The sequence below is a fragment of the Leptonotus elevatus genome, chromosome 6, assembly GCF_054856555.1.
Source record: "Leptonotus elevatus isolate MCC_2025b chromosome 6, RoL_Lele_1.0, whole genome shotgun sequence".
Taxonomy (NCBI): Eukaryota; Metazoa; Chordata; class Actinopteri; order Syngnathiformes; family Syngnathidae; genus Leptonotus; species Leptonotus elevatus.
In genome coordinates this window covers 12,767,474-12,893,695 of record NC_141244.1, presented here as the reverse complement: position 1 = coordinate 12,893,695, position 126,222 = coordinate 12,767,474, and the positions used below count along the sequence as shown (strand labels likewise).

At 38.4% G+C, this 126,222-nt stretch overlaps 4 protein-coding genes across 5 annotated transcripts; all 4 read right to left on the bottom strand.

The window, feature by feature from the left end:
* Positions 1-8,647: 8,647 nt before the first annotated feature.
* scgn (secretagogin, EF-hand calcium binding protein) lies at positions 8,648-20,059 on the bottom strand. Its single transcript, XM_086079583.1, has 11 exons — positions 19,903-20,059; positions 19,603-19,673; positions 15,241-15,333; positions 12,992-13,081; positions 12,433-12,489; positions 12,125-12,202; positions 11,951-12,006; positions 10,806-10,851; positions 10,651-10,710; positions 9,366-9,434; positions 8,648-9,193 (listed from the first exon to the last, which is right to left on the bottom strand). The coding sequence occupies exons 1-11, from the start codon at positions 19,970-19,972 to the stop codon at positions 9,071-9,073; spliced, it is 813 nt and encodes a 270-aa protein (XP_085935709.1). The 5' UTR covers positions 19,973-20,059; the 3' UTR covers positions 8,648-9,070.
* Positions 20,060-23,134: 3,075 nt separating this feature from the next.
* On the bottom strand, positions 23,135-75,202 carry LOC147172062 (F-actin-uncapping protein LRRC16A-like). Of its 2 annotated transcripts, XM_086078039.1 has the most exons (39): positions 74,485-75,202; positions 69,472-69,569; positions 58,801-58,851; positions 54,870-54,929; positions 53,402-53,523; positions 52,514-52,611; positions 52,270-52,340; positions 52,020-52,093; positions 51,798-51,873; positions 47,755-47,843; positions 47,176-47,270; positions 46,557-46,643; positions 43,735-43,838; positions 43,260-43,337; positions 42,488-42,564; positions 41,509-41,613; positions 41,354-41,423; positions 39,025-39,106; positions 38,840-38,939; positions 38,611-38,665; positions 36,224-36,396; positions 36,084-36,152; positions 34,366-34,459; positions 34,067-34,165; positions 33,782-33,910; positions 33,541-33,672; positions 33,082-33,257; positions 32,905-32,992; positions 32,648-32,788; positions 32,346-32,363; positions 30,287-30,353; positions 29,391-29,614; positions 29,208-29,317; positions 28,887-29,135; positions 28,351-28,561; positions 27,903-27,939; positions 27,364-27,558; positions 27,131-27,277; positions 23,135-25,120 (listed from the first exon to the last, which is right to left on the bottom strand). In XM_086078039.1, the coding sequence occupies exons 1-39, from the start codon at positions 74,522-74,524 to the stop codon at positions 24,945-24,947; spliced, it is 4,167 nt and encodes a 1,388-aa protein (XP_085934165.1). In that variant the 5' UTR covers positions 74,525-75,202; the 3' UTR covers positions 23,135-24,944. The 2 variants fall into 2 exon arrangements, with proteins under 2 accessions (XP_085934165.1, XP_085934164.1); XM_086078038.1 differs by lacking the exon at positions 32,346-32,363.
* An 804-nt stretch (positions 75,203-76,006) lies between these two features.
* LOC147172061 (uncharacterized) lies at positions 76,007-79,028 on the bottom strand. Its single transcript, XM_086077888.1, has 5 exons — positions 79,004-79,028; positions 78,535-78,934; positions 76,563-76,742; positions 76,338-76,419; positions 76,007-76,250 (listed from the first exon to the last, which is right to left on the bottom strand). Exons 1-5 carry the CDS (start codon positions 79,019-79,021, stop codon positions 76,007-76,009), a joined length of 924 nt encoding a protein of 307 aa, XP_085934014.1. The 5' UTR covers positions 79,022-79,028.
* A 799-nt stretch (positions 79,029-79,827) lies between these two features.
* On the bottom strand, positions 79,828-102,900 carry LOC147172060 (tumor necrosis factor receptor superfamily member 11B-like). The gene is made up of 6 exons (XM_086078037.1): positions 102,772-102,900; positions 89,819-90,046; positions 87,679-87,823; positions 84,928-85,143; positions 83,225-83,449; positions 79,828-82,067 (listed from the first exon to the last, which is right to left on the bottom strand). The coding sequence occupies exons 1-6, from the start codon at positions 102,853-102,855 to the stop codon at positions 81,673-81,675; spliced, it is 1,293 nt and encodes a 430-aa protein (XP_085934163.1). The 5' UTR covers positions 102,856-102,900; the 3' UTR covers positions 79,828-81,672.
* Positions 102,901-126,222: the final 23,322 nt, after the last annotated feature.

The following is a 126,222-nucleotide window of genomic DNA, read 5'->3' as shown; positions in this document are numbered from 1 at the left end:
ATTCTGGCAGTACATGGAAGAGAGTGTACTACTCAAACAGTTTGCTTATGTGAGTGAAAGAATGTTGAACGTCACTGCGTGGCTGTGTTTGCCGAGTGTGTCGCCTCATTTCTCCCCCATTGGTCTTCTTCAAGCTCAACATGACGCAGATGAGGCTGCCGGCACTGCAAGACCTCTGCTGACGTAATTTTACACAATTTGAGTACAGTATGTGATGCGGAGGACCAAAAGATGAACTTTCCTTCATCTGGTTATACTACGACAGCGTATTAGGGCCATGTAAAAAAAAAAATTGATATTCGGAGAAAGAAATCGCAAATTTGTGACTTTATAAAGTGGCAAATTTGCAAGAAAAAGACTCACAAACTTATAACAAATAACAAATACTTTTCGTCGGGTTTTCAAATAAGGAGATAGTAATTTTTTTTAGCAGAGATTAACCTAAGCATTTGCACTTTGAAGTGTTAGCTACTTAGCTACTGTCAGCGACGAAGACACCTAGCTTTGCGAAGGTCCACACCCTTAAGATCAAGCATTTCAGTTAATTTGTTAAAATGTATATTTACTTGTACATTCATGTTTCCAGAATTATTATTTACACATTCATACATTTTGGTATTTATTTTGTACAAGTAGCTAGGTTGAATCGAATCTGCTGTTGTCGAAACTGCTGTTCTTCACAAGTATGCTAGCTTCTGATTGGTTAGTGTTAGTCAGCTGATAGGGGACCAGGAAGTGCTGGCACTCTAGCTGTCGGGTATGACGAGTAAAGTTTAAATTCAGAAGAAATCCGTCTCTTTCCTGCCTTTTCATTTTATAAAGAATGTTCCATTAACCACAAACGAATCCTTACGTTAGCTCCTGGTGGATAAAAGCGTGCTGGCTTTTGTCCACCAGGAGCTAACATAAGTCTAGAGTCATATAGTCATAAGACACAAAGTCATAAGAGTTAAGTATCGTCCAGATTATAGCTCTGCTACGTGGATTTCTTGCAAGTTTCTGAGGGTTTTTTTTCTCACAAATTGGCCCCTTTATAAAGTGGAAAATTTGCGAGTTTTTTTCTCAGAATATCCCCCTCCCCTCTAATTTTTTTTTTATAAAATACTTGGCCCTAATACGCCGTCGCAATAAATTACTTTATGATGTCAGTGTTTTTTTGTTTTTTTACTGATACAGCTGTACGCTACACACTATGGCATTTTTTACTCTTAAAACAGAATAAAAGTGAAAACGCTGCAGAAAAATACAAGCACTGAGCAAGTGGCAACGTAAGATGGCCGCCAGATGGCAGTTTCCTGTGGCTTCACTTCTCTATACGACTAGAATGCTGCATTGTTAGTCTATTATATATATACTGTAAGTCTGTGCACCATAACAGGGAACTGCAAATATAAAGTGTTAACAATTTCGAGAGAATCAATCAATCGTTCCGATGGCAATGTGTTAAAATTCTACTTTCACTTCTTTTCTGTGTTAATGACACGGAATTAAAAAGCCAGCTAACAAAAATGTGTCCTGGTTGGTCCGCCACTAATACAAACCACTGGAGTGATGATTAAATGACCATGAAAATGGCAAACACATTTAATTTATCATGTATAATTTTCCCTGTGAATTGCTGTATGACAATTTTCCTCAAAAGCCAAACTATAGTCTGTGTGCAAAAACGGAACCTATTTACAGTGGAATGGCCTGGCACTGCATGTGTGATATCAGAATGAGGTGGGAAGTCTGCATACGCACATTCATGCTGTCTGTGAAATAGCTGAAAGGGAAGACATGAAGGAGGTGGGCGGAGCATAGAAGATAGCAAAGATGTCGTAATGGGACGAAAATGAGAGGAAACACTGGCCGATTACGACTTGACGCCATCTGGACCTCTGAGGACGTAGCTCGCACCAGATGTTATGATCACGCTTGGACAAAATACACTTTGTTCAGTGGAAGGAAATATTTAACTGCCACTTTGAAATTTGTCTTTTCAAAACAAAAACGCATCCACCGCGACCATAAGCTTGACTGCCCGCAACCCGCCGAAGGGCTTCACGCACTTTCTCATGCGGTCGGCCCACACAAGAGAATTACCGCCCGGGAGAAGTCGCCTAGAAGTTGCATATTAGTTTTTCATATTCACAGGCCACAAAATAACATTAGCAAGTCTTTCTAATATTTTGACCCTCTCATGCAGCAAAATGTGGTAGGCTATAGCTGAAATACGGAAAACATCTCTTAGGATATCCACTGTGGTCGCATGCTATACATTAAACTAACACTATTCTGGTGTTTAAAAGTATTTTCAGATTTCAACATGGGTAAAAATTAGGGTTGTCAGGCGATTAAAAATTTGAATCGTAATTAATCGCATGATTTCAATAATTAACTCACAATTAATCGCAAATTTTGTATCTGTTCTAAATGTACAATAAACTATTTTTTTCCCTAAGCTTTCATACTTTTATTAACATAAAAGTGGAAAAATTAAACTATTAGGCTGCATCTTTTAGTCATTAATACAGTGATTTCATAATAATTCATAAAACTGAGTTAAAATAAAAAAAGATGTACTGTACTGTAAGGAAAACGATTGTGATATTGATTTGTGTTGAGGCCATTTTTCTGCCACTAGATGGCATAATTGCATTTGTAAGACATTGGTGACAGCTCAGTGCATTTTTCTTTTCATATTTGGGGCAACTTGTGAAATTCTGCACATTTTTAAAATTGTAAAATACAACTTGACCTTAGTCTCCACAAATATATGCATTATTATTACATTTATTATTGCTAAATTTTTACGTGGACATGTCTGCTGCATTGCAATTTGAATTCCCCCAGTACAGACTTTCCAAGAAAGGGGCGGTCATTAGTCGTGCGTAAATAAAATAAATGAGTGGCGTTAAAATAACTTTAAATTAACTCAAAATGAGTGCACAAATGTTGACTCCCTTTGTAAAAAAAAAAATATATATATATTAAAAAATATATATATCACTATTATTTATGTATTTTTTTTTACTGATCTGATCATGAAAAAACACTTTGCTGTGTGTACAACCCTCCTGCAGACCGAACACCTGACAACCATCTGTCATACGGAATAATGCGCAAATCCAAACAGTTGTAATCCAAAGTGCACGTTCAGCTTCATGGATGCGACTGCAGTGAAATGATGTCGTCCGTGCACTGACGTCTTCTTTGTGAAGGCGGACCAATGAATCCATGTGCGCCGGCTGACGTGCTTTGTAGCATTTTATAGTTTTGAGCACCACAAAAACACTGTATTGCAGACAATAACCATAGAACTTCAAACAAAGAAGTAGGAAGACATGGAAAGAGTGAGGCTGATCTAACAGTCAAAGTTCCGCAGTTAAAACGTTAGGATCATAAAATGTCACATTCAAAGTAAAAGAAAAAAAAATCATCTCAGAGACTTAAAGTGATGAAAGACGCATTAAATTGTCGATGTCACTAAAACTAGGATCAGACTTGAATCGCAAATTATTGGTGTAAGAGTCCATCAAACAGAGAAATTGAAACGCAAGTGCAATTCAAACAAAGCACAATAATAGACAAAACTAAATGTTTGAAAAGCCAATTGACCAAAGAGAAACTAAAATACAAACAAAAGGGGTATAGAAAAAAACTAAAAACTAAATAAATAAAAAGATAAAAGAAAATGGTCAGAGCAAGTGGAGGCTTAATCAAAGAGAAAATGGAATACAAACAAAAGAAGCAACAATACAGCTCAAACGACGTAAGAGAAAATAAAATGCAAGCAAAACAGTCACAAATTCCAGCAGAAATTGAACTCTATGAAATATAAAGCAGAGCTTGATGAGAAACAGAAAGTAGCACTTGCAGAAAATAAATGACACACAAGGTCAGACAGACATCAACATGATGATGTTTTTACAAATTGGTCAACCAAAACTTAACCTTTCAAGCTAGCATATATGAAAAAAAAATTCCATATAAAAATGACTTGATTTGGGATTTAATCCAAAATGTTTTTTTGTGTGTGCTAACAACCAGTAATAATTAAAGCAAGTAAAAACAACAATGTAATGCAAAACAGTTTTAATAATAAAACAACCTTTAACATTTTATCATCAAAGACAGCAAGCCATTTTCAACTATTTAGATTGATCAATTATTTGTTAAAATTGTTTTGTTTTTTTAATACCGGCAATTAAAAAAACACCCACATGTGGGGACTGACTAAGCATAGATTTTGTGAAAAAATTAGCTCAAAGAGGAACACATACTGCATATGGTAAAACCTGAGTTTGTGTGTCACAGTGGCTTTGACTGCATGGGAGGCCAGCACAAATCTCTCATTTGGGATTTATTTTCCGTGTCCATGAGCTGAGACACACTGAGTTCTCCATGGCAACGGTTATGCTGTATTGTGGGTGGCACAGTACAGAAATTCCAAAGAAATAGAATAGTTTGAAGTTTGCTATGCTTACTGTATATTATATTATTATTTGTTTGTATGCTGTGAGATACAGATTTGGCACGAATGTTATGTACAACAAAAATATTTTATTTACCAGATTCACACAGTTTTTATCTTTTTCATCTTCATCACAAGTAGGATGATAGACAGAAAAGCAAAGATCAGATGAAGTAAAAAAAAAAAAATAGGAGTCACATTAAATACAATTTAAAATTAGTGAGGTATGTTATTTTTCATACATTTGTGAATTAAACTTTTCAAAAAAAAATTCATCCTGTATTTTGGGAAAACGTGTCTACAATTTTCTGTAACATGGAAAAAAATGAATAAGTTATTATTTTATTGTTTGAAATATGTTTGATATTAATTGCATTAAGAAGTCTCTCTAAGTGAAACAACAAACACTGTCGACTGTAAACAAAACAAAACAAAAATCGAACTAATTTGTAATGTCTTGTATTTGTAGTGGAGTGCAGGATGGGATGGCGATTGATTGACAATAAACACGGACAAAATTCAGAACAGCAGGCTTCAACATTTACTTGGTCTCTTGCTCTAACATACTGGCTGGTACTAAGCAAGTAATTACTTAAATGATAGCGCTCCTATTGGCGACTCTCAGTACTACGCCTGACATAATCGTCTGATTAACAAAAATTCCGCTCAAGCAAATTTCCACGGTTGTTTTGTGCCAAAGTGACATTTGACCTTCTCAATTACTATTTGGTATTGTTTCATATATATTGTAGTATCTGTCATGAACCACCAGTCAGTGAAATTTTTCCTTTCTAGCTGTGACGTGACACGTTGTTGAGGGGCTGACACAGCGTCCGGCAGCAGCCATGCTTGGACGGCTTCTCCGCCATGAAGTTGTTTGTGTTCACTTCCTCGGATGGAGTACCGAACACATGTTTGCCATGTGGGGATATAAAAATAAATCTGAATTATTTCTATTTTTTGGCCACATTTTAAGAAAGTTTAGTATTTTTAGAGCAGCACACAAAAATAGAAATAAAAGCAGCTGCTTTGGAAGCATGTAAGGAAAAATGTAATCTCAGACTGGATAACCTTACAGACATGAAAAATATATATACTGTATATGGTCTGTTCTGGTATGTAAACAAATATTTTGTTAAAACAAAAAAACGGGCTTCTTTACCAGTTACAACAGTAAAAACAATGCTCATATTGTCATGAATATTCCAGCCTTGACTCCCAACTATTTCCCCCTCCACCTGACCTGTTGCCTGCTCGTTATAGCTCCGGTGCTCGGGTGTAACCACGGCAACCGGCGACCTGGCAGATCCATACATTGTCAGTTATCTTTACGACGTCGCTCACAGGTTCCTCTGGCATTTCCAGGGCGTCTGTGTTGGGTTTCACCTAGGAGAGGCGCAGAAACGCAAGCCTGAGCTGCGTCACAGCGATACTTTAGGGGTTACAATTTACTGCATCTGTCTTATTTGTTGTTTACTTAGCCAGCAACCTTTGGAGGAAAAGACTAAAAAAAAAAAGGGAAATGAAAGAGAGAAAACATACAAGAAAGGAATTCAGTCAGGGGAAACATGTCGGTAAGAGCCACCATGGGCTTTATCAATTTATACAGTCACATGTGGTGAGCAGATACAACACATGCATAGCAAAACGTTAGAATAATGTAGAAACGGTCATTTATTTCAAAATTGTAATTCAATTTAAAAAGTAAACATACATTCCATAAGCCAATTCCTAACCTAATTTATGTATTAAAACTCTCTTTAATTGTTTGAGATAGGGATTTCCCTCCCTTTTTGTTAATTGTAATCTGCATTCATTTAAATTAGATACAAAAAAAAGAAAGAATCAAAAGTATGTACAAAATACAAATATATGAGCTTGATTTATTTAATTGAGCTACTGCAATTAAGTATTTTGGGATATTATAATTTATTTTTAACGTAGTTTTCTAAAAGCATACATTATTCAATTTCTCATTTTACAGTTGGATTACTCATATTAGTTTACTTATAGTTTACATTCTATTACAGTACATTTAACATTTTTGGGGAAAAAACAATAATAAAAATGTAAAAAAAATAATATATATATATTTTTAAAGTATGTTATTCTAAGTGATCTAAAATCACAAACTCCTCATGGAGTCAATAGTAGGTATTCTGATTCTAAATGTTGGTGTTCTTGGTATGGCTTAAGACAACAATTCGTTAATTCAAAAGCAAAGGGCCAATTGACCCCGGACCGGTATGTGAAATGGGAGGAAAAAATATAGATATAAATATATTTCGTTGCCTTGACAACACAACAGAATTCTCTGGATTTCAGAAAGTCAATTGACTTTTTGAAGAAATTACTGCATTATTTTAGTTTTACCACTAGAGAGCAGCACTGTGCCAGATAGTATAAAGCGAGTCCAAGGTGTCGTTTCAAAGCAATGGCCCTAAAATCTTGGAATTATTATTTCAAAAGCAAACAACATAAGCGGTTGTGTCGTTTAGCTGTGGACTATAATAAACATATAAAATAAATATGATCAACTGGGTGTTTTATTTAGCATGCGGACATTAAGACTACAGACATTACTTAACTTCTTAATGAGTTTGGCTCTACAGACAAAGTTGATGCTACAAAAAATGACCTTTACAAGAAGTGCCAGAGGAGAAGTAGAGAAGAAGAATAAACAACTTAAAATGGCTACCTTTGAAATTGGACGTTATCTTCACCTTATTATGGTGGAACCAGGTCAAACTATTTTGTATTATTAATATTATTATTATTATTATTATTATTATTATACTGTCATTACAGTACAGGCAATGTTTTAATCAATATAACTAACACAACAAGTGTAAAATAACTGCTGTGCTGTTAAAAAAATAAAAATCTACTTCCTGTTCAAATGTTAACATCACATTTTCCTAATTTCAATCACAGAATCACCACAAAGAAGCTATAGAATGAATAAATCTTGTGGCGTTAACCCTCAAGAGGCTGACAGCATTGAATGGGATGCAGGAATTTCCAACAAGTGCGTAAATAAATTTTTTGGGGGCAAGTACTGCATCTTACGTACTCGTCACACTTTTCACAAGACTCTACCGCCAGAAGTCCACAGGCAAACAAATCAATTTACTCATCAATCACAGGATCTATTGAAACGGACCAAGGGTTACATCATTCAGCATTTTCGCAAAAATAACAACAAGCGCCGTCTGTCCGAGTTATGACAGACAGAAGCTTAGCATTCAACCTGCACCCTTTTGGTCTTTTCTTTGGGATCCATTAGACGTGTTGAGCAGCAAGTGGACACGAGGATCATGACCCAACAGTAAGTCAAGCTCTCCAAATGGGAATTGTGTTTGTTCTGCAGCAGCTGTTAGGCAGCTGTTTCACTCTCACACATTTACTGTACACACACACACACGAACCCCCCCCCCCCCCCCCCCCCCCACACACACACACGGACAATTTGACACTATCTGTACATAAACAATATACAATGTCTGTTTTTGATAGTTACACTCACTTTTCTCTTGCCTGCTATAGTGTCTACAAATGAGCTCTAAATGGCAGATTACAATAATCGATCCCATGAAAAGTATTCTCACCCACACGCACACGCACACACATCACAGGTGCAATTCTCTGGTGATAAGGAGAGCACTCAAGCGATTAGGTCCACCCCATTAGCTCCTTTTAGTGACGGAAGCACGTCTGGACAAACAAGTCCGCTACTTGCCCTCACCATGTTACTGTGCGATCTCCGGGGGGGGGGGGGGGGGGGGGGGGTCTCAACTGCTCTCACACTGAGAGATGACTCAGCCAGTCTCATCTTTTAATATATCAACACTTTCCTCTGTAGGGCCACCGCACACTGCACAATATCAGGAAAGGTTGTTACAGAAGGGATGGCAATTAAAGAGGAAAATGGGGATATATTGAAAGACGGAAATCGCTTGAAAAAATTACAGCGAGCTTCACTATTTTATCCACAGGGACATATAATTGTTTTTTTGTTTTGTTTTTTAATATGGAGACGTATTATTTTAAAACGGAATATTGTATGTTATGCATTATCATATATTACACTGGCCTTGCATAGACTCTTACTCCTTTTCCCCCTGCACTTAGGCCCTCCATTATAATTTTTATAAGCCACTTGTTTGTGAAATGAATGAACGGCTGTCAATATTGTATGGTAGTTTAATGCTTTTTATTTGTACTACTATGGACATGACAATAACGAAGAACACAAAACAAATGAAAAACGGGTTACCATGCGCACGTGGCCATAGCAACCAATAGATACAGCAATTCATTCTTTACTTTTATTTGAAGCACCTTCGTTTTTTTCCAATAAAGGAAAAGAAAAATACTACGTGAATGAATTCCACAGCATAAATAATAAAAGCATTCAATTCACATGATTTAATTTGGCCTTTAAAATGCACAATACATCTTTTTTTAATTATACGGTATCACAATGTGTTTTTTTCATCATCGTCAATTCAAAGTGACCATTCAATGATCACACACGATTGGTCTCTGCTTCACATAGATTACATTCATGCTTTGAAAATCTAAGACGAAAACATGGATGATCCAGCGGCGAATCTAAGGCTTCACTCCCAGACACAGCGAGAGCTCGTTTTTCTGAATCTTGCCGTCCCTGTTGACGTCACAGTGACGCAACACAACTTTTCGCAGCTTGTCGAGATCGGGACCCGTGAGGTTGGGCTGAGGACCACACAAGAGGAAGGAAAATGTGTCATTTAGGTCAGTGTTCATGATGACACAATGTGACTAATTTTCATTCATGCGAGAGAAAAAAAAAGTGATTGTTTTTCAAACCTCATTTTAAGTAGATTGAAAGAGAAAATGAAGTGTGGCGGCTCTGATGTGTTCTTACCCTGGCCAGTTCCATCATATCTTTGACAAAGCCATCCACCTCTACGCCCTCCAATGCTCCAGTCTTGTTCTAAATGGGGGTTGGGGGGGTTTGGGGGGTCATGAAAAACAAAAATTGCCTCTGTAGTATACAGCACATCTCAGACATTTTGACTCTTTCATTTGAACAGAATTTATTGACTCATTTGAATATTCCATCTTGTTATGCTTGTTTATAATTACAAGTCCAAACTGTATCCAACTCAAACAAGGAAGTTCCTGTATTTAACCAAACCAAATAACTTTTCCTTACATTAGTCTGCTAGCTTAATGCTGAAACACAATGCAAAATGGCATACATGGGCTGATGAACCTAGCGTCAATTTTGCGGTAGTTACGCACAAATAGAAACACAAACGGTGGAACGTAATACACTCATTTTACTGTATATATATATATATATATATATATATATATATATATATATATATATATTATACTGCCCCCTAGTGGCCAAAGACTACACACCACAAGGAAGGACCAAATTGTTCAATTATATACTTTCAATTTAATTTAATAATGGTATTAGTATACTTTTCATGAAGTACTATACCGAAGAGTACACATTTTCTTATTTAAAAAAAAAAAACAGCATCACATTTTTTTTGTTGATGTGCTGGAACAGATTACATAACTGCATTTTTTACATTGCTCACTGCTTTTTGAATGTGAGTTTGGTTGCATCACGTAACTCACGGTTTGCTTATTAGGTCTTGAAAAAGGCACAAAAAACCCCAAGAAAAAGCACTTCAGTGAGATAAGATGAGATCGAGTGTGACGTCATCCAATGAATATTTAAGAAGACGTTCCAAATATGAATCCAATGATGTCATGCATGACAGCATTTTGCAAAGTTTTAGAGTATAAGAGCACTGAAATGAAATCATTAAGATTTGTAGTTATCGCTTTAGTTGAATAAAAGAAGCCTGTTAGTGCTGATAAGACAGAAAAGGATCTTGTTATGCCAAAGAGTGAGCTGGCAAGCAAATGGGTATTTTATTTAATTAACGTGTTGGCTGCGAGACTCGATTCTCTAGCGAGAACCACGGCTGACCACGCATAGAGTTTTACATTTAAAATGGAACACATGAATAAGTAAAGGCGAGGGTGCAGTACCAATAAAAAGCAACATTACGAGATATACGGAAACTCATCTTGTGCAGTAATGCAGCAAAGCTTTTTTTTTTATGATGGCTTCTAAATATTAATGACACTCATGAACTTATTTGAAACCAAATCATACTTACAACGTCATAATGATCAAAAATCTTCTCAAAATCTCGCTTCCTCTCCGCTTTACTGCCGGCCTGGACAACAAACAAACAGACGCGTTGTTGGAACGATTCAAATGGGAATAAGTGAATTTAATGACGTTGATGACAATACAAAATGTGACACGTACGTCCAACTGGAACTGGAGCAGAAAATTCTCTTCTAAAGCCAAGATCCTATTTGAGGACATTTTTGTCATATCACATCAGTATAAGAAGATAAGTACAAGTTACAACATTGGGTACATTTCCACAATCTCATAGATCCAATAAAAGAGCAAAATTGTGCCTCAAAAATACTAGAATGATTAATAATATAAATGCAACCATTTGATATAAGATCAATTAAATGATGTTTATTGTTGCGGTGGTGATTTTAGCGACGTGATGAACTATTACAGGTCCGTCATTCCCAGAATGCAATGCAGAGACATGCAGAGATTGTCTGTGTGTAGTTTACAAGCTCATGTATTTTTTCAAATGATGTATCTTTTTCAGAACAGTTCCTAGATGTGTGATTGCTGACATTCTGATCAATCCAAAATACACAAAGGAAGAAGTACAGCCAGCATACGGCACACCACAATGTCGTTCTAATGACTTTTTTTTGTTCTCATGACAACCAGGATGGAGCCAGGTGATGAAGTGGTGTTTCCAACTTTTGCTATTTTAACCCTCTAGCATTTTTTAAGCCACTTTTTGTGGCGTTATTGGCGACTTTGAGACACTCCGAGACTTCCCCGGAGAAGTTGATGTCCACTTTAGGTTTGTGAAGACAAAATACAGCAAAATTCCTAAATGCGCTCCCAAAGACACATTTTTTTTGTTTTTCGTAATTTCACACTTGATGGATAGGCAGGCAATACGGGGACGCAACTATACAAGCAATTCAAAAGTCACATTTATCATTTTGATTGGGGCTGAGCACCTCGAAAGTCAATATGTTAGAAAAACACAACACAAAAATGTATTTATTGTGTTATTTAGTACTTCTTTTTTCCTCGGGGCACTCATTCGTGAACCGCTAGGATTCCCACTCTGTCTCCCTCTGTTGGTCATTATTTTACATGTTTCTTGGACAGGTTGCAACTGTGAAGACAAATTCTCTACATACTTGACCAATACATTTGCCTTTGATGATATTTATAAAGGCAGATTTGTTTGATATGGTGCTCATATTGGATCTAATTAGACTGTGTGTTCAAAAATTGTGAGTAGGTTGCTATGACACTTCACATGAGTTATGCTTCTTCTTCTTTTTTTTTTGATTACATACCTGGCCAAGTCGTTGAGGTCCAAACGGCCATCTTTGTTCTTGTCAAAGATTTTCATCTGTCGCACAGAAAGGATTTGAAAGCGTTTTTTTTGTTTCGCGGTAATAAGCGGCTGCTCTGTCTGTTAAGGCTGAGCTGAAATAATTGAGTTGGACGGGAGGAGGCGTGAATCATACCATTGTGTCCGTGTATTCCTCCAGCTTGTCAGGTGACACTTTACGACCATGCTGTTGGAACAGGTCTTTCAAGAAAGCCTAAAAAAAAAAAAAAAGGCTTCAACATCCACCGTATCTATCAGGTATGTTTTTACACACAAGGATAATATTCCAAATGAGCTTTTCAAGTCAGCCCAATCTTTGATTCCTTTTCCGTTTCTCAACCAGTAAAAGTAGTTAAAAATGACAAAATGCGGAAGGACAGGAAGTAGCGTCCGAAGCTTTTACATTCCCCTACACGAAGAAATATTTCTGCTTTTGCGCGTTACCTTCAGCTCCTGAGCTGAAATGTAGCCGCTGCAGTCCACGTCGTATTTCCTCCAGATCTGCAGAGGCCGCCGCGTGATCGATGGCATCATTAGGGAGGATGAGAAGGGTGAAAAGGGTAAAACTGAAATGGATCCTTTTACTCATTCACTGCCATTGACGGCTATAGACGTCAAAAATTCATTTGAACAATTTCTATTAGTTTTAAAAAAAAATCCACTTTTGCTAACAAGAGTATGAAAACCTAGAAGAACAGATATGAAATTTGTGATTAATCGTTAGCTAACTAGTGAAGTCATGAGAAAAAATTTAATCACCTGATGGGCCTAATTTAAAAAATATATATAAAAAATAAGGGTCGTTTAATTGTAATTAATCGCATGACAAATTTATATCTGTTATTAATGTACAATAAAAAAAACGTTTTCATAAAAAATGAAATGAAAAATTGTTAAACTAATAAAAATAGTTCACATGAATTTTTTACGTCTATAGTCGTCAATGGCAGTGAATGAGCTAAGTGACGGTATCCTGGATAAGCGTAATAGCGAGTGGCTTCACCTGCATGAAGTCGACACTGTTGTCAAGCGGAGCTTCCCTGTGGAAGATCAACAGGAAGTTCTCCGTCTCAGGTAGGATCATGTGAGCCAGCTGCAAAACAAAATCAACAATTACCTGATTTTTACAATGCAAATGTTTGAATCAGAATGTGCAGTAAACATGAGATGACGGAAAAATTAAGTCTCCTCCACATATAATTATTGAATTTGTAGGAGTGCAGACCCCAGCAAGGGAATGGAAATGCTGTTTCGGATTCTCCATCCTCTCATTCCTCCCGTCTGTCCTTTAATAACATTACCGAAAGTCCATTAGTAGATTAAACCTTGGGCGCTGGCATCAATCTTATTGAAATGGTGTCCCACGCTGCAGCTAGCGCTTGACTGGGAAAACAAACGCAATGCACCATCATGGGTGCCAAATGCACACTCTTAACACATGGCCTATCAGAGAGGATGCAGCAGCTGCCTGAGTGCTCTGCTCACTTCCTTCCCAACTCTGCATCAGCAGCACAGTTGTGCACAATGGAAAATAAGACACTTGAACCAGAGAATGAGACGTATTTCGACATCACTGGGGACTTACTTACTTACTTTGACTACCTACATGAAGGGAACCGGATGTATATGTCAAAGGTCACACATCATCAAATGGGATTATTAAACCTGGGGTTCCACAGGGGTCCATATTTGGACCACTTTTGATTTTGTATATCAATGACTTTAACGAGAGGAAAATGAGGGCCACCAGACCCAAAAACAAAGAGCTGATAGCAAGCATCACGAAATCCTGGGACCCCCAGGCAATGCCACGGCGCATCGAGGCAGTGATTAAGGCAAAGGGATTCCCATTCAACTCCTGAAGATTGACATATCCTATTGAAAATACCATCTGTAAAGGACAACGGGTTTATTTGCCACATTTGTGTCAATGTTGGAACTCTTATTTTCTAACTTCCTTTTTGGGTGCAAGTTTATTTTGAAGGAGTGCGGAAAAGGGGAATGGCATAGGAGACGGAAAATTGATCAAGAGAGTGAGACGTTTAAAGAGTCAAAATATACTTAGCCCGGTTGAAAGTGGCAACAAGGTAAAGAATTGAGCTTGATCATAAAATAGATTTATGTTTGTGTTTACCTTTTGAGTTTAATTAGCCTGACTTGACCTGTAAAGAGGAAAAGTGAACATGTCTGATTGACAGCGTCGTGTTTGTTTTATTTTCTAGCTCTTAGAGTGTAAGAGGTTTGTGTATGAGACAAGGAAAAGGAGAATTAAAAGGAAACTTCAGACCACCTGTAAAGTCTGATTATTGCAACTGATGCTACACCATCTATCCATCCATTTTTGTTTTCATGGGTTTTATGAGCTGGAAGCCCAAATAATGCAAAGATAAACAAATAAATACATGAAATCACTTAAATTCTGGGCCCTGAATCTATAATCTATGAAATTATTATGGAAATTCAACTTTTCCAGGATATTCAAATTTTTTGACGAGCACCTATACAGTATGTAATAAAAGCAAGCCCAGCCCATGCATATGCTACAAAATAAAGACAATAGACTGTTGGGAATAAAGTAATTTCACATACATTTCAACAGGAGAAATATTAGAATTTTGTCAGGAAATGTGGGGCAATGCTTCTAATAGTCTTTCGACCAGGAGAGAAGGCCTTGCTGACCCAGTCTCTCCACAACTAAAGCAAGTAAAACTGGAACGTTTCAGGGCGTGTATGCTTCAATTGCAGCGAACAAAGAACGTATGCTTGACTGGTTCTGCATCTAGCAACTGAATGGCACGTTCATGTGGAGCCTGGGAGACATGTCATCTTCAAACCGTGACTTTAAATCTCAGTTGTCAGTCAAGTGGACATTAGATTACATGAAAAAGCCTCCCTTGGAAAATTGACGAGATATTTGAACAGCACTTGACAGGACGTCCGTGAGCTTCCCTTTGTAATGCTTCCAGAGCCGACTTAACAGAATTACGACTGTGTCTTTGTCATGGAAACATGAATTAAATAAAATACAGAAGTCCAAATGCAGCAGTGGAAAAGGAGAGTGGCAGTGGATTATTGTCGGACAAAAGCGTGCCACGAATGCTTTTAATGGTGAGGCTTTTAACTCGTCACACAATAATGGGCAGTTGTGCGTTTTGAGCCATGCATGCTCTTGTGCTATGTTGAGTGCTACTCGAGTTAGTTAACCCGTTGTAATCAAAACTAAAGTCACACACGTCGACGATGAGGGAGTACCTCCTGGATCTGTAGTTTGCCATCAGCGGAGACGTCGTAGGCGGACATGAACCTCTGCTTTAGCCTCTGGACGCGCTCTTCAGTCACTTTCTCCTGCAAAGACGCACATCGGCATTCATTTGAGCAACCTTTGCATTGAGCATTGAGGCTGAAGGCTTTACATTACTCGTACATTACTCTCTGGGTCACACAAAAGTCTTTTCACTACACTACATGGATAGGATTCGCAGAATAGCTCGTGATAGAGACCAAACATAGTGAATATGTGCCTTGCTAACTTACTGAGTTACATGTGTTAGCATAGCATGGTTAGCATAACATGGTGAGCTAAGCATTGTGAGCATCCAGGCTAATGTACGGAGATAGCTTCCTACAGGTGAATGTAATTAAAAGTATCAAATTTTTTTATGGCTAAAACACCAGATTGATATGTAAATTGTCTGCTAATGAATCAAAATGCATTCAAGAGGCGTCGCATATCAATGGGTTGCCAGTTACCGGTATTTAAAGAAATCGAAAACAATATGTTGAATCAAAACACAGTTATGTAAATTGTGGGGTGCCAGGGATCAATTCTGGGATTGGTACTTTTTCTTCTTTATGTGAATGATATCACAACCGTTTCAAAATTGTTAAAATGTATTTTGTTTGTAGACGACACCATTTTATTTTATGCCAGGAAAATATATATATATAATGTATTACAAGTAATAGAGAATGAGTTCAAGAATATTATGAAGTGGTTCAATGCTAACTGTCTATAAATATTAATAAAACCAGATTTGTAGAAATCGTGTCAAAGCAACACTGACATTGAAATAGAAAGGACTAATGAAGTTTCTCGGTCTCATTATTGATGAACATTTAACATGGAAAGAAATCGCATATTGAATATGTCAAATGTAAGGTGTCACAAACCGCAGCCGTGTTACACAAGATCAAAGAATCATTGAACAAGATTGCTTTGTTATTGTTATATAATTCATTGATTGTTCCATACCTGACCTATTGCAATGAAGTGTGGGGGTTTGCAGCCAAAACCTACACCTGAATCCATCTTTTTTTTTACAGAAACGTGCTAATCGTGTTGTTTGTGGTTGTGGATACAGAGACTACACTAACACATTATTTATACAACTAAAAACTTTAACATTTAATGAATTGATGGAATTTAACCACCTTAAAATATTGTACAAAGCCCATCATGAAATTTTACCAGTTAATATACAAACTACATTTATAAAAAGGGAAAGTGAGTACAAATTAAGAGGAATAGACATTTTTTCCAAACCTAAATATAGAACAAAACAAAGACAAAAATGTATATCAACTCAAGATGTCAGTCTGTGGAACAAACTAAATTGTAAAACAAAATCTTCTCAGTTTATTCGTATTTTTAAAAAAATTATAAAAGTACACTTACCGCAAAAATATATATAAGGACACGCAGTTGAATTATTTTAAATTAATTTGTAGTATTCTTGACCGCTCGCTGTCATCCATTTTGTATTGTTGTTGTTGTTTTTTAGTTTTTAGGAAGACAAAACAAGTTTGACTTCTTTCTGTCCCCTTTCATTTATTTTACTTTACTTTGAATTTGAATATTGCTTTATATGTTTTTTTCCTTTTACAAATGAATGAAATAAAAATAATTGATTGATTGATTGATTGATTGATTTCATAGCAAATTTGTATATTTGCAATTGCATGGAATGGACATTGCAGGAATAAAAGGCAACTTATTCAGTTATTAGACAGAATATTTTAGTGATTAGTGAAGTAAGGGGAAATCTACAGACACACATTTCTTTTGGGGGAATTTTATTTTAGAGTGAAGGAGAGCATAGAGCCATAAATGTGATCTCTAAATGACTAGAGCATGAAAACCTTTTTACCTGAATAGTCATGTCTATGTCACATTTTGACCATAGGCTCCTCTTTTTCAATAATTGTATTATTTCTTTGTTGATACAATGTCTCAATACCTGATAGATAGACAGCCCTCCTTCAAATATGAAAGGTGCACTGATAATAAATTCATGTCACAAACAATAACTGTGTACAGGTGTGGAGAGAGAATGTTAGCAATAATATCTATAATGCCACATTCATATATTTTCAGGAAATTATGTTTTCTGTTTTTCATTTTTCTGTAAAGATTAGGATAGATTTTTCATCCCACACAGACACACATTCAAAGGGAAGGCACGCTCCAAGTGCCTTCTTCACAGCTGGCAACTTTACATTATCTGCAAATGGAGATCTTCTTGCAGTCCGTTCTAAATGTATTTTCCGTATTTTCAATTTATACTTCCCGCTATGCTGACTGAGTGCCAGTCCTGCGCTGAATTTAAAAGGCATGAGATGAGCTGCATCCATCGGCCAGGAAGCAAGTTGGCTGTGTTCACTCCCACAACGGCGCAATACCCATTTCTAACTAAGCGCATCTAAGAAAATACCAAAAGGAAGACAATTCCACGTATGAACAGTTAGACTGGCTACGTCAAACATGTAACCGTTCTTTTTATGAATACATAACAAGAAAATAATAAGAATAAGAATAATAAGAATAAAAAAGTAAAACCAAAGTAAGAGGTCTAGTCAGAAAACAAAATATTTATAGCATTATATACAATCAAGGCTTGTTTGGTTTGAACTTGTTTCAGTGCTTTTCTAGCGATCTCAACTTTGATCATATAAACTCAAAACTGTGGGTGACATTTTGTAAATCTAATTTTTTTTTCAGTGTGTTACACATGATTTCCCGTTCCATATTTATTATCTTTATTTTCTAGTTTGATGATTTGTTGTCTTTTTCGGATATCCAATGTTGAAATGTTTTTTAACATCTGAATCAAGTGCCGGTAACTATGGAAACATGTTATATGACTGGAAAGATGACTTTCCAGGTGGAGCACATACAGACAGCAGGGGAGCAAACTGGCGCCAGATCCATTAGAGAAAGGCTAATGTTTGTCTTGAGCATCATTCTTATGTCAGGAAACATTTGTTGTTGCTAGGCAAACCTTTCCCATCACACAGAATGAATTGGACCTTTATGTTGGACGGGGACACAGTTCTATTTTGTTGCTAAAAATGAGTGTCACTTTTGAAAAATACAAGTATTTTGATGTACACTTACGGGCCTAACAATATGCTCACTTTGACAATAATTTTCACAATTTTCCCTTTTGATTGTCATTGTAAGAAGTTTTGGTTTAGCAAGTACATTTATTATTTTTTAATTAGAAGTAGGCCAACTTTAAATATTTGGTTACTGTAATGGGGAGGTGTCCCGGAATACCTTTTTTGTTATTAATGAGGAACAATATTTTTTCCCAGTAGTTTAATTGACCTGAGACCCAAATAAAGATTCCTGAGAGGGAATGAAATATTTCATTTTTTTTAACTCATTCACTGCCATTGACGTTTATAGACGTCAAATATTAATTTTACATATTTCTATGAGTTTAACTTTTTTTTCCACTTTTGTTAACAAGAGTATGAAAACCTACAATTTTTTTATTTCCACATTTAGAACCGATATCAAATTTGTGATTAATCGCAAGTTAACTCGTGAAGTCATACAATTAATTACAATTAAATAATTTATTCACCTGACGCTGCTAATTTTTTCAATAATAAATATAACTCTCTTTTTTTTTTTTAAATCAGGTGATTACATTTTTAAATTGTAATCGCATAACTTCAATAGTTAACTCACGATTAATCATCAATTCTATATCTGTTCTAAATGTAATTATTTTTTCGTAGGTTTTCATACTCTTGTTAACAAAAGTGGAAAAAATGTTAAACTAACAGAAATAGTTCTAATGAATTTTTGACGTCAATAGCCGTTGTGTGCCGTTTGTATGATTATTGATAAATTATCAAATTTGAAAAAATTACCACGCCACACTGGTTGGGCCTTAGATGATGCACAGTGTACCTATTGTTGTGTCCTGCGCGTTTACTGTACGGACTCGTCTAACAAGAGGTTTGTGTGTTTATCAGAGGTCACAAAAAAAAACAGTGCACTTATACTTGTGGCTTTCACAAACAAGGAAGACTAAGCGACATGCGGTCTGTTAGTTTAATACGATCCCATTTGTGACCAAGACACTCACACTCGCACTGCGCAGACATTCATTATGACCGCAGGCGGATTTAAATTTAAGTGCAAATGTAAAGTCACATCACAAACGTACATGCAAGATTCCACTTGCAGAACTTGTAGTGCATTTCTAATTCAACGCTGAGTCATGCATCAAGTGCATTCATCAGTAAATCTGATGAGTGACGAAATGGTACTTAAAGCGGACAGGCTGAACAAGATGAGTTGAGAATGTCAAGTGGATTTACCTTTGGCCCCAGTTTCTTCATCATGTGACGGAAAAACTCATCCAGCTCCTTGCCTTCAATGTAGCCGTTGTCTGAACAAAACAAATAAGCACTTTACTTTACTGTTTTCTTTTTAAATACAAATACCAAAAACAAGTCAATGTATTACTACTTTCCAGTTTTATCTTTGCAACTATGTGACAGTACTCTTACATGGAAAAATATACTAACCTAGCTGTCTGTTCAAATTGAAAGATGTAAAAAAAAAAAATATCAGCTTGAACAGCTGTTGAAAGATGAAAATATGTGACTCAGTCTTACCATCTGCATCAAAGTGCTGCCAGATATCCAAGAAACCGGCAGCGTCCAGCTTGTCAAAGGCACTGTCCATATTGTGACACTTTTGACGCAGAAAGACTCCAGCGGCGAGAGGCGCTCGTCTTTTTAAACTCTTGCTTGAATGATGTATGTTGTAAGGCAGAAACCACACCCCTTCTGCATGTGGGAAGTGCACAAGACGCACGCACGCACGCACGCACGCACGCACGCACGCACGCACGCATGCTTCTAATGAGTTGTTAATGCCATCTGGTGGTTATGCATATGAAAAGCACATCAGCTCTGGAAAACGAAACTGGTGGTGCGCCTCTTGGTAATGAAAGAAAGGCACAGTGGTCACAGAATTCACTTCAATCTGACAAAAAGTAAGAATACATTTAATAATGATAATGATGATAAACAGCTAAGTTAAAATGAACTGGGACATCATTAGATTGTATTAGTGGTTTTAGCATTAAAAGAAAACTCATTAAACAGACGTGGACAAAAAAATATCTTCCTTCTTCCTCACATTTTGGTTAGCACAGTGACTACTTGTCACGTTCTAAATACGCAGATTGACTGATTGCAAGTTTGAAGAAACACGTGATGCTGATAAGTGGACACACTTTGGTTGAACATGTCCCTATGGTCAAATTATTTTCAATCTTCCTTTAAAGCAAATAAAGGTACATTTAATGAGAACAAAACATTTTAATAAGCAAGATTGCAAACTTGACTTATTGGTCAACATATGTGATGATTTTAGTCAACCCGAAATTGAACTGGGACTTGACGTAACGGAATTTTACTACAGTAACTGTATGGAGGTAAATATGGTACAAAACTAACTTGTGCAAAAAATTTGTACCTGTAGAAAAAAGTCTAAATTTGTATCTGTAAAAGTCGTGATTTGTATCTGTAAAAAAAATGTGTGCCTGTAAAAAAAAAAATTGTGTCTGTAAAAGAAATTTGTACCTGTAAAAAAAAAATGTGTATGTGTAAAACAAATTTGTATCTGTAAAAACAAATGTGTACCTGTAAAAGTCATGATTTGTATCTGTACAAAAAAATGTTTGCACCTGTACAAAAACTATAAATTTGTATCTGTAAAAGTTGTGATTTGTACCTGTAGAAATGACAGCTTGTAGTCTAAAAAGTCGCCACTAGGAGTCACAAGTGGGTTTTCTGCTGCTGTTCAGTGACGTGAGTTTTGCCCCATTTGTCGTGCTACAAATGGAGCACATCGTCGACACATCGTCGCCAACCAACATACATATTAAGAATACTTCAGTCGACTGAAGTATTCTTAATATGTACAATGTGTCCTGCTTGTATCCTTCCGCGAGTCCCGCCACCGTCGTTCGCTAAACCAATGAGGTTGCGCTCCAATCCGCTCAAATCCTTCTCACTTGATTGGTCAAAACAACCTTTCATTACACCAGAGCCCGCCCCCTTCTTTACGAGTACAAATCACGGCGCTCTTCAAGTACAAATTAGTTTTGCTCCATTTGTAGCGCGACAAATGGGGCAAAACTCACGTCACTGAACAGCAGCAGAAAACCCACTTGTGACTCCTAGTGGCGACTTTTTAGACTACAAGTTGTCATTTCTACAGGTACAAATCACAACTTTTACAGATACAAATTTATAGTTTTTGTACAGGTACAAACATTTTTTTGTACAGATACAAATCATGACTTTTACAGGTACAAATTTGTTTTTACAGATACAAATTTGTTTTACACATCCACATTTTTTTTTACAGGTACAAATTTATTTTACAGACACAAATTTTTTTTTTACAGGCACACATTTTTTTTACAGATACAAATCACGACTTTTACAGATACAAATTTAGACTTTTTTCTACAGGTACAAATTTTTTGCACAAGTTAGTTTTGCACCATATTTACCTCCATACTTAAGACTTATGAATTGTACGCAGGCCAGGGCTAGACTGGCCATCTGGCGTACATGGCAGATGCCCGGTGGGCTGGCGTCTTTTGGGGCCGATGCGAAGCTATTTAATTATTATTTGCCCTCCGTTTTACCCCAAGAGCAGCCCATTAATCCATTTACAATATAGACAAGAAAAGTGAACCAATCAACATTAAGTGGCAGAGATACGTGATCGCCAGGGGTGGTCAGGAATCAGGTCGGGCTGGCAAGCCTATTTAGGACCAATTTATTGAGCCAGTCCAGCCATGACGAAGGCTGACATATCCCTAGAAGAATATAACTAAATAGCATATAGCTATTAACACAATGGCTAATCGTCAGCATGAAAATGGACAGTCAACACTTATTTACTGTATGTGTGCTGTTTATACTGTAAATAGCCTATAGCGTATATATATATTTTTATCCAGCAATCAGTCAATGTCTTCACCCATACATACAGACTAAACAAACACAAAGAAAATGTTCTATAATGCAATTCATTCATTACAACAGTTTTCATTGATAAGACAATTAACTCATTCACTGCCATTGACGGCTATAGACGTAAAAAATTCATTCGGACTATTTCTATTTACCATTTTTTCCCACTTTTGTTAACAAGAGTATGAAAACCTAGATTTTTTTTTATTGTGTTAGAACAGATATAAAATTTGTGATGAATCGTGAGTTAACTAGTGAAGTCATGCGATTAATTACGATTAAAGATTGTAATATAATATTTTCTTAAAATATATTTTGAAAAAAAAATAAAAAATATATATAATTTTTAAGAAAAGATTATTAAAAATTAGGGGCGTCCCCCCATTTTTTTTTTAATCGTTATTAATCGCATGACTTCACTAGTTAACTCACGATTAATCACAAAATGTATATCTGTTCTAAATGTACAAAAAACTAATTTCTAGGTTTTCATACTCTTGTTAACAGAAGTGGAAACAAATGTCAAACTAATAGAAATAGTTCAAATTAATTTTTGACGTCTATAGCCGTCAATGGCAGTGAATGAGTTAAACTAGAGGACATACGTATACAGACCTGTTGTCAAAGATTATCCGTATCCATTGACTACAGTATGTACTAGTATTTTATTATTTTTATTTTTTTGTACTTACATTGCCTATGCAGTTGAGATTATGAAGTCTCTGAGCTTGGAAAGAATTCACAATGACATTATTTCCCATGGGAAAAACCAGTCAATCAAAAATTGTGATTATGATTTTTTTTTAAGGTTCCATTGAAAGTTCCTCTAACGTGTGAAAAAAGCAACACATTTCAAAGCCTGCAAAATGATTTTAATCAACGTTAATATTCACATGGACACCAGCAGAACAGTAGGAAAGCAACACAATAATCCCCAAACTAAATCAAGACGTAAATACAGTATGTCTTCTGTATCTATGTGAGACTTTTTGCATCCTTTTTCTCTTTAATTATGACAGAAATGTTCAGATTTAATACAGGCCATTCCAAACGCATACATAAAGACAACTTGCTTTATAAACAAAATGTACACGTGAGAGAGAATTTTGCAGACGTTAATATTTTGAATGTTACAAACTGTTTTCATGTGCGAGAAGAAAAAAAAAAGTCACAGTGTCCATATTACGTGTATGTATTAACACATACACCTGTAGGCTTGGAGGGACATATATACAGTACGTACAGTACAGTGCACGTCATGCAGTCTCACACTCACACAAAACTCACACAGGAGTCTACTGCTGTTTTGTCAAAATCACAGACAGCTGCAGCAAACTTGTGCACCTGTGACCTAACATCTTTTTGAGAAAAAAATAAAATAAATTAAATTGGCATCAGGCCGGTTAAATTATTTACAACAGGAACTGTTATTTGCATGATTGGAGTTAAGAATGCAATAGTTCTTTTAGCCCCTCACCCGAAACTTGTGCTTCAACCCCAGTCGGCTCATTCTTACTTTTCTGAAAGCGGCAACAATCCAAACTGGATCTCAGCGCATTTTGCAGCGCATGCAATGGCAAGGAGTGGTTATCAGGCTGTGCACAAAAAACATTTGTCGCCCGTTTAGATGTTTTGTGCTGTCAAGGTAAGCATTCAGAAGCAATGCAAAAGCCCCAAGGTAAAAAAACAAAACAAAAAACACTCCCACTTCATTCCAAGATACTTTTTGGACAAAATGTTACATTTTGCATTCAAGTCAATTAAGGTTAAAAGCCCTGACGTTTCTGAGGGATACAAATGGATGTCTCGAACTCAAAAGTCAGAAGGACAACGGGACAAAAAGTGGCATGCAACACAACAGCTACGAAAACTAGCTTGAAATGGGATGAAACTAAGTCACATGACTTGGTCTCCTATACACATAAAGACAGACCCCCAACAAGTAACAAGATTATCATTTGTTCCATCCACAGCGTGTGGATGCTTGTCCGTTAACAGTGCTGAAGCCTTTGCAGATTAAAAGCTAAGGTAAGCTACGTTAGTGTGATTTGTGTGCGCTGAGATGCTCAGCTTGAACCTGTATTGTCCTGTAAAAAAGACGAGTTGCATAATGTATTCAGAAAAAGAAAAGGATTATAGCACAAGATTTTTTTTTTCTTTTTTAAATGTTGGCAAGTAAGAAAAATGCCATTGGGTCTAGCACTATATTAGACTTCAAGTACAGTACAGTGATAAGTGGTATTGTTATTTTATTTTAGTGTGCTCCCTGGGAGACAAGCTACTGCGAGAAATAGCACGAGATTATTATGAAATCATTTCACAGCCTCTTCTCCGTGTTTAGTCCACGCGTGCTTTTGCACTGAAAGCATGTTTATGCCTCTTCAGTGGTTTTAATTGGTCAGCTCACACTATCGTGTATAAATAAACATTTCTGTAGGAAGAAGGAAGCTCTTAGTGAAGGTTTGGTTTAGTAGGTGACATCATTATCCTGGGAAAAAACACCACTTTTGTGTGATGATTCATATGAACAGGTTAAACAGTTATGCCATCATTTGTACTCTTGGCGTACAACTTCATCACATGAATGCGCACGATTCCTCATTCAGTCATTTTCAAATGGAAACACATGGGTTCATTTTTGGGAGTTAAATGCGATGAATTCATATTAAAATCATTTCTTTGTCGGCTTCCTCCCCGGGATTGGAAACTTTTCTGCCCGTTTTGTCCTTGTCCGGATTTGGAGACGGCCCCTTGCCCTTGAAGGCGCCGTGGTCATCAGAGTTGCTGCGCTGATGGCTGGAGCGTTGACTGGGCTCGGACACGAACACTTTCCTCCCTGAATCACGTCAGAGAGAGATCGTGAGGAGGACCATGAAAAGTGTAACCATTCATGGAAGATGATGAACAGACTGGTGAGGGTGCAACAAAATCCTGCTAAATAAAGCATTTTTTTAAATGTAAGCCTGTTTTTTTTTTTTTTTATTAAACTGTATTTTAATACTTTAAATTGTCATTAAAACTTATAATTCACACAGAATTCTAAAAATTACACATACTCTTCGTAGACAATATACATAAATATTGTAATGATCTACAGAGGTAAGGACTTTGTGGAATAGGCAATCGTTTTAAACGGGAAATAATTACTAGAGTTGTATTGAATGGTATCATAATGGTGAGCGTCCATTCATCCATTTTCTATACCACTTAACCTCAACATAGTCACAGTAAGGGGAACAGGTAGATATTTTTGACATGTATTATGATGAGGAACGGGTAAACATTTATGAGGTACACTATTTACTACCATTTATGAGTGTTTTGTTATTTTTAACTCATTCACTGCCATTGACGGCTATAGACGTCAAAAATTCATTTGAACTATTTCTGTTTCACATTTTTTTCCACTTTTGCTAACAAGAGTATGAAAACCTAGAACAAAATTTTATCGTACGTTTAGAACAGATATAAAATTTGTAATTAATTGTGAGTTAACTAGTGAAGTCATGTGATTAATTACAATTAAAAATTTTAATCGCCTGATGCCCCTAATTAAAAAGAAAAGTTTCTTAAAAATTAGGGGCGTCAGACGATTAATTTTTTTAATTGTAATTAATCGCATGACTTCAATAGTTAACTCACGATTAATCGCAAATTTCATATCTGTTCTAAATATACAATAAAAAAAATATAGGTTTTCATACTCTTGTTAAAAAAAAGTAGAAAAAAATGTGAAACGAATAGAAATAGCATTAATATTGAATTTTTGACGTCAATGGCAGTGAATGAGTCAATAGGTCTTCATTATCATCGTCATATTAGCATTTGCATTTTTCATTCATTAGAGATATATTTATACCTCATGAAGGTAAAATTCTAGTTTATTTGGTCATACAAGAATCTCACAGACAAAAGTGTAGTTAATCTCAGCCTAAAGGCCTTTTCACACTGCTCTTAGCAGGGTTCAGTGCGCTGTCAATGTACACGTTCATTCTGTATGTGCCGTCACGGCGCCGTGCCTCGTGTTGAAAATAGTTTTAACTTGCGACGCATGGATTGGATGGGCCGTCATCCAATAGGACAGCGATTGGCGGAGTGATTTCAGAGTGCTAACAGTAATGGACTAACCAGCAGGAAAAGCTACCTCACTGCTACCTAGTAGGCCGCAGAGCAACCATTTCCAAACAAAAGCACAGTCGTCCATGAGCCCTGGCTCACACTAAGAAAAATAAGTGCAGTGTGAAAATGCCATAATCTCAAACATGATCACCTGGCAATGACTGGTCCTAGTTTCTAGTGTCCATATCATCCTTTATACTGCTGAACCTCACTAGGGCTGGGGGTGGTGTTGGAGCCTATTCCAGCTGACTTTGCTCGAGAGGCCGGGTGCACCCTGGACTGGTCGGCAGCCAATCACATGGCACATAAAAACAACCATTCACAATTAAGGTCAATCTGGCGTCTTCAATTAAGCTAACATATGTTTCTTTTGGATTGTAGTTGAAAACTGGAGTATGTGGAGGAAATCCATAGTCTTGATTGACACCACCAACCTCGGAACTGACAGGTGGATGTGCCAAGATTAGACACATTAAAACGAGATTTAACTCAATTTGGACATTTTAGTTGAATGAAACCAATTTTTAGATGTTCACTGTACATCAATGATTTCAATCAAACCTCGAGGGTCCTATTATCATTCAGCCCAACTACTGTGCACGCTATTTGGTTATTCATGTCATATTCCATCGTTTACGGCATCATTAAAAACAGATTCCTGACTAGAGAAGACACAAAAGACAAATGGCATGTAAAGTGAGCGCCGCCGCGCACAGACGCTACTCACCTTCCTGAGTGGGTTTCGTAGCAGAGCCTCCCGGCTGCAGACTGTTGTGTCCCTCTTTGTCTTTCTCTGGTGTCGCCTTCTTCAGCGATGGGAGAGCTGTCAATTTTGGAGACAGCCCCCCGCCATTGGGTGCGTCTGAAGTCTCGTCTATTTAACGTGGAAGATAAGGTCAAAGTACTTCACGAGAACACTCCCATTACATTTGATATGACGCAGAGAAGCTTCGACAGTACCTATGCTCCGACTGCTGCTGGTCCGTGGTTTCTGAGGAAGGGAGGGCCGAGAGGAGAGGGCAGGCTTTGTTCCCAGGGGCATTGCCGGTTTAGGGCTTACCGGCCCCCCAGGAGAGCTTGAGGAAGATGGAGCCCGGGGGCGAGGAGTGGGATCAGGCTTTGTTTCAACGCGGGCTGCAGTCTTCTCTGGAGAACCTGAAGAGGAAATATAACATGGTTACGGTAATGAAAACCTACATTAAAAACAAAAACACTTTTTGCCCGTAATGCAGTCACAACCACTTTATTAGGTACAAACGCATGCACTGTACTTTTTACCAGCCTTTATTGACACAATGCTCTAACTTCATCAGAATTGTCAAATATGTTAATAAAAGCAAGTGCAGAGTGAACTTTCAAACAACCAATACAGGAGGTACATACATACGGAATCTACACCTTTTTTTTTTATAAAAGTGCAAAGTGACTTTCCAAACATCCTGCAATTGTTTGAGTACACCAATCTACTAGTAGAATAAGGATTAAGCACGTTTAATCACCTGTGGCATTGCTGTCGGGTCTGTCAGGGCTGGAGGACTGGAAAACACAACATTTTGAATATTAAACAATTTTTCTAACAATGGGGTTTTTTTCTTCTTCCCTTGAATTAGAATTTGTGCAATACATATGAAGAAATCAAAGGAAAAACAGTTAGTAACACTGAGCGTGCCATCGTGTCATGTGACGGCCGTGGTGGTCCTAGCTTTAACGGCCACCTTTGACCCCCACGTACCCAACCATCTCTTATCGACTCAAGAGGGTGCAAATTCCCCATACAAACAGCAAGGACTTACATGTCATGATGCCCATGACAGAAATGCCGCCCTGTGTAGCCGCACACTTCACTTCTTGATGTGATGTGATCATTCGTAACCTCGAAACAACAACAGACAACCCCCCTCCCCCCCCCCCCCCCCAGCCCCTTTTTGTGTTCTGTTTGAATCTTACTTTATGTGCTCTCCTCTCCTGCTTGGCCTTCATTTCCGCCAGGAGCCCCCCGCCCATCATCTGCATGCCAGGGTACCTCCGTCCTCCTTGGGGACTCCCTCGGCCGTCCGAGCCCTCCCAAGGCTCGTCTATGGAGTCGGGCGTCCTGAGCTCCTCCGAGCGTTCCGAACCGCTGCTGTAGTCTGCAGGCTGTGAACGAGTGGACGAATCTCTGCAGGATGAACAAGATTGAACAGATTGCAAAAATGAAAAACGCATGGTTGGAGATGACCACAATGCATCGTATCAGGTATTCTTCAATTTCGTCAGAAGAGTTGTTCAACACATTAAGTGGGTTCCAGTCCATATGGTCAACTCAAATGATAATGGTTAACTTATGATGTGAAATGAGTCCTTATCAACACTTTGCAAACACATTTAAAAAAAAAATACAAATACATCTGAGACATGTGCACAAAATGTAGTTCTGTGTTTTTTCTTCCTTTCACATCACAGGCACGAGCGTTCACTACATATAACAATGAGTTCAATGGTACCTGGACTTTGGCTCGGGTGTTGGACTCTTGACTGTGGATTTTGGAGAGGAGGGTTCCTCAGCGATGCTGGAAACTGACACTAAAGAGTTCGAAGATGTAGCCGATGATGAAGGCGTCACCTGATTTTTCTCGATTTTTTCCAACTTGTCTGATTTATCCGATTTGGAAGAGCGTTTGATGAGGTTGAGGAAGCCTCCTTTGCTCTTCTTCTTCTCTCCATCGTGAGATTCCGAACTTTTCATGAAACGTCTGAGGAGAGAACATACCAACATTTATGCAGAAAGCCAAAATGTATGCAAGAAGAATGTCAATATATCTTACTTTGAATCCATCTTGGTGACTTTTTTGGAGAAGAATTCATCCACACCCTCATCCACTCTTCCCATGAGGCCGTTCTGTTCACCATCATGAGGTGGGGCACTGCTCATTTGCTTTGAAAACAACAACAACTAAACATCATGTCATCACAACAACACCTATTAACTGTCTTTAAATGACACTCACTGGTATTTTGCTGGATTGTGTTTTCTTGTTTCTACGGGGTCTAAGTTTCGTGAAGTGCTGAAGCTTCTTCTCCTCCTCAGACGGAAGCTCCAACATCCCTCCCGGCAGGCGCTGCTCCGCTTTCAACAAGGGTTGAGAGGAAACTGGAGGAGTTTGTGATGGAGGCGTGTCCTCCACATGCACTGGTACGTCCTCCAGTGCTTTGTCCAGGTCAAACTCCATCTCTATTGATGGTGTTGGGGAAAGCATGTGTCGGTAAAATGCAACATATACATACAACATTTATATTATTGTGATTGTAGTGCAGTGGTGTAATTTTCTTCTTCTTCTTTTTTTTTTTAAACTCATTTGCTTCCAAAAACATATAAATATATTTTATTCCAAATATTACCATGCTCCCAAAGACGTATGTATACGTTTTTATGCTAGCGCACATACAAGGCTTTGATGCAGCCTCTGAACTGAATAGAATGCTTGAAGCAATGGTAGTTATTACAAAAACGGCCAGCAGGAGGCAGCAGAGTACAAGAGATCAACCAGGGCCATGTTGCAGCAAGCTCTTTCCTACATTGTTTTAAACAGATTTGCGAATAATGATTAAATTTAGCTAATTGCTGCAAATCGGAAACAGATAGAAACATACTTTTTTTTCCTGATGAAAGAAGAGACTCTAATCTTTCTTTTGGTATGTTCCATGTTTTTATAGCAATAGAACACAATATTCTGTGGGCCTTGCAAAATCAGTCCAAATCCAGTAAAACAGCCGGGAGTGAAGAGGTTTGCTTCAGTGAAAATGACTGGGAGTGAATGACTTAAATATAAGGTATATTTTTCAACACAATTTATTATTCCCACAAAAGAGGTTGAATTTAAACACACTATTGAGTGCATCTTACCAAAGGCACGAGACACAGGTCTCAGCATTCTACTATGGATGCTTTTCCTCTTTGTCTTTGGAGTCATCTGAGAAGCACATACACATCATGTTTTGTCATTCATGTTATTAATTTTTAAACACCAAACAATGGTTTTCCCCTATATTCTTATGGTAACTGTGATTCAACTGTGGAACTTGTGATTACTATTACAAACCAAATATAGCATTAAGGAATCCATTCCAAACACCAAGTACTAAAACAAAAAAATAAACCAGGCATTTTACGAATATATTGCATACACATGTCCATAAGCACACATATATTGGTGTATCGCATGCATTTTCCCAGTGTAAAAAAAAAAATAATAATAAAAAAAATAAAATAAAAAATCATAAAAAAAACAATAATAAAATAAATAAATAAATAAAAATAAAAATCCTTCTAAGGCGATTAGATGATTATTCTAGCACTTTTAACTCGCATTCTGCTGTACTCCCAAACTTGGGGTCCAAAATAGGTCGTGGGCGAATTTATGTGTCATCAACTGTTAAGAGTTCATTTTTTCTTAAAAGTAGATTAAGTGATTTGAAGTACACATGATTATGGACTGTTACTTGTAGTGTAGTGGTACACCCTGCTGCCCGTTAAACAGCCGGTACAAACCTAATACACCCAAACACCTAACCACTGAGCTTGTCCAGCGCCGGTCCGACGTCTGGACAAATGGAATGGCTGTGAGGAAGGACAAACTTTGTGCCAAACAAATTGTGTGAGCGACTTGGTGTAGTCTGTCTGTGTCCTGATTAGAAACCAGATTTCTAATTTGGGTCTTGAGCTAAAAACTTCGAGGAGAGACCAACGTTTTGGGACACATCATTTTATAATCAAGAAATCTGAAACCTGGTTGAATAAACAACTCGATGTCCAATTTTATTTCTTGTAGTACATGTGTTGCACATATGTATACTGTATATAAGCCGTTATGACTTAAAACTTCACTTAAGAACTGAGGTCTACTGCACATTGTTTATTTTCCTCTTTTTTTCAAAGTCTATTTGTATTTATTTATTTTTTAGTTCATGTACCTTTCGCTGATAATGCAATAAAAAAACACATCATTCTGATGCTGACTTATTCAGACTTCCGTTAAAGCAACACCAATATGACAGTAGCCTAATATTGGTTTCGTGAATGTTATTTTTTGTCGTCATTTCATTTTATTGCTCACAAGCAGGTTTGCCCTGGAGTCGGACCCCAAAAGTAAACCAGTTCCATCACTTCACATATAAACTGATGCGTTTTATTGTGGCAGATGGATGCACTCTTAAAATACTAATGGACCAACATAGTATTTGAGTGGTATACAAATGAATTCTTCTAGCTTGTGATCTAACTTAACACGGCACACTGTAGATCAGGGGTCTCAAACTCAACTTCTGTGAGGGCTCCTGGAGATAAGTGTCTGGGTCGCAGCAAATATTCCACAAAAAAAGGGGGCTTTTGAGTATTCCAAAAGAGTGCAACGAATCCAGTTTTCTCAAACTTTATTAATAACAGTTAAGAACATTATCGGTTCTTCAGAATGTGAACAGGATCGGTGCCCCGGTCCTCACTATGTCTAGTAATGGAGTAATGGATGCCGTATTTCTTGAGCACCACGACTTTCCTTTACCCTGTGTGCAACAAAAATATTATGTCTCCTTTCCTGTTTTTCTTGAAATTAGCTGTTCTCCTCATCAACCTTTCTCTTCACATCAGATTTTTGACAAAGACGTGACTGGGTGACAGGATAAAATTCCTTCCACTTGGTGCCCATAAGTGATTAAAAAATGAAAATACTCAAAACATACACAAAAAAAGTGGGAGCCACAGTAATATTAAATTTTGATGTGAAGTAGGGGGCCGCAAAATATCATCCTGTGGCAAATGGCCCTCGGGCGGCAAGTTTGAGACCCCTGCTTTAAATGAGGTTAATGACAAGCATAAACACTTTTTACACTACAAATCTTTTTTTACAGACGGCCATTGAGCAGGCAGGTTCAGTGGGGGAAGACAATGACCGATCACAATTACTTACACTGGTGCAGCACAGTGTCTCCATGGAGCAAAGGTGCAAGAATAGGACGAATAGAGGAAATTGAAGAAAAAGACAATAAAGCCTAAAAAGGCAAATCGAGGGGAAATTGTTGCCAAGATGGCAATGATCTTACAGAACAGGATTTAAAAACAGGAGAAAGGCAAAAGAGATGACAGAGGATGCGAAGAAGGGACAAGAAACCTGATGATGACTGCAACTTATAGCTCTCCTTTCATTCAATCACATGAACGACGACAAAAGAAGAAAAACACAATATAACTGAATTGAGCCTTTACCCTTACCATGCACGACTCCAATTCATCCAGTCGCTCGCCCTCCAGGATCTCATTGGATGCCCGTTTAGGAATCCTCTCCTCGGGAACGTCCATGTCTACCGACTCTTGCTGCACCAAGGGGCGCCCTCTCTGCACGAGATGGTCTGCCTGAGAGAGGGCAGGGATGAAAGCAGAAGAAAAAAAAAGAAAAAAAAAAAGAAAAAAAAAGGGTGATGATCTATTATGAAGTTACAAGCGGTCACAACTGTGATTGATTTACGCACCAAAGTGTGTTGTGAAGTGGAAAGCGCCTCTAAGATCTCATCAACGATACGATCGGACAGGAAGGAGGCAAGACTCAGTTTCACCTCACTGATGAAATAAATAAATAAATAAATAAATAAATGTCTGACCTTATCTTGTATCTCAACATTACATTGCTCACAAAAAAAGGCACTTGCCTGATCTTATTGATGATGTCAATACCAGACTGATCCAGAAGAGTTTTGGTGACAAAACTCTTGGGGATGACCATCTTGGTTGAGCTGGCCTTCACGAGGTCTGAGCGCAGATTACTCCTTTTCATCACATGAGGACACAGAGACTCTGCTGTGTCCATCATGGACTCCAACAGGCTCTAGAAGATTGAATTTGAAAATGATTAACTCCCAACAAACTCTAAGTGATATGCATGTAGAGATGATTAGCTACAAAGAGATTTAAATGCAACAGCTAAATCAAGTTTTTTTTTTATTACACAAAATATTTCTCTTTTTTAAAATATAGTTTTTAATATTGTCTGTAGGTGGCGCCACTGTCATGGCTTTCTTCTATGAATGTGCCAACTAGTACTTCAATTGCATTACACGACATGTATGTTGCCTGGGCGTAACATGCAATTAATGTGTCATCACATATACCTGCAACTGTTGATCCATGACGAAGGTCACCTCGCCTGCCATAGACTCCAATTTCTCCTGAATGGGGCCTACCGAAGCACGGTGCACCTCCTCTCGAGAGGCAGAGCCCAGGTGGTAGAGGTTAGGTAGGAGCTGGAAAGAAATGCAAAAGAGGGAACAATTATACATAAAACAAGAACAACTCTTTGGTTATTTGTAGAATACAACCGAAAAGGAAAAACTGCTCCAACTCGTTTCTCACCGTTTTTGAGTTCCTTGCATCTTTGATGAGGCTTTCAGCAGACCTGACATCTTCAAGGATGGCGTCGGTCTCAGAATTCCTCAAAGAGTTCAGGTGGTCCTGCACCTTCACGCAAATCCTGTCCATCATCTAGACAACAGAAAGTAGCAGCTTTAAGACCAAATAAATAAGTCTGTATTAAACGATGGGTACGGTTTAAGCTGTAAAATCACGCTGTTGCAATTATATACAATTAGAACAAATAGATAAAATATGAGGTAGTAAGTGATCCTTGCGTTTACAAACCTGCTGTGTCGTCGTGGTTACGATGCCCTGTTGAAGGCGATAGGCCTGCTCTTGTTGATATTTCCTGGTTTCATGGTTTCTATATAAGTAGTTTTCAATCTGAGGGGGAAACAGAAACCCAATGACACATATAACGTTCGTGATGCTGTATTTAACAATGTTTCCCCGTTTATTGAAATCCAGTATCCCCATGATTACACTGCTTCTCGTTTTCCAGTTTGTGTCAACATCACTCCTCATGAAAATATACACAAGACAGATTGTGACTGATGGCACTAATGGAGCTTGTTTTACGATACCTTGAGCAAGGCGTCTTCTGTCTTCTCCGGACTGGCTTTCAGAGCCTGAGAGGCATCAATGATAGGGATGGGCATGAAACGGATAGCGAAGTTCCTATTGGGCACACAGCCAGTAGACAAAATTGAAATGACAGAGAGAGGAGAAATTGGACACACATATCAAGTACACGAGCGTAGAAGGAAACAAGACAGTTAAATTACTCTACACAAGTCAGACATATTCTGGGAAGGCTTCAATTATAGAGTTACACAGAACCACAATGTATCCCGCAGAACATTTTAAGGGATTTTCTTTTGCATTTCAATACGCAAATATATGGAAACATATCAAATCAAGTTGTAAATACATTTTATGGGAAATAACAGTTTCATCTGCCTCTGGAAATGACAAAAGGGACCTAAATTCGACATACCGGCAATTTTATTTTTTAAACACATAAAATGTAAAAAGCTTACAAAACAAAACAAAAAACAAAAAACAAAAAACAGTGACTTGTCTTTTGTAGACAACAATATCTCTTTGTAAAGGCCGGTTGTTTTGGGGAAAACCTTCTCCATGCTAATACAGTTACTGTGCGAAGGCCAAGGATGTTGTAGTAATTTTGGCCTTTTAAAAGCCTCAATAAAAAAAAAAAAAGTGACTTTAAATCACTTTTCACGAATGCTGCTTGCTTTGGTAGCTATTTTTTGTGTGTTTTGGAGGAATATTGCAATGCATCTATTAATGAATATTTCTGCCCACCTCTGCAGAAAAACAAGCCATTTAAATCAAGTCTACCAAGAAAAGTGGTCAAATATCCATCCAGAAGCTTATGGATTAGCTACAGAAAGCATCTGGTACAGGTGACACTTGCGACATTTAACATTAGTATGTAAATATATATTTGTGCCAGTGTTTGTAATTTTGATCCTGTGTATTAAGAAAATCCTAAATCAATTTAAATTTGGGCACAAAAAAACACACAAGGTGTGCATTGTATAGCCCATCTACCTTGCAAAAAGAAGGGTTAAAATCATCTAAATGGGCTTACTTAAAAAAAAACAAAAAAAAAACAAGTGTGACTTAAGTTTAATTATTCATGACACGTCTTCCCACAGGTTTGAATCAAAGTTGTGTCAAGCATGACAATCTTCCCACAGGATTTAATTATAGTGTCAAGTGTGACAATCTGCACACGGGATTTAATCAAAGTAGTGTCAAGTCTGAGAGTCTAACAGTTAAACTTTTATTCATATCATTTAATAAAATATATAATATTTATACATTTTATCGCAGGCAGGGTGTTTATTAATTTAATTACTTTTGAAATGCCTACTTAGTAGTGTATACTAAATATTTTGGAATATTTGAGACAAATGTAATGTCAAGCATTATGAATCGGTTTTATGACAAAAAAAAAAAAGGGTACGACAGGAGAATATTTGAGACCAATGTAATGTCAAGCAAATGCTTTTTTTTATGACACTTTATGCACACGGAGAAGAGGGAAAAATGAAAACTGTTATTTCAAAAATGAAATAGCATGATAGAAGCTCGGGAGATATATCTTCAGAAGTCTGTGATAAGGAGAGAAAAAGGCTGATGACGGCAAAAGAAGTAGAGGAATGCGTCCCAGATGAATTCACTCAAAAAATGTAAACCCTGAAGAATTCCATCGCTACCAAGACATATTCTGCTTAGCATATTTAAAAGAAAATGGCTGCCTATTAATACATACTTCTCCAGAGCTGTTGCTACATCCTGTAGACCCTGAGGACCAGTATTGTTTTTGTCCCAGATCACCGTCCTGTAAACACAAGTGCAAAGTGTTACACAAATGGCCAAATATCGGCATATTTACTATTCTGTGGTAGTCACCTGAGTTTAGAGTTAATCTGCAATGCCTTTGCCAGCATCTTGGCACCCATGTCGCCCATCGCGTTGCCGCTAATGTCGAGTCTGTTGAGTGACGTGTTGCTACCGAGCGCATTCAGAACAATGGTCAGATCGCTCTTCAGTCGCGAGTCGGCCAGAGACAAAGAGGTGAGGGGCTGGAGAGGAAAGGAAAGCTTTCAATTTGCATTTACCATCAAATGTGTTATCAACAATACATCTTAAACGAAGCTGGTGTGCTTGTCAAAGCTCATTTCGTAATAGTAATGTAGAGCTTTAACCAGTAGAGAATACTTGCTCAACACAATCACAACAAAGGCGGAAAATTATTATTTCATGCCTTCTTGAAAGAAAGGTGCAGGGGGAATAATTTACAGTCTGTGTTTGCACACAGCCGACATTATGCATGCAAATTTAACCAGCCACAAGTCTCATTAGTCTTCCGATGTTGTAAATGATGGCATTTTATAATGCTTTTGTCCAAAGTGTTTCCCAATCTTGCCTCTCAGTCACACACAGATGGCTGCAGGGTAGCCAAGCAAGGTGGCCTGTCTGCCTCATGCATGCTGCATGCTGTGTGACAACAAAGCACAGAGTGTGACCCACTTCATCTTGAAAAAAAGAATCGGCCTGCTGGTTTTAACTCCTTTGCAAAATTTAAATATGGTAACAAGGAAAGTAGCAGTACCAACCACATCTAGCGAAAGAGATGTTGACAACATGTAGTTATTAGGCCCATCTCTCCCATTTGGACATAGAAAAACTGGCTATCAGATCAGATTAATCACTGAAATTAAGAAATTATTACCCTGGGCTAACACACCTGCCCTGTTTAATTAAACTGGGGGAATGAGAAAATGTATGATAAAAAAGGGGCCAAATTAGAGAGTGATTAACCATTCTTTCAAAAGATGGATTGCGTTGCAACAGAAGCTTCATTCTGGGCTATGTAATTATATCTGCTAATGTATGATTGCAGATGGTAAACCTGTCATTGTATTCTACTCAAACACGCTAAATAGAACAATTTGAACTACTCACAAAATGAATTTGATGCTTACGCTTTGTTTTGTTAATGCACATTTGAAAATATTGCTTCTTTTGTAGTAAATAGCCTTTTTGTTCAGATGTTTCTTTATATCAATCATAAAGCATTTGACAAGTAGACAAATCAATAAAAAAAAAACACATACTGTCCTATTTAGTCAAGGAAAAGGAAGCTAATGTTATACAATATCCTGTAACGCCTGTTTGCATATCTCCTATTTCCCTATAGTCTTAGCCTCCGGTTTGACCAAGAACCAAGGTTATTTTAGTTAACGAAAGCTAATGAAAACAACTAAAACTAAAATTCCCAAAACTATTTCGTTAACAAAATAAATGCTTTAAAAAAAACGAAAACTAACTGAAACTACATTTTATGTTTACAAAACTAACTAATACTAACTATAATTATAGCAAAAATGTCCTTTGTTTTAGTCGCTGGTAATCAATTTATTGCATGAGCCATTGGGGATGATTTTAAATGTGATTTTAAGTATATTTAATTTAATATTAACCGGAATAAGGACATTTAAAAGTGTGTCACACAAAAGTGACTTCATCTAGCAGCAGCCAATAGAAAAGCACCTTCAGATGACGTTGCTCCCATGGCATTTTTTTAAAGATTGCGCACAAGTAATACACTTTTTTTTTTTTAACTAAAACTAATACTGAAACTAACTAAAACTGAACTAAAAACAATAATTTATGAAAAAACAAAAAATAACAGAACCACCTTGAAAACTAATTAAAACTAACTCAATTTAAAAACCAAAACTCAAAACTAACTAAAATGAAAAATTCCAAAACTATAATAAGCCTGCGAAGAACAAAACTTTTTTGTCCCATTGCCTTGTGCTGTCACTTCCTCTCTATCTACATAAGTGGACATTGCATTTGAAATGTTGCCTTCACTCAAACTTCAATTCTCTTGCATCAATCTTTACCGTGCTGCGTAAACCTTCACACTGAGATCAGCACATTACACACATTCTCCTACACCTAATTGACACACCCGCACACAAGCAATCCCCCACTCAGCACTTCACCGTTACCGTGATTCATACAGGAGACAAAGGACTGCAAGCACCCATCATAGAGTGAGATATCGGAGGTGCAAATGATCGAGCGAGAGTATGGCAGTCAGAAAAGTATTAATATTTTAACATTCAGCTGATCGATATAGGTGACATCCGTTTACATAAGAGATAAGTAACAGTTAACATTACACTAATTAGATTCTGATGCAGCCTAAATTATGTGAAGGCTTTCTTAACTGCCAAGGTAATGGTGCTTTCAGACCCAGACAACTAAGGAAATGAAAAACTCACCGACTCTTCCTCCTGGATCATATGAACCAGACTGTCCAACACTGGGGCAAGGTTTCTGGATCAGATAGACAAAAAGAGCAGAGGGTGAGACATCAGCCCATAATTGAAAATAAATCTTATACAGTATTTTACAAGACCAACAACATATTGCTGGCTGGAACATCCATCATGACAGTAGCCAATATTTCATGTGTGTCAAGCCGTATAAAGCACAGGCTTGTAATCTTACTTAGACTTGATGTTGTTGAAGTTCTTGCCCAGAGACAAATGTCTTATTGATCGGTTTTTCGCTAACCAAATCAACAGAGTCGAGAGATCAGAGTCCAGGCCTGGAAATATATTTTAAAAAATGTTTGAAAAAATATATATTCATATGTGAATACTGAAAATTCAGTATAGAGGGCAGTGCCTCACTATTGTCAGAAATATCCAGGCTGGAGATGTTTGGAATCTCAGCAATGCATCCTTCAAGAATCTGGGACCCTCCAGAACGCAACTGTTGGAGCAAGAACATAAAGTCAGACAACTACAAAACACACATATTGCACAATTCATCACTGAATGTGGAGCCAAAAAAACAAAAAAACCCACACACACAACTGTGAGTTAACAGTTGCTGAAAAGACACTCTCAGATGCTCGACAAATAGAACTGCAAAATAGTCGCACTAAAGTTCTTCTAGCATACAGTCAAGATGCATTAACGCAAACATTTTCATAATGAACATGCAAATACACAGTTGATGGCAAATGAATATACTGTACGACGTCTTAAAAATCATTGATAAAATAATGAATGTCAGATAGATAATGCAATATATATATTTATAATTACCCAGCCACAACATTATATACACTAATGACATCCAATGAACACGCTGCATGAATGTATCTCAGTATAGTTCTTCTCAATATTCACTTCGCAGTATTATTCCAATGGAATGAAATGTTTTCATCCCGATTGTCTCTGTCCATTGCTGTATTAATTTCCCCAGTCCCTGCTGGTGATGCCACAGCCATGCTTCACTGTGGGGATATTGGCCAGACCTTCGTCTCATCAGACCAGATCATTTTGTTTCATATGGTCTGACAGTCCTTCACTTCAGCTGCCTTTGCGCAAGCTCCTGGTAGGCTGCCCTGTGACTTTTACGTTTTAAGTGACTTTCATCTGACAACTACAGGCCTGATTGATGGATTGCTGCTTTGCTCTGACAGAAGGCCCACTGGATTCTTGGTCACGACCAAGGTCCTCGATTGTGGAAGGCCAGCGAGAGGAGGGGTCCTGGTCCTGTTGATTCTGAACTTCTTCCAACGGATGAATGATGGAGGCTACTGTGCACAATGCACATTGGGATCTTTCTGTACCCTTCTCCACATACAAGCATCAAGAAGTTCCTGTCTTGGAGGTTTACAGACAATTCTATTAACTTTCATCTCGGCTTGTGGTCTGACATGCACTCCCAAAACTCTGGCACCTTAAATAGCCGGGACCCACATTACCGCGTTAATTAACACAGAGTGAATTAATACTGAACATTCAAACTTTGAAAAAGCAGAATGTTCGATTCACTCTTGTTTGTAGTGGCTGTTATTAGATGTCTAAGTGTACTGAATGTTATGGCCTGTAAATGTATTTAAGGGTCATCATCATAAGAATGAGATGGATAATGAAGCAAAACAGCAGTTCATCACACACAAGGCGGTGGAGAAATCATTTCAAAAAGAGGAGGGTGAGCATTATTTAAGCACACTAAACCAACGCCAGATGCGCAAATAAGAAGAATGAGAAGTTAATTAGTGTGAGCCTATTGGTACTTACACAATGGCCAAGCTTATAGAGGCATTAAGAGGAGAGAACAGCGCATCAGACAGAAGCCAACAATTAGCAGCAACACACACAGATGCTTAATGACTATATAGTTGCACTAAACGCTCACACGATGACACACACACATTTGTATCTTGTGCGGTTCACTTCTTGAGTACAGTCAGCCTACTCAAAGCACTGCATTCAGCAAAGGGCTCATTACGGCATCGAAAACTGCCAGAAAAGCCTCATTTAATTCCCACAGCTTCAATGACAGAAGATTTCTACTGCTATCTAGAATTGAATTTCCCGTGTGATTTCTATTCATGCATTATCTTTGGTGATCCCATTTAAGCTGTAGAAAGCTCTTCTTTCTTTTTTCTTACTGCGCTTCATCGGTAGAGATGAAAAGAAAAAGTTGTGGGTGTGATGCAAAAATTATAGTGGCAAAATGAAAACTCCCTGCACCACCATCCTCTACCCCGCCTGCGGTCGTGCGGTCTTCCAAGTATTTCATTATAAAGCCTCTGAATAATACCCCTTGGCATGTCACCAGTCTGTCAAATGGTTTTAGAGTGGCTGCTAAAAAGCTGATTGCAGTAAAGGAGGATCAGTTCCAGATGATTAGATGCCACACTCACCAAAACGAAGATGAAAATGGCACTTGAACAAAGGCTTTAGAGAGTCAATTTGCAAAGATGTGCCATTATTATCGGTGGGCTGTATGTTAAATGACAACAAAACTATTTAGCACATTTGTACCTTTAAAAAGTGTTTATAAGGAACGGAATGTGTCACTAAACAAATTTGCATAACATGCCATTTGATGGTTGACTGATATATCATTATATAAATCAGAATGTGAAATGCTCTTGGATTTTTGCTTGCACAAATTAATAGTAATGACAACCTGTATCTTAACTTGCAAAATTCTCACCTCACAGCAGCTGAGGTCAAGAGATACATCCTTCACATTGGGGTTACTAGCCAGGCCTAGCAGGAGAGCTCTGCAATATTCGATTGGACGGAAAGAAAAATTAAATATTTAGAAATTGATAGATTAAAATGAGTATGTTGTTGTGGTTCACTCACTTGAGGACATCCGGCGCCAGCTTTGTGCCTGACACGTTAATGGAGCTGAGAGACATGGCGCTGCTGAAGAAGTGCTTAAATGATGGCGGTACCTCCTTACCTTTCCTACAGATAAAATATAACAAATGAAACATGACACCAGCTTTTACAATACCACACAGCTTTCCATTTCCTTCTCTCAGTACAAAGACATGTGTGTATCTAATAAAAGACGATTCCATACATATCTCTATTCACAGGGTGCGATATGATTAAAGGACGGTTTGATTTGAAAGTGGAATGATTCGATTCGGTTTGATTCAATGGTATTACGATTCAATATGGTCCAGTTCAGATTAAGAGGGTATGTTGCAATGAGTTTTTTGTTGTCATTTGACATACATATGAATTAACTTGTCAGTATTTCCTTTAAAGATGTATCTCTCCAATAAATGACGATCCCATACGTATCTTGATATATTTTACTCAGCATTATTTCAGGGTATTTTATAGCTTTAGCAATAGCCAGAAAAGTGGTGATTACATTTTGAAATAAGCATCCACCAGACAGTGTGCCTTTTACGCTAGCCACTGGCTTGTCTCTCTCTCTCTCTCTCTCTGCAACATTTTATTCTCTCCTGTCCTGCCACTGCCCGTGCTCATCTTCCCTCTATAGTCAACAGCCTCAGGGGCCTATCAACATCGGCTCTATTTACCCCTTGATGAAGATCTCAACTCCCCTGAGAGTCAGTGGGATTAGATAACAGAGTACCAAAAACCCCACCCCTAACCCATCTGTTACACACATGAGGAGTGCAAACACACAGTACACCTCAAGTCTGTTTGTCATAACAGTCAGTCACCAGCAGGTGTCACACTGAAAATATTGAGGTCATGCCGGATGAGAATGCAAAAAGTCCTTTTTTTTTTTTTTTAATAAACAATGCACAGATGAATATAGTCTGTTGGACACTATAAGAGACTGCAGTTGGGGTCTTACCTGTGAGGAAAGACACTCTTTGAAATGTTGAGGACAGACAGATGCTGGACCGAACCTCGTAAGAGAGCAGAACAAACCTGGAAAATGTAATAAATTCATTGTAAAAAAGTAGGTGCATTTTCCCCATTTTATGTGTTTTACAATATATGTATTTTTAGTCTTCATAGATACTAAATATTTCAGTGTGAACTATTGTACAGTGCTTGTAAAAAATTTGCACTTCTCATTCAATACCCTGAGAATGTATCTCCAGACTTTTCACCATCTATTGATAAAGAAAGTACGCATGTGATAAGGGAACACTTTTATTTTTTGCACGAGTTAAATTGAACATATAAACATGTTTTGATCTTTATTTATTTATGTATTTATTTATCACGGACTTTAAAGAAGCACAGCTCACATCTCTGAACAGACTTTTTTTTTTTTAAGAAGTTATTATATATTTGTTGGATCAATATCCTCTGTGATAGACTGACAGCTGGCTACTTCTCTGACAAATCAATATTGGTGTATTTACCGCGCTCAGACCCACAGCAATACCTTACACATACAGTAAGAGCGTCCTGTTTCCTGTTAATTGCACATAAAGTTGGAATAATTTGTTTTCAGACACAATCCTTTGATTATATGACCAGGTGCAATTATTGCATTTGAGAAAACACTAAATACGTTACTTCATGAACAACAGTGAGAATTAGTGGACCAAAGCAATCATCAAGTGCTATTAACAATGCATATTTATATTTTTCCTCTGGCTGTTCTTACTCACCTGGTCCAATGAGCAGTCTGTGTTGGAGAGATCCAAGGTTGTCAGTCGGTTGGGTTGGCTCAAGAAATTGTAAAAATGCTACAAAGAAAACAAGAACGCATTAAACACACAAAATAAACTTTTATTGATTTTTTTTTTGTCATTTAGTTTTTATTTAGCGGTCATATTTCCCCCAGCCTATCCATCATGTCTGATAATATTGCTTAAAAATTGAATTTCTCATAATAAGAACACATGCTTTTCCTCAGATGAATCAAATCAGCAGATCACAGATGACTACAGCAGCTCTGTCAGACAATTGATTTGCTGCTTAACCACAAATGCAATCTATAAATGAAATTGATTTGTATAATGTCTTTAGTTCTCGCTTTGATCGTACAGTAGTTGCATAGTGTAATATAACAGGACAAACTGCTGTGGCTTAAATATATCATGTAAATAGGCTTTAAGGCAATATGTGCTTCTATGTCTGCACCTGCATGTCGTCTCCTCTGAGGATGTTCCCTGAGAGGTCCAGATGGACGAGGCTGCTGGGGATGGATGGGTTGGCACTCAGCGACTGACAAAGGCTGTTCACCCCTGAAATGCGCACGCGCGCGCACACAAACACACGTGCACAGCCAAGCGGAAGCTGTGTCAGCATTTTCAATCGGCACTTGTGTTTTTACAGCATATTGAAGAGAATAAATAGTGGGTGAAAACAGCAAGAGAAGTGGTGAGAATGGCGCATGAATGTCTCATGGTTGTGTAGGTGAAATTGTATACACTTGTCATGCTTGAAATTCTTTTTAAGATAAGAAATCATCGTGATAAGATGATGTCTAGACCAGTGTTTCCCAAGCTTTGTTGAGTCAAGGCGCATATTTCACATCACATGCCACGCCACTTTGCAAAATGATTCACAAAAACACAGATTAATTATGTACCTTCTGTCATCCAGTGGAAGAGCATTTGCTTGATTTGCCTTTTACTATATGTGGTTGCCATAGATAAAGTAACAAAAACAGCTATTAAAATGTTTTTTTGTTTCTTTTGGTCAAAATCGATAATTCCCCGTAACGATCTCTCATGGCACATTTATGTGCCAACCTGTTACAACAATCATGATGGTAACCATTGGGATTGAACATGGTGATAAAGGCCTTTGCAAAATCGATGTTTGTGTGTGACATTGACGTATGACTAGTAGAGTTGCTGACCCATGTCACAACCATCGGATGACTCATGCAGTCATTGTTGTAATGTCAGAATCACATCCTGTTGGTGGATTGATTTATCTGACAGCCAGTTACATGAGGTTTGCGAAAAATAAAGTAGAAGGCGAGCAGTAGAAGTCGGATCATTTCTGCCAAGGGCGTTACAATAGATTACGTTTAATAACTGCCACTCCATCTGACAAATATCTACTCTGCTATATTACAAGCCTGACCTCAAATCAAAACACGCTTGAGAGTCAAAGAAAAAATCTAAATAAATAAATAAATAAAAATCAGAGTCTTTGGGTGATCATAAAATGGGGACCTACTTGAAACTTCCTTCAACCGCATAGCCCCGCACCAAGAAATCCAAAGGGAAAATAATCTAATGTCTAGAAGGGACTAAGAAACAGGAACCCATCTTACTATTTGTTAACAAACAATGCAGATTTCCCAAGTGAGGTAACCACCATGGGCTCTTTTGGGGCATTTATCCCCCCGTACATATGAATGCTCGGTTACCGTGTGTCTCGCTGGGTTTTCTCTTGGAAGTCTACTGAAAACTGGCATTCTTGAATAAAAACGAACTGGCGTTCAATAACCTTTCACAGACACCAGAGCATGTTGGGTCGACGTCTCAGCCGTGTGTCATGAATTGTTAATTGACAGGACGAGCTGTGTGATTTTGAAATGATTGTATAGAGACGCAAAATGTAAAAAGAGAAAATCAATACTTCAGTGAAGTCAATAACAGACCTGATCACCGAGCATCACAGGTAATCAGCAGTCCAAAAACAGGGTGCAATTCATCCAGTCCAGCAACACGTTTTGGCTAACTGCATGTAGTGAGGCTAATACTTTATTCTGCTTTTTCTACCTCCTTTTTCAAACATCATGATCTGACAACATGGATTAAGACAAGTATGGCTGATTTAAATCACTTTTCAGAAAAGGTATAGAGATGATGAAGGCTGCAGGATAGGTATCAGTAAGCACAATGAGGATGTTGGCAAACATAGTCACATCCAATCTAAAAATAATAGAATGGAAAATAATAGCCAAGTTGTATGGTGCATTTGAAGTTGCCCTGCCTGGACATGATGGAAGCGACAGCTCTCCAATCCTTTAAAAATCTCCAGGATTGGTGGATTCAAAACCACCCTTGAATCCTGGCTTTAACCGCGGAGTCATTAAGAAATATTATGTAAAAAAGTAGAACACTTGATGACATTATAAAAAAAATGTGGGGGGTAAATACACCAGTGTTACACATGAGCACGTTTGTTTTTGGTTTATGTCTATTTTAGCGTTATAGTTCGCCCTGAAGAAAACTTCACCGGTTGCCACTGAAACAACTGTTTTCATATATGGTAGGTCTAGGGCTAGGCCTATGATATTTTTCCTCCTCCAAATTACAATCAAACTTTTAAGATTTTTTTGAAAGAGGATCTTATAAACCTTTATTTTTAAAATTCCGATAATTTTAAGATTTTTTTTACGCCAGCCCTTTATACAGTTCCAAGCATTGGACCATTTGGGAGTTCGGATTATAGATTGAGCCTCGAGCTACAGAAGCTGAGCAGGGATCGGTTGAAGCAACGCTGCACTGTAGAAAATGATAGCTCTTTATTGATTGCCCTAGGCCTAAACTGTTTACAGTGCATCCCTCAAGACTGTGTCTAGTGTTGCAGCGGTTACTTTGATGGTGAACCAAGACAAAATGTTATCTACAAGCCATTATTGACAACACTTGCAAATGATAAAAAAAAAAAAAAAATTACAGATGTTTCCTGCATTACTAAGAGGGACTTCTTTTTTTTTTGTCACCTATTATCAGTTATCACACATTTAAACAGATTGTAATTACTTTACTTTTTAAATGTACTTTTAATTATGTAAAGCACAATGAGTTATCTTGTACTGTATAGGAAATGCACTAAATAAATAAAACTGTCTTGCTTTGCCAAGAGTGCACCGATTTAGTATCATCACTGCGGTGGGAACATTAAGACATGCAGAAGCTGTAAATTGCAACGGATCATCATCTGCATGCTAAAATGTTCACTAAGAAGAATAACATGGCATATAAATCAACACATACCTTTGGGTGACACTGAGGTTTTAGAGAAGTTTACATGCTTGAGCCCAGTACGAAGTTTGGCGAACTGAGCAACGAGGGAGGAAATACCTGCAAGAACACAGCTGATGAAAATGGCGTCTCAAGATACTTTTTTTTGCAAGTAATTTTTTTTTAGCAGACCATTTATCTGTTTTACTAGTTGGCACTGTGTAAATTGTATTTTTTAATTAATGTTTTTATGAATAATATATCAGCAGCCCCCCAGCCCCTCCACCCCCCCCCCCAAAACAATCTAAAAAAATAAAAAATTAAATAAAATGTTATTCTTAAAGGAAAGCACCATTGCATTTGTTCAACAATTTATTCATGATCTATTTATGGAGGCCTTTTTGTTAATATCTTAAATAGGTACACAACAACGTACAAAGACGGATTCATTTCATCCAAATGTGAAAATATTACAAAATAAACAGTCATTCAAAATGTTTTATATACAAACTGCATATTCAACCGTCAAACTTTTTAAAATACTGTAATTCTAAACACGAGCAAATACAAGTGAGTTAATACTTTAAATTCACCTTAAATGGACATGTCATGGTTAGATATTGATATGAAACATATTGTTTAAATATAATACCTCTGTCCTCCAGTGGGTTGTTGGCAAGATTGATGGTGGTGAGTCCTGAGCTGGGATTGTGTGCAAGGGCAACAGCGAGTTTCTGGGCAAAATCCCTGATGGAAAATCAAAAGACATCATAAAGTACATGACCAATACTTGCTAGCCTTTGGCAAATTAGGCACCCTAAAACTGAACTTGAATCTGATGTAATAGTAACAGTACGATCTACAAAAAAAAAACTGAACCATGAAACAAGGCCTAGATAAACCTGGATAATAATAAAAAAAAGAAGACTTGAGACAGAAAAGTAATAAAAGCTTCATTTCCTTTATAGAGCTGACACAAGTATATGGCCAGCCAATGTAAATACCCTCTGAGAAACAGCTGTATCTGTTCAAGACACATGCACAACATTGTGTGTTGGTCTCCGCTTTTCCACTTCACTGGGTATATTTTGTATAACATGTTTGAAAAGTGTGTGAATTGGAATTCTAGGTTCGGGCGAGTACTTCTTGGAACCAGGAAAGGGCCAAAAACAGAGAAGACGAAGAGGGATTCACAAGCTTTTGTGTCCATACAGTTGTTATTTTTACTCACGTTTTGAGTCCTGCGCTATCCAGCACCAACTCCTCAAGTCGAGTGGAGCGAGACACCACTCTAAGGATCTGCTCACAAACATCTGTAGACTTAAGAAAAACACACAAAGGTTAAATTGACGAGATAACAAAAGGATGAAGGACTGTAATAGGAAATGATACGCAGTTAGGCTTACTAAAGATGTTTACTGTGAAACAAAAACAGTCGCGCTACTCAACTGGATCAGCTCCAAGGGGAACATGTAATTATAAAAGCTAAAATGCAATTAACCAGACAAGCAAAAACCAGAAAGCACATGTTTCCCTGTTAAAAAATTGCAGAAGAAAACGCTCCCTTTTATGTTAATTAAATCAATAGCAAGCAATTCAATCTGTGGGACTTTGCAGTCATCAATGTGTGTCAAGAACAACTTGGACCGACACACTTCAGTAAACATTTCAGCGGGACAAAGTTGTCTGCCTGCGGTTGCATCACCACAGGAGACACACACTCAATTTAGACAGAATTAAAAATTCAACAGTTGGAAGTAAAGCCCCGCCTAGATGTTCACTGACCCAGTTCGCTGTATACTGCCTCTCACTCCCTCTGCAGACACTTTAATGTTTTTAGTCAGTGGCTAATTTTCCATCGGAATACCAGAAATTTACTGAACCATTGCTGCTGTTTGTTAGTCTTGGTAATTGACAGTCTTGCCATTCGGGGCTGTTTCTGTGGGCCAACAGTCCTGGTGGGGCTAAAACACTGGCAACATTGTCCCACACGCGGTGAGAGAAAGTGGGGAGGAGAGCAGAAAAGCAGAGCTGAGGGATAGAAAGATGGTGGGATGGAAGAAAGAGCCTGTTGTTCGCATGTTTATGCCATGAAACTATGAAGGGTTGAGAATGAAAGAGGGGCACTAAGCAAAACGGTACCCGAAACCTTCTCTTTCTGTGCTGGTTTGAGCTGATGACAGCATCACACGTGTAAGTTACACTTTGTATGCAAGCTACACTTTCATGAGGTCATCTTCACAGTGTTGCCCTTTCCCCTCATTCCTGCATCTCAGCCCAGTCCAACAACCTGACTAGAAAACTAACTGAATAATCCCTTGTAATGGGAAAAAAAATAATCATACAGTATATACGCATGTGGTGAAAGTGACAAAAGATTTTCAGATAATCTTTTTCGATAACATACCAAATGCGGCATGTTGTGGCTACATCAGCATGAATAAAGCAGCAAGGGCCATTCTTCTGCCCTCAAGGTCAATGTTTGCATGTGAATGGATTCACCAGAAAATCTCTTTTCTGCTGTTGAGTGAAGAGGAGATGTTTCTTTCCCTGAGATCTCACTGGTTCCCCCGCTACCTCTTGAATTATTTCATCATCTGGCTCTCTCTGTCCCTCTCGATTGAAATCCAAATTGACCTACATATTTCTATCCTGTTGCTGTTGATTTCTCTTTTCCCCACTCTGCACCTTCATGACTGGCGCACAAATGAAGAAAGGGCCTTTGCCAAACAACTTCCAACAAGTGATGGAAGAGATAAAAGTTTGAAAGGATTGTAATGAGCAGTCAGCTGTAGTGTGTAGCTTTTACAATTATAACTGTACAAAACAATTACGTTGAGCATGCAAATAGACACAGCGGCAGAGTGTACAGTTTTACTGAGGCGGGAGCCGACAGCATTCAAAACGTCATTTAAATAATTAAATATAACCTATGAGTGCACCTTGTTCAAATGGCACTAATATGTTCATGTATGTAGTACAGGCTGATTGAAAATAAATATTTTTGTTGCATTTTGATGTTCATGGTACAGTATTAAAATTATATTGAAAATGTTTTTGTTTATTGTGGAAAATACAGTATTTGATTAAAATTACATTATCTAATTACAAAGCCTTAGAGTTGTCTTAGACATGACTCATTTTAAGTTTTGACTCCAGGAAAATTCACTGTGGTGGTTATTTAAAATTTCTAACCAAAGTACATCGGGTTTCGTATGTTTGGATCAAAATAAAAATGTGCTACAATGCTTTTGGTGTGTGTATGTGTTTAAAAAATAAATATATATATATATATATATATATATATAATTTTTTTTTAGCAATACCGTGCCAATATTAAAGTGGATATTTTTGGGCATGTAATCGTAACATGAAAGTTCACACCACTTCATTTTTAGCTATGACATGTATTATGTCAGGCATCATTTAAAACCAATCATTTATTTCTTTAACATACATAAATCGTCTAAATAGATAGGAAATTATATTGCGCTCTCAAAAGTAGTACACTAAAATAATTAAATCAAGAATGATTGACGCGCGTCTCTTTTTCACTGGTCTTGGTGACCATTTAATACCCGCTAAGCCGGGATAGAAAAGACACACGTTAAACACTTGAGCCCCTGTGAACGTTTGAACCTAAATATGCACATCATGGCATGGTGGTGAGGAAAAGGATTAACCGCAATACAAAAGAACTGGCAATGACGAAGCATGAGATAATTGTTTGGACTGAGGAAGCCGAGTGTGGTAACTGGTGAGACGGCATGAAGCCTGAAGACAAGACAGCTGGTAATGGAGACCTGCATGGTGTCCCTTTGTCTCGTTCTGATCTTGGGAGTCTTATCACATGAGAACATTTGACTGATCTTGAGTCAAATGACATGAGAGGGATGACATGGGGAAACAAAGGACACAATGGCAAGTAATTTTGTGGGGACTAGATTGGTCATGAGGCGAAGGAAACTCAACAAATATGCATACATACAAAAAATAAATGTGTAGAATCTTTTCAAATGTAAACATAGATATGCATATGGATAAGTATTAGTGTTGCGCCGATGGATCAGCTACTGATTATGACCGGATACTATTTTTCGAGTACAATAAATTTAATTTAACAATTTATTTTCCAGACACACCAATTGACGAGTCAAAAGATGACTTCCTTAGGAAGGATGATGATGATTTTTATACGGGCTCAGAAACAGATGTGTACCGTGCCCTCCATAATTATTGGCACCCCTGGTTAGGATGTGTTAAAAGCCTTAACATTCATTCAATCTTTATTGCAGAGGCATACTCTCATACTGAAAATTGGAGACATAGTTGACCCGATACAGAATTAATATCCTCCCATGGCTATGTCAGCTCCCAGATCGCAAGCCCATTGAAAACGTGTGGAGGGGGCTAAATAGGACCCAGGTGGCTGGATGATTTAGGGAGATACAGTAGGGAAAAAAAAGTATTTGGCCAGTTTCCCATGGAATTCCTATTGGATTTTGGCCAAATAGTTTTGTACCCCACTGTAGTATAAAGAAATGGTTCCTCTTATTGTATTCTCCTGTATTATGTGAAACATTATAGGAGAAGATTACATCAGGATTTCATTTTCCCCCACTGAATAAATGCACTGAATTAAAGGTTGCAATGCATTTTCTTCTCATTTTTAATTTTGATCCTTTGTTATTTAGGAAAAAAAATGAATTTATTAGATGCTAAAGAAAACAAATAATTATAGAGTGAGCTGTAGATGTGTAAAACGAAGGGTTGTTGCAAGTGTGAGAAGGAGAACATTTAATACAGTTGATAGCAAAGGAGACCACACATCTTTTAAGTAGTGCCTCACGAGACTAAGTGAAGTGAGCAAATCTGGCAAGCTTGTGGCAGCCCATAATACAGCTGAAATATACAGCGAGGAACTAAAAGGATAGGGGTGGGGTAATAAACTGAAAACAATTTAGTGGTACAATGATCAACCATTTTCTTTACAACGATATCCATAATGGTTCTACATAAAAAATTAAGACAGCACAATAAAATTCAGGAAAGCGGTGCAGCACTAGACAGGGAGTCCTTCCAACTGGTGATTACGCAGAGTGAAAACCAGAAAACAAAAATGCAATTCACCACATGATTGCTGTCTGTTCACTATTTGTGGACAAAATGGAGGGACACCTGATTCATGGTCATCTTAGAAAAATGACAAGAATTGTTGTTTGGAGCCCCTAGACCGACAAACAGATCATCAGTGGTGAGAGAAAAGGAGCTTACCAACTTGTAGTCCTTAGTGGTGAGCTTGGTGAACCACTGGTTGAACTCGAGAACTGCAATTATAGCCACCAAGTCTCTGAGGAACCAAACACAGGCGGGGGGGGGGGGGGGGGGGGGGATTGGGGATGTGGGGGTGTAAGGTAAATCGCACAATTCACTACAATGGCGCCTTTGTGTTATTAACTTTTACATGAGTCTTTGATGGTATATAAAAACATGCACCTGTTCTCTAAATGGCTGAAGTCCTGCAAGTTAAGCTCTCTGGTGTCTTGCGTCAAATAGATGGTGTCTACATCCTGGGAGAAGAATAACTCATGAGAATTTGGAATTGAATAACCTACATAATGAACAAGAGGCTTCATTGTTGACAAGATACAATAACTTGTGAAAACACCAGACATTTATACACTTAGTGTGTTGTTGTTTTAGTGATCAATACTGTATAACTCAGAATGAATCCAATGATACTGACCCACTGAACCTCTTCTCTGTATGGCAGTGACAGCCAGTCACAAACACATCTGTACATCTGAGAAAAGCCACCTGGCAGCACAAGAGAGCATCAGAAGACAGAGAGAGAGTGAGAGAGCGAGGAATACATGAATAACTGCAGCAGAAAGTACAATCCTTCAAAGCTGGACTTTCACATTTGATCTGTTCTTGCAGTCCTTTTTTGAGTATGACATTATGAGCTCCATGACATCACTGCTCCCTACCACATGGTCCCGGGTCAGCAGGTTTGTTGTTCTCCCACAACGTCTGCAGTGAGGTCAGCCTGTCAGCAGGCTCCATACTGAGCTTCTTCATCACTTTACTGGTATGGGAAAAGAGCAAGAATATTGCTTTGTAAGACATGTTTGTCTATATATTCACGCCAAGAGTCATTATGATTAAATTTGAGAAAAAAAATCTGTTGAGTTGGACATTTATGCTGATTCAAACTAAAATTGGCATGCTAATTCAAACATTAGAGTCAGTAAAATTCCACTGAATAGCTTTAGTAAGACTGTAGTAAGAAGGGCTGATTAACTCATTTGCTCCCATAAACGTATAAAAACGTTCCATCTTAAGTATTGCCATTGACTCAAAAACTTATTATATACATTATACATTATATATTATTATACGTTTTTTGTTTCGTTTTTTATGCTAGAGCATACAGAGGGCTTTGATGCAGCCTCTAAACTGAAGAAAATGCTTAAAGCAATGGTAGTTATTACAAAAACAGGTGGCAGAGTACAAGAGATCAACCAGGGCCACGTTGCAAAAAGCTCTTTAACCCACAGTTCTAAACAGATTTGTGACTAATGATGAAAGTTAGTTATGTTCTAATGTTAATTGATGCAAAACGGAAACAGATAGAAATATTTTTTTCCCGATGAAAGAAGAGATTCTAATCTTTCTTTTGGTGGGTTCCAAAAGTTTGAAAATGGCCTTGAAGTGAATGAGTTAATCGAGCAAAGGTGTCTTAAGTCATCATATTGATGCAGCACAACTCAGTATTATAGGACAGAGCATGCACCTGTTTGTGAATAAGTGAATGCAATGAGCACGTTTCTTTGGCTTAATAATTTGGGAGTTTATTTGACTGTGATGAGACTCACCTGGGTGAAAGACCTGGACATATTCTGAGCAGACAGTTTCCGACATGTGCAACAACCTCGTTGACCTCCTCAGTGGAGAGCAGCTTCAGTGAAAAGGAGCCTCGCTCGTATTCTACAAACAGCTAAAAAGGAAGGACAAGAGTAAAAATAATTTTTTTCTATTGGAATTTTTTTAAACTCATTTACTGCCATTGACAGCTATAGACGTCAAAAATTCATTTGAACTATTTCTATTAGTTTAACATTTATTTTTTATTTTTAACATTTTAACAAGAGTATGAAAACCTAGAATTTTTTTTACACTTAGAACAGACATAAAATGTGTGATCAAGTCATGCAATTAATTACGATTACAAATTTTAATCGCCTGATTTATTCATCTTTTCTAAAAAAAAAAAATATATATATATATATATATATATATACATATATTTTTTTTTATAATCTTTTTTTTATTTTAAAGAAAATATTATAAAAAATGTGTGGTGTCCGGCAATTTTTAATCGTAATTAATCGCATGACTTCACTAGTTAACTCACGATTAATCAAACATTTTATATCTGTTCTAATGCAATAAAAAAAAATCTAGGTTTTCATACTCTTGTTAGCAAAATTAGTTTTTTTTTTTTAACTAATAGAAATAGTTCTAATGAATTTTTGACGTCTATAGCCGTCAATGGCAGTGAATGAGTTCATCTGGATCCTACTTTTCAGCCCTGCCCAAAGAAAGAGTTGAAAAAATCTATTTAATTTTACAAAATTGAAATTTCATATTCCTTTCTATTGCTATCCACAGTAATGCAGACGCATCTTTCCATGCACCAAATAAATTAAAGTAAAAGTAAAGATCTAATGACCTTTTCCAGGATGGGCTAACCATTACAGCATTTGCTTCAATTATGCTCATGATTACGCACCTTACAGGTCAATATTAGCATAATCCCGGGAAGTTTGTACCCCACAGCATTAGTCCAAATATTAAGAGGAGTGACATCTTTGGGGATGATTGGTACAAAGGTTGAGCTGCAAGAACTCAATAAAGTGACAGATTATCCTATGATGTAAAGTAGATCATGCCGACAGCTCAACTGAAGCCAAAATGAAAAGCTCTCCAGATGGAAAAAGTGGATTTCAGAGCTTTATTCTCTGATACAGTTGAGGTATGCAATAACTGATCTTAACTGTGCTTTCAGATATTTACACACTGATTCCCCATGTAAAACGATGCTTTGTAAAAAATAATATATATATATATTTTTTTTAACTCTGACTTGTTCACTTCAGTACACATCCAGTCGCATACATTCTCTCTCTCTCTCCCTTGTGGAAGTAGTGCTGGTAATTCCAGGCTTGTGTGCCAGCAGGGTTTAAAGTAAGCAGTGGCATGTAGTCTTGACATGCCAAATGACCGCACAGTCAGCTTTGTTTATCTTTTTCGTACTTGTACTTGAGATGAGATGTTCTGTACCTGTTTTGCTTTATTACAGGTAATGCCCTGGATCTCCAGATAATTAAAGGAGTGTTCCACCTAAACACAAAGAGAGAATAACACATTGGCAAGGGTGAATTGTTCAGATGGACATACTTGAATCCAATATGTGTGTGTGAATATAATTACAAGACTTGACAGTGACTGAATGTCTAAAGAATGTGCATAAAATGTACATAACTAGTAGGTTTGAACAGTTATTTCTTGTTCCTCTTGTGCACACTATCTTACACATGAATTTTTTTTTTTTTAATTAGTGGCTAAAATATACAGTTTTACATGTAAAAACACATCAAATTGTGGAGAGAAAAAAAACATTTCAATGAAAATACTAGCAAAACTAGTCTGCTTTAGCATTCCAAAAAAAGGAAAACACAAAAAAAAAAATCCCGAACGTGATGGTGGGGGGAATCTCTGTGCCTGGGATTGTTGATATTACTGTAAGCAAGCAAGTTCCCGCACTTGCATCTCACACACACAGAGCCTGAAGGCAGCCCAGGAAGCGAGAGCAGACAATTCCAGGTGGGAGTTGACTTTTGAGGATTGGCTCACAGATGAGAGGGGGAGACGATAAACAGACTGTCTGCTGTCTGACTTTTGTTGCGTGCGTGAACGCGGAAAGGCTATGCTTCTCTCCAATATTTTGTCAACAGTACTTAAATGGTACTGCAAAAATGCTGTAATCAGCATTTCATTATTTAATTGTGTGAACAATATTATTTTAAAATTACTAATATTTTGAAATAAAATGCTCATTGAGAAATAACACTGTATATACACACACATTTACAGTCACACCCAATACAAATTGATATTTGACTTTTAAGAAAATATACATTTGTGGGTTCAATTGAAACACTTGTACTGTACACAAGATGAATGGACCGTTTTAGCAGAATGGTACTTTATTGATATTGTATATAATTGCTATTACCTTCCGTTCAAACTGCTCCTGACAAAGCTATATTTTAACTAAAATGCATGCCATACTTCAATCACTGGTTGCTTATGAAGGAAAATGTTGCTGTGTTTACACAAGAGTGACACAAGTTACATTTTAGAAAACATTTATAGAAACAGAAAACATTTCTGTAATTCAGTCTGTTAGACATTCCACTTTTTCTGCTGATGGTGTTGCTAAAATAGTAGTTTATGAAGGCTTATTTGAATTTATGTTGCGCCGTTATGTAATACTTAACACACATTTTTGCTTAATCTCATAAAACCAAAGCCACAGCAATGAAATCCACCAGCAGAAATATAGAACGAGCAATCTGAAAATGTGTGCATTACACAGAAATCCCATCAATTTCATTTTATTTATTTATATTATTTCATTTTAATTCACCAATTTATTGTGAAAACAGACAATACAGAATGGGCCCAAGTGTAAACGTGTATTGTACTATATTTTATAATGCTAACTATTAACAGCATGCCACAATATGTGGCACATATTGTCACCATAGTAGCTCAACTGATTTCCAGCCAATGTTACAGGAACATGCTGACACACAGAAGCTGACGGGGGAAAAAAACAAAAAAACATCCTGCTGAGAGATGACCAAATGCATTAGTGTTTGCATGGTTCACTCATTTGTCTGCTGCCCACCTGTCACTATGCATGCAAACACATCCTCTTTTGAAGGGAAAACATGAATCATGATAAAGAATGCCCAGGTTTATGCCGCATGCATTTAAAAAACTAAAATATAAACGTGGAGATTGGAGTATCAAAACATGGGTGGAACATATTTGTATCATTGTGTGTTCGGCAAGCGATGCGATTGAAGAATCTGAGATGCACACTGAAAAGCTCATCGAGCATGTAAGAATTAGCCAGAGGGTGCATTGAAAAACTCAGCGCTTAATCAACTTTTTTTTTTTTTTTTTTTGCTGTACTGTATAAACTGGTGTCAAAATGCTGTCTACATGCCCTGGTCTTTATTTTTACATTTAAGTACATGTTTGTTTAAAGCTTGATTTGGGGGCAAACACCGTGTGCTTGGTGCCACCTTAAGGTTCAACACGGAGATAAACACAATTTGGCTGTTTGTTCTCTCATTACACAAGACGATACATATTACGTCACTTAAAATACAACACTGGAAATGAGATGCATATTGATTAATTGACTGCCATTTGTCAACTGATTGCAGTAGCAGATCTTCACTTTTTTGTGGACTCCTTCTCACTGTAATATAGATTTTGTGTTAAAAAAAAAATCAATGTCCCAAGATATACTGTAGCACTCAGCTTTTTTTAAATCAGTATGGCAGACATAATCTTTAATCAAGGCTACACAAAACAGTGGACCACCGAACACTCGTGGCCCGGGGATTCACCTATTTGCAGATTTTTTTAAATCAATATTTTGTGATATTTATTTATTTTACTGTTGTTTTATTTCTTCTTACAATCCCCACGAACATATTAACAAGACAAATGGTCGATTATCTTTTCATCACTGCAAAATAAATATTGCTGGACATTTGGTCATACTAAACAAGCTACTCGCACACCACATAAAGTAAACCCCTCAAAAGGAAACAGGAATAAAATGATCTTAAGCTGCAGGCAGTCATCGTTATTTGATGCACCATGCTCTTCAGAACGAGACAGTGTAGGTTATCCCTGTTGACCTTTGACACACTAGTGAGAGGGGGGGGGGGGGTAAGAGCAAGGAGTAATCTGGAATGAGGAAAAAGTGGTAAGGATGAGAGAGAAAATTCCGAATGAAAGGCTTAAAGGACATTGGAGCAGAGGTGATCAGACTGAAGGGATGTTGAATAATTTGCGACCTTGGAAGTGCTTCTGATGGACTAGCTCATAAACCAGAGGTCTAACTCTTCAAGACAGGAAACCTTCTCGAAATGTAAATGGTACAAAAGAGGATTCAATGTGAATGTCTATGAGCTAGACGCTACATCACATGTAATGCAACCAACCAATCACTTCAAAACTGTGCCTGAGGGTATCATTAACTGGAAAAAATAACTAAGTATATTAGACACCATAGTTAGGTATTGAAACTAGTATCAGTAGCAAAACTATGGTGATATCAGTCACTCCTCAATAAGGACTTGGGCTTTGGAACCAGCCTGCATGTGCATTTGTGTGATCTTTGTGTTATGATGCAACAAGGACAGACTTACAACCACCAAGAGGTGCAATAACAGACCAGGATTCTATCTTTGGCCACAACGGGACTCAGGATTCTAGATAAGGTAAGCCATATTAAACTAACGTAGTTAAAAGCGGACGTTTCGTTTAACCAGAACTCAGTCGCCGCCACTCTTGAGTGTGTGTGTTTAGAGAGACAGAGGGCACTCCTCTCCCTTAAAAATCTAAACGCTTATGCTAAAAAGCAGTAACTGTTTCCATTTGTACTGCCTGACTTACGGCTCTCCTTTTTTGGGACACTCAATACTGAATAAATGGCCAGTGCATTTGAACAATGCTGAGTTTCCTAACGGTTGGAGTGAAGCAGAACATACTTGGAACGTATTTCCTAACGCTTCCACGATTAGGGAACATGGACTTTGGATGCGAGTCCAAGCTATACTGTTCTTGGTCTCAGTTATTGTAAATATCCCCCCTAAAAATGCGACTTGCATGCTAGAGCTACTTACAAATGTTGTTTTCTTCTTCATGATGCCTTTTTTGACTAGCACAAATTATACCGATGCTCCAAAGTGACTTAAAGTCCCCCCCCAAAAAAATACCGTACTGATCAATCTACAAAAAACAGACAGGCCTGTCAACAGACTTGCCAAACATCAGTTTAATTATCAATGACATTTTATAAAGAAACACTACAACAACGTGCACCAAAACAAAGATGACACTCAACAATAGTTTTCATATGTCATATTTCCATGGGAAGAAAAGTTCACTTTGCTCCTCTTACCTTGGTGGGAATGCGTGCAGTCAGTAGGTATGCTCGATGGGACGCAAGAGCCTGAGAGAAAGAATAGAGCGGAAAATGATGAGTCTGTGCTTGTAAATATGTGCTCCTTTGCGGTAAATACACAGTGTGAGCAGCAAGAGGAAGTGATACACAAGACAAACGAGCTCTTCTGTTGACTCATCAGGATGAAAATGCTTATGACCGGAAAATGTTTTGTCAAAGACAAAAAACAATGCAATTCTCTGCTGCTCAACATCTGTCCTTTACTGAAGATGTAATGTACGTTATAAACAAATTTCTTTATTGTTGCTTCAATGTATTTCAGTGTTTGTTAAACCAGTTTCTCTTCCCAGACTGCACAGGAAACATGAGGATGAGCAGGAATACATAGAACGCATACACTTAAGATTCCGATGCAGAAAATCTGCCTCGAAAAGGTCATTGTATGTTATTGAGATACTGACAGAGCATGAAATTGTTATAAGTAGGATTTGAACAACTCATGAATTCCCACAATTGTGTATATTGGAATTATTAGTGACATTCTGAGCCAAAACAAAAGCTGTACCATAAAGATCTGTTTGACCTTTGAAAAAACTGCAACTAGAACAATCAGCCATAGCATTTGGTTTTAGATGTTTATAGCCCGAATTGTATGTCCTGATGGCTTTATCTCTGTCTGCCAGCTATTTCCTTTTCAAAACAAATGGATTATACTCCAAGCTGACCTTTAAATAAATTACAGAGGCATTCTAACAAAGGAAAAAAACAGATACCATGCTAAGAAGCACTTGTATTCTTCAAGAATATGACATTGATGTTCATCCGATGCTGTGCACATACATATCTGCCATTTTGACACAACCATTTATTTTTCTCATTTCTACTATGGCAGAACGATTTTGGAAAATATCTAATTGCAATTCCGATTATTTGTTTCCTAAGTCCTTTTCAGTCTTTTTAACAAACAAAAAATTTATTGGTCCTTCTCAAGTTAGAAGATGAAATTATCTTTCACATTTCAACATGAAATGTATCACATTTTAACGTGAAACTTAACACATTTTAGGACTGAATAAAAATGCTGGCACCCATGAAATTATGTTGCACGAAGCTATCAATTTCTGCAACTTTCAATGAGACTTCCACTACTTAGCATGTACTTTGACCCGCTCTTCATAAGCGAACTGCTCCAGTTGTCTCCGGTTTGCAGGGTGCTTTCGCCAGACTACATGTTTTAAGCTCATTCCACAGATGTCCAACCGGATTTAGATCAGGGTTCATAGAAGGTCATTCAGAGCAGTCCAGTGTTTTGACCGTAGCCCTTCCAACTATTTTGTCCACGTGTGTATGTGCATCTTTTATTGTTTCTTTGACCCTACACATTACTGACCTTGTGTCAGACTCTCCTGTTCAATGTTTTCATTCTACAATAACTTCAAAAACATAATTTACTGTACGATAGAAAATGTACAGCAGAAATGCTTGTGTTTCAAAGTGAATTGTTTTATGTGATCTAAGTAGTGCATCTGTTTTACTGTGAGTGGAATAATAAAAAATATGAATATCAATGAAACATCTTGAGATAGAAACTATACAGGACAGTCTGTGTGTCTTCTTTTCATTCACAACGCCAGCATGACTCCATTATCCTTTTTGTCAAACTGTCAAACCTTCATGATGCACACAATGGGTTTCTATGGCAACAATTGAACCCGGGTTATACACAAATTTGTGAACACAAACACAGTTTTTTGCTCAGCAGTCATGTATGAAAGTAGCTCCTGCACTGCCAAGTCTTGCCTGAGAATGTCAATGAGCTTTCGCCTCTCTGAATATCTCATCTCGATGGTCGACAGTTGTGCCTGAATCACTGCAGAAACTCAGGAAGTACAGCAAATGTTTCATCTGGAGTGGACGCTGTCAGCTGCGGCACAGAAATATTTCACCGCAAACCTACCCCTCCCTTCTTGAAAATGCTCTGGTCCTTCCATCATGTCTTTGGATGCCATTCACACACCCTTATTAGATCTGTCACATGATTTGGCATCATTTTGTATACGAGGAGATGCATGAATTAGTCTTAATGAACAGATTTTCAGAATTATTAGTTAGGGGGGTTACATTAAACTATGACCAAAAAATCGGTTACGCAATTTACTGATGTGTCACAGTTTGACCAAAAAAACATCAATACAAATGAAATAACACTTTTTTTAGTATGATAAATGATTTTAAATCCAAATTAATGTGCGACTCTGTTCTGCGGATCGTTGTTGCACACAAAACTATTTCCCCCAAAATAATTAGGATTTTATCTTTCCCTGCAATCTCACTCTTCCTATTTCCTATCTTATAGACACACTTATACAGTATATGAATGATGGGTAGATTACATGAATATGCAAGAAATGAAGAAATGGTGTTCTGCAACTGCAGAGAAAAAACTAACTGCTTTGCTAATTGCTATTTTTGAATGATCAGAGATGATGCAAAACTGCGCAAGAGAGCTGCCATGGTATGGGGCTTCTATTCTAATCCATAAACTAAAGCATGTGAGGTTGTCAGGATTTTACAGAATAATAGTGCAACCAACAAATTACACCAATTATGTCAAAACATCAGAACCTGAGCATATCATTTAAATCCAGTCGCTTGAGGCAGCTGCAGAGGAAGCATACACTTGTGTTTTCCAGCCAAGTGCATGTTGACTGAATTGGTTCTAAAGATGGATATCGACACTTATCTTTATCTTGCCTCACTCTGACAGAGACTAAAGGTCTGATTTACTTTGATCCCGAATAGCGAGTGCAAAGTTTTGCGCATAGCGTGATTCAAACCCAAGGAATTATAAATAAATCTTGTCTATGCTATGCTAGCAGCACATTGTGGCGTTAGAACAATTAAATTATCTTCCACAAGATGGCAGAAGGTACAATAAACTTGATGTCATTCATACAAAAGAAAAAGTCATGGCTTCCGGCAGGTAGATCCGTTTTGTATTCAATTAAGCAGGCTCAGATTTCATATTGAGTTAAGTAAAACTGTGACTTAAGACAAGAACGTCATTATTATTTTTATTTGGTGGTGTGCCGTGAGTTTTTTCTGATGTAAAATGGGTGCCTTGGCACAAGAACTTAAAGTGTCTTCTCATGCCGTTGGCAACAGTGGTGAAAATAGCTTTGGCTATGTATGGCTTTGGCATCTCTCTAATAAAAGCCGTTTCTATACACATCTTGATACATGGGGTGCAATACGAGTCAAGGTCGGTTTAATTTTAAAGTATAAAGATTCAATTGGATTACAATTCCATTTTAGAATGGTACAGTAGCTCAGCATCATGTGACATGTCATGTGTTTCTTGTTGTCATTTTACATACTTAAGAATGTAGTTGTCAGTAACCTTTACAGGTGCACCGATTGATCGATCCGAATCAATATCGGGGCTGATTTCCTTAATTTTGGAGGATCGGTGCTTGACAAATCCCTTAAAATAAAATCTACACCGATTTCAATTCATACCCCTATGCAGAGGTCTGAAAAAAGTTAGCCACTGCCCTCTTCTGCTGTGAGATGACTAAGAGGCTTCTCATTTTTATTTGAGAGAACAACTTGACCCGTATTGTTTCACATGTTGTTCAAGATCGGGCTTTTTAAAGATAGGGGATCGGTGATCGGCCAGAAAATTGTGATCGTGCACCTCAATGTACTTTTAAATCCAAACAGATTTTCAGATTTAAATCATTTTTAGTTTCATCCTTAATATTTATTCTCTCCGTCTTTTACTCCTCCCCTCTGCTGATAGAGCAGATCAAGGAGAAGAGGAGCATCAGCCTGGAGGGTGTCCTGTAAGAACGCTGTGTTTTGTTTACAAAGATAAAGAACAGTCACAATCATTCATCAGCATACCAGCCAGGCATAGTGGGGGGGTGGGGGGGGGGGGTCTGTGTGTGAAGCAGCCCTGCATGCTGGCTGGCCAAGGTTTCTTGGTAAATTATATCAGCACAGAACATAGAGATGCTAGAGATAAAACTGCAAGAAAGTAATCAAGACGTGGATATGGAGTTAATTTACAGCGCTAACGAAGACAAAAGCAGAGGAGAAGCCTTCCAATGCTCCAGGTGGGACCCGCAGTGCTTTGTGTAGGAGACAGTCGGGAAATACGTCAAAAGAAGGAATGACAGAGACAAAGACTGAGTAAAACGAGAGGAGGAGGAGGGAGGGGGATCTTTCTGATGTTGGCAGCACAGGTTTCCCTCTGGACTAGGCAGATAACATCAGTCAACACCAATAACACAGCTATCTTTGTGAGGGAAAGCACTGATATGAGACGTGCCCTAACCACCAAAACTAAATGCCTAACTTCAAACCTTAAGAGAACAGCAACCCCTTAATAAACAACATTTCTCCAAGTGTTGCAGTTCAGTTTATCAAAGTATGGTTGAACTTCAGAATGGTGAATACAGATTTGGCTTTTCACCGCAGTGTGGGCAGGCTGGCATATACGACTGTTTAGCTTGCTAAAGAGGAACACGACAAGTGATAGTGCTTTGCGCTGACATTACCCGTGAACAAGAAACACAAACAGCTTTGGATCTCCTCTCCAACAGTAATCCATAATACTTATCAAATGATGCTCTGTGTTATCTTATCCAAACAATTATGCTTACCTAACAACAGACGTCAAAAGTATTCAACCGCCCAACACTACCATAGCAGCCATAATTATAGATCAAATCATTTCGAAGCCAAAAGCACTACATGGCAGTGACACCGTTGATTCAGTCGTAACTACAATAATTTGTAATGTAAAGAAGAATACCATGAAGCCAGCTGTGTAAAGTCGAGGCACCGTGCACAAATGTAATTTCGGTCCAATCAATGCGCTGTGGCTACGACCTACAAACCTTATTAAATTTCAGCCAATGAAAGCAGACTGACTCTGTACCAACCAGGGCATAGGAAAACATTTGGTATACCGATAGTCCACCACTCATGTCGAGCAAATAGCATTCGTAATAAAACCATTGACATTCATACATCCATTTCAAGATCTCTTTTCCAACACGTCTAGCCTTAGCAAATTTTACAAACCATTTTATCCTGTTAAAACAACTCATTGGCTCAGTCTGAACACGTTCAATAAAGTATATCCTTTGTAATGTAATGACGATTCTTTGGCAATTAGGCGTATTTTATATTATTGTCTATTCTATGAACACAGTCACACTAAAATGAGGAGAGAGGAACAAAATGACAACAAAAACGGACATATTAATCAATCAATCACATCGTGACATTGTCTACAAAATAAATATAAAACTGGTGATTGTATGCAATTGCCATTAAGACCATGACTCTGACCTAAACTATCATTAAACCCCCAGTAAGATTAGTCTCCGCACTGGTAGAGACTAATGGGGATCCGTAAATAACAAAATAAAATGAATGACGGTGGGTGGGGCTTTCATGAGGCCAGGCTCCATTGCATGGTAATACCTCCCTTGGGATACATTACTGAGGGTATCGTAAGGTTCAAATATGCTAAACATAGCTAGTGATGAAGCCTAATGCAACACATTTCTGATTTACTCCAATCTGGTAGTCCCACGAAAGCCTACATAACATGAGAATTTTGCAACAAGCTTCGAAGGCGGCAAAAAAATGCACAATAGCTCAACGTGACAAGAACTCCAGAGAGAGACTGGGATGTCTGATAGCATTGGCTGAAGGAAGAGTGCCAAAATGTGTCTTCCTCCCTAACTACAGTCAACATGTTCTAAATATAGTAATGATATTGGCTAAGCTGCTCACAGTGTGGCATGAAAAATTATGTAAACGCTGTAACCAGGATTCAGTTCACTCAGCCAACTGAGTGAATCATAGATGTAACAGTAACTTCCTAGCTACTTTTAAAAGCTTGCTGCATGACCAAAACAGCCTGCAGCACAGACTAAAATCTTTATCAAACCGAATTCAACATGTGGAAGATACTTGCATGAAAGCCTTTAAAGAATAGTCTAAGTGCCACACTGACAAAAGATGCTGAAGGTTCTCATAGAGGAGACAATACAGGTAGGCTTCAAGAATTGGGTCACTTCCATTTTCTCACTGCCCCTAATGACATACCTCAAGCGGGAAGAGAAGATCATGACAAGAAAAGTAAAGCCTACAAATTTAACAGTCCCCATTTACGTATTGAGAGTACATTAGGGTGTGCCAAATTGTTTTTGATTCTCATTTAGCACAATTCAGAATCGATTTTAAATGTCCCAAAATCGATTTTATTTAAATTATTTTTATACTGTCTTGCCTTTGTTTGTGTGTGCCTTTATTGGGAGCGCTGTTCATGTTGTACTCAATTTGGCCACTTAGGGGCAGTGTAGCTCCACGCGGTCTGATACACTGTTAAGTTGTAGCCACATTAGAGAGTAGAAGGAAAAAGTCACGATCAAGTTATTCCAATAAAAGTTTTTTTTTTTTTGCAGAGTGGAGCCGTTCTTTTGAGTGATAAAAATGCCGCGAGTAGCATGCTAATTAGCATTAGCGAGTCAGACTGGAGTAGATCATTACGATTTTTTGCACATCTATTAATTGAAGCAAAAATCATTGAACCGAAAATCGATTCCGAATCTAATCGCAGACCCAAAAATTGGAAACGAATCGAATGGTGAGACATTCAAAGATTCCCACCCCTAGAGTACATACTGGACAGTGGACCTCTGCATACTTGCTACATCGGCTGATTAGTCCTGACGGCTTTAAATTAGTAAAAGATTAACCGATTGATTATTTCAAGGAACATCTGTGTAGTGGATCATAAGATATCTGTGTTACTCTTGATTTAATTACATTGATGTATCACACTGAGATATATGCAGTAATAAAGACACTCCTACAAAACAAACAGTATGAGGCAGTAAAAACAGCCTTTAACCCTTGGTTAGAGTTTCCGTCTTGGACGAACATACTCCCACACACTGTCTTTTATTTGGACCATGAGATCAAGAGGAGGCTAACTCCTAATGGGAGGACTCTAGTGCAAGAGTTGTGAAAGGCAGACACATTTCTATGAATGAGTAACACCATTTCACAACCTATGGCACAATGACAAAGTCCCTGGGCGCTCTCAGTCCTGTTTTCATTTGCTTGGTCAAACTACATTCACAATTGCAGGGTTGGCTCTCCCATTAAACAACATAGACAAATGCTAAGGGTGCCGCCATAGCTTCTCACCACACCGTTAATATACTGTAATTTTATCAACACTATTTTTAAAATAGAAAAGCTGGCATAGTATCCGTAGTCAAGTATAGTACTCAAATTTCCTCTTCTGACATTCAAGGTACTAGCCTCATCGAGAGCGATTTAGGGTTCGGCGTTTTCATCAAGGTCAGTTTGGCACATTGAGGTTCAATCGCCATAACAGTCCACTTCACTCAATCGGTGTGTGTTTTATGGACTGACGCTATTATCTCAACCACTATTAATTACCCTGTCATCTTCAAAGAAGGCAGGTGAGAATCTGTCAAGGCTTAGTACTAAAAAAAAAGACTTCAAGGCCTCCATTAACAGTCCGAGCAACGCTCAGCAGAAGAAAGAAATGACAACAATACAACTACCGGCATAGTGGGAAATAAAAACATTTAAGTCGTTATTTACTGATAGTCCGGTGTGGACTGTCTTAATAGCAGTAAATCTACACGCTATGGCCAGTAAATTGGGTCGTGTGGTGTGGGAAGAGCTGGTTTGTCATCATGGCAGATTCATACCAAAGTATGTTTTCATAATAGGTGCTCTGCATATATTGCCAAAACCTCTTCCCTGTCATTAAGGGCAACAGTGGTATAAAATGTGTGTGTGTGGGGGGGGGGGGGGGGGGGGTTGTCACACAAATGCTACCAAATTGAATACCCTCTCGCTGCTTAAGGCTGGACCGCATCGTCTGTTAATTAAGATATGACAAACATGTCTGTCTGACTTAAACTCACATTTAGTGCGTTTAGTTTCGAGCCCACTCCTCAAATGTTTTAGAAACAATGCGTGTGTCATTTCCTTTAATTTTACTTAAACATCTATTAAACTGTTGTGTTCTGCTGGAATCTCATCTTAAATGTGCTCGAACTATTCAAAGGCCATGATCATCTATATTGTATAAGCACTTAGTGTTGCTTTTAAAGTATGAAAGGTGCTATAAAAAAAGGTTTGATTGACTGACATATATAATACTTGTTTTTACTCAGAAGAATACAAACGGTTTAAAGTGTTTTGTAAAATAACTCCTCAGATTACATTTGACCTTTTATTCCCCCAATTTACAAACTGCACTCCATGGGCCAAACTGACAATCAACAAACGCCATCCCACTCATAAATTGAAATTCCCTGACATGTTAGCCTTCCTTTTGTGTTTATTGCAGAATCAGTTTCTGTATTTTCCATAGCAACAACTGCCCATTGTTTACTTGAGTGTGGTCAAGCAGTGCGGTCACTGGGACATTCTCATGCTTTCTGCCCGTATAAAATACCACAATTTGTTCACTGAAAATCCTCACACAGATTCCCACATCTTTGCTGTGTTCTGCATTTGTTTCCTCCCAGATAACACAAAGACATTTTTAAAATTATGTAGTTTTACATTAGTGCGCAAGACTTCAATGACCATATTTCTTCGTGATGTAATACTCGCTGCCTCTCCAGTTAATGAGAGCGCTACATAACTGACAAGAGCAATTTTCCGACACACTAACTCGTTCCCTGCCACAAGGTTCCCACCTCGCACAGCTGCCAGATCATTTAGCGAACACAGGAAACGTGAAAGTAAAGCTCATCCTTTCTGCTCATGTCCCTAGGTGACTTTTGCAGTTTCTTAACAGAATGACTTGGAAAAATAGTCGTGTGATGACCTTAATTATCCTTCTTCTTATCGTTTTTTTTTCCTATTTTATAATGGCCCGCATTTACTACGTGGGCAACAGACAAAATCTCTTAATCTTATTGGGAAAAAAAGCAATAATAATACCAATTAAATGTTGGACAACACCCCTGCATCGAAATTTTTGGACAATTCAATTATTCAAACATTGTGAGGGAAGCCCTTTTCTGTTACAACATGAAAAAAAAAAGTGGAATCATTTTGATTGACGAGATGCCAATTCAATCACCCTGTATCTTAGCTGCACCGCCCAAGAGGAGGCAAGGTGGTGGATTGTTAATAATCCACCAGGAATACATTTATTTATATAATCGGTTGATCTACTGCTCTGTAGCCAACAGTACAAGGTCCAAAGCTGCTGTTGCTATTCGGCTCATTAGACACACGGTCAAAAGTAACTCGATGACCTGTTGAATGAGCCTCAGTCTGTCCTAAATGTTGAACAGCAGGACGTTTGTTTTTCATGTCAACAAGAAATGAGATGCTGTTTTTCCACGTGAATTAATTGAAGTCATTTACACGCGCTACTGAGTCATTTACTAAATTACTGCCAGTTTGCCTCAAATTATCTGAGCTGTTAGATTTCCAACAGCGGGTGCAAAGCACTACCCAGTACACATGCATGCCAAAGTATTAAGACGGCGGAGAATTAATTTAAAAGCTGGCGTGGCAGTTGCACTTAAAAGTCAATGAGGGACGGAAAGATAATGAAGCTTCTTGGACTCTACTAAGTTTGAGAAATGTCCCATTGGCATAACTAATCAAAATGACATTGACCTCAATTAGACCATTTTCTTTACCAAGTATAACTAACATCTTTGGTTGATTTATCGTGGTGTGGTTGAGACCGGTACACCTCAATCTGTCTTGACTAAAAGTTGACAATATTGACAGCTAAGTTAGCTACATAAATGGAGCGATGTCATACAAGCACATGGCAGTATACCCAGCTAACTAAATCAGACAAAAATGTCAAAGTGCATAAAGACTAAGGCATTTTAATTCTCTTGACCTAATCTACAATTATTTTTAATTGCTGATTTTGTGCTTCTTAACATCCTAGTTTTCACACCAAAAAGTGGCATTTCTCTTTTGACTAGTCAATGAGTGTGTTGAGCGCCACCCAAAAAATAATACTGCACTTTTGATGCTGACAAATACAAAATGTAGAAAAGGAATATTCCATTTTAATAACCTTTACGAATATGTATATACCAAACTAAATTTAAAAAATCACAGATATTATTTTAACATTTTGCCAACAATAATGACCGTATACAAAATATTGCATCATGATATAAAATATCTATAAATCTGAAGGAAACTGTTTTCCTGTATATAAGAAATTATTGAACTACAGTACAAAATATCTATTTTTCATTTAAAACTTGTCTAAAAATGTTGGTTGGCTATGTCTACATACATAATGTTGGCTCTTTCGATCGAGTTTGATCCTCTTGAATCACATCTGTAAGATGTAACGATATAAATTGCTATAGCCATATTTGTCCCAACCCAGATATCAACGGGGCACAAAACCTTCAGCTTGGATGAGATAAGACGATGGTTGGTCAAGATTATTTATCCTCATAAGTCTACTTCGAGTTTCAATTTATTCCTGAGAATTGCTTTCAAATGTCAAAGAAAAGATGAAAAATGTGTGGAGGTTTCCTGAGCACAGACAGACAAGCAGACAGTTATTTTGTGTATCCTGGAAAGCAACAACAGTCGACTCACCAAGACTCGGTTCTCTGTCTTGTCTCCTTTGATCTCCAGTTTGACTCGCTTCCTCAGTGACAGCTTCACCTTCCTCCCTACCGCATCCCGCATGCTCTCTACACACAAAAAGAGAAAGATCCTAAGTCAGCGTTGGCATATATTTGAAATAGAAATCAATAATGGCAGCGGTGATTCATAGCCAAAAACATTGCTATCTTTGCCAACACTATACCAGAGATAGCAAAGAAGAAAAGTATTCGATATTATGCCTCTTTTTCCACGCTTCCTTCTGCATTGTGAGTACGACCCTAGACAGCTTCGGACTTGCACGTGGACCACAGGGGCTACGCAGTTGCATTCATGCTCAATTTCAGAGATCACGCCAGTATTCATCCACACATCACCATCGATAGACACACCAACATACACATTCTTAATCCAGTTGGCGATCCCACAAAAGCATTAAAAAAATAATAATAGTTTGCTAAACTTCATGCAAAGTAGCCTTTGGACAGCCTTTTTTTAAACTTGCATGGCCTCTAGGGGTGTTAAAAAAAAAAGTATTGGGCAATATATTGCGATATTACAGCCCACAATTCTCGTATCGATTCAATATGCAGCCGAATCGATTTTTAAAGCTAAATTTTTGATGGAAATGTTCAACAACATGTCTTAATTAGAATTAGGGTTCACATTTTATGCATGGAAGAACGTTATATTAATGGAACGTTAAGCCTTTCAATTTGATTTCAATACTCTTTAAACATGAAACAGATTGTAACCTGTTTGTGGACCACAGTTATAAACCTGAAGTAGATTTCCATACAAATCTTACAGCGTACATGTAAAAGTTTACTGATTAGTATTTTCTAAATTTGAGTTAAAAAAAAAATAATCGCAATAATTGACTTAGAGATTCGTATTGGGATTAATCGGGTTCGAATCGAATTGTGACCTATGAATCGTGATACAGATCGAATCGCAAGCTACTAACTAGGCAATTCACACCCCTAATAGCCTCCACTTAAGCAGGGTTAACCTCAAACTCCCAGAGTATCACTATTACTAACCAGTTGACTATTAAGCTACATTTGATGGTAATAGCAGTTATATAGAGCAATAAAAATGTGCTGCACTCAGTCTCAGACGTGCGTATTATGCAGCATATGCTCCCTTCAGCTTGATTGTTCACACCCAGGAGAAGCAGCAAAGTTGGCAAGCTGGCCTAGAGAGCAGAAGTGGGTCAGCTGCCTCTCCGCGCTCTTCACACTCCCACTCATCCATTCTGAGGGAGAATATACTTGAGCACATCTGTGCTGGCATGTGTATCCTTGCCTACAGGCTTCTCCGGATCAAAAGAAAACAAATAATTAGGGAAAGCACTCAAAAACAGTTCATCTGGCTAACGTTTTCTTGTGTAGCGTCTGTGTGTGTCCCTACGCAACGTGAGACCTTGAATATTTTAATGGGCTGGAGCAAAAGCAAACATTTTTCTTTTACTTCCATCACTGATTAACTTCATCTAAAACAGCGGTGCTAATTTTACCAGCCGGCCACCCCGTGGATTGAGTTACAGCATGTGCACTTCGTCTAATTGGGAAAATGAACCTCAAGCTCAAATTGACTCATGTTTATAGAGTCCTAGTAGATACAAATTGGTGCACTTTCTGTTTATTGCCACATTCGTATCCTAATCACATCATCTGGATCTTTACAAGTCAATTGTTTCAACATCAAAGGTTGGTGTTTTCGCTGTCAATATTAAAAAAATGGTAACAAAACAAGTCATCCTCACCGATGTCACCATAATACGTTTTGGCAACTTTGCTCAGGGTACCAACTGCTGTTATGGCTGGGTAGAGTTTGAAAACCCTCTTTTTTCTGTGTTTGTTTACCTTTACAATCCTTAACACCTTTAAATTATTTATCATGATCACAATTTTGGATCATTTAATTGCCCAGCCCTTAGTGGTTTGGATAGTTCCCTTACTGTGTGTTGCCTGGAAGTGATGTCATCGAAAAGGGCCTTTGGTTTGGCAGCAAACTCGCCATGATAACTTATTTTGACAATTAACTTACCTGATTATTGATTCATTCATGAACAAACTGGTGCTGTAAAATGGGGTTTGTTTGATAAATTACCGTTTGAGTAAACGAGAAGCATTTTTGTAGAATCCCAGCACTCATGTGGGTGTGGATTATTTTCCGTGCCCTTTATCTTTTTTACTCTACCACACAAACTCAAAACGTTACATTGTGTAACACAAAACGAAGCCATAGCTGTTCTATTTGGCAATATCTTTCTCACTCAGGTTTATTTTGTGGCTTTGTGACCTTAAAAAAGAAAAAAAAGAAAAAAAGAAAATTGGAACAATCTGATGGCTACACAGTGGACAACTGGCCAGAACATCTGCCTCACAGTTCAGAAGTTGTGGGTTCGTCTGCGGCTGGGAAAGGCTCCAGCACACCCGTGATTCTAGTGCAGATATGCAGTGTAGAGAATGAGTTACTAAAAAAAAAGAAGTATCAAATTGTTTTTATTTGATACTTTTCATCGGAAAATTATGTGATCGACCCCAATCACTAAACTGTTAATAAGTATAAATGTGAGTGTGAATACTTGTTTACTTATAGACACTGCTACACCCATAGTTTATTTGCTTTGGTCCAAATTAATTGATGAGTTTATTCCATTTCTCCCCTTTTTGTTTTTTCAACAGTGTTAATCAAATTAACAAACAACAAGCGTAATTAAAAACACAACAACCCATGTGAGATCATGCTAGTTTTTTTTTTTTTACTGGCTGCAAGAATGTAAATTAAAAAAAAAAAGAGGCTTAAGTGTGTTTACATAAAAAGCACTATTAAGACAAGTTACACCAATTGGCATAAGAATAATTTAACTAAATGTCTACAATACATCTCAATGTTCAGTAGACTGTTTAGGTAAAATAGAAACAGTCTGAGTGTCATTTTTCTAAATGGATTGCTTGTTAAGCAGTTGGGGGAGGGAAATGTTGCATGATGCTGAATCACCAGCATCAGTGAACAAATGTTCCTAACAATGGTCATCATCCGCACAACACCTCACATGACGTGACCATGACAGATTCCTTAGTGCGCTCAATGACTGCATGACAGTTGGGATGATTTCCCTATACCACACCGTAAATATAATATTCAGAGTGCGGATGATGCACAAGGCGACCTAATATAGCCAGTGAAGCCATCTCTGATTAAGTGCCTCCATACAAGTTCCTGAACACCGCATGCCCCATTAAAAGGAGGAAGTGTGTCCATAGATGGGATGGAAAAGTGCTTGCGCTTGCCCAAGATTGCACCAAGGTGTCAAATACTAACTGCTTGGTCAAACAAAGACAGTTAAACACACAGCTGCACAACTGGGGGGAAAAGTAAATGTCCAGCGTAACAGCACGGACAGGTCAGCAAAGCACAGCACATTCGCAGGACCAGTCTTGTGAGTTTTAAAGATGAAACTGTGGACACTGGGCAGACAGTCAGGAGTCAGGACTAACTGGCTACACTTCTTTATACTTGAGTGTCACAATAGCTTTTCACTGAGGTGCTACATTTGAAAAGACACATCAGAGTTTGTATCTTTGAAACCAAATCTATACATATATCTTCATCCCAGCCCCCATTGAACGATTGTTAATGCTTACCAACAAAACTGATCGCTATCTTGTTACTGCAGATTAGCTATTGTGATGCTATGGTAGGTCATTTAAATACATAGGGCAGGGCACCCAAAGAAGGCTTGACATTTAGTGTCAGGCTTTTTCCAAGTGAGGTGATGGGCCCTCAGGCCTTAAGTTTGACACCAGTTTTTGAGAACAAAAAAAAGTGCAGGCTGTCCACAAATTGTCTTTACAATCAATTGTACTCAGTATGAAAGTACAGTATTTACATGTATCATGATAAATGGCTTATTAAGAACAGTACATTCTTAACATTTTTTTTTACTCTTTTGTTAACAAGAGTATTAAAACCTAAAATGTTTTTAATTAACAGATATAAAATGTGTGATTAATCGTGAGTTAACTCGTGAAGTCATGCAATTAATTACGATTAAAAATGTAATCGCCTGACGCTCCTAATTTTTAATAATATTTTCTTTTCTTTTGTTAATCGCATCAGGCGATTAAATTTTTAAATTGTAATTAATCGCATGACTTCAATAGTGAACTCCCGATTAATCATACATTTTATATCTGTTCTAGATGTATAATATTTTTTTTCTTTTAGGTTTTCATACTCTTGTTAACAAAAGTGGAAAAAAATTTAAACTAATAGAAATAGTTCAAATGAATTTTTTACACCAATAGCCGTCAATGGCAGTGAATGAGTTAATAATGGCCACTCCATGTGTATTGTGGTTTATTTAAACCAAATTGGATATGCAAAAACAGCAAAACTACAGGATTATACATGGAAGACATCCGCCTTTAGATCAGCATCAATTTGAGCACAATGCAATAAATTTACAGCGACAGGGACTTGTTCATGTTTTTTGTACAACTTGCTGCTCATATTCAAGGAAAAAACATCAATATCAAGTCCACTCCTCACAGATTTGTCTAACATTTGACTTTGTAATCGATTGCTTTTGTGCACAGAGGTACTTTCAAAAGTAATGCCTTTTGTACACTGCTAACACCAGACTTTTAAGGTATAAACAAATGTGCACCTTTTGGGCCTTGGAAAAACACCACGGTTGCAATAATGAAAAATATTTGGCTCATGAGTGTAGATTGTACTGTACAGCGGTCTCAATAAATATAATTGTCGTGCAAAAGGAAATCCATACAGGACTTTTTACATAGTTAAAGTAGCAGTGGTCCACAACTGAGACAATCGCACTATTGTCTGCCACTGTCGGGCACAATGAGAGGCTGTGCTGCGTTGCAGGGGGACAACACACTACGTTCGCACCCACGACTAGTACACATGCACGCACGCGTGGGTCTGACAAGAGGGTTGAACACATGGCCACAAATGATCTTTACTCACCCATGAGCTCTTTGGGGACCTCTGACACGTCCTCGCTCATTTTGTGCACACTTAAGTATCCAAACAACACGACGCTGAGGTTTTCCCGTTGGGATCGGAATGAAGGCAAAAGAGGGAGAAAGCCAAGTGTAAAAAGGTGGTCGCACACTACCGCCTCGCCGGTTCTTCTCTTGCCGGTTACATGCTCCTCTCCCCCCGCAGTGTCCGGACAATATGTCGGCGAGGAGAGCCGGAGAGCATCGCTTTGTGAGTCAAGCGGCTTTAAGATGACGTGAGCCGGAGAGAAAAAAAGTGGACCGAAAAGCCCAGATGTACCGTATCTCCGGAGGCACAACGGGACAACATCCTCTCTCGCTGTCTCCCTACCGTAAAGCTGTCGGTGTAGTTGTTCCGCGGCAGCCAATGGTGGAGACCGGGAGCGTGAGCCCCTCCCAGGCCCGCGATGCGACAGCCGATAGTGGCGTGGCAGGAGGGGGCGGTGGTTTTGCTGGTGTCAGACGGAATATTACGAGCATTACATTAAGCAGTCTGCCACTACACGGAGAACCGGAGGGAGCGATTTACGGCACCTCCTAATCTCAGGCGACGTAAACTAACGCCGTTCAATTAGGATCGAATTAACGCATTGAAGCCCGATTGAACTATAGTTTAGCTAAAGTTGTTGTTTCAATCATCTTAAAAGACAACAACAGAGTAGACATGTCTGCTTTGCTAGCGATTTTCTTCATGACAATCAAAGTAGTTCGAGAAAGGAGGGAGGGACATCTTGTGGTTCTTAGGTGAATTGCAAGGAATTTACAATATGACGTCACACATACTTCCGGGTAGGAAAAATCCTCTAGTCTGACAATTAGACTCAACAGAAGCTCAATTTGACTATCCCGAATTAACATTGTATATATTAACAACATCTTTCTGACTATAGTCCTAAGTGCATTCTGAATAGGTACATACAATATTATTGCCAAAAGTATTTGCTCACTTGCCTGAACAGATTTAAAACTCTTCTGGGAAGGCTTTCTACAAGGTTTAGCCATTTGTGGGAACTTTCTTCCAGTTCACTGATATCTCTCTGCTCTAATTCATCCCCTAAGGTGTTTTATAAGGTTGAGGTCAGGACTCCATAAAGGCCAGTCAAATTAATTCACACCAAACATGTCATTGTTGGCCTTCTTTTAGTGCACATGCAATCAAATTGGAACAGAGAGAACTGTTACCACAAAACTGGGAGCATGGAAATTATCCAAAGTTTCTTGGTATGCTGAAACTTGAATGGCACTGTCCTGTTCCAACATGAGTGGGCAGCAGTGGACAAAGCGAGGTCCATAAAGGCCTTATCATCCAACATCAGTGCATGCGCGACCTCCCAAATTGGCATAAACATTGTAGTGTGATTTTTGCAAAATGTGATATTTATTTAGAATCACTTTATGTCCAAGGTCCTTAAACTATCAGTCGACAAATGAGATTCATAAGGGAATAGGTTTTGTCATTGCGATGTTTATAGTTTTGAAATGTACAGTCATGTGTCAAATGAGAATAAACGTGCTAAGGTACAATTTGGTTCCTGTCCTTCAATCTCTTTGAGTCGCTTGTCCAGCTTCTTTGCCATGGAGACGAGCTGACAAGCTCTTAACATGTGTGGCAGTTTCTTCAGCCGCTCTTTTGGGGTCTTTTGGAGCCAAATTCTGATTCTATGCAAACACTGATGGTGAGTCAATGAGGAGCACATGATGTGCTTTTCCTCCCCTGACTTATCGATATATCTGTTGGAGAAAGGATGGTTGTTAAAATCCAACAATGAACCGATCATGGACACTTCTGTATACTCAAATAGACTTTAGAGGGCTCACCTGTTAAAAAATCTCCTCATTTTCACAGAGCGCATTCTGTGCATACGAATGAATCTTGACAAGAAGGTCCTGAGCAGCTCACCTGGAGAGGAAAGATGACGAAGGTTGCCTTCAAGCCAAGCGTTTGTAGCTGTACCAAATTAAGTCTATACCAAATTCATGAACGTGTCAAATCAAACAAGACTTCAAGAATGTTACAGCCTGCATCAAACAGTACAAAATTACCTCCATTTGCAAGGTCTTCACAGAGGCCGCACATCGTGTCATGAGATGCGCTGCCATTGAAGAGCACAAGCTGCCCATTGACGCATTGCTTGTGCTTGGCACACGTCTCCACAGCAGATGAAGAGGCGGAGAAGAAGCCATCACTGCACTTTTGACACACTGTGTCATTTTGTAATGTACCTGGAAAATTAAACAAACTCGTCTTTGCCATTTATTCTCATTAATGTCATTGAATTAGGCCAATCCCAGTTGGGGTACTCCCTCGGCTGGTTGCCAGTCACTCGTAATTACAGGGTCCAGTTTTATTTAACAGCTTTCGGGGGATATGCCAAGAGCTCTTGTCAACTGATGAGTACAAAATGTTTGTGCACCACAAAATCTGCCTAGCAACAAGGAACGTCTAACAACAAACGTATGAAACAAGTGAGTAACTGCACCTGTTAGCTGTAGCTAAAACATCTAACCATTATCCATTTTCTTTCCCTAGCATATACGCACAGCTCCAGGATATATATATATATATTTTGTTTTTACTTCCAAGAGTGGTGGCAGTTCCACACAAGGACATGACAGAGAGAAAATAGCAAAGGACCACTCGTAGAGAGGCAACACAAACATTGGCAATGGTTAAGGTGTGATAGCTGGAAGAGTAATAAAATCCGGAATATTTAAACTTTCTTGAGCATACAAAATAGAGTGTAGGTTTTGCAAGGGGAAAATGTTATTAATAAAAATGCCAAACGCCTTTTTCACACTGCACATAGTAGTGCGCAGAATCCAATTGATGAGCCCATTCATTATGTATATGGTGAGAGGCGGCCATCTTGGAATAGAGCCTTGCTGGGTAGTGCAGAGGATGTCTACCGTGATAGCAAGGCATCTGGAATTAAAAAATGTTCTATTTAAGACCGATGTCACCAAGACATTTAGACATGCTCTACTATGAAATATACTTGGAAGAGATTAAACTCGCCAAGTTCCCGCCGAGCCATTTATAGAGGATGTACAGCCACCCATTACTTGTTCTGTCGCTCTCCTCCTCCTCCTTCCTAAAATGAGCAAAGCCAGAACTTTCTTTTGCCACAATAAAAGATACCTCTTGTCAAGGTGTCATTTTAAACCAGTGGAAAAAGCAGCATTTTCAAACCTTCTGCATTGCTGTGCAACCCTTAGTAAGGGCTTAATTTAACTGTTGTTGCTGATGCTGGACAGAGACAATGCATTGCAGAAATGCCACTCTCTCATTACAGAATTTTCTCAAAAAGGTCAGATCATTTCCAGTCATTTTCTCTCATTAGAACTATAGACAAGGTATGCTTACTTTTTTTGTTCACATATTTACATTTTCATTTTGTTGTGCAGTGCTGTGTTTTTGAGCGATTCTCGTTTCACTTTAAATTAGTTTAGTAGAAAAAAAAGTTAAAAGCTTAACGTATTAAACGTTCAATTAAAGAATATATATAAATATTTGTAGGGGTAGGGCGAGTTTGGGCCGATACGCTGCCTTATTTCAAGGTAACGGTACTCGCAATAGCAGCTGATATCAGTTTTGGGCGCTCTCTTGTGGCCGTTTTGCCATACTGTAAAAATAACCAGAATTCCCATCACTACTAACTGATCGCCAGCTAGCTATAACAAAAAAGCACATCAACTATATACTTAAAATAATAATAATAATAATAAATAAATAATAATAATAATAATTTTATATATATATATATATATATATATATATATATATATATATATATATATATATATATATATATATATATATATTGCAGTTGTAACTTTAAATAGTTAGTCTGTTTTAGTGGCTTTATGTTTTAAATGTTTTTTTTTTAAACTGTCTTTGTTTTTTTATGTTAGATTTTTACTTTATGTACAGCACTTTATATGCAGTGCTCTATAAACAAAGTTTTTTTTTATCGGTTTTCTTACCAAAACGCGTCAAATGACTTCAAATATGCACCTCTAGTAAGAATGCCATATCCCTGTGCGCACTCCGAGTGTTTGTTGCAGTAGTCTTCCGTCATGTAGTAGCCCTCCTTGCAGCGGCACACTCTATTGTTGCGAGGAGCGCATTCGGTCTGTACCACCTTGTCGCCGGTGCAGAAATGGTTGCAGTACAGACACTTGGGCAGGTAGTTCCACAGCTCCGTGAAGTGGCGGTCCCTGCACGGCGCGCACTGCGTTTGCTTGGCCGCCGTGCAGCGAGCAGACATGTGCGTGCCGGGGGGACACTTGTTGCACGCGAGCGTCTCCCCTGTTGACGGATCTCTGTATTTGAACGTGGGAGGAAACTCCGTTGGGGAGTCGTGGCAGTGAACGCCGCATATCAGCAGTATCGGCAGCAGGCATGACAGGGACAGCTGAGGAGGAAAACATGGTGTCATTCTTTTTACAAGTGACTTTGAACGCAACGTGGTCCTTGTACTTACCATGTTGATGTTGAGCATATCATGCGTGCTTTATTGTGCTTTGTCACGCACTTATATACATTGAATTCAGAAAGTCACAGGGGCGGAGCTATATTGTGACCAGGGGTGGCCATGAAGACATTTTTGATACCTTTGACTTTTTCATTTTCACATGGATGCAGTATTCGTATATCACGTGACACTCTGCCACAATACATTTATATGAACTGCATATTTAAATAGCAAATTTACAACTAGCCTGAATGCAAACTCTGTTTTTAGTAAAGAATTATATGCTTACGATCAATGTCAATCAAAATCAGTACTTTCACACCATAGCACACAACGTTTTAGTTTTTTCTAAAGGTCAAACCACATCTGCTTCGATAAATGATGGAAAGTATAGTGGTGGCTACATCAGCTCTTGCAAGTGCGAATTATTAGAATCATTTCATTCAAAAGACCCGTTCAAAAGGTTCATTCCACTGAATCGTTCATTTTCAGGGGCAAAAACTGCATTAAACAAAAATTTGTAATGCAAAATATATGGTTGTTTTAAACACTCAATGTGTAATTAAGTTTTTTTTTATTTAACTGTAAACTTCAACTTGTAATGGCATTAAAGAGCTTGAAGGCACTTAAAAAAATCACTACAAATTGCTTCTTTTTGTGAAGTGAGCTGGGTATAATGGATTTTTTTGCTCCCAAGTTTAGGCAAAAAAATCAGCCAAATGGCGGCTCGTATCATATTTCAAGGTAGGCTACCACTGTATAATACAGACACGATTTCAAGAAAAGTTATAAAATGTATAATCATTATACATCCATATAAGAGGCTTCTTTCATAATACCTAATTGTAACTTTTTTTGCCGTTATAATTTCTTTGTTCTCTGGCTGGGTTTAATCATGTGGTTCTTCTGCCTTATAGGGATTTTTTTTTTAAATTGTTAATACTGTTTCCTTGCACTTTAAAGGGCTACTAATATGTTTATTATTGTGTTTGTAGTTTGCAGTCTGCGCTTAATATTTTTTAAAAATACTTTAATGGACATCAATTACATGTTTTATTATCTACTGATTCTGCACTTAAATTGAAGAAGCTTTGCACAGTCAGCCAAATGACAAGTGAGATGTGACATTGAAAAATTACACACATTTCAGACTTGCATATTTGTAGGAAACTCTCTAAATAATGAGTCACCTCGTTTGTAATGATTCATGTGTGACCCCTGTGCTGGTAAAACAATATGGGTAAAAATTTCCGCTGACTACAACCCATAGTGAGCATTCATGACTGTAATGACACATTGCTATATTGCCTGGTTAAGACATTTGAAGTCACAGCAGAAAAAGTCCAAACTTTTATGAAGCAATGTATTTGTACAAACCATTTGGCATTAGTGTTACACGAGGCATATATATATATATATATATATATATATATATATATATATATATATATACAACAAAGTCCAAAATTGATAATACACAAAAAAAAACATATATCCCTTCAAGAATTTGCAGCATTTAAAATCCAGTATTTCATATAAAGCAATTTAAAAACCAAGCATTTACATAGAATGGAAAGTCAAATGTCCTTTTTTTTTTTTTTTTTTTAAATAGAACACAATTATACATTCATAAAGCTGACAATTACAAAATAAAATCCTTATAAGCTTCACTTGCCAGCAGTCGCAGACAAAAGCAACAAACAAAGGACATACAGTATATAGCTCTTACCTGGATTTCATTACGAAATCAAATCCTTCCTCTCAAATAGCGAGAAAGCAATAAGAAAAAACTCAAACAAAACATGCTTGCCCACTTTTCATAAAAATAGTACTATTTACATTTTAAATAGTTTCTATATTACTTTTCACAGACTCAAACAATTCCCATTAAATATTTACCAGATTGTTATGGTTGGCCTATAATCAACAATCATTATAATTCATTAAAAGGCTGAAAGTGGGCAAAAGTACTGTTGTCATATTCAACGTTATAAGGGGTATTATATCAAGAAATACTATTAACACCACTTGATAATCATTTGTTTAGCTTTATCTACTTAAGTAGCATCTTACAGACTGCCATCACGAGACCCACTGTAAGAATGTATACCTGCACAATCCAATAATAAAAATAATGATAATAATAATAATACAGACCTACAACAAAAACGTCACGAGGTAATGTTAATTTTATATTACAAAAACAGCTCCTGTATTGGATTCATGATATGGTTTTGACTGAGTAAAACAAATGCTGTTCCCTGTTGAAAATTGAGTGTGAACTAAAGCGAGGGATGGGCATAAAAATCAAGTCGCGCATTTTATCATTAACAATTGTTGCCTGTGTGGAATTCAGCACCGCTGATTAATCAAGCCTTAAACAGATCAGGTGAAATGAAGTGCATTTTTGCCTGCAACCAGCAGAGGCGTTGTTGATCGATTGCCAACTAGTTTGCGGTCTGATGAGAGCAACATGACGTAAGCGATTTGGGGAGCATTATTCTACTCAATAATACACTGGAAATTGTTTTTTAGAACTACGATGCGGGTGTGCTGACCTTCTCAACCCATCAAAAATGCAATAATTTATGAAATAATTTGTTTTTAATGAATGATTTGCCCCACAGTCGAATAAAGCAAATTTAGCCAAATGCCCATCCCTCATGGAAATCTTGCCCTCATTCATTAAACGGCTTAAAAGTTTTAAAACTCAGCTCATCCTGCAGCATGCTGACAAACATCTTCTCATACGTCTTGCGTGTGGATGTGGATCCGATGATGCGGCTGATCTTCTTCAGGCCCTTGAGAAGGTAGCGAGGCGCCCCTTTGCTGCGAAGCACCCTCAGACTGTAAGAAAGCCCTTTGACGAGATCCAGGTCAAAGTTGGCCATCTTCCAAAGGTGGAGGAGCTGCAGCATGTACTGCTTGGGCAGACAAGTAGCAACTAGCGCCGACACGTCCTCCCGGTGAACTTTTACCCCCGGCAAGCTGTTTGTGACCTTCAAGAGATCGCTCAGAGTTACGTTTTTCAGGCTGTTGCAGCGGGAGACCTTGCGCTCGCAGTGGTTCACTCCTGTGTGAAAAAAAACACACACAAAAACCCACATCAAACAGTCATATCGGAGCTTAACATGCATATATGTGTCCTTTTTACAAATGCCACTTTTCAGTGTAAGAAAAAAATAAATAATTCAAAACATTCCTGTCTCCACCACTTTAAACCCCAATCAGTTTTACCCCAAAGCAGGATTTGCAACTATGGAATAATGTCTGTGAAAAACCACAACAGTGTGACTTGCAAATGTAACCAAAGCTTGTGAATTTAGCCAATTGATCAGTAGATCAAGGTTCACAACTCACTTCCTTCCTTGAAAGCAAACGACTGTCAAAAACAGCATTCAGGTCATTGTTTTGACAACAGGGGTGTACTGTTTTGATTATGTATTACGTGGTTGAATTTTAAAGGGAGACTGAGAAAAGATTGCGAAACACTTCAGGGCGTCATAAACGAGACAAATCACTGTCACGCAGGCTGTGGAATCTAGGTCATGTTTAAGTACTGAACACACTTTTTTAGTAACAATAAAACAATTATGATATTTATTCTTGTTATTATTATTAGTAGAAGTAGTAATTATATATATTTATTATATATTATTATATTCTATATCATTATATATTATTAACTCATATTCCACAAACACAATATTAATCAGAATGCCGTGTTTCGACTTGTGGGGGGCACATGCAACACACATACATGTTATTGCAAAGAACATTTTGGGGTTGACTTCTTGTTTAACTCATTCACTGCCATTGACGGCTATAGACGTCATAAGTTCATTTCAATTATTTCTATTAGTTTAACATTTTTTCCCACTTTTGTTAACAAGAGTATGAAAACCTACAATTTTTTTATTGTACATTTAGAACGGATATACAATTTGTGATTACTCGTGAGTTAACTAGTGAAGTCATGCGATTAATTCCAATAAACAATTTTAATCGCCTGTCGCCCCAAATTTTTAATAATCTTTTTTTTTTTTAATGAATTTATGGCAGTGAATGAGTTAATGTTCCACTCTGAACAAATCTCACAACAATTCATCATGAAGCTCGTCTTAATCTTATTTTATTCTGCAAGAATTTCAAAAATTAGCCTGTGAATCCTTTGAGGGACAGACCAAAAAAACAAAAAACAAAATACACAACTTTGTCATCTTCCAATACCTTTTATGATGCCATAGAGCTTGTCCTGGTCCTTGTTCTGCTGCCTCCACAGCCGCAGCAGCTGGAGGACTTGCTGCTGTGGGGAACATGCCTTCTTCAGCCTCTCCACGCTCTTGCCATCCACCCTCCGGCCCGGAAGACTCTCCAGCAGATGCTCCAGGGGCACGGAGGACAGCTGCAGGGAGGCAAGCGACTGGAAGACTGCCTCCTCACACAAGAGGACATCTGCAACAAGAGAGAAAATTATTTAGAAAAATCATAATTTAAGTGTCATTTTGCACATAGTAAGAGAGTTGCATGTTTTCAGGTCTTTATCTCCTGTAATGGAGACGTACCAACTTGCTCAAGTTTTGAACAGCTTTTGAATATTTTGCGGTATTATACAGTGCAATACCGCATGTTTATAGTCTACAACAGTTGATTTAACCACATAATTTTATGTCTAATATACCACTTAGTTTCAGATGTTGAAATGCTGGCTAGAGCAGCCTGTTTATTTATTTATTTTAAACTATATTATCGTATTGGTAAGGAAATTTGTGGTAGCACCCCCATTAGTAGTTGAGAGGGGCATGATACAAAATTGCGGGAAAACACTTTATTTCTTATCATTCTGGTTTCTGGGAATTGGATCAAAAAGTTTTGTTTTGAGCAACTGACATTTTTCCTAGTACATTTTACTCAACTCTGCTTTCGATTTCAGTGTACTTTCAAGATGACTGTCTTTTTAAACTAGAATTGCAGTAATCTCAGAAATGCTGAAAGATGCTGTTACCAAGAAATTAATTATTTGGGCTTGTACATGACATATCCAATGCGGATGCCCCCCCCCCACCCCCCCTTAAAAAAAATCCCATTACCGATTGGGTACAGGCCTGTTTCCTGTGTTTAAAGAAAAATAAATCTGTTGAACCACAATTGACAAGCAAAGTCTGAGTTAAAAAAAAGGTAATATATATATATATATGCATATATACAAATACTGTATGTATTGTTATCTCGCCCATCTGCCGGGATGGTGCGTGATTTTGGCGAGGTGGAGTAAGGTTGGCCATTTGGCTAAAAATATTACGAGTCTGTGTGAATATCTGGGTGTGAGCTGTGGCTGACAGCAGCACCTGCATGACAGTGCTCTTTATGCTCATGCATTATACTGATGTCTCCTCAATCTCAATTCATGGAGACGTCTAAAAGATGAGAGGGCATTTTCGCGTGTAAAAATGCTAAACAAACAAAGGCTACCACCACAAAAGGTTTCAAGTGGGATTAAATTAAAGTCAAATATAAAATTAACAGTTACTCTTCACAACTTTGCGGATGCAACAATATGACCTGAGCGTCGAAAATGCAGACTCGTCGGATACATCCAAGTTATACCCAAAGAAAAAAGAGGCCCGGGTCATTTTTAAAAACATTGGAATTGGACTGATCACTCTTCTGGAAACAAATCAGATACATGTTACATACAAATGGGGGTGGAGGTGGTGGAGGTTCCAGAATTGACCTGCAGTGCGTACGTAGCCTAAATCTGCTCAGAAAACAGGACTAAAGAAAACCCCTTGTTCTGAGGAAGGGAAACAATCACATTCCGAAAAAGTCAGCCAGACGAATTCTAACTTGTGACCTGTGTGCAGCGTGTGGGTTCGACGTGTATAAGGCACCAACTGATCGGTATAATGGGCCTACTTCCCTAAAGGCCTCACCTGTGTGGCACAAAGTGTGCTGATGAGCACAATCGATGGCCATAATTTGGTCCTGACTCCCACAAATGCTGTTTGAAGTGGACGTTCCCCATCTCAGTGTCTTGAGACCTAAATCTGTGCAGTTTCTGTGTGGTCGACATGGTTCTGTGGAGGAGCGGCTGCTTGAGAAATAACCAGCGGGGCATTGCTTGCACACAGTGTCACTCAACGGTGTACCTGCAAGGAACCACAGACCAATCAGCCATGGAAAGGAACAATAAGGAATGCTAGAAATAGCTTTAAACTGAACTTCTTTGACAAGTGACAATGTGGAATTGTTAGCAACTTTAGCATCAACACAAAGAGGTGTCCAGGCTGATTTTGATCTCTCATGGCACTTAAATGTGCGGCATTGTGGTTGGGATTAACGACATCTAAATCTAGAGCACTAAATCAGTTGAGACATGGTTTCCATGACAACAGAGATGCTATTCTCTTTATTACAAAGCAAATTATTTTAGAAGCTGTGATTTCAGGTCAAATGACTACATTATTGCTGCTTTATGGTAAGGTGCGGTGATATGAGTCTAAGAAACGTTCAACCACAACATGTGACCATGTCATTATGAGAATGACGACATCACTGTAGCGGCTACTTAGTTGGCTTATATTTTCATGACTGTATGTCTTACTGTAAACTAGAATAAAGTGCAATTTGTCTTAAATTTAGTTCAACCTCTACCAGCATACGTCTCAGAAGTTGATGCCGACAGAAGGGTACCAAGGATGGCAATAACATCTCTGTCCTGGCTGCTCAGTAGAATTCATTTCAACGTAACATGGCACAAGCAGAAATCTAGTAAACAAATGATTGTTTTAAGATTTAATGACTAACTGTTTTTAAATTCCCTTCGATGTTTTCTGTACTGCTTATCATCATTAGTGCAGTTTATTCAGTATCCACTATTTCCTATGGGAAAATTTGCTCCCAATATGAACAAATTAAAGGTTGACCAGGACTCTAGAATGGGTTGTGTTTTACCTTTCATTTGTGACTTACTGCTTGATGATTCATTTTTGTAAGAAATATGAATGCTGCTAACAAATAGCTTTCTTATTTAAAGAAAAATTCCCAGGATAGCCACTTTGTAGAAGGCCAGTGTGCAAAATTATTTGTCTGCTAAGCGCACAAGTCACATTGTGGATGTTGTGTGTCACAATCACATCCTCATTTTGCTTCTTGAAACTTAACATTCGTGACATTAGTCATTTTAAATGCTTGTTTCACTCAGTGTGATGGGCTCTACTTTCGTGACCACAAGTCTACTGCGCAGTACGGTCTAAATCAGGGATGGGCAAACTCGGTCCTCGAGGGCCATAGTCCTGCAGAGTTTGGATGTTTCCTTTCTCCAACACAGCTGATATATGATTAGCTCATCAGCAAGTGCGGCAAAAGCCGGAATCAGCTGTGTTGGAAGAGGGAAACCTCCAAAACCTGCAGGACTGCGGCCCTCGAGGTCCGAGTTTGCCCACCCCTGCTCTGAATCTACGCAGGGGCAGACTAGACTTTGCTTTGGTATTTTCATAGACGTATGTAGCTTGGCGCAGTTTAACACTGCCGTTTTGCGACCATGTAATTATGAACGCAGCCGACTTGATTGGTCGCCAATAGAAGTGGCTCCTCTTATTCTCTTTAAAAATTGGCATGCTAACACGGTGGAAGGAGAAACGGATTTGCTGGAGTCCATGTAGGAGGTCAAAGTTCATTCATAAGAAATTGCAAACAGACCCCCATGGGCGGATGATGTGAAGTTGGCCAGTGAGATTACAGATCTGTGAAGTGGGAATTTGGAGACTGCCTTTTACTCTGATAGCACGTTTTCGTTCAAATTCCCAAACAAGCACACAGAGCATCAAAACATGTCAGTCTTCACAGATATAGGTAGCGTTGTGTGTTTTTGCTACTTTTGAGAGAAACTTCCAAGCCTCCATTCAGAGTCAACAGCAATAGCGGCAGTAGGTGGCCAAGTGGGAAGAATCTGAGTCACATCAAGGCGGCAAAGCATTGGTTTTTGCTCATCTTGCGGTCAACCACATTTGTGCCCATGACATAAGGAGCCATGCGGCTTAAGGAAGGGGAAACCCCAGTTATGATGTCCCACGTCGACTAAAGTTGTCTCCGATTTTACTATGGCGGTGTGCGAATTACAGGGTAATAAGAATAGAGGGTAAATGTCATAGGTGCAGGAAGCGAGGCACACTGTGTTTAATGCAAAATGTGTTCCAGAGAAGACAAACCGTCGACGCCAACCATTATGACTCAATAAAGGACTGCACTGTCAACGAGTTCCAGTGTAGTCTAAAAGGATGAACTCATTCAGAAACACAAGAAAAGGAAATAATACTCATGGTCAAATTTCCTCATCAGGCAAAGGTTAATGAACCATACAGCACAGTTTTGAAATCAGTAATAAGAATCCAGTATTACGATATGGAAGTAGCGTCAAAAGCTCACATTGAAATTAAAGGTTAAGTTGGACGCTCAATTCTGCGTCTGCTAACCAAACATGAAGGCTTTGAGGAAGTTTTCAGTTGACTGTGAGGAAGTTCAACCATTTGATGCACCGTGTGACATTTTTAATGTAAATAGCAGTGTGGGACACAAGTCTCTTAAAAAAAACTATAATAAATGTGTATTTTGTATTAAGCTGACATTAACGATGCAACTTTATTAGTTGTTTGGGTTCAAATGCTAATCACAATCTTTCTTACCGAATGCTGTGACTCCAGAGCCGGGTGGGCAGGAACTATGTGCGATGCAAAACTCGACCACAAGATGGAAACCTGCAGTACACTCGCACACTCGGTCGTGGGTGCTGTTGCACTCCTGCTTCACTAACTGTCTCTCTTTGCACACCTAAACACACAACAGAGCACTGTCACGGGCCTTAAAGTGGGGAACGTGGAAATGGTTCTTTTGAGACTGTGCAGGTCACAAAGGTGCGACATTACAAGCCACAGCCTTGAACCTACATTTTCATGAAAGACTTCTAAAAACAACACAGTATAGCATAGTCACACGCACATAAGGAAAAGATCTGAGAGAAACCACAAAAGTGTAATGTGAAAAGAAAGCTGAATAAAAATATGAAGACAGAGGAATTTCTGAGCTTGTCACATAAGTGAAGTAACAGACTTGAGTCCACAGTGTGTGTGTCAGTATACAGGAATCTTAAATAGAAAAACAGGTCTTTTGAAAACTAAGATGAATCAATGAGTCATATTTAGCTTTTTAACCTCCAGCTTGCAAAAATAAAAGAATCTGGTGAAAGTGAAAGTATTGAATCTACTCTTGTACTTAAAAAAAACAAGTACGGACTCAAGAATAAGTACAACTGACAGTTATATATATTACCATCTTGTGCATGAGGCCAGATGGCAGCCATCTTATGTTGCCACTGTTACAAAAAACTTCTGTAATTTTTTCGCTAAAAAACACTGTTATCAGTGCATGTTTACTGCCATGATCCCTGTATAAAATAATGAAAGCCTCTCAAAGAATGAACTTCACTGTTTGCATTGACCATTCAGATTATCTCAGTATCGTGAATCATCATTCACAGAAGTTAGGTTTACTTTGCAGCATACACCCCCCCCCCCCCCCCCCAATGCTCTTTGTTCATGGTTCTGACAACATGATGCAGGCAAATCTTTGAGTAACAATTGATAATATATCTTATAAGAGAACATTTATAATCACATTTTTACTGATGAAATGTGCATGTTGTGCTTCCCCCAGACTTATTGGTACAACCAATCGTCACACCTTGTGGCATTTTCGCCGTAGAGACAGAAAATAACTTTAAAAAGTCACAAAGAAATCAATGTATTCAAGTTAGGTACTCTCAGTAAGTAGCAACGTAAGATGGCCGCCAATGGCGAGTAAGGGGCATTGCTAGTCCATTCATACAGTACGGAGACGGGGGCTAGTTGTATCACTTATTATACTTTTATATATTTCTTGGAATCAAAACTTCATATATAAACAAAATCTATACCAGATGAAAGGCTAAAGTCTTAGGTATATTTTTTTATTCGTTATTTTCATACTTTGTGTCAGTGCAGTTATAAATCATCAAATAGAGGGAGTGAACATGTGACATGTTGCCCCACCAAAGGGTAAGTTGTCACACTATATGGAGTAAGACGTCACATCGGATTTTCCAACTAATAAAACAAGGACAAAATTATCCTTGTACTCCTGTTTTTGTTTGTTTGTTTTTACAGTCAAATAAATTGTTTATCATTGATCTTGAAAATTTACCATTGAGCAAACTTTAACATAAAATATTACGAAATAGATTAAAGTCCTTAGGAACTGCTGGCATATAGGTCATGGCTCTCAGCCTCAAATGCCAGTTTTGCTTCCCTTAAACTGGAAATTTGAGATTAAATTGAATTTAAAAAAAAAAAGAAGCATTTTTTGTTATTGGAAGGATGGTTCATCAAAAACCTTAACCAGTCCTGACATGTGGGAATACTGTAGTTCCAACAACTAGAAAATCCATTTTTAAACAATGAAACAAAACAAAACCTCACAAATTAATCTTGTAGCCAATTTAGACCATGCATGGAGGATATCTTGCTTCTCTGAAATGGTTTGAGTTATCATTAATGCTCTCTGCTTGCACGTCGCTGCTATCCCTGTTTTTTTTTATTCTGTTTTAAGACTCAAAGATCTCAATCCATCAAAATCTCAACCATGGTTGACTTTACCTCTCCTTATTTGCATCTCTTTTTTCTTTTGTTTTTTACATTATGCTGTAATCAGAAACAAATATTTTGACAAATTAAAGAGTAGAAAGTACAGATTTCTGTTTTCAAATATAGGAAAAAAAGTAATTGTACCTACCAAGGTGCAGTATTGGCACGAGTCTCCCCAGTGCCAGCTGTCTGCAAAGTGCTTCTCCAGGCAGGCTTGGCACTCTGTGGTCCTGTCAGCAGTGCAGTGTTTCTTCACGGCCGTGCCAGGGGGACACTGGTCGCACAAGAGGAGGTCAGAGGTCACCGGGTCACGGTACTGGTACTTGGATGGCTCAGCCTGTTGCTGGAAGGCCCAGGTGAGGGAGGCTGTGAAGAGCTGCACCAAAGATAAAAATGGTCAACACGTGTGACGGCGAAAGCCATCTCGAGCACATCTCGCCTTTTTTTGGCCGGAGCGTGACATATTTCTGAATGCTGGAGCAATGGCCTGCCCAAAGGCTTCCAGTAAAAGTGAGTTGACGGAAAGGTCAGAGCTGTAAAGTGTGTAGCTCCTGGTGGACTCACTGGCCTCCAGCCAACTGCTGTGCTTTAAAGAGCCTGAGAAGAAAATCGACCATAGAGATGAATCTCTGCGTACGAGCGACATCATTACAGGCGCTTCTCAAGCAACAATTAGTCACATTTGTAGTGATGCCAAACGAGCTGTAATTGTTGTTGTATGATTTCATCGTGCCTGTTAGTCTTCATTATTTTTCTCACTGCTCCTTTGGCACATTTTCGTCATATGCTAAATGATTTCTGCACAAATAAAATAAGCGGAGACAGATGTTTATTCCATCTGAAAAGCTTAAAGGGGACATACTGATTTATTATTAGCTTGTTTTCAAATAGTCGGGGTTTTGGAGTGCCTGCCACCCATCAAATGTGAAATCACACAATCACGTGAAGCTTTTGTTTTCTGACAATATGGCTGTGAGCGAGCCGTTCTGCATTCCTGCTCAACTGTTACATAATTGTGAATATAACAATTAGAATATTCTATTATACCTTACGTTTGCAGTAGTACAACTGAGGGGAAATGTCCTTAATTCCCCTTTAAAAGCCAAGTGAACCTCAACATTTCTTGACAATAATATGTTATACGTGACCTCAATTAGTCTAAACATGACATTCTGATTAATATTACATTTGTGGAAAAAGTTATGACGCAAAATCCTGCCGTTTTTATCCATCTCATGGGACGGCCATGTTGCCACTTGCTGTCGACTGAAGATGACATCACAGTTGCTCAGGGCTCAGGCAACGGCCAATCACAGCTCACCTGTTTTCTGAAGCTGCACCGTGATTACATTTAAATGACAAAATTGACTTTCCAAGCAATTTACCCAAGACCGTTTTAACCCAAAATGAATAAAAGCGGTCTTGCATTGCATGCTTTATTTAACAGTTTGTTTACATTACCTGAGAACAACTGTCACTAGTCTTTCACTCTGGCCATTCTTTTTTCTTTTGTGTAGGGGACAAATGACGGAAGGGAAAGGGGAGCTGAAGTCAACCAGGCAATCTGCCGGCTTCCCACATAGTAACAGAGGCAGAAGGCTGCCAGCGACCAGATTGTGAGGTTTCACACCCAAGACTCACTGTCAGCGGCAACTCAACTGTGTGGTAAAAGTTTTGTAAAATGTGATGAAAGCCGAATTCTTAAGATTGATCTTCCATGCCATTTATTATGTGCCCGCTATAATTACTTATTATTTTTTTAACACCAGACTAATGCAGTAACTTGTATGGGCTATATGTGTATATGAGTTATTTCTAAAAAGCGCACACTCTTACCCATGGATTCACCTATTCACAGTTTTTCCCACCAATATTTGAAGATATATATATATATATCGTATTTTATATTAACTGTATATTTTTTAAATATTGTATTTTTAGGGGGTCTTACCCCTAATTTTCATCGAAAATGTGATGACTATTTATCCCCATTTCCCCCCCTAATGTATTTATGAGTGTCAATTATACCGATTTTCACTACTTGCGGGTGATAGCAAAACTGTATTCTTTACAATCTTTACAAGGGAAAAAAACAACAACATTTTGACTGTTTAAAAAGTCATAATGTTGTATTAAAGTCAAGGTTGAAAAATGGAAGAAAGCCATATTTTAAGTGAACTTCCAAAATACAACTTCATTCTCATAATATTAAGACCTACATTATGGAAAAGATGTATTTGTTCTCTTAAAAAATGTACTATTAAAAACTATTCTTCATCAAATACACTTGTTGTTCCTGAAAAAAAAAAAGTACTGTATTCATGTAGTTGTAGACTACGCTTTTTGTTCTTAAAAAAAAAAAATCTATTCCGCACAGATGTCAGCTTTATATGATGAGAGATCAAACACATCAGAGCTTTTAATTGGCCCAAAGTTAAGATAGATTGTAATTGGTAATTGGTTTACAATATGTTTGTACGGTACGTTACATAGTGTATGTATGTAGTTTTTAAATAATACGATATAATTTATTGTTCATTATTTTGTGAACGCCAAAGCTACAGCTAGCGAACCCGTGAAGGTCCTGGGACCTCAGTCTTGAGAACCACTGATGTAGAGTGGTCAGTAACCCTAACATAAATGTTTTGGGGGTCCGTGAGAGAAAGCTGGAGATCCTGACGAGAAGAAAATCTAGAGCATACATCCTAACCTTTCATAATGTGAGACCGCAGCACTTGTAGCCAGCCACTGTGATGCACTTTCTTACCCTGCCATACAAACAACATTGAGCCGACGTATTTATTGTCTAATTGGCTCTGAATCTTCCTGAAAAGCTCGCAGTAGACTGAGAAGGGAATCTGTCAGTTAGCGAGTGTGTTTGACATGCTGCCACGCAGACCGTGGAGGACACATGCAGACCAGATGTCAGCCGACAGCTCGCTTCCTTTCGGCTTCAATATTGGCTCTGCGGACTTTCCCGTTGGCTAAGATACGTCCTCGTTGTTAAACGGTCTGTCGTTGTATTGTGTGATCGCACGTGACTGCATACTTTCTCACATATTTGTTTTATTTGATCTACAACAAGCACCCACCCTCACATAATGTACGGTGCATGTGCAGGATAATGTAGTGCATACGCGGACAGCGCATAGCTGCATACAGTATGTGTGTTTATGTGTTATGGCTGTGGTCCCGTCTGTGGTCGCCTCTCCTGGCTGCTGTTTGTTAAAGTAACTGTTGGAGGTTACTGCTGGGCTTTCCCCATTCACCACCACAATGCAAAACACTCTGTCCTACTATTTTATCACCAAGCACCACTGACCTCCCTCTCTGCTGTGTGTTTGTATTTCTCCTTACCTCAAAGAACACACCACTTCAATACTAAATCTCTGTCAGACCTGATGGGGTGCTCTTGCTACATCTGAGGTCTGATATTGTATTATGTAGTACTCCGATATAGAAAGAACAATGGGAAGAAACAAATGTTAAGACTGTGTTTGTCATGATTTGGTTTTGATTAGATTTTGTTTTGTTTCGTGTTATGTTTGTGGTTTGTGCCCTGCCTTGGTCTTTAGCTTTTTTTGGTTCTCCATTTTGTTATGATGCGAGTTAGCTTGGTCCTAACTCCTCCAAGAAGCACGAGACGCAAGGAAGGAGTGCGGGATGTTATCAAACAAAAAAAGGAATGTAAACAACTTACACTTGGAATCAAAACTACTAAATTAACAGATGTCCAAAAATATGCAAAGTAACAAACCAAAATTGGGAACGGAATCACCACAACTGGGAACAAGACCAGACAGAAACAGAAGCAACAAACAATGAACTGACCGGGACTGAAAGAAACCAAGGAACTAAATACAAGCAAACTGACAAGACGAGGAACGGCGAGGGAGCTGATTGGACACAACAAGAACAGGTGCCTGGACACAAAGGGCTAAAGTCTCAAGTCTCTAAATGTCAACGTTCCTAGCTTCTTGCTCCTCAAAACTTTAGTCATTTCTCAATTGGCATTCTTGTCCATTCTTCTTTGCGAACTTGTGAAACCTCATCAGTCGCGGCCTAAGTACTTTAACAATTGAAAGTATGCAAGAACACACGGGATACCCAGATGTTGTTCTCGTCAGCTAGTTTAAACCAAGGATGCATCGGTTGGTTACTTTTGAATAATATCCCAAGATGCTTTTAGTGCTACAATCACAGAAACACGTCAGAGTCATGGGAAAGCTAACAAGTACACAGCTGTTCCAATTTATAAAGAGACTCACATTTTCAGGAAAACTTTGTTGTTGTGTACATTCTTAAGAAGACTATACTTGGCAAGTTCACAAGGCCATACTCTGCATTCTTCATATTAAGAAATGGCCAGCCAGGGAAAGCGACCCCAAATTTTTTTTCTCAATGCCGCCATATTAAAGATTGTCTCAATTGTCTTAAAGGCGATCAAGGTGTGAGGATCGAGGTAGACGTCTGATGTAGCTTCTACAGAAGCCTAGCTCATCGATGGTGACTTCAAATTAAATACTTAAACCATGTTTGTGTCATTCCTTGATTATTTGAGCTCGGATATACATATTTTGCAGAGTGTCTGTTCTATTTGGAGCAGTACTTGAAACCGAAATGTCTCGATTATGATGGCTCATGGTTACTATGCTAAACCCATTAGTGTCTAGGTTTGTAATAATTAGCTGTAAACAGTTTTTCTTAAATGCATTTGGACTCAAAGAAAACAAATATTTTGATGGTGCTACACAGTTTTTCGCATTCACAGTAATGCATAAACAACATATCTGCATTATTTACAGATCATTCCAAATATGCACTAGGTGTGTTGGAGGAAGAGGGCGCTGTGTTGTCCACTTAACAAATATGATGTCTAAAAGTGCTCCGGGTGTCTAAACAAACAAATAAGATATCAAAGTAAAATATACTTACTCATAATTATTATTATTATTTTTTAGAAGATAATGGCCTCCTATCTATTAGATGCCAAGCCTCAATTAAGGTGTAAGCGTCACTTCTCCAAAACCCATTCCTCTGAATAATAACATTAAATATAACTTTTTCTGTTATCTATATGTCATTACGCCCGCTGGCTCTAATTTTGTCCAGTTGTGAAATTGTACAAACATTTGCATTGGCTTTATATATTTTTTAAAAGCATTTTCTGTACCCAAATGTATAAGAACGCTAATATACAACATTTTCCCCAAAAATGATGCGACAGCTCTTCATTAAGCTTTATGTGTTCTTAATTAAAATGCACATTCCACTCTACATCATTTGGTAACTGTTCATAAGAAGGGTGAAAAACACCCATTCTTTCTGTTTTGTGTAGCTCCAAAGGTCAGTGAAAAAGATAATAAAAACAGATTAAAGGCTCCATTTGGAAACCGAAGCTCCAAAAAACCCAGTGAGCTCAGTGTTTTTTCTTGACAAAAACCATCAACCTCTGAGGACATTTGATTGACTTTGTGAACCATGCCATGACTGCACGTCTTGCTTGTAGCATGGGTGGCCCCCAGCAGGAATCATATTCGTAGTAATCATGGTCATAAATTAAGAAGGCTATTAAAGCTATGATTAATTCAAAGAGCATAGCAAAACCCTAGGACTGTGACCCCGGTGTAGCTAATCTGGTTACAGTTACAGCCGTCACATCAATAAGTCACGCTGAGTTCACTGGCGTGTGCGCACTAGCACATGTGGAAATGGTCACGGTCGCACTGATTTAGTCAACTTTCACACAGCGCTCTTTGGACTGAGTCAATGGCAGTGACAGAACACAGTTTAGATACAATGCACATAGCAGAGATGGGAGGACGGCACATGAATTCTGGGAAATGTTCAGATGAAAAAGCTACGATAGGATCTGAGTAATCCATTTTGGGACAAATTGCAACAAAATTGAACGGTTCACTGGTTCAGTTACAAGGATATGATGAGGGCCATGTGGACTGGTAACTAAAAATATTTGGTGCAGAACTGCATACGGCCACTTGGGAGCAGCAGAGGAGGCACACACGTTAATTTTTTTATTAGGCACATAATGTGACCAACAGTATCGAGACCCCTGGTCATTGCTCCTGAAAGAAGTGACGTAATTATGCAGTAAGAGTTTTCTATATTGCATATAATCTGAGAAAGCAGCACAGTGGAATTGTGGCTAGTCTTCCCCTTATTTCTGAGCTTGGGGTTTAAATGTCGGTGGAGAGTTTTCACACTTTAAAAAATATATATATTTGTTTACTTACTTTAATTATTTAATTTAACTTATTTTTAATTAACTTACTAATTTACAAAAAATACTTTTTTATTATTTATTTTTTATTACTTAATTTAACTTACTTAATTAAACTTAATTAATGTATTTTTATTTTTTATTTTATTTTTTTACATTATTGAAGTAACTTGCAAGAACACAAAAGGACTTGCCTCAAATGGTTCCCACAAAGTAAATGCTTATACAAACGTGCCTTGTTCGGATGAAAAATGATCATTGAATAGGAAGCACTATTCAATTACCAAATCCACAATGTCTGACGTTATGTTTTTAATGATTCATGGATGAAGCAATTTTGCTCAAACAATGCCGTGTTTCATTATTCTTCATCAAACCTGCCAAAATTGCTCAGGTTTTGAAGAATGGCTATCCCGGAAGATGCCCTGTGGCGTGTGTGTCTACGTGCGTTTATCAGCAATTAAAAGAGTTACTGAACTTTCCAACCTCCTCATTTTCTTTGAAGACACCGTTTGATGACATCATTCAACCATCGCTGGAAAAAGCAAATTACACGGCAGCTAGGTCCCACTGACATCCATAATTACACTGTCAGTGAGATACATGTACGAAAGGGAGCACGGCCAGATGGGAGGAAAGGATGGATGAAGGTATTGAAGTGGAGAGGGAAATCAAAGGAAAAAAGGTGAGTCATTTGATTTAAATGTAATTATGTTGAGACAGCAATATAAACAGCAAAAGGACGAATGTTCAAGGATGTTAGCTTTGCTTTTAGTATCCTGAGTGGGCACTTCACTTAGTGAAAAATCTCCATCTCCATTCAAGCTTTTCGCTTTGAACAATCGGCTAGAAGTATTATTCTGCTTGCTATGTAACCCACTCACAAAAACAAAATCACATTGGGAAAAATTCATGCACTCCATTTTTCCAATTCTGAACATGTGGTATTTAACAAGTGTTTTTGGCACAGACGACAACAAACAGCATTTAACTAAATTTGATTCTTAAAACACACTGAAAACATGCCGATTCATGACACACCACACTTGCCGCAGCGTGTTTGGTCCCTCACTAGTTCAGTACAGGAAAGTCAGCTACTAATGCTTAGGGCCCCATTTTCAGGCAGTGTAACTGTGCACATGGCTTACCGGCGCAGTTACAAGTGGGCTTTTGCATGTTATTTGTTTGTTGCAGCTGACTTGATTCCCAGCCAATTGAAGCGGCTCATCTCATTCTCTTTAAATTCAAGGCGGGTGAGGCGTCCAGTCTACATGACGGAAGTATAATGAATTCACTCGTTGGAGGCCATGCAGGAGATCTCAGTATGTGTATAAGGAACTGAGTGGGCACTTGGAGATGGCCTTGCACCCCTGATTGTGCGTCTGACCCCTAGCATCCCCCCCACGCCACATCCCACACACATTGCTGAAAATATAGTAAAGATAATAATAATAATAATAATAATAATAATAATAATAATAATAATAATAATAATAATAATAATAATAATAACTAATTTGCTCCCAAAACGTATAAATACGTTCTATTTTTTTAACGTTTTAAGTGTCCCAAAAACATATTTATACGTTTTTTTCAATATATATATTTTTTTAATGCTAGAGGAAGGGTGGGCAAACTTGGTCCTCGAGGATCAGAGTCCTGCAGGTTTTATAGGTTTCCCTCTTCCAATCAACAGGATCGTTATCAGGCTTATGCAGAGCTTGCTAATGAGCTGATCATATATCAGCTGTATTGCTGAAAAAAACATCCAAAACCTGTAGGACTCCGCACCTCGAGGACCGAGTTTGCCCATCCCTGTGCTAGAGCATACAGAAGGCTTTGATTCAGCCTCTCAACTGCACAGAACGATTGAAGCAATGGTAGTTATTCCAAAAATGGCCAGCAGTTGGCAGCAGATTATAAGAGATCAACCAGGGCCGTGTTGCAAACAACCTGATTTCCCCACAGTTCTAAACTTAGATACATTTTAATGCTAATTGCTGCAAAACAGAAACAGATAGAAATATACTTTTTTCCTGATGAAAGAAGAAACTCTAATTCTTCTTTTAGTAGGTTCCACGTTTTTATAGCAATAGAACACAAAATTCTGTGGGCCTTGCAAAATCAGTCAATATCCAGTAAAACAGCCGGGAGCGAAGGGGATTGCTTCAGTGAAAATGGCTGGGAGCGAATGAGATAATAATAATAATAATAATAATAATGAATTTCATGGATTCGTTTCTACAATGATTCAGAGGGTTCGATGCACATATGTTGTCGTCATATTTATGAATGAAATACGGTGACATCCAGCAGAAGGCAGAATCTGTTTACTTCCACCTGGATCAAATCCACCAAAATTGTGTTACACCACCTGCGCCACAACTTAAACCTGGTTTCACCTGGTGCAAAGTCTAGTCTACTTTCTGTCATCAAATTATCAGGTGCACGGGGGGCCTGTGATAGAAACGCCCTTGGAATGCCAGAACGCCTAGCGAGGTGCAGCCCGGTCTGCCAAATTCCCAAACACGGTAAACGAGACTTGCCCTGGCACGAAAATGACGATGTGCCAGTTCTTACGCTGAACACACGTGTGCCTGTTTACAAAACAGGGCCTATGTGTTGGTTTCTTTACTAGAAACTGTCTGGTTTTTGAGAAATGATGTCAGTGAAACAAAATACCAAAACAAAAACAAAAAAGTAATTAGCAATTAGCATTAGAATATAGCTAAGTTTAATCATTATTCACACATTTATTTAGAAATGTGAGTAATGAGGTTTTTTTCAACGTGACCCTGGTTGATCTCTTTTGCTTTGCTGCCAGCTGCTGGCCGTTTTTGTAATTACTATCATGTCTTCACCCATTCTCTGCAGTTCAGAGGCTGCATCAAAGCCTTCTGTATGCTCTAGCATAAAAAACCCCCGTAACAAACGAATAAATATGTCTGGGACACTTAAAACATTTAAAATAGAACGTATTTATATGTTTTTGGGAGCAAATGAGTTAAGGATACGCCAATTTTTACACACACACACAGCACAGCTGCGAATATAGAGCTTCTAGAATTTATTTCATAAGCAATTGTCTGCTCTCGGTAACAAAACTCTACATATTTAAAATTTCTAGAGTCACACAAGGCTAAGTTCAAGCGAAATCAGTGAATGTGAGTTAGGGTTGCCTGAGGTCATTCGTCAATTGGTGGCATGTGGCGCGAGGCTGCAGCACAAAAGGATCAAACCCCACAGCACCAGCTCGTACACGGGCACATGGCTTCAGTTAATTGAAGTAAGCAGGTGGTCCGAGGGGGGATTCCAGCTCTGTGCTCGTATGTTTATGTGTGAGTGTTTTCCCGTGAATATGGAATCTCTCTTCTTCTTTTTTTTAAGGTCATAAAGAAAGACAGAGGGAGATTGGAGTTATTCTTCCATGCTGCTTTACAGGAAGAGACATTGATTCATTGCTCAATTGGTCCAATTTAACACAGCATGTCCTCCCTTAGTTCATCAATCATTACTCAACAAAGTCTCTTTTATCATTAACATTATTTGCTCAACACTTTAATTTGGAGGAGTCTGTCACCAGTTAAGAGAGTCGGAACAATAATTAGCATTAACAGCTTAAAAGAAAAATATATATATATTCTGTGTTCAAAACCACCGAAAAAAAAAACGATTTGCCTAACACATGCAAACATTTGTGCATGTTATACTTCAGCCATGTGTAACCACCACAACTCCCTGCAGGAATTCAACAATGTGTCCAATGTGCTATAACTGTTCACCACATTTGCATCAGTCATACTGTTTTTAATGTGCCGCGTACGGAAGTAAAAACGAAACGAAGGCCAGAGAGTGACATTGATTCAAATAGTTGGATGCCTTTTGCATACTCCCCCACTTCTCTTTGTCTCTTGACCACACACTCCGCAAACTCCCAAAATAAAGAAACCCCTCTCTGCAACCTGCCCCCCGGTTGCACTCCATACATGCAAACTTCTGCTATCTGCTCTACTGTTGATGCAAAAGAGGAAGTTAGGTGCGCAGTGGCAACTTACAAAGGGGTTTATTTGTCTAAAACACCTTGCAACTTTACACACCCTAGGCATGGCCCTCCTGTCACTCCTCACAAGGTTTTCAAAAGAAACAAATCGGTTTTGACAAGGGCACTTATTCATAGCTTCACCTCAACCAACCACCATTTTCCCTTTGCATGTGACGCTTCTGCAATACAGTACTCGCACATTTGGGGAAGTTGGCGCAGGTCACACCAACGGACACAAGAGGAAAGCTAGGAGAGGACGTTAAGATAAAGTAGGAAGAGATAACAGACATTGGCACATGGAGATACTGTACTGTACATTACCACAATGCCATTAAAATGTGGAGATGACTGCAGATTTGAGTGTCAAATCAGGTTCCAAAAACTCAGAAAAACTGGGTTGGTAGATGGGTGGGTTTAGAGATAATAGAATCATGAATGGGTGTAAGGATGAATGACTAAGAGATTGTAGGAAGGGCAGACAGATGGATGGACGACAGGATGGACAGATGGATGACTATGGGGTAGACAAATAGTTGGATAGAAAACTAACAAACTGCTGAGATGGAGAGACAGAGGCTGGATTACAGATTGGCAAAAAAAAAAATGGGTTGACAGACGGGTACACCCATAAAACTGTTGGGTTGTTTTAGATATTGGGTTATTTGTAATCCAGAGAGTTTAAGAGTGATAGCTGATTGATTGGTTGAGGAGCAAAAAGACAGACAAATAAGTATATGGTCAAAAAAGTAGATGGATGGGTGGACAGATCAGATGTGTAGATAATGTGCAGATAGATAGATGGAATGATAAATGGATGGATTGTTGTAGGTGCCGGCAAAGGAAGAGCAGATGAAGATGGACAGAAAAAAAATAGGGGTGTCAGGCGATTAAATATTTTAATCGTAATTTATCGCATGACTTCAAGAGTTACCTCACGATCAATCACAAATTTTATATATGAAAATATTGTTTTTTGTTTTCATTATCTTGTTAACATAAAAGTGGGGGGAAATATATATTTTAGTCATTGAAACAGTATGAATAATTCAGAAATTTGAGTTAAAATTAAAAAAGATGTACTGTACTGTAAAAATTTGTGTTGATTTGATTTGTGTTGAGGTCATTGTTCTACCACTAGATGGCATAATTGCATTTTTAAGACATTGGTGACAGCTCAGTGCATTTTTTTTTTCATGTTAAGAGTTATCTAATCTTTAACATGAAGTAACTTGTGAAATTCTGCACATTTTAAAAATCGTAAAATACAACTTGACCCCAGTCTCCACAAATATATGCATTATTGTTAAATTTATTACTGCTAAATTGTGACGTGGACGTGTCAGGCTTTCCATGTAAGGGCCGATCATCAATCGCGCGTTAGAAATATTAGTGGCACACTCATTTTGACACCCCCAAAAAACAGATTGAGTCAAACAGGTGGATAATCAGATAGATGGAAAGATGAATGGATGGATGCTAAAGATGAACACATGAATGCTCAAACAGCGGATGAATGGGAGAAGAGATGGAAAAATGATTATATGGCTTGTTGGACAGGACAGATGAGCGGATAAGAGATGGATAAAAAGGATAGGACAGACAAACAGATGTACCAACAAGTGGGTGAACAGATGTATTCATGGATATACAAAAATACAGACAGAGGGGTGGATGAAAGAATGAATTAATGGGTGCGTGATAGATTGACAAAACAGACAGTTGTATGGATAGATAGATGGAGCAACGATAGACAGTATAAACTGAAGAAACATTCAATAAATGTCTGCTGGATGGCTTTTTAAGAACACAGAAGACATAAAAGAAATCAACGTATTTGTGTGTCAGTCATACGCCCGTTGACCCGCACATGCAACAAATGCATACAAATGCAATGATATCATCCGAAAAAAAGCGCTCGTTTGAAGACAGAAGACAGATTGCAGCCACATGTGCTGGGGACACGCCGGGAAAAGGAAGTGCACGCAGGTGCACGAGGTACATTGGCTGCCTGAAACCACACTAGTATGTCTGGACAAGGATGCAGACCATTTGTTAGACTCGGACAGGAGTTGCTCAACGACAGACCGAACGGCTGCTTGGCTGAGCGACTCGCTTGGAAGCAGGCGCACGAATACGAGGGCTTCCCAAAGGAAGCCATTGGCTAATTAGCCGGATGTTACGAAGACTGACTCAGTCGTTGGCTAAAAATGACAGTGGTCTGATTGAATGTCCGATGCATGTCAATACTATTTTCATTGAAAAGTCTCCAAATATGTAAAGAACTATGCATGAATTGTTCGCATCGGCTTGAATGAAAACGAACATGTTGGAAAACAAGACCAAGTTTGGCGCTTGGAAATGGCTGAGGCATACAAGATGTGTTCTGCTCAGGTAGCAATCTGTAATAAAAACACATGCAAAATCTACAAAAGACATCAGTGCATGCAAATACTCCAGATGAAAAACACTCTCTTATCAGTAAAACAGTACACACAGTATTTGTTTTTTTGTCACCATCAAGACGAATTTTACTGCATATAATCGCCCATTGAGACTGAATGAACATTCCCTGTACACATTACAAACACTGTAGCCAGAGGGAGTGCACTGGTGCACAGCAGGCACAAAAAATGACCAAAATTTTAACTAATCGTCATATCAGAGTTACAGCTTAGAAATGAGACCCATGCAGCCACAAAACACAATCAAATCTACATGCATCTTTTACAATTAATGCACAAAAAAAAATAGTAAAAATAAATAAATAAATAACCCCTAAAAAAATTCTCCAGGATCAAACAACTAAAACTCAACTTACCAAAATAAGTTTCATGGCCGGGTTAGAGCTTGCTATCCAAGTGTTCATCTCTGCTGCATAAACGTGAACTAATGTGGACTCCATCACAAATGTGCTCTTATACTACCAGAGCCACAGAGAGAGAGGGAGAAAGTGTGTGAGCAAGTCAGAGAGTCACAGCGAGAGAGAGAGAGAGAGAGAGAGAGAGAGAGAGAGAGAGAGAGAGAGAGAGAGAGAGAGAGAGAGAGAGAGAGAGAGAGAGAGAGAGAGAGAGAGAGAGAGAGCATACTGCCCACCCACTGAGTGTCTCCCCTACCCACAGACTACGGCAAGTTGTGGATGAGAGAGAGAGAGAGAGAGAGAGAGACTGCTCAATTGTGTATAGTTGTTTTTGTTTTGTTTTGTTTTGTCCCCCCCGCCCCCGAAAAACAGTACAGCTAATTTGTAATGTCATAAATATTTTGTTTGCCTGAAATGCTCCCAATGTTTTAACATTATGAGCATGTCTATCCAACCTCTTTCCATCCCTTCCTTGAACTTTTTCTTTCATTTAAACAATGACAACAAAAGTTAAACAAAGGTGCTACCTAAAAGGTTTACTTTAAACCCATTATAACTAAAAACAAATGAGTGTTCAAAATGAACCCGTTAGCCTAACTATGGGGAAGTACAGCCAGGGAATTTCAATCAGTGAGGAATAACAATTACATTATCCATCCATGCATCATCATGCGTTGGGGTGGGGGGCGCTCCTGCTCCTGGGTTTGCCCGGGCGCTGCCGTGGCCTGGGGGGGGGGGGGGGGGGGGGGGCCTGAGGTGTTGCGCTTGCTCTGTCCTGGCAGGGGTCGACGGCTATGGTGGAGATTTTCATGCATGCCAGATCCACCACACCAGCATCTATCGAAACTCAGACACAATCTGCTTCTTCCTCTGGTCGTTGAATCGGTGGAGGCTGGTGTCTGTGGATCTCACTCTGCTTCGTCTGTCCTTCCTTCTTCCTTTCCTCAGTCTCTCCTTTGGTCTCTTGAGGTCTCCCTGATTTGTTGGAATTTGGATGTTTCTGGGGTTGGTGAAGGACTCTGGTTGGTGGCCCGGTGGGTGGTGTCTGGTCGGTGCTGGATTTCACGTTCCTTTCTTTTCTTTGGTCCTTCCTCGGGTCTCCTGACGGCCTCACGACTCTGGCTGGATTCTGAAGTGTTCGGTTTAGGTGAACGGTATGGGATTTTTAAATGGGTTTTAGGTGAACTAATGAATACACACTCACACGCACGCATACACGTACATGCACATACACACCCACATACAAAATAAAAATGTATTAAAAAAAATATAATAATAATAAAAAAATAAAAAAAGAGAGCAATGATGATGACATGTCAAATCGGTAAAATTACCGAATGAACTGAGCTCTCCAGAAAAAACAACAACAAAAAAAAAAATAATAATAATAAAAAAAATTCCATCCATGCATCCATTTTCTATTGTGTTGAGGGTCACAGGGAGATGCTAGTCTAATCAATCTAAAAGCTTTGGATTTGCTGCTAATTAACTACAGGGCACTTACATTTCAGTACACAATCAAACCGAGTGCCTATATAATGCCACTATGTCTTGCGATTTTGATGAAAATGTGTTTCTTCAAAAATAATAATAATAAAAAAACAAAACTACTTTTTAACATCCAACTACAGGTTTTTCTAACAGTCGTAATCATATTCATGGGAAATTACGGTCGGCACACTTAACAATCGGTAATGCAAAATGGCCGCCACCGGCTTCACTTCTTGTGAGTAAGTTGAATAACGGGTCCAGGTTATTTTAGGATGTCCGTCAGTCTGGTAAATTTAAACAAGTAAGAAAACTGATGCCATATTTATTCTGTGTGACTATGAAATATAAGTAAGCAAAAAAACAATAAAAGACTACTTCTTTTGAATTCCCCAAGTTAAACTTGAGTAAAAACTTTGCTTATTTCTCTTTACTCAACATGTTTATGACGAGTGCGGCTGAGCTAAGCAGCATGGAGCTGAGCAGGCGACGGAGTTTGAAACTTGACGCTTGCCAAACGGCTCGCAGGGCAGCAGCATTAACAGCACAATAATTTGTGGTCAGCTAATAGTGTTGTCACCCGCGTTTACCTTATAGTAACTCTATAGGTTACATAGCTCAACCGGCAAGGTATATGTTAGGCTGACATGGTCACAACTTTAATTCTCCCCAAATTATGCCACCCCAACATCATTTTAGAATTGCTCTTCATTTTCAGTGTTGAACTATTATTCTTTTGTAAAATGTCATCACAGTAACATATTAATTAATGCACTCCTAATATTCATTTAAAATGATTGAAAAATTGATTCATACTGCATGGCCATCATTGCGGATGAATTTATCCAGCTTCTGGCGTGGTAGTTTTTTTGAATGTATTCGACCGGAAAAACAGTGTCGCAGCACAACAAGTGGAACAGTTTGGTGTATTTGAAGTGTGTGGTAATATCCGCAGAAAGAAAAGCCTGTTTGCAAGATTTATTATGTCTTCTTCATTCATGCTATTAGCTGTTAGTCATAGAAAATAGATGTTTTGGGAGAGTAACCACAGACAGTTAAACATACGTAGCGAGCAGGTCCATGACACATCATAGTGTTGAGTAATTGAACTAATTTCCAGAGACAGTGTTTGCTGTCAACAACTGAAAATATTCCACTTTACTGTGAATTGTAAGTGCATTTAAAAAATATTTTGCAAATCATGTGCTTTCTTGTACTAAAATTAAAACGGTGTAAAACGTTCAACAAGTTGGATGTATCCCAAATGTGTCTGTCATCAACAAATGGTCGCGGTTAATGAATCAAAATAATACTTCTTGCACTTTTGCTATCCTAATTTAAAATTACTGTAATTTTTGGATTATAAAAAAAAAAAGCATCATGACAAAGAAAATTAAAAACATAAATTGCACTGGACTCTTAAGTTGTGTTTTTGGAGGAAATGTATTTTGCAAAAACCGAGACCAAGAACAGTAGAGCTCGGACTCAGACTCAAAATCCCCTAATTGTTTCGACAGCAGCAAACGAGCTCCAGTTGGATTTGAAACTACCACTTCTAACTACAGAAAGGATTTATTTTTAGTCTATATTGGCACATTAACGATGGCATTGTGTCCAAAGGTATAATCCTGGGTGATTATTGCGCCTTTGGGTACTGTAAATAGTCAATCCTAGTGGTGACGGATACTGCATGCTAATTTAGAGAGCTAGCGCTATACATCACACATCAGCTGCCTACTTCTTTTTCTTCTTCTTAATGTCTTGTTCTACTTTTTGGCAAATAATTTGGTGCATTAAACATTGACTATAATGTTGGTATCATTTTAAAACAACAATAAGTGAAAGAGATCTGGAAAAAAAAATCTTGGAAGAAGGTGGTGCGTCTCTATCATTGCCACGATGCTGCTTGTGTTGTGTTAGCGCTGTACAAACTTGCTGCGTTGTCCAAATTTTTTAAAGTAATATTCAATGGTTTGATTTCTTAAGCTTCAGACCATGTCTTTGTGGGCTAAAAGATGCATTTCATTACAGCTGTCAATTTTTATTTACCACAGGGGCTTTACAGTTAATCCCACTTGACAACTGTAGAGGAGCCTAAAAACAAAAACAGCGCAAAAATGGCACCATCATACCCACTTGAATGTGATCATAAAGTAATACAGTACGTCTGGTGGCTGCAAAAATGTAAGTTAACAAAAAATACTTACATCTTATGTCTGTGTTCCATTCCAAGAAAAGCAACCATTGCACTCCATCTATTTTATATAATGCTTATCCTGTTCAGGGTCAGAGAAGGGTCAAAATATATTTGGAAAAAAAGGTGGCCTCCACCCTCGAGTGGATGCCATTCGATCACATAGCTATTGTGAATAAGGCAATTGAGCCGGAATCCGTCCCGCTACTTACATTAGAGTCACCTATTTGAACCGCTACACTACTAATGGCCCATATTGTATTCTGTGGTAGGAATATTCCTCAACACTGGAATTGACCAATTCACTCCAATGACAATTACCAGCGATATTACGGTTGGAAAACTGTCTTCCCCTCCTTGGTTTAATATATTAAATAAACGACTAGAAAAACATCTCATCAGTGCAGCAATTTAAATCATACCCTCATTTAATCAAGGTTCAGAGAAAAAGCAGAACACAACCATAGGTCATGTTACATGATGGATCACGGACGCGCATGAAACAAGACCTTTGTGCTTGACTTTTTGTTGTTTTTGTAAGTATGTGTGGTTCATTGAGAGGTTAAGAGTATACAGCATCTGGCTGTATAGAAAAATAGTCACTATGATGACATAATGATGTGACGGAAGGGTTAAGCATGGAATTCATTTGGGGGTGGATCACTTACGGTGGACAATCTCTTCTGTCTTGTTCTGATCTGAAAATGGCGTTAAAACGCAATTGCAGTTGCCCCAAGCGCTGTAATTTTACATTTTTGCAAACGTACACTGTTTGATCATCATCGCTCGAAGTTGATACTGTGTCTCTAAAAATGTGTTTTTTGCATATTAGCCAAATATAACAATATAATATACCATTATACTGAAAACATTTGATTATAACCGTATGGTTTTATGTGCATGCAAATAAATATCGTTATACAAAATCATACTTAGACTTTATCACATTGCAAATGTAATCTTCAACTGCTTTTAGAGAAAGGAATAAAAAAAAAAGTGCCATGTCACGAGCTGATTGCAAATTAGTTTTCTTATTAAAGATGTTGCTTATGCAAAATTCCAACCGATAAACATGCTAAAAAGTTATGAACGATAGTCCATTTATAGTCTCATGTTCATCATGTTTGTATGTCAGACAGTCCCAGCCAAACTGCATAAGGTCCAAATCAACAAAGGTGCACAGCATGTTTGGTTTTTATTTTAACCAAGACACAAAAGTTATTGTGTTGATCAACGTTCATTAACTTGCCAAAGAGCAAGCAAAGGTGTTGAATGTTGCTTTGCCTTTTTGTGAGTCTGCAACCCGTGCTTTTCGGACTCTCACACTACCACACTTAACATTCACCAAAATCATTAAAGCTATACATCAAGTTAAAGCCCAAAAACATCTCAAATTGACTTCTTATGAAACCAATAAATCAGCACAAAATCATGGACCAACTTGGTGAACTTGGCTATTGTTATGGACATGTGTTGGAAATTGCCATAAAGACCAAAACAACAACAAAGATGGGACTGATTCCATCATGCTGTTAACATCTGCCATGTGTATTAAAGCACTTTTGCAAAAAGTTGTATTAATTCCGACAGGATATTGAAATTCTGTCCAAATGTTTCTATGGGTAACTCTTGTTACTGTTTGTAGTAAGTCAAAGTTTAACCACAATCTATTCTGTGAGGTTGGTGGACTTCAATTTGGCCATCTTTAGAAAGGCAGTATCCCATTGATATCAATAATATTTGGAATCATTTGTCCAATCCAATGGGGTAGATGCCACGGAATTCCGACTTCCGGGTTTCGCACATCAGCGTCGTTTCCGGCCGCGTTCCAACACACGCACGCCCACGCGCAACCGAGGGGCACAAAGGAGGAAGCGCAAGAACTGGGACACGTCGCAAACAGGAAACGGAAACAAAGCTGATGAATGAAAAGTCCCGCCTCCTCTGTGGCATATACCCTATTTGTCGTAAAAAAAAAAAGAAACGTGTTATTTAATGTACAAGCGGTTAGAATTACATGTTAACACCATTTTAACATTTGTCATGAATTTCTAATCATAAGTTACTGGTAGGTTTTTAAATTATTATTTTATTTTATTTTATTTATTTATTTATTTGTTATTTTTGCTTTCCTCCCTTGTTTTGACGGTGTGGCTGTTCGCTAGCCAATCACAGGGCAATTATAGATAGCAATCATTCACGCATACATTCATTGCTATGGATGACTTAAGAGTCTTCAATGCAAAATAACAGGCATGCTTTTTGGCATGTGAGAGGGAACATGCTAAGCGGAGATCCAGTCAGGTGCGCTGATGACTGCGGTGAAATACTGTACACTTGTTTAAAGAGAAGCAAACTTTTCAATTCATTTTGGCCTTACTTTACATTTGACAAAGTTTGTGGCGTTTGAAGTTCCAGGTACCGCAGTACTTTTTCCTATTAGCCCACGCAGTCTGGGAAGCAAGATGAATGACCTTTGCGTGAATGTTTGTCAGGAAACGTGGGCCTCTGCTCTGTTGTTGTATAGGCAAAGAACAGCCATTGTCTTGACCTTCTCATATTCTCTCCACCACCCTGCGGTTCAACTTAGATTTCTTTTTTAAGGATATTTTATAGTCTGAGTAGTCGGGCCTCTCAGATGGAATTTACGAAGTGGTAAAGAAAACACAGAGAAAAACAACAAGAACAAAGGCCTCAGGCGGATGCGGAAATTGTCACTTGGGGTGAGTGATGTGAACGGTGCGAGGACGAGAAAGTTGTAGGGAAGCTTAAGGCAACAGAGACGCAGGCATGAAAAAGAGCGATGAGTGTTCCTACAGATTTTGCGCCCGCCGTTGGAAGTCTTGCCAGTCCAAGCAGTGACTCATATGTGGCCTTGAGAGAAGAAATAACAACAGAGGGAACCCTGGACTTCCACGGCAGCTGATGTGGTCACCTTGTTTTCTCTTGTGAGGTTTCTGAATATGATTTAGGGGAAACTCTCCGGCGCTTATGAAGACCGACGTGTCTGGAGTGACACATCGCAGCATACGCAGCAACAAGGATCATTGTGAAAAAGCCTTGCTTAATTAGGCTCGTAGGAATGGAACTTTGCCACAAACTAAGGAGTCGAGGACCCACTGGATATGACGGGTCTGCCATCTGCGGCTCCGGAGCCACATGTGGCTCTTTAGTCCCTCTACAGTGGCTCCTTGTGGATCTCTCCCAAAAATTAGCAGTAATACAATGAATCTTTTTTTTACATATTTATTTGTATTTTTCATATAAAATATAATTTACATTCATTAATGATTAAATACAAAATAATAATAATTAAATATTCGAAAAAATGTCAGAGTCCAAAATTTTAAGTTGTCAGAATGAAGGTAAATGAAAATGTTTTAAAAATTGCCTAAAAATGTCCGAAAAGGAAGAGAAAAAGCAGAAAATTACCATAAAATGTTCATGAAATTGAAAAAGTTCTTTTTTTCTTTCTTTTAAAGGCATAAAACAAAACATTCAAAAAGCAACCATAAAACATCCCAAAACAAAAGTAGGCAGAAAATTACCATAAATAATTTTTGGAATTTCAAAAATACAAATAAAAGATAGTCAGAAGTCAGAAAGTTGATTAAAAAAAAAAGGTAGAAAAGAAAACGTTCAAAAAGTAACTATAAAATGTCCAAAAACAAAAGAAGAAATCCTGAAAATGACCATAAAATGTTGACAGAATTGCCAAAAATGTCAGAAAATTGATAGCAAAAAAGGCAGGAAAAATAGCCATAATAATAAATGTCCAAAAAAGGAAGAAGAGAGGCAGAAAATTACCATATGTCCATATAATTGCCAAAAATTTCAGAAAGGCAGAAAAGTCTAAAAATGTATGAAAAAAAGAAGTATGAAAAAATACAAAAAGGTAGAAGTAAATGAATTGGATGCAGCATATTTCACTCTTCTGGTGCAGCTCTAATTAGCTATTGGGCCCTCAGTACATTAGAATTATGCACCGTTTCGTTCATCACAATGTTCAAATGTTTTGCAGCTCCATATATACAGTTTTTTTTTTTTTACTGGCCTAAAATGGCTCTTTTGACAGTAAAGGTTGCTGACACCTTTATATGAGTAGCTCACTTATATAATGCAGTAGCTCATCTCTCCTGAAAGAGTTTAGACGATTTTGTATCAATGAAATACATTATAAGAAAATAATTAAGGATTAAATTACTGTAGTGTATTTTTGTTGTTGTTCTACTTTGGTCATTCCATTTAAAGCAAACGTGTCAAACTTTAGGCCTGCGGGCGAGATCCGGCCCACCATTTTAAGAAGGTTTCCATAAATTTTCCTTTACATCTGTTCAAGCTTACCATAAAAATCCTGATATGCACTTTGTTTTGCATTTTGTATTGAATGTCAAATGAACCAAGAACTAAAAACCAAAGTACAACTCGAACTGTGACTTTTAGCGTATGCCGTTACATCCCAAGCTATTATACATCTTATTCACCGTTACAACCATCCCCCTGGAGGCTGCAACCATACCTATGATGTGGCCTGCGATGAAAACTTATATCTACTGGTCGACAGCATCACAACCTTGCCAAAATGCAATAAATGAAGAGTAATTTGCAAAGTATATGAGATGAAATAAATCTCACAAGGGCAAAACGGTAGCTTAGTGGTTAGCAAGTTCACCTCAGAGTCAAAATAATTCGATTTAAGTCTTAGATCCGGCCTTCTGTCTGGGCTTTACATGTTCTCCCTGTGCTTCTACATACAAATTATTTATTATAAAGTCAGGTGTGTGAAACTGCACGACACTCTCCCCACTCCCTGGGAGATCATTTATACAGACGTGTCTATATAAACTGTGAATTCTCTTTCTAGCTACGTTAAAATGATTTATTTTACATATATTTTGGGGGGGATGCCGGGGTTCAAGGAAAGTCAACAGCCAAACGGGAGCAGCCTGCTTCCTCGTTTGTATGTTCATTTCATGTGAGGTTGAATGCATGTAGTTGTGCTTCATGTTTACCAACCAAAACAAATTCTTACTCACTGGCCGCAACGCGTAGTGGCACAGGCCCAATGTAAAGATGGCTGCACTGTGCAGCTACTGTGCTAACACTTTACTCAACAAGGTCTCACCCCTGGCTACCTTGTTACACTATCATGAAATAACCGGGGTAAAAATAAAAGACGACCCTTAAATAAAGAGGAAATGGAAGTTGGCTGCACGCCTTTAATCTGACACGTAAATATGGACTAACTCTCTTAAATCTGAAGCAGTAAGTGCTCCCCTCGGGCAACCAGAAAAATCCCCCAATGCTGTGAAAATACAAAATGTTCTTTTTGAAGATCTTTGCATCAACTGGGGACAAGCGCCAATGGGGTCAAAAGTCAAACATAACAATTTAATGGAAATCACCCTCATATTTTACCTCTAAGCTCCCCCAAAAGGCCATATAAATAACTTTTTTTGCTTTTTTTGCAGTTGGAAAAAGTTAGACATTAACGTTGCTTTGCCAAAATGAAGTAACCTGACATGCCCACTGCAGAAACTGTTGGGAAAAGAGAAGCGACGGTTGGAAGGTGTTTTTATGTTCTGTACATTCTGTATGACACATCTTCAACAGGCTACTTTTTTAATTAAACTTGGCAAATATCAATTATCGCCTGCTAATGCCAATCTGGACAAGGGTAAAAACTTTTCAATCAAGAAAAGCATCTTGTTGTGTTCTCTGTGCTTCTTTTAATGAACTAGAGTTTGGAATGGACGCCGTTCTGTTCTGATAAAACTGATTTTATAATGCCCGTATCCCACTGAAGGGGCGAACGCGTGTGAGTGTGAAGATAGTGAATGTTGATTTCTTGTCAAGGTTCTTCAGGGTTTGTTTTTTGGCCGTACATTTGGCAACTGTTCAATGTTTTTTCTTGTCAAAAAGAAATTATTAACATGTTCTTTACCAAAAAAAACTTTACTGTATAGGCGAACGTCTGGCAAACGTTTAGCGAACATTCCTTGAATGAAGCCTGATGAGAAATCAACATTCACTAGTTTTGCTGATGTTTGTCCCCTCAGTAGGATATGGGCTTAAGGCAACATGCAGTTTGCAACTTTATTCCTTTGATAAAAGCATTAATTTAATATTTTGTGGGGGACAAGGAACAAATGTGGTAGCTCCCTTCTCCAATCAGCAAACGAATAATTAAAAATGAGAAACAAAGCTATTACCATCAATAGCATGAGAATGAAATATAATTTACCACATAAAAAAATTACAAATAAAATCAAGTCACAACAAATATCTTTTCACTAATCCTAACATATTTTTACACCTTAAATGGGTACATAGAAAACAACTGAGATTAGGATAGATTGATTTTATATATGGATCAGAGGAGACAGAGCAGAGCTCAGGCAAAGCAACATAGTAAGCTAATGTTGGCATATTTGTTAAGTTTGGTCAATTATATCCTCAATGGGCTCTTTGCACAAATCCACTACTTCCTGAACTCGATACACTCCTTCATTTCCTGTCTTTCATGATTGGACAAACTGATTAATCCAGGTCTGTCTGGCCACGGTCGTCGTGGTTACTGAGGTCAGGCACACCTGGATTAATCAGTTTGTCCAATCATGAAAGACAGGAATCGAAAGAGTGCTACTGAGTTCAGGAAGTAGTGGATTTGTGCAAAGAGCCCATTGTCACCAATGCAGTGATGACTAATCGGCTTGACCAATGAGTGACCAGCAGTGGTTTACATCATCCGTACGGTTTCAGAGAAGTCGTGCCTGCTTTTGGCAGAGGAAAAAAATAATAATCTCAGGAGCAAGGTATGTTGAGTCGAATGCAGTAGAAGAGTGGCATTGGAGCCAACCCTCCATCTTTGTCTAAAAATGACACATATTCAAGGTAACCACTTGAGTCATAGATTTCGTTTCTTTGTTGTCTTTTTTTTCCATTATTATCTCTGCAAGTATTTTCCATGGGGCTAATCTACTGCAGTCTCTGGTTACCTTGGAAAAGATGACAAAGAGGCCAGCAGCCTGCGAAGCAACGGCATGCTTCCTGCTCCCTCACCAGGATGCCACTGGAATGCAGGCCACTGGGCTTTCCCGCACTGGGCATTTAGCTGAGCGCCGAGGAATGGCCTGCCTGTTGGCCTGTCTGCATGCAAGTGTGTATTGGGGAGTGTGTGTGGGTGGGCGTGTGGGCTGCACAGGCAGTTTGTGGGTGAAAATAAGGTTGATAAACCCCAGAACAATGGGTGGTTGGACGTAAGCGCAAGCGTTAAGTTGGAATAGGTAAATTGTGAAATGGAAATAGGAAAACCCGTAGGCTTGTTTCAATCTGTAATTTACTAGTGGTGAATACAATTGTTGCCTATTTTAACATGGCCCAAAAATGGCATTCCTTTCTTCAATTTTCAAGTTTTTCTATTATAGAGTCATTGACATAATCAAAAGACAGTTAACTGTGACCTTGTTTTTTAGGGTGACCTAATTTTCAAAATTAACAAGTGGGACACTACAATTTTACTGAAAATCAAATATACAAACAATAATAATAATACAAATAATTATCATCAGGGACAAATTTAATCGCTACAGTCAATCAGGCAGTTGTGCTATTACCTTAGCTAATGCTAAATGCTCTCTTGGTTGATAGTTCAACAGCAATAAAAGAGCAATGCACTCACCATTATCCAACCTTTTTTTGCTCTGGCTGGAAGCCGGCTGTGTCGTTTACCTCGCAATCCCAAATTGTAACATTGGAAAGTGTCGCCAGAAATGTTTAGCTTGTGTTCGGTCTGACTGTGGCATTAGGCTAGTAGGACTACATTTCCCATGATTATTAGACATGGAAGCAGGAAGTAGTCCTTGTAACCGTTATGCTAGCGATTAGATGCAGATGAGAATGCCGACTTGAATGTGAAAGTAAATAATAAGAAGGAATCTAACAGTTAAGTTCCTTTTTAATCGGTTTATCATATGAATCACTAGAAAAACCAAACAATTGGCTTTTTGACTGGACTAAAATTGACAATCACAACAAAACGTTAGTCTTTAGTTTTCACTGTGTCCTAACTGCTGTGAGTCAAGGGTAAAAACAACATTTGATTTAGCACTAAGTGGGGTGTAAACGTATCAACCATTAGGCCGAATTTGAGCATTTTCCCACTTCAGCTCAAAGTCAGTCAATATCTGGTCATTGGATGTCTCTAAAACATAAGCCTGAGCAAATATTCTGTGGTGTGTTCAGAAAGGTTTTTACTTCCTTCATAAGCTCCTAAACTGGTTGGGGGCAGACACCCATAAATGATCAATCTGTTCAATATTCTGTTGTCAATACCGAGGAAGGATGTTCTGTGGATCTCTTGATTGTGCGATAAAATCGCAATATTTTCACCAGGTAAGTATCCTAGCTTCTTCTTCTTCTTCTTTTTCTGGATGCCCATGTGGCACTATGCTGTCTCTCACAGGTAAATTCTGGTGCTACGAAAGATATTTGTTTTGGGCGGGCGGGCTTGCTTGTCATTGTCAGTGGTGTGCTGAATTTTGTTATCAAGTACTCCACACACACACACATATCGATGCTGCAACATAGTTTAGTTTCACAAGACAAAGTATAGCCTAAGTGGTCATTTGGCTTTGCTTTCTTTCCACAGTAAACTTTACTTCCTGGTTGTTTGCTTATTTGGCTTCCCCTTAACAGCTTAGTACTTATGCAGCAATGTCTTCTAGTTAACCTTTCTCCTTCATTTGCAGCCAATTATATGTGTTTGTCTTTCTAATGAGACGCACTGTAAGACCATGTTTATTTTATGCAAACAATGACCTGGGGCTCGAAAGAATAATAGTCTACAGAAATACATAGCCAGGCAGACACACATGCTTTCATTTGTTTTCTCCCTTCATGTGCCAGATGAAGTGTGAGCTTAATCCAGTGATGGGTGCACTGCCAGTAAAAGGGCGTTGAAAGCTAAATTTGGCGGACTGTAACTGGCACGGAGGAAACCGTTGAATCCTTCTGGAGGGAGAAATTGATAGGTGCACAGTGAAAAGGGAAAAGTCCACAGACATGAGGGCATGAGAAGAGGAGTGAACGTGATGAATGGATCTGAAATCTGGCGAGTAAGGGAAATGGGATCAGTTTGAATGCGTGTGCTTTCGCGCCGTCAAAACACTGCGCTGTATTTGTTTAACACGGGCTTGTCATGAAGAACATTGAGTTAATTTTCACCTAATCTCTCCACTGGACTTGCATGCGCCTTTTCAGTGAGCTTTCACTTTTTGTGGGCAATAGTGATCTGCGGAGGGTTTTTTCGCTGCGGTCAAAGCTACAGCTCGCTTCATGAAAACGTCATCGCAACCACACCAGGAGAAAGCGGGAATACTAAAATTGTTTGTTGAAAGTAGAGTGATCGTATAGAGTTTGGACTTTATTTACAGTTTATTCTCTAAGTTAGTCAACAATAGGAGGATTTATTCAAATTCAAACACATTGGCCAACAACAGGCCATTTTTAACCAACACAAATCTTGACTAATTCCCTGCAAAAAAAGCATAATGACAATAATGGCAAGTTGAGAAAAAAAGGAATCATACGTATATTTGAATTGATCATGGAATGGACTTCATCTTAATATTATACACAAATGTAAACTGTTACAAAACAATGAAGACAAAAAATAATAAATAATGGAACACATTGTGATGTCACAACTGAGACAAGCCAAGGAAAAGACTCTTTTCCTGCCTACCCAACAATTTTGGAATGTCTGGACTTCAAGGTTTCCAAAAGCTTGATTTTCAGTGACCTAAAATAGAGTCTGCTTATATAACTAAAGGCCAATACTTAGTCAAATATATTTTTCACAAGCGGATTACACTTGGAGTGCCAGCACTACCCTGATCAAATGCCAGGTCTGTGTGATGTGTGCTAAATTTTCTCCACTTGATGATGACTTCACTATAAAACACGGAATATTTAATGCCTTGGAAAATATTTTTTACCCTTCCACAGACATACCTTTGAACAATGAGATGCTTTGGAAACTCTCTGCGGACTATTGGCTCTATTATTGTGACCGGCGCGGCCCATGGCCTAAATCTTTTAGCCTGGCAAGCCACACCCACTTTCTTGAAAAAGAAAGTGTCCATAGACAGTGATTCGGCACCGGGTTAAAACAGGCCGGCCAATCAAATTTACCTATTTGCATGACGTCGTCTTTGCTAACGCAGTTTGAATATCAAAACAGAGTGACTCATGACACAGCAAAAAAAAAAAAAAAAAGACTTGACCAGACTCACTCTCCGGCAAAGCTGTGTGGATGCGCGTTAGTCTGTTAGACCAGGTGTTGGTAATTTTGCAGATTAGCCCAAATCCACCACTGTGGGCGTGGAATGTGGCACACTCACATCTCTGTGAAAAAAAATTACACAACCACAGATTGATCATGTGCCGCCCTCCATTGTTGCATTTATTGACTTGTACAGGTTATAGGCTCACCATAATGTTTTTTTTTTTTAATGATTTGTCTTGGTAATTTTTTTTAAATCACAAAAAAGTTGCATTTTAACATTTCTTAATTTCTTAAGCTAACCATGTTTTTCAGCAAATTCAACATGTTGAATCGGCATCGGGCGTCGGGGCATTTGATCACTGTGATTGGCTGTTAGCTAGCGAATTAGCACACGGGGCAAGAAAAAGTGAATAAACAGTATTTTTTCATTGCTTTCTTTATTAATTCAAAAGCCAACATCCAATTCTAACTAAGCACACGAAACAGAACCGTGCTGTCGAAAAAGACACAAGAAAAAGAAGAAGAAAAAAAAAACAACAACCCCAAAAGGGTCTAATCAGACAGTACTGATGGAAAGCCTGGACCATTTTCCCCCCGCTCATTTTGCGCATCGTCCCCCCTGCTGTACCCTCCGCCGTATTTGAACGTACAATGTCTGTCTGGACAGAAGATCGGGAAGATGACTTTGTCTCTTTGGTTCAAGAGAGACCGGCATTGTATGATATTACCGTTACATTTTGTGCGGTTTCTCCTTATCTTGCGCCTTTGCTGCCTTAATCTTCGTACAATCACGAGAGCGAGGGTTGACAATGACAGCATAATACGATACTGTGCAAAAAGCCTGAGGAGAAAAATTAACTGATATGCATCGTTTACGTTTTTATATCCCGCCCCCGTAAAGAGGTTTCCGGTTGCCTTTAGGAATAATGACTACCGCCGCCGATGATATGAGGGGGATTACTTCTCGTGCATGCGCTGAAGGTACGCAATTGTCGCGGTCGGTGCGGTGTGTATTTACGTCATTTTTCTACGCGACGTGCCGATGTCTGCCACAGGGGGCAGGTCACATTTGGCTGACGTCGTATTGGTGTATCTAGGCCTTTATTCCACCATGCTGCTGAAAAATATTAAATGAAATAAGTGTTATTCCCCTCCCACAATGTTTTGTACTAAATATTGTGCCAAAGTGCAATTGTGTGCGATACTTATAACCAAATGTGGTTTATAAATACGTTTGCAAATGAAATGTGACAGCATGCTGACGAGACAAAGTTCTGAACATTCAGTCAATAACTGATCCATGGACCATTTGAGGTTACACCATGCATGTCTATTGTGTAAAATCTGTGTGATCTTATTGTTTTATTATCTGTCCTGTCATCCCGTTTAACCACACTCACATATAACTGATGCTGTTTTTTTTTTTAAATGATGCTTGGGAAATGCACAAGTATACGAATCATGCGAGCTACATGCTAAATTCCTGTTTGCGTTTGTCATCAAGTTCCGGTAAAAACTTCAGTCTATTAAATGATTTGTGTAGTCGACTTTGTAGCCCAACTCATGAAGAAATGAAAATGTTTCTCCAGAGATTTGTTATATTAAAACATCATGTCAAACATCATTTTTGGGATTAAAAGTTGGGCTCAAGGAAAGCCTTTGAGGCCTTAATCAGCAACTGGTGATGCCTTCCACAAACAGTTTCGCAAAAGCCTCCAGTCAGAAACCATTTAGTTCCATACTCAATGCAGTCGTAAACAAACCAATCTTCCTGAGTGGACTCGCTCGCACACACACGCACACACACACCGTGGTCTAATGCTGGGAAAGCAGTGTGAGGCAGCCAGGACAACAAGCCGTCTTTTGCGCCGGTGTGTGGGCCAGCCAGTAGCGGTGCTGGTAAAGCTCAGCAATGAGCGGCGGGTGCGTTAATGTGTCAGGGCTGAATAGTGTTGTGATGTTGTTGCTGTTGTAATGCTTGGCAGGATTTTCACCTTTCAATAAAGACGTGGGCTTTACACGTACGCTTCTAGTAGAAGGGAATTTTAACAGTAGCTTGTTACTTTTGACAAGCACTGTAGTCTATTGTTTAGTTATGATCAGGGCTGGTTTTACTTTTGGGGCAACGGGAATTCAAAACCAGGGGATATTTGTCCTGGTGGTACAGTGAACACAGATCGTCATAGAATGAAATTAGACCTCTTCCAAATGTGGATAAAAAAATCAACCACTGCAGATGACATATTAGCATTGAAGACATCAACAACATCTGTCAGACTAGTAGTGCTAATTACATTTTGTATAGATGGGAATTTTCATTCAAGATAGCTGTAACGTAATTGTGACTCGTCAAAACAACAGACCTTGAAATTCACTTTGGCTTAATCAAAATTGAATCACAATTGTGTTTGGGGTTTCTGATATCTAAAATTCACTTGCAAGTATCTAAAGTTGATTACGAATGTCTGCAACTAAATTCTAGATATCTGTAACTCCAGTTTGAGAGACATTCCTGCAAATTATTTGTAGATATCTTGGTTTGAGGATGACTAGAGAATAGCTTGATCTGGAATTGTGACAATTCAAATGGTAGATATTGCAAACTGGAGTTACAAATATCTACAGCTTAGTTGCAGTTACCAGTAATTCACTGAAAGTAAAATGGCAAACCACATTCAAATGAATGGCAAGTGGGGTCATTTGTCCCAGGCAAAATGACATTACAGAGATCTCAAATGACAATTTTGGAAAGGAAGAACAGATTTATAGATATCTAAAGTGTATTTTTTGTCTAAGAAAACTGAGTTAAACATATCTATCTGTACAACATACAATGTCCTCCAGCTAGCTTGCCAAACAGATCAGACAAGACCCGTCGATGGAGGCTTGATTGACGTCATCAAAATACACGAGCATTTGCCCAAAGCACGCCCATAACCACATTAGCAAAGTAAGGAGAATAATGCAGAAGTTACCTTTATTCAGATCATTAGAGGGAAAAGTAAGCCTCGGCCAACAAATTGGCATTTAACATTTAATGTTTTTGTTGTTTAAGTATTATTGTTTACTTATGTGAACGGTGTTGATGCAGTTAAGAGTTATTTATTCCTCTATTTACTGTGCATGCTGGTGGTTTCATGTGTTCCATCAGTGTAAAACCAGCCATATTACATATGCGTCATTTGAAATGCACATCAAAATATATGGTCAAAATTGGATATTCATTAGATGGGAATTGGGCATTGGCTCTCCAGTGTAAATCCAGTGTGGTTCCTTTTATCAGTCAAATATTCCTTGAAATAAAAAAATCTTGCTTTAACATTACACAATAATGGCCTCAAGATGGAAGACGATTGGTTTGAAATTCAAATTAGTTTCATTTCACGGCAGACAAAAAAAAAAGATTTTAGAAACAAGATTTTTCTGTGGTGGATGCAGCTGGAAAATGTTACTGTTAATTTGCATTGTTTTATTAACGTCTTTCCAGATGGACATGAGGCTCAACTTTATTCACGATGTTTAGATCCATTGTATGGCTTCTTCTAATACATGGATTTAAAAAAGCATTTTACAGTGTGTGTGCATTTATAATCAGATTGCAAAAAAGGACAAAAGAAAGAAAGAAAAAAATCCCGGAAAGTAAATCAGGAGATTTAAATCATCTGGTGGGATCGCAGCGTGAACATTAAGAAGCTCACAATGTGTCTCTAATAGAACAAAAGTACGGTCCAATGAGAAGCCTTCCTGAAGCCAAACAATTGTGTCTGGGAAAGAGTCAAAAACCAAAGAACATCCAACCAGAAAGCGTGGAAAATGCACTGAGAACACAGGAAAAAGAGCTAGAAGATGATGAAGTGCAGCTACTGAAATGGGAACAACGGCCAGTTACAAAAGAAAAAAAAATGGCCGCTTGTCCGCATTCTGGTCGCGGTTGAAGTGGAGCCGATTCCCACTCACCTTGGGCACACCCAGCAGTGAGCGCCAGTAAATCTCAGGGAAAAATCTAGACAAACAGCCATTCAAACTTGGAGTATCCAAATAATCTCATGTGCAGGTTTTTGGAATGTCATGGGGAGAACATGCAAACTCCAACCTGAGAGAATATTTAAAATCAAGGCCCAGGTTTACAGTGTCAAAAAGTTGATACACTGATGTTGTGAGTGCAAATTCCTGTATGTATTTGGGAATGATGTCAAGCCATGCGGAAACAATCAACAGTGAAATATTTAATGAAAGTTATCAAGTGTGAGGCGGTGTCATCCCACCGAAGCCAAAATGGTTGTACGGTTTACGGGGTGTGGTTTTCACAGGGTGTGAAAGCGGTGACTAAACTCACCGCTGATCTTTCACGTCTCGAAACCAAACCAGGAGCGGGACTGTGATGACAGACAGCATACTCATTGTGTGAATCATTGGATTCTCTGTGGTCAGGCTTTTTTTTTTTCACACAGTGAGGCCATCTCTCCCATGCTCAGTTTTTTTGAATCAGCAAGATGGCACCCCTTTATTTGGTTAGTTTATTCAATCCTTCATTCACATTAGAGCAGTCGGTCAAGTTGATGTTTACATAAAGGCTTTAGCGCATTTCATTTATTATGTAAGAAATTCTGTGTACTCCTTTAGATTTATTTTTTAAATAGCCTTTTAAATGGGGGGGGGGGGGCTTTGGGATTGAACCATCATGTCTCCGGTTTGGAAGCGCAGCTACCAGTGAGCTAAAATTCTGGGCCACTGACATAACTCATCACCTAATTTAAACGAGTATTTTGATGATCGGTTGACTAATGCCACGCGATCAACCAATGCTACCTTTGTGATTGACTGGTCCATTACGATCGGCGCATTGTTGGTTACCCCCGCTAACTTTATTTATCTGCGAACAATCATGTGAATTTGTCACTTGTACAGTTGGATAGTATTATGTTTTAAAAAGGGACATATTGCGTAAAATCTATTTTTCAATTGCGTTGATACAAATAGTCTCCGGTGGGCTTACTTGTCAACCTATTTCTAGTGTAAAGGCTTGGTTATGAAATGTTGTCTCCTGCTCTGGATTGACTCTCAGATTGTCCGCAAGTCTCCAATAACAACACAAAAAGTTGCTTGACCTGTTGCTAGCAGCCTTTCTGAAAAATAGTTGTTAAAGTTGCTAAATATAGTGCTCAAGTCCTTAAGCTGGCCACACTGAGTAGTCCCCACTTTTGTCACATCTTTAGCTCCTATAAAATATAGGAATGGGCTCCAAGAATCCAGTGACGGGGCATTCCCAGCTTTGGTTGCCACCATTGCACTGTGCCACCCTGCACCATCAACCAGCTGCATTGAGTCTTCTGAAGGCAACATCAGAGGAGAGAATGTGGTTACTAGTGGTTAACCAGTAATTATTTCATGAGTCGAGCGCCTAAGCCTTTCTCTAAACCTACTCAATGTTCAAAGCAGTGGTGAAATTTGGAGACAAGGCAACTCCGTCATGCTACCCACTATAAGTATTGCGGTGTACGTGGATTGACCAAAATTGGTCCAGGGTACTTTATCAATAAACAATAAAAGAAGCTGGTTTTGGATGTGGATTTGTAGTTCAAATTATGTACAAAGGATTTACGCTCATCACAAATTGCATACATGCTAAATGGTTTATCTCATCAAATTTTCCTCACATAGAGGCCCGCAACGTTTGTCCGTGATTTGGTTATTGCTGGCAATGACGTGACGATTGAGAAAATGCCGTGTGGAACAGTGGAGATCAGCAAGTGATGGTAATCATTATTTGGTTCAAAAGCAGAATTCCAGAAAGGTCTGGTCATGAGGGTAGTGGACACCAAATGAAAATAATTTGAGTGGAACCAGTCGTGGTGCTGCAATTGGTTCGACTGTGATGGCACAATCACTGCTGAGAAGTACATAAATATTCCATTAGTTAAAGACTCTATACAGCCCATGGGTGTGATTATTATTATTTTTTTATCAATATACAGTATGTCCCGTGAATAACAAGCGACCAGCCCTAACCCTAACTCACACTCTTAAAAACAATTATGGATCAAAAATGGACCAATCCACTTTATAGGTCAATTTGACCCAATATTTACGAGTTGTTTCACACTAAAAGACCAATTTCTTGACTCAAAGTTGGGTCAAATATACCCAAGTAGGGGATTGGTCCATTTTTGACCCATAGTTGGGTTATTTTTGACCCAACTCTTTTTAGAGTGGACGTCTCGCACAGAATCATCTGGGTTGGACGGCAGCTGCCCTGTGACCCTGAAGAAGATCAGCGGTACAAAATTGACGGATAGATAACAATTTAGCTGTTAAATAAGTTAACATAAAAAAAAATAATAAAAAAAAAGAACCTACACTCTAAAAACAGTTGGGTCAAAAATAACCCAACTTTGAGTCAAGAAATGAGTCTTTCAGTATAAAAATATTGGTCAGATCCTTTACTTAGGTCAGAAAATTGAGCCATTTTGTATAAAAGAACCCACAAAATTTGGGTCAAATTGACCCAAAAATTGGATCGGTCCATTTTTGATCAATCACTGGGTTGCTTTTGACCCAACTGCTTTTAGACTGTAAGTTAATAAAGCAGAATTTACCGATGTGATATTCAAATGCCCAACACGTGCTTTTTTTTAACACTTGACTTTTTTTGTGCCACATGTACGGTACTGTACTGCATTTTTTTTTTTATTGAACCACAAACATACCACAATTGTAATGAAACAAATAAGATTGTGCTGACCTCTGTAGTTATACTATAACAACCCAAATAAAGAAATGAGAGAGAGAGAGAGTGTGACTCTCCACACTTTGCTTTTTAGCCACAGGTACATTTGAAATGATAAATATCTGGAAATGTCATTTTTGCTGTGAAAGCTCACTATGCATATTAAGCAGCCGGTTACTGGAGGCAGCGATAGTCAAGAAGCCTTAATTCTACCCATAATACATCCCAGATCATACCGGAAAAGGAGATGGAGGCTCAAGGGGAGGGGACTGCAGCACGAGCACCTCGTAAGAGATTCACCTGGATTTTTCACATTTTCTCCTACTGGTCTGTGTATTGATTCTTGTCTGTAGGTGTGAATGGTTGTTTGTGCATATGTGCCCTGCCACTCACCCAAAATCAGCTGGCAAAGACTTCATCTTATAACCTTAGTTAGCTTCTTTTAGTACGGTATAGAAAATGGATGGATGGATGGATGGATGGATGGCGATTGTGTATCTCCTTTGTGAGTGCACAGGGCAGTGTGAATATGCATTTAACTGTTCAACAATCTTAAGTATGCTTTAGTGGGCCCTTGTCCCTCCTTAAAATGTGGTTTAGATGTTGTCAATTCCTGCCGCGGGGGGATTTCTTTCCAAGGTTCTGTTTTAGTGATTAACTATATTCCTCTGAGGCAGCCCGGTATTGAAATAGCTAAATAAAGCCTTAGTTGAGCCAGTATCTGCGTGTATTCTCGGAAGTTTAGACGCTTGATGTGGGTTTGTGATCCATCATGGTCACGTTTGTTCTTTTGAAAATGTCATATTTATATGAAGAATAGTCGTGTGCGGAAAATGCCACCCTCCTGTTTAACTTCTCATCATTTTTAACATGGTTTCCTGTTAAATGACAGGACTTAAAATCAATCTGATAATTTAACAAGGTATGATGGGAAGAAAAGTGTCACCATTGCAATTTGAGAAATGTCAAACTGGGAAAATCCTGAGCCAGTACATCATCTGATATTCCTCAGAGCAAGGTATTGGCTTCTTGAATTCCTTCGCCGTGTGTGACACACGCCAGCCTGCACCCTGCCTGCGTTGCTAGCCAGGACGCTTGCGAAAGAAGCGCAGCCGAAACCCCCTTCAGTATTCCTGGCTTTCCCCTTCTTTTTAGTGGGGCACATTATAAACGGTCTGAGGCCTTTCTGCGGTCACACACTGTTCCAATTTCCTCTTTTCTTCTTCTCTCATCTTGTCAAGAAGCTGCCAAACTAGATGTCTGAATGAACTCTGAGCTGACATAACAGCAGCTTAGTCTCATTCGGTGGTAACGTGTAAAAGGAATGGCAAACTAAAGAAATCCAGTTTTGTAAACGTTGGTTTTTAGGTTTTCATTTGGCCGGCATACAACACAGACTCAAATCTGTACAGGTGAGTCAATTGATTTACACATCTAGTTTTCTATAGTGCTTGTCCTCATTAGCATAGCGGATGAGCTGCAGCCCATCTCAACTGACACCACGAACTGGTCACCAGCCAATAACAGGCGCACATATGCACAAACGAGTACGGTCTCACACTTATTGCGAAGTACATTTGTTTTCTCTCAATGTTTTGGAAAACAACTTCATTTGAGCTTTACTGTATTTTTGGAACCTGATTGTTTTGTAGCGCTGATTCTCAACTGGTGGGCCAGGACCCAAAAGTAGGTCATGGACCAATTTTCAGTAGGTTACAAACAGCTTGTAAAAAAAAATTACATGTATTTGTGTTATAATTTTTACAGTACAGTCTAGAGGCGTTCAGTTTAAATTTTTTTATTTATTTTTTTTAAATTTATTTTTCTTTTATCCAGGTAAGCTAACAGTTTCTAACTGCAGACAGCAGCAAGAAAATAAAAACATACAGTCACTATTTTACATTTCCCCAGCTCTCTGCCAACCTGAAAAGGGTAAGCGCTATAGAAAAGTCATTGATTAATGGTGGCTTTAATTTTGTGTTCTAGTCAAGAAAATGTCATACAACCCTATTTGTTGTTGTTGTTGTTGAATGCCACTATATAACAATGAAGAACCATTCAGTAACAGAGCTCCCAAATGTTTCCTTAAGCCTAGAAAGCAACAATTGCTTTGGTCGTCAAATTACTCAGTACACTGGGAGAATATGTGTTAAACTGTTTCCTTCTGTTCTTACTAAAAGTAGTAAGTAATTGTGGATGACAGGACAAAGTAACATTAGTTGTAATTCACTTGTGATCAATTGTGTTTGTATTTCCACCGTGAGTAAGTGTTTATGTGGAGAAGTGACACTCCTTCCCTCGATACCGCAATGTTCTCACACACAGATGTGCACTGAAATGAGACATGTTGCAGAGCGCGTATTACGAATACTGCACACAAATGACATTCACTTTTTATTTACTAAAATTGCACATGCATCAGCCACATCAGTCCCGACTTACGTACTACATCAAGCTAACACATTGCAGTTTCCTCCTTTACTTCAATGGACAAACGATACAAAAGAACAAGATTCAAACCCAGAACCTCAAAACAATAAGGCGGACAATGCAAACCATTTTCTTTTTACAGGTATTTTCCAGTGTATTTGTGAAGTTTTGGCCTATGAGAATTTAAATGAAAAGCTGCTCGAAAATTATGCAAGTGAGCCGGTTTTGCGTGCATCTCCCACGATCATTCATTTGATTTCAGTGGTGATGATGATAATGACCGTT

Coding starts and splice junctions, on each gene's coding strand:
- scgn (XM_086079583.1), bottom strand. CDS start 19,972: ATGGACAGTGCCTTTGACAAGCTGGACGCTGCCGGTTTCTTGGATATC. Junction 13,082..15,240: donor GCAAACTACAGATCCAGGAG/GTACTCCCTCAT, acceptor TTTGTTTTGCAG/CTGGCTCACATGATCCTACC. Junction 12,203..12,432: donor TTTCAGCTCAGGAGCTGAAG/GTAACGCGCAAA, acceptor TTTTTTTTTTAG/GCTTTCTTGAAAGACCTGTT.
- LOC147172060 (XM_086078037.1), bottom strand. CDS start 102,855: ATGGAGTCCACATTAGTTCACGTTTATGCAGCAGAGATGAACACTTGG. Junction 87,824..89,818: donor CGTGCCAATACTGCACCTTG/GTAGGTACAATT, acceptor TTGTGTGTTTAG/GTGTGCAAAGAGAGACAGTT. Junction 85,144..87,678: donor CTCTGGAGTCACAGCATTCG/GTAAGAAAGATT, acceptor GGTTCCTTGCAG/GTACACCGTTGAGTGACACT.
- LOC147172062 (XM_086078039.1), bottom strand. CDS start 74,524: ATGAGCGAGGACGTGTCAGAGGTCCCCAAAGAGCTCATGG. Junction 46,644..47,175: donor CAACCCACTGGAGGACAGAG/GTATTATATTTA, acceptor GTGTTCTTGCAG/GTATTTCCTCCCTCGTTGCT. Junction 38,666..38,839: donor TTCAACAACATCAAGTCTAA/GTAAGATTACAA, acceptor TATCTGATCCAG/AAACCTTGCCCCAGTGTTGG.
- LOC147172061 (XM_086077888.1), bottom strand. Junction 76,420..76,562: donor TGAAGACCTTGCAAATGGAG/GTAATTTTGTAC, acceptor TTTCCTCTCCAG/GTGAGCTGCTCAGGACCTTC. Junction 76,251..76,337: donor ATGAGGAGATTTTTTAACAG/GTGAGCCCTCTA, acceptor TTTCTCCAACAG/ATATATCGATAAGTCAGGGG.